The 144,179-nt window shown below is 38.7% G+C and overlaps 2 protein-coding genes across 2 annotated transcripts; both read right to left on the bottom strand.

Moving 5' to 3' along the window:
• Nucleotides 1-65,460: 65,460 nt before the first annotated feature.
• On the bottom strand, nucleotides 65,461-77,131 carry LOC148479266 (vomeronasal type-2 receptor 26-like). Its single transcript, XM_088454683.1, has 2 exons — nucleotides 77,008-77,131; nucleotides 65,461-66,374 (listed from the first exon to the last, which is right to left on the bottom strand). The coding sequence occupies exons 1-2, from the start codon at nucleotides 77,129-77,131 to the stop codon at nucleotides 65,461-65,463; spliced, it is 1,038 nt and encodes a 345-aa protein (XP_088310809.1).
• Nucleotides 77,132-94,024: 16,893 nt separating this feature from the next.
• LOC148479265 (extracellular calcium-sensing receptor-like) lies at nucleotides 94,025-128,766 on the bottom strand. The gene is made up of 2 exons (XM_088454682.1): nucleotides 128,560-128,766; nucleotides 94,025-94,852 (listed from the first exon to the last, which is right to left on the bottom strand). The coding sequence occupies exons 1-2, from the start codon at nucleotides 128,764-128,766 to the stop codon at nucleotides 94,025-94,027; spliced, it is 1,035 nt and encodes a 344-aa protein (XP_088310808.1).
• Nucleotides 128,767-144,179: the final 15,413 nt, after the last annotated feature.

Raw genomic sequence — 144,179 nt, 5'->3', positions numbered from 1 at the left:
GAAAATGAGTTTGAGAAACACTGAAGTAGCACCTTCTAGAAGATAATAGCTAGAATCTGACTTGCTGCTATGTGCAACATATCCACTTCTAAAAACCCACACATTAGCAAACATATGCCACAGTGTGATTATTTCCAATCAAAGTCAACTGTTTATGAGATTTGTTGCAGCAGGAAAAAAGGTCTTTATCTGTCCAAAAAGCACCAGATGTGTTTCTGTGTTTTTACTTGTCATGTTAAGTTTGTGTGTGGAACAAATAGATATGCACAGGCTACTAGGGAAAGTTGTATCTGTGTTAGGCTGTATAAGTCCAATTAAAGAGATAGATAAACCAGGGATGTTTGTTCCTGTGTGTATTGTGAACAAATAATTCATTTGTAAGACTGTTTAAACACACCATCAGGGGAAAAACAATTTTGTTTTTGTTTTCTGCCTTCTTAGAAGGTAATTTGCAGTGGCCATTGGCAGCTAGATTATATTGGCATCGAGATGATGATGATGTGAGGAGGGGGGGATCAGACCCCTGTTGGGAAGAAGGGGAATACTGACACCCACGGGGGAGGGGGGCAGATTGAACACTATAGGACACAGGAGAGAGGGGTTTTAAGACAGTGGAGACTAGAGAGAGGGAGACTTGCAGCAGTGTGGAGATACTTTTGGATACTTCAGCTGCAAGGGGAAAAGTATCACTTTTCCAAAAAGCTGACTCCCCAAAAAGAGCAGCTTTTTGGAAGTGATACTTTTGCTAGGGAGGCATGATAAATGCCTCGAACAAAAATTTTTACGCTCTCAATGAGTTTAAAACCTAATTGTAACTCATGACTGGATGCCGGTAATGATGAGAACCAGGAGATGCTGACCAATGTTAGTAATATTGAATAAGTAAGGCTGAGCGGTAAGACCACAGACAGGGACTTGGGTCTAAGATAAAATGATACAATGAGGTTGAGAACTGTATAGGACTGAATTATGTGGCAATGATAATGTTGAAGTAAGCAGCTTCCAGATAGTATAGAGCAGCGAGGCTGCAGCAGAGGTCACAGTACTCAGATGACATTAGTGTGACAAAGTCATGGACAGGAGCTGCAGGTCTATGGTAAAAGTGGATCAGCAAGGCAGAATTTGATGCTAATGCAAAGGCAGGCACAGTTCACAGGGTCTACAGGGTCTAATAGAATTCATCCTGGCAGAGATTTTTTAGGAGTATGGACAATTACCAGTGTCTATACACCTGGAATAAACTATAACCGGGAAGGTGGAGCATACCTCTAACAGAGAGCTCAACCAATCAGTGTGAAGACAATCAAATTACAAACTAGCAAGCAGCTGCAGTGCTGCACTTCTATCCAACAATCCCAGCAGTACCCACGGTGGCTCTGCATCTTGGGGCAGTATTCAATTAGGCTGCAAAAACGGTTTATCTGCAATAATTTATTGCATATGATGTCATTTTCAATTGTTTCAATTATCTCCATATTCAATTTTAAAGACTTTTTGAAGGTTCGAGAAACCTTTGAAAAAAATGTGGACAAGTTTTCACCATATAATACATGGTGAAAAAAGTGCAGAATTGGGGGGTAAGGGTGCAGGCTTAAAAAAATAGCCTGCATCCCTGGGAATGGTCCCTCAAAATGATCTGTTTTTAAAAAGGTTAAAAAAAATAGGGACACCAAAAAAAATGTATTTGAATGGGGTTAAAAAAAAAAAATAGGAGGAACAAAATCCTAGAGTAGCGAAATTAATTTCAGAGGGGTTCCCAGGTATGCGGCATATGTTTTCTTTATTGTGGGTGGTAGCGGCAGGTGCATTTTTTGGAAGAATTTTTAAAAAATCATTCTAGGGACTTAAAAATATGTTTGCACCCATTTTCATGTACCCCAAATTTCCTGGCCATAGTTATTTTTCTAAAAAAAATTTGCTAAGTGCTATTCACTCCTTCTTCAAAGCCGCATTTCTTCACCTGCCACGGCTAATTAAAGTCCTGACTTCCTTCAACAGGCAAAAACAGGGGTACCCATAGTGATCCCCCATGTCTGGACATTTTTAAGGGGGTCCCAGGAACATTTCCAGGATTTTGGCAAAAAACCTTTCCACCGGCTCCCGTTTTCGCTGATTCCTAATTGAATACTGGGATATAGCAGGCACGTGCCCGATACTTTTTTCCAGAAAAACCTCCGATGTGGAGCGAAAAGTCCAGCAAAGACTTTTCACTCCAAATTCAATTACACCTTTGGTCTAACAGCATCTGCATTCACCATCCCAGCTCAGTTTTCTTAACCAGTGAGAGTGTCTGACTAGACTGACCCTGCAGCCGGAAGACATGGCATCATGATTGCCTGGCCACTACCAGAACCTGAGCAAGTAACAATCAAGGTTACCGGCTTTTTACAGCAGACTATTACATGTTTTCCAATATGACTATAAGGGACAAATGTAACATTCCTTTCATTCTTGTTTGTAATCCTAAATGTGTTTAGCGGTCCTCTGCCTGATCCACAAAAAGTGAGCTATTTGATCCTTCAACATTCATACAAATAATTAACTTGAATTGATCAATATTTATAAATAAGATGTGATGGCACTTACCTGTGTACAACCAAATACATTCAACATGTTTGCCATTGGAATGGTGGTGTGAGAGTTGAGATCTCCAATAAACCCGGCTACTCTGCTTTGCTCTACACACATGTAATTGGGAATAAATGTTTTGTGTCCAGACAATATACGTAAAACATCTTCCACAGCTTTATTCTCATTTCCACAAGAATCATACAGATGATAACCGAGAGTCATATTAGGTAGGATGTCTGGGTTCCTGTTAATCTGATCAATTGCTAATATAAAAGCTCTGAGATGTCTGTATTCTCTACGGAGTATACTGTTAAAAATAATAATACATTGTATTTTATTATTATTTATTCTTTTAAAAAATTGTTTTTCACAATGTGCAATATGTTTTCTCAAATTAAAAGAACATAATACACTTACAATACTATTTAAAATTTACCTTTATCAATAAAACCCAAACTTTACAGAAATAATCAGTACTCAGACTTAAAAGCTGGACAATATTATTCTTCTCTCACATTCCGGTGAAATAGTCAAGTAAGACCTCTGTCTAGATCATCACATACAAATGGATAAATATACCAATCAGGCATATACCTGTATTTTAAAGTATCAGTAGCCAGTATGGTGTCATGTATATAAACCTCTCTTCTCCAGTCTTCTGTCCATCAACCATTTGTCTGTTCTAGGCATTGACTTCTTTAGTGATATTTTTATGTGCAAACATTTTGGATAGAAACTATGGTGCTGCTGTAGGGCACATTGCAATACGGAAGGGTAGGACATGTGGGCCATGCCTCTGTATGAAGAGGGAAATGCCTTTTTCTATGTGGGAATGCACACCCATACTGAATGTCCTAGTTGCCTCTGCAGTGATAGCCAGAGCATCAGGGAGATCCAACGAGGGTGTGGATGTCACGGCTTCAGAACACAGGTTAATATCTTTCCCCAGAGACGAGGTTAAACCTCATCTCTGTTCCTGATATACATCCACCACCCTGAACCAGAGAAGAGACTTCCCACATCCAGCAGAAATGCATGCGTTCCAATCATTTTTTATTATATACATATTTAATGCCCCCTAGTGAACAATATTCAATTACTTTTAATATATAATGACATAGCTGGATATGTTTGCAATGACCAACTGAGTATCAGAATAAGATAAAATGTGAGATTTCCATTAATTTGGCTTAATTCCACCCCTATAAGGGAGTTGGGATTAGCTATGGTATATCAGGCAGTCCTTTAGCCCCGTATGCACACCTTGACAAAGACATAAGGTCGAAATGCATTGGTGGATGGGCTATAGGACACTAATACACCTGAAGGTCCATTTTCTGTAAACGTGACAGTCCGGACCTTTTCTTCCTGTTTCAGGTGAAATGTTTAATGTTCCATCTTCTCCATGTGTATATGGTGACCAACAGTTTTTGTCATATTAAGTGTTTTTGGAAGATATAAATAAAGTTGTTAGAACCCTTTTCTGCTCCTGACATATTTTATATAACCTGGCACAACCTTTGTGAGACATGAAGTGAACAAGGATAACAGGAGAAAAAAAGAGAGGCGTTATGGGGACTTCTAAAAGATACCTTGATGCGCATACCCCAACACACCCTACTGTGAGTTGGGGTATGCCCATTATCTTGTTTATTGTCTTCAATGCATTAATATATGGGTCAAAACCTTATCGATTGTATATTTCATATAAAGAAAGCTATTAGAAAAGAAAATCTTTTTGGGTGGTTTTCACTTCATTTTTACGTGAGTACGGTATGATACTGATACGTTTTTTACATAATGGGGACGAATATAACCCATTTTGCAAACTGTGCTTGGGACTATGGATACCTAGAACATAATACACCATTGGTCTATTTTTTTCATTATCTTCAATTTTCTGCGGAATATCGGATAAAGAACTTTCCACTCCAAGAAAACGGCAAAGTACATTAACATTAATAGGACTGAAACTCTTAATTGGTCAGAGACATGACTGGGATTTGACAAAAACAAGTGACTTTTTCAATCATTTGCATTATCCTCTAGGTATGTATGTGTATATATATATATATATATATATATATTAGGGGTGAGCGGGTTCGGATTTCTGAAATCTGAACCCCCCCCGAACCCCCCGTTATGAGGCTGATCCGAGTCAGGCTCGACTTTTCCCGCCTGACTCGGATCTGAGATCGAGGCATAACATCAACATCCCGCCTTCCAGGTCTCGCGGGTTTTGAATTCTATATAAGGTACCCACGTCGGCGCCATTTTCTCACTCAGCTGTGGACAGTGAAGAGCGAGGGTGGGAGTTAGGGCTGGCTGGGCTGTGTAGTGTAGTGTAGTGTTGTGCTGTGCTGTGCTGCTGTTGTCCATAGGGGCTGTGTCCACTCCTCCAAAGTCCATAGGGGCTGGCTGGACTGTGTTGTGCAGTCAGTTGTCCACAGGGGTTGCGTCCACTCCAAAGTCCTGTGCAGTGTCCCATTCCTAAAGGGGTGCTGTAGTGTTGTCCAGGGGTGCTCGTCCATCAGGGGTGCTCCCGCCAACTGCAAAAAAATAAATATTTTTTCTGTGTTTGTGAATTGTGTGTGCAGTAGCCGCACGTGCATCAACAAAGTAGTGCCAAGCATGCACCTGTGTCATAAGTAAAGGGCCGGCTGGCTTGTCCGTTAAAGGGTGCTGTAACCCCCAAAGTGCACTCCAAACAAAATAAAAAAATATGTTCTGTGTTTGTGAATTGTGTGCACTGTGGCTGCACGTGCATCAACAAAGGAGCAGCGCCAAGCATGTGCCTGTGTCCCATAAGTAAAGGGCCGGCTGGCTTGTCCGTTAAAGGGTGCTGTAACCCCCAAAGTGCGCTCAACAAAAAATAAAAAATTCTCCTTTTTTTCTGTCTTTGTGAATTGTGTGGGCTGTAGCTGCACCTGCATCCTCAAAGCAGCAGTGACAAGCATGTGTCTGTCTGTTAAAGGGTGGTGTAACCCCCAATGTGCACTCAAACAAAAATAAAACATTTTATTCTGTGTTTGTGAATTGTCTGCACTGTACGTACATCCTCAAAGCAGCAGCGCCAAGCATGCATCTGTCTGTTAAAGGGTGGTGTAACCCTCAAAGTGCGCTAAACAAAGAATAAAAAATTCTTCTTTTTTATTCTGTCTTTGTGAATTGTGTGGGCTGTAGCTGCACCTGCATCCTCAAACCAGCAGTGACAAGCGTGCATCTGTCTGTTAAAGGGTGGTGTAACCCCCAAAGTGCGCTCCAACCAAAATAAATTAATCTTCTTTTTTTGTGTGTGTGTGAAATTCATGCACTATAGCCACACCTGCATCCTCAAAGCAGCAGTGACAAGCTTGCCTCTGTCTGTTAAAGGGTGGTGTAAACCTAAAAGTGCGCTCCACAAAAATTAAAAAAATATTTTTTTTCTGTCTTTATAAATTGTATGGGCTGTAGCCGCACCTGCATCCTCAAAGCAGCAGTGACAAGCATGCATCTGTTTGTTAAAGGATTACATCGGTGACAGCATCCACGTAGGCATGTCAGACAGTCCGTACCTGTACTGGCAGGAAAAAGAGGCAAATTTGGAAGCCCCTGTACAAACTGGCTCTATTTTGCCTGAGTTGCCCCCCCTCCAGTGTGTACTCCGAAAGAGTGTTTAGTGCAGCCGGGAACCTAGTCAGCGAAAGGCGTAGGAGGTTGCTTCCACAAAATGTGGAGAAGATGATGTTTATAAAATTGAATTATCAACTCATCCAGGGAGACCAGCCTCCAGAATGTACAGAGGGACCTGTGGTGGTGGATTCCAGTGGGGACGAATGAATACTCTGTGAGGATGAGGATGTATACAACACTAAAGAGGGTGAGGAATCGGTGAATGAGGAGGATGACATCTTGCTTCCATAGAGCCAGTTTGTGCAGGGACAGATTAATTGCCAGCTTTTTTTGTGGGGGACCAAATTAACCAATCTTTTCAGCCACAGTCATGTGGCAGACCCTGGCGCTGAAATGATTGGTTTGTAAAAGTGTGCATGTCTTGTTTATACAACATAAGGGTGGGTGGGAGGGCCCAAGGACAATTCCATCTTGCACCTCTTTTTTTTTCTTTGCATTATGTACTGTTTGGGGCCTAGTTTTTGAACTGTCATCCTGTCTGCACTGCAGTCTCACTCCTAGATGGGCCATGTGTTTGTGCCGCCCACTCGTGTTGCTTAGCATAGTCATCCAGCTACCTCGGTGCAACCTTTTGGACATAAAAACACTATTGTGACAATTCCATCTTGCACCTCTTTTTTTTTCTTTGCATTATGTACTGTTTGGGGCCTAGTTTTTGAACTGTCATCCTGTCTGCACTGCAGTCTCACTCCTAGATGGGCCACGTGTTTGTGCCGCCCACTCGTGTTGCTTAGCATAGTCATCCAGCTACCTCGGTGCAACCTTTTGGACATAAAAACACTATTGTGAGGTGTGAGGTGTTCAGAATAGACTGGAAATTAATGGAAATTAAGGTTAATAATAGTATAGGGGCAGAAAAATCAACACATTCTGTGATTTTAGCTGTTTTTATGCTTTTTTTCAAATAAATACAGATCCAAAACACAAAACCCAGAACCCAAAACACGGAAGGATGGTTTTGGCAAAGCCAATCCAGATCCAAAACACGAAGAAAGATCCAGATCCAAAACCAAAACACAAAAAGTGGCCGATGCACACCCCTAATATCTATATTCACTACTATTGATATATTGATATATTGTATTATTGTTATTAAGAATATCTTGTATTATCTATATATGTTGTGCACAGGAACGAGTATTGCTTAACTTTAACATCATTCTTTCCCACAGGGCTGACTGGCACAGTATATAGGCATCATGGCAAGACCCTAGGTAATCTGTAACCACACTAATAATACACAGGTTAGTGTCACAGACCATCTGCTCATTGAGGCAGTTGTAACCATGTCTGTTGATATAGACATACCCCCTCACATGAGGTGATCTGGTGCCAATGTGGGTGCAGTCAATGGCTTGGAAACGTAATTTAAGTACCCCACTTTTTTTTTCATGGCAGAAAACCATTGTGTTAATTGTCATGAGATAGTAGCCTGTGCCCAACGCTCAAGAGCTCACTGACTGAAATGAGCCTGTGGCAAAAAAGTGCAGGACACAAATTAATGTATACTGACCAGGCTCAGCATAGTTGCTAATAGCCAGAGGCTCCAAGTCATCTCTCATCTGCTCATATAAGTTCAGGAACTTTGTGTGGGGTTCAACCTAAAAAGCTCAACCACCTCCTAATCTGAGACAGAATACAGGCCCACACTGTCATATTAGCCTAATAGGTACCTGAATCTGGTGCTACTCCTGCACCCTCCTCCTGCACATCTCTTCCAAAGTAAGCCCTCCAGACAACACTGCTCTGTGAAAACGCCATTGCTACAATACACACAGGTGCAATTACTGTGGGTGTGGTGTATATATAGTGTTGTAATGACCCATTAGTGTTTTCTCCTGTGTAAATCAGCCTCACATGATGATTTACAATTAATTGAGTGAAGCTGGTGTATTGTTTTTGTGATTCTTGGTAAGGTTTCGGGTGTGAGTTTATAACTTGCCCGAGGTATATATTGTAAATGGGAAAACATTTGGATGCGATTTTGATACTCACGAGTTGCTGTATTGCGGGAAACATGTGAGTTACATGATCCCACACCCTATTTCATTTGTGAGTTTGCCAAAATGTGCGAATTTAGCGCTTAACTCGCAAATTTGACAAACTTTCTGCCTATTTTATTTGCTCCTGTATTTGGCAGTGACACCTGGATAACCGTGGTATAATGGGACTGGTACCCCTTCACTATACAGGTCAAATTATATTTGTCATTGTCCTTACCCATGAGGCCACACCCCAGTTTCAGGCACGCATCCTACATTATGTCCATTTTTGAAAAAAATTATCTGTGGTGCCAATGCTCTTTCTGGCCCATGGCACCAAATAGTATAATTATGGCTCTGTTTGTACCAGAGTCACCGGACTGTGATGTTTAATGCACTGACATTAGTTTTAAATATGTACAAAGTCACAAATGAAGCACAATGAAACTTGACGTGAAAAAATGCATCACCCCCTACACCCTAGCACTAATAAAGATTTATACTCATTCACACACAGATGTACAAGTGTCACATATCAATTTAATCAGTATAGTCTTGCAAAGTGATTTTGTTACTTGCGTCTAAGGTGCACCTTCAAGCAAAAAATACATGTAAATGATGTTAACACAAGCCAAGTCACACGTGACTTGGAACCCCAAGAAGAGGGGCTGTTTGGAATGACTGCAGAAATACTCTGAGGATACAACTGTAATCTTCAGCATTACCCTATGTTCTGTGGTGATTCCCGTGTATGTCCCTGACTTATTCCTGAACTCTCACTAGTTTTATCCTTTTGCTCTAATCTGTACTGCTCATTTTTTTCTTGACTTGTGACCTGACCTTCCTTTTGATAGATCATTTTGACTTTAGCATCTCTTTTCCATTACAAGATCCAAGTTCATATATAGCAGCAGATGCAATACCGATTTTTACGCAAATTGAGTAATTGTTATACAGTACACACATGTAAAAGTGAGTAACAGGTAGCCAGCATTTGTGGGAGGTAAGGAGGGTGTGTGTGTGGGGGGGTTAATCAAATGCAGATGTAACCGAGCATTCAAACACTATTTCATGGGAGTGCATAAATAAGCTATTGCATTCTCCTACGCAGCATAGGGTCTCTGTTATTTTTTAAGCTGGTCAGACCTGCCACAAGAGCTGGATGTGCATTGATGGTACTGATATTTATCATGGTGTACATCATCAGATGGATATGAGAAGGCAGTTGGGCATCTATATGCTCGAGTATGCTTTGGAAAGCATAAGCATAATTTTGCATCTGTGTCCCATGTGCAATCACAGTTGTGGTTGGATTAGCATCTGTTGCTGAATCAGGCCCACAGTTTGCTGACTACTCTTTGCTATCCTGCTTGGAACCATCTTTGGCAGCAGCATCCTGCGCACTGGGTGAAACAAAGTAAATTGCTACTTGTGTGGGTCCCTGGTGAAACCCTCCAGTATTTTTGACTCCAAACCACTGTTATTGATCTTAGTAGTTCTCTACATTCAACATTTTATTCCATAAGGGAGGGAACTGCACAGCGTGGGTTTAGCCTGAACAATTCAGCAAGCATTGGGATAGAATGACAGGCACAGCAGGTGTGGGGAATAATGGAGGCGTTGAGTTTGGAGTTGTTACTGTAATTAAAAAAGTGATGACATTTTGTTAATGGCTTTATATGTAAGTTGAAATATTTGTTATTGCATTGATAACCAATGTATGTGCAACTATACAAATCTGTATAATGGAATATTTTACAATGAAATTAGTAAAGAGTCTACATGTAAAATATAGAACAGCCAGGAAATATGGTAAAAGGAATCTCAATAGAAAATGCAATGCAATAGTCAATGAGGGAGCTTGACATGTAGTAACCATATTAAAATGTATCTCATTTAATTTCACACATTACTAAATAATTAATAGTAGCTGTTCCTCTGGTCTGGAGTTCTAATACAAAAACAGCATTGCATAAGTATATGTAAATTACATGACTTCTATAGTCTTCAAACAATTGAGATCCACACTATAATCCCACACAGGACCACAGTATCACATAATGATCTGCTTGAAATTAGAGACATCCCTATATTTTTACAGTATGTTACTTACCCTAGACACACTGATCTTTTCCTATAATCCTCATCAAAAGATATAACCCAGCTATGGCATGTAATTATTCCACCTATAATGATCTGTCCGTCTTTAAAATATTTACTTTCAAATATATAGGTAGTTGTCTGAGAAAGATGACATCCAGGTGTTGGGGTCTGTGCCTCAGATGAGTAGAGCATGATGCTAAGGACACACAGCCAGATCATTTCTTTAAAAAAATGAAATATAATATTGAATGGTAGAAATGTATTTTTAATTTTGTCCTCTTGCTTAAATCGCCTCAGTGACAGCTGCATAATTGTAATAAAAAAATAAAATAACACTCAGGAAACTAAAAGTTCTCCAGTTACATTTACAGTCAGTTTGTGTAACAAATGTTGCATATGTATTTAAATATATTTTGCAGATCATAGCACCTTTATTAGGCAGAAAGGAAACATTCTTATGCATGTAGATTACTATAGTTATATTAATATTGCTCATGACCAATGCTGGCACAATTTTTACAGTTGACAATTATGACTTGTTTATTTTGTCAAACTAAAAAAAGTAAAAAGGAAATACAGATATGTATGTTTGTATATATTGCACAAGCACAGTCATGTTCTTATATAAAGGCAGAATAGAATAACTGAAAGTGAAAAAAAAATAAACTGTCCGTTTTTTTCTTCCTCTTCCTGTTAGGACAAAACTGACACTTTTTTGCTTTAGTCTAAGAGATTTGAGAGATTTTTGGTGAAGGCAAAACTCAGGGTAGAGGACGAATTCAGACTTGGGGTTTATTTTGTTAGGTAGCTCTTGTTCTAGTTTAGGCCCTTTTGAGTTTAAGGTCCTTGAAAAACTTACTGTTTTTTTTTTAACAATTAGCTAATATATTTCCCATTTTAAGTATAGGAAATTCAAATTGTTTCATATATCAAGTAGTTTTCTGCAGGGGGTGTACTGTAAATGGCTTCAGTTCAGAGCACCAACATGGCTGACTTTTCCCCACATCCAGTTTTTATTATATAAACTGGAGGTGAATTAAATATATCTAAGTGATACAGTCAGGGGGATGTTTTGGGGCTGTTGGGTGCACATTGCCACTGTAACTAGCCTTTTCACCACTCTCATTAATGAGGTTAATTGTCCACTTTGAGAGGAGGCAGAGGTGACTGTTATAGCATGAGCTCATGATGTTACTATTTCATTCATGGTTGGGAGAGGAAAGGTCAAAGGTGCCTTGTAGTATATATATTATCCTGTTGGCTTGGTTGGGCATGTTACTACCTCACATACCACCGGGGCAGGACACCTAACAAGGCTGACAGCATTACTTTTCAACTCCACTGAGCTTCATTATATGGCTCACCACCATCCCCCACATCATTCACTTCTATTCAATTCTCACACATGCTGAGCCTGCTATTGACATTTTACACATTCCCTGCTGTAATTTGCACAGTAGACATTGTGTTGTACATATTGCAGGCCGTCCTGCATCGTCATGCCATCCTGATGCTTACTCATTTCTGACAAGATGGTGGCTCGCTATAGGCCATATTGCAGGGGCGAGTTGCTGATCATGGTGCATTGGCAGGGCAGAGCGCTCACCAACAATACTGAAAAATAGTGGATATACATGGATGCTCACCATGACATACTACATAAGCATATATTTCATCTGTGGTGATTTGTTTCAGCAGGAGAAAAGGTCTTTATCTGGCTTAAAAGCACAAAATGTGTTCTCTATGTATTATTTGGTCTTGTTAAGTTTGGGTGTGGTCATTGGCATCCCTCCCCATGCTGACACCCAGTGAGGGGAGGGATGCCATGCGTGCGGTGAAGTTGTGTGCTGCCAAAAAAGGGGAATAGCCTTGCAGGGAGGGGGCAAGCCCTCACAAGTAGGGGCACAGCTTCATAGAAGGGGCGTGACCTTGTAGCCCAATCCTAGGCCCGTGGTTATCACTGGGGTGGTGGGGGATACTGGAGGTGTGGAGTGCTGGCTCCCTCACTGTGACAGGAGCCAAGTGCTGCACTTAATAATACAGTGTGGCACCCAGCTCATGTCACTGAGGGGGAGCCTGCACCTTGGTTTCATCCCTCAGCGGGTGACACCTGGGTGTGGCCCGCACCACCCTTGTGATGCCACTGGGTGTGGTATAGATTTCTAAGCACTGGCTGCTAAGGTAAAAGTGTATCTGTGTTAGTCTGTATGACTCCAGTTAAAGAAACGGTGCTTTCATTATTGCAGGGTAGTGGAGTGTCACATGAATAAATGTGTTGACTGCATTAAAAACACAATGTGCTTCAAGTAAACCAGGGAAGTTTGTTCCTCTCTGTATTGTGAACAAACAAGTAATTTGCAAGACTGTTTAAAGCCACTTAAAGGGGAAGTGTTTTTGGTGTGTTGTGCCTCTTTAGAAAGTAATAAGCAGTGGCCACTGGCAGCTAGATTATATTAGCATCCACACACTGTCTGTTGGTGTATAATAAGGTACATTAGGCCCAATTTTGCTACTTAGTCAACTCAGAGAGCAAGATGGAGGAAATCCTCCAAGCTAGAGAGCAACAAACTATTGCATACAAAGCACATTTAGCTGTGACTGGGTGAATGCAGGACTGCCATGATGCAGAAGATGACCCCATCAGTCAATGTTGAGGCATTTCTGTTGTCCTTTGAGAGGATTGTAACTTGGCTTAAATAGCCAATAAAGGCATGTGTTGCACAATTGGCTCCTTATTTTTCAGGTGAAGCAGAGCAAGCTTATGTGGATATGCCCAAAGCTCTGATAGCAAATTATCAGCAATTAAAAGCTGAATTTCTGGTGCAGGTAGGGGTGAAAGGGCCTGGGAAAGAACATTGTTTCTTTGGATGGTAATATAGGCCGGGGTCTGCAACATGTGCTCAGCTAGTTGATCTAGCAAAGTTAACCAAGAGTTATTTAGAGCCTGGACAAATAAAAGATATTTCTTTGGAATCCACACCAGCATTCAAAATAATATCCAACATGAAAAAAGACCAAGGGTAAATGTAATAGGTTGAAATTTGTAAAAAATGTGAGTTAAGCACTAAACTCACATTTTTTAGTCACTCGCAAATGTAATAGTGTGCGACAATAGTAAAATCTTTACCATAACTCACAAAAAAACATCTTGCATCGAGATATTTTCCTATTCTTTAGATAGAAATCTGGCAATGAAATAGAGTGTGAATGCTTCACTTTCACATATTACTGCCTGAGAACTTGCAAAAGTACAGGTCATAGTAACACAGAACCATGCACCATGATATATGTGCAAATTTCTGTGTACAAATATTTAAATAATTTTGTATTAAAAAAAGATGGGCACTCCCTCCCCAGAAGCATAACCAGCCACGGGCTCTGTACAGCCTGTCCTGATTCAAAAAATACAGGTGTGAGATGCATAGCGGGCCCCTTTAAGTACTAGCACAGGGCTTTTCTGAGCCTGTCCTGGTCATGGAAAAATAGAGGACAAAACGAGTAGGGTTCCCCTGTGATTTCTATAACCAGCAGTGGACTCTTTCTAGTGGGGGGTAATGCCACAGCCAGGGAAACCCTTTCACTGGTTTCACCAGCCAAAGCATTACCCCTGAGAAATAGTCAGCCCAGGCCAGGGATCCCCCTTAATAAAGAAGTCCCCCTCTCCAGAGCACCACAGGCCTAGGCTGATAGCCCAGGGCTATCCCTGGCACCATTGGCCACTGGCTGCCAGGTTGATAGTGTAGTGTTGTTTAAAAATTAGAAGTGAAAATATTGATTTTAGCTTTGGTACTACAGGTTCCAGCAAACCTCCCCTGCATGCTGGTACTTGGAAAACCACAATTACCAGCATGTGGGGCATTATGGGCCCACTGGTTCCTGTAGATCTACAGCCAAATAAATACTTAAAAAAACAGAAGACACACACCATGTCAGTAAAAGTTTATTATAACATACATGCACACAAACATTCACACTCACTAACACAAATACTCACCTAGTATCCCTATTGCCCTCATGTCCCCTTGTTCAGTAGGAATCCATAGTGTACCTATACTGAAGAATCCATACTCACCTCTCCTATGTAAAGTTCATGTCCTCTTCAGTCCATGTAGGCATACAGGGGGTTAAAACAAAAAATGTAAAAACCTAAAACCATGCTGGACAGGAGGAAAGGTATGTGTTTACACATACCTTTCCTCCATGCAAATGACTGGGGCCCATGTGTATCCAGTCATTGCAAGAGTCTCCATCAGAACTGTCCACTGATTGGCTGTGTGTGGTCAGCCTGTCTCCACCATAGACTTCAATGGTGTGAAATCTCAATTGAAGTCTAAGGTTATTTGAGGTGAACTAATCACACAGATTTGCATAGTTTAGTAGCCTTGAGCTCAAAAGTTTGCAGCCTATTACATTTGTGAGTCTCGGCACCAACTCGTACCTTCCAAAAATGTGAGAAAATGCGAGTTAGATTTTTAATTTAAATTGCAAGCTGTTACATTTGGCACCATTAGTCAAAAAAACAACATTGTCTATTATAAATAAATCTTTTATGACACTTGGTTGTTGGTGCTCCCAGAAATTATTTGTGTAAAACACATAGACAATATTTTGGTAAGAAGCCGAAGAACTGTCTTTCTGGGGCACACTTAGATATATGTGAACATATGTAAATAAAAACTGACCTAAAATTAACCTTTATTATAGAAACCCCTAATATAAAACATGAGTGAAACACTAAGGGGGAAATTTACTAAGATTCATGTTTGGTCGAGTTTTGCCATTTTTAAACTCAAATCGACTTTCTGAAACTCAGTTGATTTATGGCTTCTAAAGCACTTAAATTTACCAAGAATCGTGTTTTGCTGAGAATGTGTTTTCCAATGGTGTATTTGATTGAGATTTCTCACCTGAGTTTGCAGTGTCTGACTGCAACCAAACACTCCAGATCAAGCAGCCTGAACATAATCAGTGAGATACGTGAAGGCTACTTGTGTGTTGCAACTTAAAAAAAAGGGTTAATTAAAAAAAATTATTTAGGTTCTCCCCCCAATAGAGCACAACCTACCCTGGTCTGCTCAGCCAGTCCTGGTTCCTAAAAAACAGGGAAAAATATGAGTAGGGTTCATATGTATTATAGAAACCAGCACTGGGCTGCAAAGCATGTCCAGGTTTTAAAAATTTGGGAAAAACATTGCATAGGGATCCCCTTATTTTGAAAAACAGCACTGGGCTCAAATCCTGCCAGGGTTTAATGCCACAGCCAGGGAAACCTTTCACCAGGTCACCCTAACCAAAGCATTATCACCCCAAGCCTGTCACCCCAAGCCAGGGATCTTTAGGGAGGTGGGTACTCCCCAAATAAAGGGGTCCCTCCTCTATTGTGCACCACCCGCTTATGCTGAAGCTCCGGGCTCTTCCCCGAAACCCTGAGCTGTGGGTGGAAGAGTAAAAGTGTTGCAAATAGCATTAAACTATTGTTTTGTACAGTGGAACTACCACACTCATGCATACTTACCTGCTGCTAGATGTCCGGATGTAGATTTCCAATAGGTTGCCTGTAAAAAAAAACTATACTCACCTACCTGTTGGCATAGATTTAGTCCTCTTCTTCATGTAGCTTCCAATAGGTCTTAGCAAAGTAAAAAATCAATTAACCAATTCCACCTCGAACAAGTATAGGTATATGAGTTATCACATGTATTTATAATATGTGGAATGACAGAAGACATTACTCTTCTTAAATTCTCATGGTCTGCCAGCCAATGAGAGTCCACTCTCCATATAGCAGATGGTGATTGGCTTTGACTGATGTGCCTGTTGTTCTTCATGTAATCATAGTGACTATTCCTTACATTGAGTGCTGTAATTTTCATCAATGGAACATTTGTGTTGTATCCTTAGAAATTCCCCTTTTAGCATATTTTTGATAGTTTGGGGGATGTCCGAGCTGCTGCAGTGTAGCATCTCTTTCCTAAAAATGGTTGCATTATTTGCATTATTTAGATCCTAAGATCTAAGAACAAGATGCTGGTGCTGCTGCTATTATATGTCAATCTCAAATTAAGTTGGTTTTTATTGAAAGAATTAACAAAGTTGTCTAATTCATCCTGTGTTCCATCCCAAATTAACATGATGTCAACAATGTAATGCATCCATGTAATCACATGTTGCATATGCTCATCCTCTTGGAAAACAACTTTTTGCTCCCACCATCCCAGGAAGAAGTTTGCAGATGTAGGGGCAGAGGCTGCACCATCGCTTTACCTCTCTCCTGGATGTGGAAATATTTGTTGAAGATGAAATAGTTGTGATGCAAGACAAAATGCTAAAGTTTTTAAAAAAAATCTTGGAATGCTTCAATCCTTTCCATGGTTAGAAAATATTTAACTGCTTTAATTCACACATCATGTATGGTTGATGTATAAAGGGATTCAACATCTAGACTTACAAGAAGATATATTTCCTCTAGGAATACATCATGTACTTTGCACAGTACATATGTTGTGTCTTTCACATAAGAGGGCAGACTTAGAACATGGTGCCTTAAATGCACATCTATAGAAGCAACTTGCTTTATATAAAAGTGTTTCCAAAGAGTATAGGTCTCGTTGGGGATTCAACAGATCTTTAAGAACCTTGGGTAATTAATAGAATGTTATGGTTCTCAGAAATGGTATCTGTACAAAGTTATACTCTGTTTTGGTGATGGCCGTATCAATGGTCCTGAAATATAGATCTTTAAATTTAGTGGTCAAAAAATGTAGTACGTTAGCATGATGTGTCACTTTGTTGTCTATTAGCATATTTTAGATAAATGTCTAATGGCCAAATTACTATCTTCCCACCTTTTTCAGATGGTTAAATCAGAACATCAATAAGACCACTGATGTGTTAATAAAATGTGGAGGAAGAAGTACAAAGAGTGAGGTGTAGCTTAAATGGGAACAGATGCCCTATGGAAAATGTACACTGTAAAGGGGGAGAAGAAAATTGAGGTGTGATGTAGGAGAGAGCTGGTATGCTCAAAGAAATGTACATTACACAAAACAGAGATAGCAAGAGGGAGAAAAAGAGCAGGAGACTCTCAAGGCATTCACAAAAGTTTTAGTTGTAAAAATATATGTAATATTACTGTGCAGGCTCAAGAGCTGAGAGACCTCAGTCTCTGAACTGTATACAAGATATTTTTTAGGAGTCCGCACCAGTATTCTCAATAGTATTCAACATGAAAAAAGACCATTAGTCAAAAAAAAATCGTACTCTATTATAGGTAAATCTTTTATGACACTTGGTTGTTGTGTGAAACACATAGACATTATTTTGCTAAGAAGCAGAAGATCAAAGAAGTATTTCTAGGGCACTCTTAGATAAATATGAACATATGTAAAAATAAACAGACCTTTAATAACCTTTATAATAGAAAACCCTAATATAAAACAAGAATGAAACACTAAGTATTCTCTTGGATGAAAAAAACATTATAAAGATGTGTCAAATCACAGAGTGAATTCCATATTCTGCACCCCCATGTCCTATCATCATGTTTTTTACTCCCTCTGTCCAGTTTTTAATGTGCGGCAGCTCCAAATGTCTTGCCATCATTTCTGCACCTCCATATCCTGTTATTGCGGCCCTGCACCTCCCATATCCCATTATCAAATGGTGTAATCTCTCAAACAATTTTCTAACAACCTTCATCCTGTCTCACTGCACCCCCATTTCCAGTCATTACTACCCTATACCTTATAAAATTAAAGAAAAGTTGACATCAGAGGGTTGTGTAAGTGGGAAAATACGTTATAGAGAGGTTGCCATAATAGAATGACACAAGTGGGCTGGGGATGGCTTGTTACATTTTTTATTTATATATTTTATAGGATAAATATATTACCTTTAAAAAAAGCTATGAAATTCCATAAACCATAAATTTTATTGTTTCCTATGTGTCTTTAAGGCTTCTTACACATTTGAAACTTTAGTAAACTATAAAATCTCTACCACTCAAACTAAAAAAAAAAACAGGTAAATTTCAATCATTAAGGCTAATGCCTTAATGGACATTTTCCCCGTGCAAAACAGATATGGTATGCCATCACACTCTGTGGTTAACTGCAAATTCAGTGCACACTCAGTGTACATTAGGAAAAGAAAGAAAAAAAGTAGAGTTTGATTTGGTGCACTTAGGATTAATATTGAATCAATTTCCTTTCAAATAACCATTAAAATATAATCGATCTATTAATTTCATCTTTAAAATAATATGCTCAAATAATTAGGCAAAATATTGACGTAGGGGTCCTCCATATATAGCGTATCCAGCACAGGGCTCTGATCCGGTCCTGGTTCTTGAAATACAAGGGGAAAATACCCCCTGTATTCTCCAGGACCAGCACCGGACTATTTCTAACCGTGGGCTGATGCCTCAGCCAGGGGAGCCCTTTCAGCGGGCCCCCCAGCCGCAGCATCAACCCTGACCACTAGTCAGTCCAGGCCAGGGATCCCTGAGGAGCTGGGTACACCCCAATAAATGGGTCCCCCTCCTCTGGGCACCCCAGGACCAGGCTGATAGCCCAGGGCTATCCCCAGCACTCCTGGGCATTGGGTGCTGGGTTGATTGTGTTGTGTGGTGCATTTTAAAGAATATTTTATTTTGCAGGTGAACTATAGGTTCCAGCACACCTCCCTACATGCTGGTACTTGGAAAACCACAAGTACCAGCATGCTAGTCATTAGGGCCCACTGCCACCTGTAGTTAACCTGTAAAAAAAATATTAAAATAACACAACACACTTTAATATTGTTATATTTTATTTTACAGGTCTTCACCTGGGGGATGGCAGACTTTAAGCTCTTTTGCATTGCCGTCACCACCAGAGGACTTATGGAATCTTTGCCTGGTGGGCGCCAACCCACCTGGGCTTTTGCATTTTCACCTGGTGGGAAACAACCCACCAGAGCTTCGGCGTCTTCATCTGGCAGATGCCAACCTGCCAGGGCTTTGATGTATTTGCCTGGTGGGCAAAAAAACCTCCAGGGCATCGATGACTTCACCTAGTGGGCAGCAGCCTGTGATAGCTCTTTTTCGTGGCTGCCGCCCACTAGGAATCCTGGCGTCTTTGCCTGGTAGGTGCCAACCCACCAGGGTTTCTGTGTTTTTGCCTAGTGGGGGGCAGCCTATGAAAGCTCTTTTTCATGGCTGCCTCCCACTAGGACTTCTTGTGTCTTCACCTGGTGGGCACAAACCCACCAGGGCTTTGGCGCCTACACCTGGTGGGCACCAACCCACCAGGGCTTCCACATCTTCACCTTGTGGGTCACAGCCTGTGTCAGCTCTTTTTCATGGCTGCTGCCCACTAGGACTTATGGCGCCTTTGCCTAGTAGGCACCAACCCGCCAGGGCTTCGGTGTCTTTACCTAGTGGGCGGCAGCCTGTGATAGCTCTTTTTCATGGCCTCCGCCCACTAGGACTTCCGGTGTCTTCTCCAGGCGGGCACCAACCCACCAGGGCTTCGGTGTTTTCACCTGCAGGCTGCAACCCGCCAGGGCGTCAGCCTTCACCTAGTGGGCACAGCCTGTCAGCTCTTTTGCATGGCCGCCGCCAACTAGGATTTCCAGTGTCTTCACCTTGGGTGTCAACCTGCCAGGGCTTTGGCCTCTTCACCTAGTGGGCGGTAGCCTGTGTCAGATCTTTTGCATGGCCGCCGCCCACTAGGACTTCTGGTGTTTTTGCTTGGCAGGCACCAACCAGCCAGGGCTTTGGTGTCTTCACCTGGTGGGTGCCTGCTTGGGCTTCGGCATCTTTGCCTGGGGGTTGGCTGCCACATCCTCAGGGCTTCTATGGTCCTCTGCAGGTGCTGCCACCTCCAATGACATCACGAGTCGTAATTGGCTCACGGCAACCATCTTTGAAAATCAATGATGACCGCAGCGAGCCTATCACGGGTCACGACGTCATAGTCTGTGGCAGCTATTGGACCGGCACCTGTTCAGGTGTCGGCGGCGGGCCTGGATCTGAGAGGATCTAGTCCCCGCCAGCCATTCTGCAGAGTACGGCAGCGGCGCCCATTATAAAATTCAAAGATGGCCGCGGTGAGCCATGATTGACTAGTGGTGGCCATCTTTGAATTTCAAAAATAGCGCTGAGGTGCAATTTTTTAAATGAGCGCTGCTGCCGTATTCGGCATAATGGCTGGCGGGGTCTGAATCCTCTCGGGTCCAGGCCCGCCGCCAATGCCCTCACTGCCGCTGGACCCTACGCCGCCGCCGCTGGGGCCTCTGCCACCAACACCTTCACCCCCACCGACACCCGCTTCCCCCGCCAACAACCATGACCCGCCAACTGCCACCGTCACTGAGGTCCCCACTGCCACATCCATGTCCCCGCAACTGCTTTGTACGCTACCACCCACAAACGATGCCCATCTTGCTGCACCCAAGTGAAGCCACTATGACTACACCTGCTGGAAGCTCCTACTGCAGCTGCGCAACAAGTTGAAAAATCCTATCTTTATAATGGCACATTCTTGAGGTAATAGTTTAAAAATTGTCACTTTCTAATTTACCTGAACCCCAAGAGCACATACCCTGGCACAATAGCAATGTAATAAAACAAATCCCAAGTCTAATTTTCACCCCTAACCTGAGTGTTGCCTTCCCAAAAAAACCCCAAAGACTATAGAAGAATAGTTGTCCTAATTGAGAATGTCAGAAAAAAGTGACAGTTGGAGCTCCCAAATCCTCATTTTTTATGTTTTTGCCCTGAAATTTGGCAAACAGCATCGAGCAACAGTTCCACCTTGCCATGTCAAGTTTGAGATTCATACCTCCTATAGCTTTTGAGGTGTAGCCCCTTAAACATCCTGCCCCCCTTCAGAATTCTCTATGAAGAAATTCGTTTTTTAGATGCAGCCTTAATATAAGGGCATGACTGTGCCCTTTTAATATATATACATACACTGAAATAAATATATATATATATATACTGTATATATATATATATACATATTCCGTAGATCGGCACTCCATTTGTGACGTCAAATAAACGGGGTGCACTGGTCCAATCATCCCAAGCATAAGCAGAGACCGTATAGACAAATTCAAAAGAAACAGGCAGCACTCCACAGATTTAAAAAAATGAGACTGAGAAAAGTCTCATTTTTGGAAATCCGTGGAGTGCTGCCTGTTTCTTTTGAATTGTTATATATATAATGTGTCTGCCCTGCCCAGAATTTTCTGACCTACTTACCTTTTTCCTCGAAGAAGGCTTCGAGTACTTAATTCTGACATCTTCTCTTCTCATCCCCCAGCAGATGCTACTCTTCCATCACCGCGGCTCCTCCGACCTCTTCCCTCAGCGGTGCTGTGAGACCTCATGAAGTCATGAGTGCTGAATACAGTACAAAAAAAACTTTATTGTACATAGGGGCCGGCATGTCTCTATGCATCCGGCTGTAGGGTGGAGGAGCAGCCTGAGTGGGCGCTCCCCCATTTACTTAATAAGGACCAGCTCTGCAGCCAGTAGCAGCGGCTGGGCCTCCTTTTGTTCAAGGGGTAGTGTGGGGCTGCTGCTGGCTGTGTCTGCGAGGTAGGAACTGGCGGGCTCCCCCTGTTCTGTCAGGGTCCGGGCCTGGGACTCAAGTCCTGACAATCCCCCCTGATGGTGGCCCTGCCTGGATGTGCTAAAAACAGGGGACAAATGACAAAGGGGCCTTGTATTAAGCACACCCAGCACTGGGCAATTCAGAACCAGTTGCCAAGATATGGGGACAAAAGACATATGGGTACCACATAATCAGCGCAAACAGAACTTGGCTCTAAACTGGTCCTTTTTCTGAAAATGCAGAAGGAAAAATGTGTAGGGTTATGCTGTATTATCCAGAACCAGCACCGGACCCTTTCAAGCAAGGGGGGGGTAAATCCACAGCCAGGGAAGCCTTATCATCAGGCCTTCTGAGCCAAAGCATTACCCCTGACCACAAGTCAGCCCAGGCCAGGGATCCCTGGTGAGCTGGAGACCCCCCAATAAAAGGGACCCCTCTCCAGGGCACCCAAGGCGATCCCCTGCATCCTTGGCTGGTGGGTGCTGGGTTGGTTGTGTATAGTATAGTGCATTTGTTGATAATAAAAATATTTTCTTTTGCTGTGGAACTGCAGGACCCAGCAAGCCACCACACCCATGCTGGTACTTGGAGAATCACAAGTACCAACATGAGGGGCATTATGGACTCACTGGTACCTGTAGTTCCACAGCAAAATAAATATTAAAATTAACATTTGACACACACAACCTTTGAAAGTAAACATTTATTAACATACATGCACACACACATGCACATACTATCTCACATACTCACCTATGTATCCCTGAAGTTAATCACGTCCACTTGTCCATGTAGATAATCCAGAGGGTACCTGTAATAAAAAAATCCACAATCACCTCCTCCTATGCGTTTTTCACATCCTCTTCATTTCATGTATGTATCCCCGGGTTGGCCAAAAAAAAACAAATGCAAATACCCGGACCCATGAACATTAGTACTGTCCTTTAAGGACAGTAATACCAGAATGATGGCTTCGCAGTGGAATTTCACTATAGAAATCCCATGTGGTGCGCTCATTGGCTGAGAGAGGTGAGCATTACGCCTTTTAGCCAATAAGCGGTTCTCACCTTTGAACAATGGTGAGAACTGTTATACCCATTTCAAAAATGGTGCCTCAGTGCCACTTTTGAAATTTAAAGAAGGCCGCCGTGAACCAATTACAGCTCGCAATGTCATCGGCCCGCCCCCTATGCTGGCTTATATAAGCCAGTGTGAAGTGACAGCATGGCAGTCCATCTGCCAGGAGGAAGCAGATAACAGCTGCCAAAGAAATAAGATGCAGTGGAAGTCCTTGATAAGCAATGGCCATGAAAAACTGCTTAAAGGCCGCCATCCTCCAGGTGAAGATGCTGTCACAGTCCTGGGGGAGGCAGCAGCCATGTAAAAAAGTGTAAAGGCTGCTGCCCCCAGGTGAAGGTGCAGGAAAATAAAATATTAAAACAATCAGTGTCCTTGTTTTATTTTAAAATTTATTTTACATTGGTACTATAGGTACCAGCGTGCAATTAATAACCCACTTGATGGTTCTTGTGGTTCTCCAAGTACCAGCATGCAGAGAAGGCCTGCTAGAACCTGTAGTCCTACTGCAAAAGACAATATTTTTCCTGTCATATGCACCACACTACACTATCAACCCGGGAACCACCACCTAGGGGTGCTGAGGATAGCCACGGGCTATCTGCCTAGGCCTGGGGTGCTCTGGAGTGGATGACCTCTTTATTGGGGGTTCCCAAGCTCCCAAGGGATCCCTGGCCTGGGCTGACAAATGGTCTGGGGTAATGCTTTACCTGGGGAGCCCAGAAAAAGGGATTTCTGGTTGTGACATTAGCCCCCCACTAAAACAGATTGTTGGGGACCATATCTGTGCTCAATAAACTACTAGCCTCCCACTAGAAAAAGTTCAGTGCTAGTAGTGGATAATACAGAGACCTCACTTAAATTTTCCTCCTCTACTTCCAGAACTAGGACCAGATCAGAGTCCAGTGATGGTTGCAGAAAATACAGGGGACCCCTATGTTGTTTGTTACCTGTATTCTGGCAACCAGGACTGGCTCTAACTAGCTCAGTGCTGGTTGTGCTTAAATACAGGGGACCCCATTTCATTTGTCCCCTGTATTTTCACAAACAGGACCAACAGTGTACAGCCTATGGTTGGTTGTGCTTTTGGGAGGGGGGGAACATCTTACACAATCAAGCTGGCACTCACCCAGGAGTGCCAGAGATAACCCCAGGCTTTCAGCCTAGGAATGGGGTGCACTGGAAAGAGGGACGCCTATATTAAGGGGGTCACCCAGTTGCCCAGGGATCTGTGGCATGGGCTGACTAGCGATCAGGGGAAAAGCAATTTTTTTTCGCCTGTATTTCCTGAATCAGCATCGGGTCAGAGCCCAGTGCTGGTTGCACTAAATACAGGGGACCCTTATGTTGCTTTCCCCAAGGACTGGTTCTTAATAGCCGGTGATGGTTGTGCTAAATATGGGTGTCCCCTATGTTGTTTGTCCCCCGTATTTTTACAAACAAGACCGGCAGTGAAAAGTCTGGGGCTAGTTGTGCTTTGGGGGTAAAACAATATATATATATATATATATATATATATATTAGGGTGGTCTTTAAATATAAATGTCCAAAGATCTGAAGTCTTACACAATGGATGTGATGTGTATATGGTAGTAATACCCTACAGTATGTAAAGTTTCATAATGATCCATATAGTCCTTCACTAGAAACAGCTGTGGTACATACCTGACCACGCCGAACTGCTTTCCATCTCGGTGGAGTTGATGGGAAGCGTCTGCTGGCAGATGCTCATGTTGTGATCGATGGCATTTCACTTTCAAAGTCTCAGACTGCACTGGCTCACTGAAGAGGAAGATTTTACTGGGGGTTCTGCAGCCTCGCAGCCCCTAGGTAAAATTTGCCACTGATTATAACCATACATGAATCAATCTCAAATTGTATCATTTTTATGCAAAGTCCAGCATCAAGAAAAAACTACATATTCATGTTTTGGTTAAATACCTGTAAGAATTAGGCATATACCTGTATTAAATGGTAAGCTCTAAGGAACTTGCAAACATCTGTGAACGCTCCTATTGATAATAAAACCTCCTCCAGAATAAGAACCTGAGGAGCAGCATTCACAGTAAAGGTCCCAGCAGCATCCAAGTATGCAGATGTCACCTGATTCTAACACATCAGTAGTGGTTTTAAGATTTGATATCAACACATACAACATTTGGATAGGTCCCTAGATGGGTTATGTTTGGCTATGCTGAGTTCATAGACAACATTTCACTTAAATATCAGGTCTGAATTAGTGAACATAATAAAATATGTAATTATAAGCAGTTTTCTGATTGAGGGAGGACAGAGCATCCCCAGTCATTTGTAATTCACTTTTCAGAATGCATAAATAACAACAATACTAGTGCAGTACTGGCCCAAATGTTAGATGGGGAAGAGAAGCCCATCTTAAACTTAAGCCATGAATTGTTACCGAGGGAGCTGAAGTACTCCACGGTAGAATGAGTGTTTTGCTGTTAAATTGGCAGTATAATCTCTAATGTACTACTTGTTGGGAAGAGAGTTCATATTAATTGCTGATCATGCACCCTTACAGTGGATGCCTACAAATAAAGAGCTGAATGCTTGTGTGACCTGCTGGTTTCTGGCATTCCAGCCATTCAAATTTGTAGTACAACATTGCCCTGGAAAGTAACACCTCAGTGCAAATGCTCTCTCCAGAAAGTCTATACCTACTGAACCACCAGTCAACCATATGGTGCAGCTAGGGGAGGGGGAAGTGAGGAGAAAGGAGGGTCTCTGGAATGAGGTGAAGAAGAGGTGTATTCCCAGATGAGTAATGGGAAAAGAGGCAGGTTTGGTAGGACCTTCACCTGAACAGTTGGCAGCTTCACCAAGGTGGTTGAAGCTAAGGGGAAAGGAGTGTGGCACAGATCTGACATGGTTGTAAAACTGCAGGTTGTCAGATCTACTCCAGGGTTTTTGTGTATCAGTTTGAGTTTGGAAAAACAGTTGATTACAGACCCCTGTGTGAGACTGGTAAAAATGCTGCAGAGACATTGGGAAACTGATTCAGACAATGATTTAATCACCCAGGTTATAGGCCCGGGGGTGACTAGTGTTAGGAATCCTTGACCTGAGGGTCCACTAAAATAATTGTGTTGATGTATGGAATACTCTGAACGTGCTGAAAAATATTGTCTGTGAACAGTGCACTGACCTGTATACCTTCCTGTGGTGAGAAAATGAACTTCTGTTGGATTTTTCTCTGGTCTAAGTGATTCTTGTCACAATAATTATTGGTGGGTATTAGATGATTTTTGGATTATAGAGAGTCTATTTCCCTCTCCCTGTCACCCTCTCACCATCACCATCTGCATCTCTCTGTCACCCTGTTCCACTCCCTATAACCCACTGTCTCTCCTGATCATCCTTTGCCCCCTCTTTCACTCTCTCCCCATCAACATATACATTTCCTGGTCACCCACTGCCTCACCCTATAATCCTCTACCTTTCCATGCCACCTTTCTTGTCAACATCTGCAACTCCCTGTCACCTTCTGCCTCTCCCTGTTACTTTTCTTGTCACTCTCTGCCTCCCTGTCACTTTCCTTGTGACCTTCTCCCTGTTACCAAATGTATTCAGCCTGTTACTTACTCCCTGTCACCCTCTACCTCTCCCAGTCACCTTCCATGTTACCCTTTGTCTCTCCCCATCATCCTCTTCCTGTCCCCCTCTCCCTATCAACCTGTATGTTATACTCTTTCTCTCCCTGTCACCCTCTGCCTCTCCTTTTACACACTTCCTGTCACCCTCTGCCTCTCCCAGTTACCCTTTGTCTCTCTCCATCACCGTCTTCCTGTACCCCTCTCCCTATCAACCTGTATGTTATCCTCTTTCTCTCCCTGTCACTCTCTGCCTCTCCCTTTTACACTCTCCTTTTCAGCCTCTGCCTCTTTGAGTCACCTGGGTATTCCCTGGGTGGTGGCTAATAGCAGTGCTTCGTGGTCACTCTCCACTCACAAGTTCCACCACTCATCAGACTCATATAGTATAGTATGCTAGTATGCTCTGGAGTGTCATATTTAAGAACGAATGTTGTCCAATATATATATATATATATATAAATTTTAAATGTGTGAAACAAAGTGGAGAGTTTAAGGGAAGAGTAGGATGGCAGAGGAAGTATGTGAGGGAAAAGATGTTCTGCAGATTTATGGATATGAAGGATAACCTGTTTGGCCAGGGTGGCTTGTCAAATTCTTTGTTTCTAAATTTAAAAGCATAAATACTTGTACTGTATCTTAAAAAATGTAATGCAATTCCATATACAAACCTTGCGGTTTCGCATGTCCCATTAAGACATGTCCCATTTCATAAAACTGTCAAATCTCTATCACTCAAGCTTGAAAATGCAATGAAATTCTCAATGTGTATTTCAGTCAACACACGAATCTGTGTTTTAGCAACTCTACCATTTTGTGAGTGACAACAATACAGTCCATGAGTGTGCTGGATCTGAAGTTAATCACATACCATATCTGGATTGCACAAGGAACATATCCATTAATGATAGGAAATTCATTGCTTGTTTGAGCTCAACTGGTAAAGATATTTCAGTACTATGAAAATTTAGATAATGTATAAGAAGCCTTAATGGAACTAATTAAAATATAGATATATAATTATTGTATATCTATATAAAAAGTGAGAAAGCGTGTTTGTCTTTCTGTCCATCTATTTATCCTTTATGCATGGTCAGAGTTTTGGACCTAGGTCCACCAAATTTGGCAGAGTGGTGTAGTTTGATCAGGTTTAGGTTTTTGCCTAGGTTGGAACTTTGTCGGGGTCACACATTCTCACACAAACTCTACAAATGAGGACACTCTTAAATTACACAAGTTCCATAGCTGGCTACAGTGGAAATTGGCAGTCTGCCAAAACCTGTGAGAATACAACAAAAGTATAATTTTAACCTCAGCCTGAGCAAACTTGATGACGCATGCAAGTTCTTATTAAATCCAGAACCTCTGTGTTTGCATGCAAGGGCACAATTAGAAATTTGTGGGCCACATAGCAAGACCTTTACAGGGCCCCCAGGAGGTAAGAAAAACATTTACACCCACACAGAGTCCATTTATATTATGCATCAAAGATCCCATTCATATTATGCCACACAGAGCCCATTCATGTTATACCACACAGTAGAATAACTTATCTACATTATGCCACATTATACCATGCAGTAGCAGTGCCACTTATACATTATACCACACAGTAATGCCTATTACACTACATAGCATGCAAGGGCACATTTAGAAATTTGTGGGCCACATAGCAAGACCTTAAAAGGGCCCTGCAGAGGAAAAAAACATACATTTACCTCCACACAAAGTCCATTTATGTTATGCTTCAAAGACCACATTCAGTTTATGCCACACAGAGCCCATTCAAGTTATGCCACACAGTAGTACACCTTATCTACATTATGCCACATTATGCCATGCAGTAGTAGTGTCCCTTATACATTATACCACACAGTAATGTATTTAATACTACACAGTTATGCCCCTTGCAAAATATACCACACAGTATTGCCCTTTACAGATTATAAACTACAAAAAAGAGGATATCGCTGGAAGGGGGAATTCAGCAGAGATTATCTAAATAATTTTATCACTTGAAAGAAATGGGAGTGTCTCCACAGAGAAAATGAATATATTGTACCATATATATTAAACGAGCATTTGAATATATTTCTGGACAAGTGTAATGGATTATTCAGTTGGTGGTGCTTCCCAAAGCCAAAACATGAATGTAAACATGCAGGAGAGATAGGGCTCTTTTGACTGGGGCACTATTGTGTAAGTGATGTATATTAACATGTAACATTGATTAATTCCATTAAAATAGTATATCTCTAGAGAGTATCGTGAAAAATGTGTCCAAAGTCACTGGGACTATCAAAGAGAATATTTAATAGACATGGACAATGTGACAAAACACACACAAAACATACATAGTAAATATTTTCAAAAATATTGTTGTTAATTTTAAAGGTCTCCTTTTATGCACACCATGTGATCTGATTAAACCAATAGACAATGGTCTTCTGTACTACTTCCGGGAGCAATACCCGGAAGTATGCATTTATACTGAGAGCAGAGGCTTTCTACCACATAGGTGGGTGAACAAACACTACAGGCGAAATGCTCGTTCCCAAGTGGCACAGAAGCGGTAACAGACTAAATTGGTCAGCAAGGGGAACATGCTGACCATCCCTCCCTTCATGTCCTTCTAAAAAGGGTAAAAGTATCATCTCTGTGGGTCTCTGATCCTGCGTGTATACTCTGCTACCATGTCTTATATTATTACCATGTACTAGTTACTATGATGACACAGCAATAAATTGGCTGTAATAACTATGACTATTTTGGCAGCTACAAGTGATTTTGTCTATTAATGATCTGCATATCTGACTGTTATGTCTCATGCTATTTCACTATATAAATGACTATGGCTGTATTCTATATTTTGGCAGCTACAGATATTTGTGAGTATGAATGATCTGTACATCTGACTGCTATGCTTAATGCTACTACATTGTGCAGGTGATTATGGTTATATAGCACTGCTTAATTGTTGTTTTGTAGTCAGACAAACTTTATGCTAAGAAGGCAGTCATACCCTGACATTATGCAGGTAATTATGGTTATACAGCACTGTCACTCTTATGTTCTGTACTAAAGGCATTCTATGCTAAGAATACAGTCAGATCCTGACCCTAACAACCTATGATACACTCCTTTATTCTCATAGGAGATATATTTACATATCTTTATGTTGTAATTTTAATATTATTTGTAGAAATTATTTATACATCCAGTATGGTGCTATTGATAATCGAGTAAATACTTGCCAATTTTTTCACAAATGGTATACCAATATAACATCTGATAATTGTTATATATGTTGGGATAGCAAAGCACTCCAAGGAACTACAACATTTCTCCAGGGGTTGCATACTCGGATGTATTTTCCATTTGAATGACACAAGTATATGCTACTTTTCACTCCCTTTTGTTACATCTGGTGATTGCCTACACATACACTCTATAGACAAGCAAACAGACTATAGTATCCCTAACTCTGGTACATTTGTATATTTATGTCATAGGTACTTATTACATGAGATGGGAACCCTGCATGAGAATTATTATTCTCTATTTATTATGCAAAAATATTTTCGCTGATATTTCCTATGTATGTTTCGTGTGTGTTTTCTCAAATTGTCCATGTGTATTATATATTCTCTTTGACAGTCCCAGTGACTTTGAACCCATTTTTCACGATACTCTCTTGAGATATCTACATTAATGGAATTATTCAATGTAATATTATCACTCAACTGAAAATAAAAATATTTCAGCAATGCTTCTTATAAATAAAATACACATTTATTATACAGAATGGAAAAAAAAATCAGAAGTGAGATATACAAAATATATTAAAAAAATCTAAATAAAAAACATGACAAAAAATGATTTTTCTGTAGTAAAAAAAAAATCTAGCTTGAAATAGGCAAATATAGAATATTGTCCTTGTAGCTGCAATGTGCCTATAGACTAATTCATATATAATAATTATCCAAATGGTAACAAGAAGCTGCCTTCTCATTCATTTGTTAAATGACAGTAAGTCTCCTATGTAAAGAATTTAGCAGAAACGGATTCCTTTAAGGTGTTGTACGTATACAATCCAAATGCAATACCTCATTAAGCGTCTCATTCAAATGGACATTTCTATGCCAGTTTATGGACATTGGCAGCTGAATGCCGCTGAGGGATGTAAAGTCCTCCTGTGAATGGGGACCTCAGTGTGTGCTCACTGCTAAATAGTGTAGAGTGCCGCACAGTGAAGCACTTGTGCTGTTGCTTTGGCTGACAAAAGGTTAATGGAAGCAGACTGATGAATTTCCATTTGATTGGTATTTTCAATATTTTGGAGAATCCTGTAGAGCGGCAGGGCAGGTGTACCAGGAATGTCTAGATGGCAAGTGAGCATTGAATTAGATTCTACTAAACATTTAACTAGCACCTTCTAGAAGATAATAGCTAGGATCTGATTGGTTGCTATGGGCTACATCTCTTTTAAAACTCACTTCTAAAAACTCTCACTTTACTAAATTTACCCCTAAAACGCTATTAGATTTATCCAGGCTGTCAATTTGGCTTCTATATACCAGCACTAAACAAGCCCACGGGCCTGATTCAGCAAGAGACGCAAGTGAGAGATCGCATGAAGCCAGCCGATGTTGCATCTCTGTGCATACATATATGTCGCAATGCACTGCGGCCGAGTAAATGTTCGCACAGCACACGCAGTGAGGACAGAGACCCCTCCAATGCTGATTGACAGGAAGTACCATTTGTGGGTGGTGACAGGGGTGGATGGGCTAATGCAGGAGTGCCTTTGCATTTGAATGCCATTATAGGGGTGTGCATAATTAAGGCAGTGCAGCGGCATACACAGCCAGATGACTCGACGCACACAGGAAGTGGCCAAAATCATGCGCCAGGTCCGCTCATCCTCAATTTACATTTGGGTCCGATGGTTCTCGATGTTACCGATGTTTGCACTATCCTGCGTACTGATTGATCATTGAGTAAAGGGAGATGGGAGGCACTATGTTTTGCTGGGCGGCTGCATTCTTGTGCTGCGAATGCCGTGCGTATGCATTGATTAGCATATACACACAGTGGCCAAGTGTGTGTGATCTCTCACATGTGTCTCTTGCTGAATCAGGTCCTAAGTTGCTAGTGGCCAATTTCCTCTATAACAGGGGAGTCATCATTGTATTTTAGTGAAAGACAACTCTAGGGAAGAGGTTGATAATTTCCACTGAAGCTTCTTTACTTAATACTGTATGCATCAATTCAGTGGTCCTAGTGATAATCAAAAGTTTTTGATGGTGCATAATATAAACTTAAACATGAAAAGAAATGTCAATGTATGTTTTGAACATTTTTTGTCTTCAACTGTAAATAAATGCCCCATTTATTAATTTGTCCATACACTGTCAAATAAATACAATGTTACCAATAAAAATAAGTAAATAGCATAACACAGAAACAACTATTGTCAGCAGTGTATCCATTTTGAGATTTTTGTATTATATGGTCTACATTAAAAACCAGGATGCCTATCACTTTGAGTGGACCATAGACCTCACAAAAATATATTTATTAACGTCAGCCTCCTGTCAAAATAAATGTGGCCCTACCTCATCTTTCTATTTCTAGCATTGCCATCTAATGTTGTGTGTGCATGTGTTTGTGTAGGGGGGATCTTCCTGTTTGCTTCAGAATATTTTGTCTTTTTATACTGGGTTGTCAATTATATCCCAAATCTCCTCTTTACAGATGATAGAAGCAGCAGGCTATGTTCCATGTATGAGTACTATGATATAATATGCTACAGTAGGTATAGTGGAAAATATTCATTATGGGGAGGCATGAGAACACTTATTAGATCTGGTCTGTTTTAAATTGCAGTAATCACACTGCAAAACCCCTAATAGAGGATTAGAATAATCTAGTTAATAAAGCTATAATAATAATAATAATAATAATTCATTAATTGACTTAAAGAAAAATAAATATAAAAGTAAAACACTTCTTAAATTAAAAACATGAATCACCAAGTTACAGTATTTAACCACACGTACAACTCATTCTAATGTCTGAATAGAGGGGGAGAGAACATTACAACAAGCAAGTTAAGTAAAATATGTCTTTTTTTTCTGTACATCTAGTATGCTATTCTTAAGAAATATTATAATCTGCCAATGTCAAGTTTTATTTAATGATGTTTATAACTTAATTGAAAGTTGTTACTTATGTTTCTAAATTAAAACCTTAAATAAATAACAAGAAACTTACACAAGAAGATGTAATGCATAATTATTATTCTTTAATCATGCAGCACCATAATAATACAGTGTACAGTAAAATCAGATATAAGTTTTATTCTTTATATAAGAAGCGCTGGTCCAAAATTAAATAGATATATAACTGTGATTGCTTGTGAAACAATAAATTCTTAATATATTTTGTATTATTTATCTGCAAGACCATTCAAATAAAAGGAAATAATAATAAATAAGGTAAAAGTAATATGATGTATGAAAGACAAAATCAAACTGAAAATGAAATAAAAATAAAAATAAAAATAAAAATAAATATAAATACTAATAAAAATAAAAATAATAATAATGTATAAATGATCGCAATGATGTTTATGCACTTTAAGGGTCGGATGGGTGCCCGCTGCTATAATGCAGTGCTGCGGGTTTCTGTCCCTACCTTTCCGTGAGACACGGGGTTCAGCTCGCTGCACGCGCCTTCAAATCCGGTGGTGACTCCGGCGCTCAGTGTTGGAGAAAACACTTGTGCTCTGTCCCATACTGGATGCGGTGTTGGTTGCTTGCCGCTTGCTCCGGTTCGCTACCGTCTGCTTTTTCCTTCAGTCCCCTTGCTGGTTAGCTGGCCAGAATGGGGTAATGTCAAATGCTGTGTTGGTGTTTGGTAAAAAAGCACCAACGCGTTTCGTCCACGTAACGGACTTTATCAAGGAAGCTGGTCTGCCAGTCACTGTTCCCATTAGTACTCTGGGGTCTCTGGTGATTGGCTAATAGGTGCTGTTGCACCTGTGATGATTAATTACCTCATTAGGGTTCTACATTTTATTAGAAATACTTTAAAATCACTTAATGCAAGTAAATAAATACTGCTATAGGTTTAAAAACTTGTGCGATCATGTTGAAATTTTTTTTTAAAATGATTAAATGTATAAATTAATAGATAAATAAAATAAATAAATAATAATAGTACCTGGTAAATGTAAATGATTATAAATAAATAAGTAATAAAATATAGAAATAAAAATAAAAATAAATAATAGAAAATAGAATAAAATAATAAAAGAATGGTTTGCAAACAATTATAAAATGAACTTTGGCTGTGGTGTCAGGACAAAATTAAAAAAAAAATTAAACAAAAATTAAAATAAAAAATTAAAAATTATTTTCTATCCATCAAAAAAGAACTCAGTTCAAAATCTATATTGAGGCCCCCTGGGTGCAGGGTTTTGAGCTCATAGATCCATTGGGTTTCTTTTTTTGACATACGATGTAGATAGTTTCCTCCTCTCCAATCTTGATCCACTTTATGTATTGCCATAAATTTTAATCCTTTTGGGTCATTATTATGTTTTATGTGGAAATGGTCCGAGACACTGTGTGTTCTTAGACCTTTTCTAATATTGTTGATATGTTCATAAATTCTCATCTTCAGTTTTCTTTTTGTGCGTCCCACATACTGTAATCCACAGTCGCATTGTAATAAATATATAACCCCCTCGGTGTTGCATGTTAGATTCTGTTTCACTGTATATTCTTTATTGGTGACCTGTGACAGAAAATTCGTAACTGCTTTGGTTGAAACTGTATTCATTGTGCTGCATCCTCTACAATTGTTACAGTAATAAAATCCCTTGTTACTTTTGTTGCCACTTGGTCCTGGCAGTGGAATATAGCTTGAGATTAGTGACGTTTTCAGGGTGTTTGCTCTTCTGTAGATCATTTCTGGTTTTGCTGGGATGATCTCTGTTAAAAGTGGGTCTGTCTTGAGAATATGCCAGTGTTTTGTCAGTATATTCTCTAGTAACTTGGTGTTACTGTTATACTTTGTAATGAAGGCAACCTGTGGTCTCTTGTTTTCTTCTGGTTTCTTGTATTTAATGAGGTAATTTCTATTCTTTTTGTATGTTACTTTTAGACTGCTTTCTAGTAGTTCTCTGTTGTAGCTTCTATCCATAAATTTCTCCTTCAATTTACTACTTTGTACTATGAAGTCTGAGTCCTTGGAACAGTTCCTTCTTATTCTTTGGAATTGTCCCCCAGGTATATTTCTAATCCATTGAGGATGGTGATTACTTGACGCCAATAAATAATTATTGCAATCCACTTCTTTTATGAAAGTTCTTGTTTCAATCTTGTTGTTTTCTATATATATTTCAAGATCCAGAAAATTAACGCTATGTTTACTGAAGGATGATGTGAACTCCAAGTTGAAATTGTTCGAGTTGATGTACGTCAAGAACTTTTGTAGGTCTTCTTGGCTTCCATCCCAAATTAATAGCACATCGTCTATGTACCTTGTCCACATGTGTATATTTGTTCTGTAGGGGTTATTCTCCCAGATGTAGTCATCTTCCCATTTAGATACAAACAAGTTCGCATTACTTGGTGCGAATCAACTGCCCATTGCAGTCCCAGTCTGTTGTTTGTAGTAATTGCCCTCGTACCAGAAATAATTATGTTCTAGAATAAATTCTATGCAGCTCATAATAAAATTAGCTTGACTGTTTGGAATGTCTGATTGATTGCACAGGTAATGGTAAGTATGGGCACATCCATCCGCATGCCTAATGCATGTATAAAGTGATTTGACATCACAGGTGACAAGTATAAAGGAGTCTTTCCACTTGACCGTTGCAAGTCTCTGTAGCGTTGCTGTTGTATCTTTTATAAAACTCTTCTGTACACCTACAATTGGTTGTAAAAAACAGTCCACATATCCCGATAGATTGGATGTGATAGATCCTATGCCTGATACTATTGGGCGTCCCGGGGGGTTTCTTTTGTCCTTATGAATCTTCGGGATATGATAGAAGACTGGTATTCTGGGTTCTGTTGTGTTGAGATAGGTATATTCATTTCTTGTATGTATGCTTAAATCTAGACCTTCATCTAAAAGTTCTGTAAGTTCTTTCTTATATCTATCTGTCGGATCCATTTCTAGTTTTTGGTATGTTTCTGTGTCCATAAGAAGTCTAGCTGTTTCAAGTTTATAGTCAGCAGTGTTCATAATGACCAGGCCACCGCCTTTATCTGCTGGTTTTATTGTGATATCCTTATTAGTTCTTAATTCTTCCAAGGCTTCTTTCTCTTTTTTTGTTAGGTTCATTTTAATTTTAGATTTTTCAGGTAACATGTCAATATCCTTCTCCACCAGTTTCTGGAATGTTTCCAGACCTGCTCCTTTCACATGGTAAGGAGTAAAATGACTTTGTGGCTTAAAATGCATGTGTTTGAAAACTTGATCCGTACTGCTTAGGGCTGATGCTTCATTCCTTAAGATCGGTTCCTTTGCAAAGTACTTTTTTAAGCAGACCTTGCGTATAAATTTATGTAGGTCTATGTACATTTCGAATTTATTAGGTTTTGATTGTGGTGCAAATTTCAAGCCTTTACTTAATAGGCTCAATTCCCCTTCATTGAGTGTGGTGGAGCTTAGATTAAATATGCCTTCCCCCAGAATAGAGTTGGTATTGTAGTTGGTTTTTTTGCTCAGTCGTTTTCCTCCCCTCTTCCCTCTTTTTGTGGGTAGCTTTTCTTTTTCTTGATTTGTGGTGTTGACGGATGTGGATCCTCTATTTCGTCTAGAAATTCTAAAAAATCCTCTTCAGATTCAAATCTTGTTCTCTTTTTTGATGATCCCATTGGATTTTTCTTTTCTTCTTTGTTTTTTCTGTGAGTCTCTGTCTAAGTTGGTAGGAGAGTACCTCATTCTCCTTTTGTGCTTCTTTCTTCCCGATGTTGAAAGATTTTCTGGCTGTGTTGATATTAAATGTTCTATCAGGAACTTTAATTGAACTGGCCGCATAGCCGTAATTGAAATTCCTTGGGTTGTAGGGTTGATAGTATCTGTGCGATTGCACTTGGGTCGGGGTTTGCAGCAGATGATTTCTCTGTCTGTCATATATTTATTACAATGCGACTGTGGATTACAGTATGTGGGACGCACAAAAAGAAAACTGAAGATGAGAATTTATGAACATATCAACAATATTAGAAAAGGTCTAAGAACACACAGTGTCTCAGACCATTTCCACATAAAACATAATAATGACCCAAAAGGATTAAAATTTATTGCAATACATAAAGTGGATCAAGATTGGAGAGGAGGAAACTATCTACATCGTATGTCAAAAAAAGAAACCCAATGGATCTATGAGCTCAAAACCCTGCACCCAGGGGGCCTCAATATAGATTTTGAACTGAGTTCTTTTTTGACGGATAGAAAATAATTTTTAATTTTTTATTTTAATTTTTGTTTTTATTTTTGTTTTAATTTTGGCCTGACACCACAGCCAAAGTTCATTTTAGAATTGTCTGCAAACCATTCTTTTATTATTTTATTCTATTTTCTATTATTTATTTTTATTTTTATTTCTATATTTTATTACTTATTTATTTATAATCATTTACATTTACCAGGTACTATTATTATTTATTTATTTATTTTATGTATCTATTAATTTATACATTTAATCATTTTAATATTTTTTACAACATGATCGCACAAGTTTTTAAACCTATAGCAGTATTTATTTACTTGCATTAAGTGATTTTAAAGTATTTCTAATAAAATGTAGAACCCTAATGAGGTAATTAATCATCACAGGTGCAACAGCACCTATTAGCCAATCACCAGAGACCCCAGAGTACTAATGGGAACAGTGACTGGCAGACCAGCTTCCTTGATAAAGTCCGTCACGTGGACAAAATGCGTTGGTGCTTTTTTACCAAACACCAACACAGCATTTGACATTACCCCTTTCAGGCCAGCTAACCAGCAAGGGGACTGAAGGAAAAAGCAGACGGTAGCGAACCGGAGCAAGCGGCAAGCAACCAACACCGCATCCAGTACGGGACAGAGCTCAAGTGTTTTCTCCAACACTGAGCGCCGGAGTCACCACCGGATTTGAAGGCGCATGCAGCGAGCTGAACCCCGTGTCTCAGGGAAAGGTAGGGACAGAAACCCGCAGCACTGCATTATAGCAGCGGGTACCCATCCGAGCCTTAAAGAGCATAAACATCATTGCGATCATTTATACATTATTATTATTTTTATTTTTATTAGTATTTATATTTATTTTTATTTTTATTTCATTTTCAGTTTGATTTTGTCTTTCATACATCATATTACTTTTACCTTATTTATTATTATTTCCTTTTATTTGAATGGTCTTGCAGATAAATAATACAAAATATATTAAGAATTTATTGTTTCACAAGCAATCACAGTTATATATCTATTTAATTTTGGACCAGCGCTTCTTATATTTTAAACTGTTCATTCTCATTGCAAAATAGAGAATATAGAAGCTGCTATAGGATTCCAGGTGCGCTTTGTTATTACTCTCTGTTTATAAGTTTTATTCTCAATAACTCCTGAACAAATGAAATATACTTTCTAATTTCTTTACCAGTGGCACAAAAACACATCAGGCAATATGTTCTGAATTGAAATAACCTAACACTATTCATCTGAAAAAAAAAATTCACATGGCCAAGGGGAGGGGAAACATATAAACTTTGGTTATTTGAATAAATTGATTGTGTAATGATTAGATTTTCAGCCCAGCGACCCAGCACTAGCAGGTGGTAACACTAATAACTGTCCTACTACTTAGGCTGCACAGTGTTATGGGAACTGCGAGAACAAAGCAATATCAGATTGCTGGAAGCAAATAAATGTCTTGAAAGAAATGATCAGAAAGGAATTGATCACAATAACATAATTTGGGGACTAAGGGCCTGATTCAGACCCACTCGCGAGCGGCTGTCCGCTCGCAAGTGGGTCGATGTTATGCACTGAGCATGCGCACGATGGAGGGAGCTCCGTCGTGCGCATGCGCCAGACGCGACGAGCGAAGGAAAGTCCTTCGCTGGTTGTGTCCGATCAAAGGGGGCGTGCTGTCAATGTTGATTGACAGCACGCCCCCTTTGGTGGACGTGCCGGGGGCGTGCCTCCCTGACGGGGGCGTTCCCACGGGAACGCCTCCCGTCAGAAGCTAGCCCACTGACATCACTAGTGATGTCAGTGGGAGTGATTTTGGCTCTGATAGAGCCAAAATCACTCCGGAGCTTGCGGTTGAAAACCTCAACCGCAGGCTCCGGCTCGCAATTTCGATGGTCGCGATGGTCTCGACCATCGCCGCAATCACAAAGCACGCTCGTATAGCCTGTGGGTGGTGACCCACAGCTATACGAGCGTCCAGGAGGACGCTCCAAGAAAATGGAGCCCGGCCCTCATTCAGAGCGTGCGCTCTGCTCAGAGCGTACGGCTCTGAATGAGGGCCTAAATCTGCAATTTTTTTTTACATTTTTAGAAACAATGTACATTAGGAATATACCTCTGTCTTTTGCTAAATAACAACAAATAAAAGTACAAGTAAGAGACAAATAAATTCTGTTTGATGTAAGATTACACAGATATGTGGTCAGTTATATTACTAATGTAATGCACATAATTTTTAGGTATGTTGTGTGTGTGTGACATGTCCATGTAAGTTATCTAGGACCTAATGTACTTACATCATGCAGATGACACCCATAGCTCTGAGAATATAATCTTGTACGTCAAGTAAATAATCCTTCAATAATGCTATCTTCTTCCTGAGAATACTTATATTTTAAATGTATAATAGTTGATTACAAGGGTACATCCTGGTCTAGAGTTCCATGTCTCAGCCAGATCTGCAGAGTGTTGCATACAGGACCAGCAACTAAAACAAAATTAGTAAAAATTACGGAAAATAAAATGCATGTGAAAGGGTTTCTCCTCTCTGTCCCAGCTCAGCACTGACAGCTGCACAAGTGTATTATGGAATCTTCAGGACACAGGGAGAAGAGGAGCTAGTGAGAGCTTTATATTCACTGCAGATTACTTTTTTGTCATAGACTAATAAAAATACATCAATGTAAATAGAATAATGTTCCATTTCAATTGAACAGAAAAACAATTATTAAAAAAAGAAAACAATTGCAGCACCAGGGGCAACCAAACATAGACGCTAGATTGTGATTTTTTTTTACAATCTAATCATAATATTTGTAACAGGTGTGCTCATAAGGGGTTTACAGTGAAATTAAACAAAGTAAAAAAAAATGAATAAATGTATAGTAACTTTATACTGCTGCCTTACTTGACCTGGTACCAATGGTACTGACCACTTACAGCATTGGTGAAAAATATGGGTCTCATTCTGAGCCACACACAAATGGCTATAACTGTATATTGGGGCCCATACATCAGCACCCCACAAATAAAGGATTCTGCATTTTTTCCCAAATTTCACTAGTCTCCAATCCACTAATCTGTACCCCTATAATACATATAATTATCAGATCATTTTTAGCAAATAACAAATCTTCCAGTCATGAAAGGCTCATCATCTTTTAGTAATAGCTGGTAAATTGGCTGATTGATACCATACACTAGCCATCTACAACCTCAATTGGTCTGGGAAATCCAACATGTTGGACAACCTGATTTACAGATTCATCTTGTCTGAATTGGCAATCGGTAACCCCATACTTTGCAAATATTTTTAAACAATTTCAATCACAACTTGGAATTGCCTCAATTGATTGCTGATGTATAGCCTCTATTAGACAATGTTAGCCAGGTTTATGGGTGATTTATCAAAGCCTAGAGAGAGATAAAGTGCTAACCTATCAGCTACTAACTGTAGTTTTTAAAACACAGCCTTTATGTAACATGGCAGTTAGATGCTGTTTTATTTATCTCTCTCCATTTTATCTCTCTCCAAGCATAGATAAATCTCCCCATTATTACCCTATGCTAATGTGAGTATCTGTATAGCTTCAAGCCAGAAGCCGCACTGCCCACTATTGTTCCATCCACAGCCTCAACCCCCATCATTAGTAGTATCATCGACTTCACCAGCCCCATGCTATGTGCAGGATATGTGTCAGAAAAAAATCTTCCTTCCATTGTATGTGTGTGCCTCAGAATAGCAAGGAACACTAGCTACTGTACAAGTACCCAACACTCCTGTGAGACTGATATCTTGGGCTAGATGTCATAGGGCAGAAGTTTTTTTGTGTGAGACAAACTCAGAGCTTCTATCACATTTTTGGGTAAATTTATGAAAGTGAAAGTATTTAGAAGTGACGTTGCCCATAGCAACCAATCAGATTCTAGCTATTGTCTTCTAGAAGATGCTAGTTAAATGTTAAGTAGAATCTAGTTGGTTGCTATGGGCAACATCACTTCTAAAACTCACTTCTAAAAACTCTAACTTTAGTAAATTTACCCCTTATAGTTAAAAGTCATGTTTGACTCAAAACTTGCCAAATGTAATAGCCTGCAAACTTATGAGTTTGAGGCAATTCCATTATGAGAGTCCGGGTGAGTTTTCTCCTAGGAAAACTCAAACTTTTTAATGTGACTTGCATTTAAAGGCAATACAAAATCAAGGGGAGGAGGTATTTGGGAAGCTTTCTGCACAGGATATGATATAATGTATTACATATACCAATGGTGAAAAATCATAAGTGAGATTATAAATCTTCTTTGCAAAATCTGATTTGTTGGTGGTGCTCCTTTGAGTCAATTAAAATAGTCACACATATACAAGAAATTCCTTGCACAGGCAAGTAAAGCCAACTCCTTTTTGGGGCACTCTTTTTAGTTAAAAAATATATGTGAAATAGTGATCATATTAAAACATAATTTTCTAAATTAATAATGTATAAAAAAAAATATGTTTTTACCAAAAGGATTATTACTGTATATTGGATGGTCAAGAGTCAGCCATCAATAATAGTAAATTGGGCAAAAATATTAAATAGGTAATCCTAAATTATGGTATCCAACAGAATTATCATTATTATTATTATATATAAAGCAAGAATTACCTTTAATCATGAGCAGATAAGATACATTTTATAAAATTCCATAGTGAAAATATCACAATTATATGACCACAGTTACTCCATCCATAAACCAATCTGAAAAGGTTCAGTATTCATATCTGTTGAATTTATTATTCACAAGAAATCCAAAATCTTAGATCACAGTAGCAACATGCAAAATAATAAACCAAAAATAATTTTGTTGCATTAAAAGTTACAAGTTAAATAGAAGCATTCATAGATTAATGAAATCCATGAAGGCTTCTGTCTTGTAAAAAAAAGTAAACATAAATAAAAATAATGTGCATCCCCTCCCCACCAGCATAAGAAGACTTGGGCCCTGTCGAGCCTGTCCTGGTTCTTAAAATACAGAGGAAAAATGCATAGGTGTCACCTATATTTTAAGAACCATTTTTGTGGAAATACAGGGGATAAAATGAATTGGTGGTCCTATTTATTTTCTATAAACAGCACCGGACTATACATAGCGGGGGTGTAATGCCACAGCCAGAAGGTCCCTTTCACTGTGTCTCCCAGCCAAAGCATTACACCAAACAGCTAGTCAGCTGAGGCCAATAATGGGGTCCTTCTCATAATAGCACCCCAGGCCTGGGCTGATAGCCTGGGATATCCCCAGCACTCCTGCCTGGTGGGTGCTGGGTTGGTTGTCTTAAAGTGTAGTGTAAAAAATAGATGTATTAAAATTGTCTTTTGCTGGAGAACTACAGGTTGCACCAAGCCTCTCTCTTATGCTGGTACTTGGAGAACCACAAGAACCAGCATGCGAGGCATTAAGAGCCTGCTGGTACCTGTAGTTCACCTGCAAAATAAATATGAAAATAAAGACAAGACCCACACACCATGAAAGTAAAGTTTTATTAAAGCATACATGTACACTCACATTCAAACTCACATTCATGCATACTCACCTAGAATCCCTGTAGCCATTCAAGTGCCCCTGTACAGGAGAATCCACAATACCTGTAAAAAAAATCCATAATCATCTATTCCTAGAGTAGATCACATCCTCTTCATTCCAAGTAGGCATCCACAGGGTTAAAAACAAAAATATGAATACTTGAATCAAGCACTGATAGGAGGAAGTATATATGTTTACACATACCCTTCCTCCACATGAATGACTGGAACCCACATTTGCCCCTTCATTGCAGGAGCAGCCAACTAATTAGCAGTTGCTTCCATAGGAGCTGCCCGCTGATTGGCTCTAAGCATTCATGCTGCCTGTTTGAATTTCCCCCATATGAAGTCTACGGTGGGAACCACTACATTGTAGCCTATGAAGTTAACTGCAAGGTTACATTTGATTGTATATGTGACAATCACTCCTACGGATATACAAAAAACTTATAAAACAGAAATGGAAGCCTTCAATGGGCTTTTATATTTGACTGGACACTACAAAGTAGGGAGGATCAATCTAAATGAATTGTGGAATAGTGAAAAAATTTGGCATAGAAAAATTCTGATTGATGATGAGTCTCAAAAGCTTCTGGTTGATAATTCAAATGTTGAGATTTGACAACAGAGAAACCAGACAACAAAAACAAATAGACCATCTAGCACCTATTTGAGACTTGTCCAAATGATTTTTGAAAAACTGCCAAGCATATTATTCTGTTTGGGATGATGTAACAATAGATGCAAAATGAGAAGCCTTTATAGGCAGCTGTCCTTTTATACAGTATATCCTGTCAAAACGAGCAAAATATGGTGACAAAATATTTGCTTTAGTCGATTCAAAAATATATTACAACTGTAATATTTATACTTTCGAAGGTAGACAGCTGGAAGGGCCTTTTTAAGTTAGTAATATAAGTACAGATGTTGTATAGCAATTAATATCCCCTATTAAAAACTCAGGCTGTAATGTAACTGCTGAAAACTAGTTCAGTGATGTTATTCTTCATCAGAAAAATGTTGTGTGTCCTTCATGGGAGAACTTAAAAAAAACAAATTACAAATTCCTATGGAGATAAGGAAAGTGAAACACAGGGAAGTTTTTTATACATTATTTTTTTCATTCAGAAGAGAGGGAACAATGGTTTCTTGCTTCCCTCATAAAAGAAATAAAAATGTCCTTTTAATCTCCAGTATGCACATGGATGAACAATTGATGAAGACACTGAGACAAAAAAGCCTGAAATAATAACATAATACAACAAACATAAGATAGGAGTTGATATGGTGGCCAAAATGTGTTCTATTTATATTGTTCAGAGTGGTACTAGAGTGTGGCCAATGATTTTTTCTTCTCATTGCTCAACATTGCAGTAATTAATTCTCAAACTATTTATTTGGGAAATGTAAAAAATGTACCATCATATTGGAAGTTCCTTCAACAACTGGGAAGAGAACTAATTGATGGTCAGTTTCATGAAGTGATTGCTCTTTCCCAGCCTACATCGGACAATTTCTGAAAGGATTTGAGAACTTTTCTCCAAAAATCAACAACCTGATGTATATAGTGGCAAAAGTTCAAGCAACAAAGATAGAAAACCAAGAAATCAGTATTGACAAAATATTCCCTCCAAATGTGTGACCAATATTTATGCCTGTAGCACTGTGTCTTGTTTGTCCCCATTGTTGCAATTTGAGGGTCGCCAAAGATGAACAAGAATTGTGAAAACAACATGAGTAGTGTTCTGTGAGATCCAAGTCATTTATTGATTAGTTAACTATTGTATAGAAATGATATTGTTAACTACTTTTAGTTTAATAGTAAGTTGCTTAGGCAAAATTGTTCTACACTAATGAATGTTACTGTATGTTCCAAAGGCTTGTAAAGTAAATGTAAAGTTCTTGTTCATTTTATGTAGTTTATCTGAGTGTTATTTTAATTTTGAGTCATTTTCTAAATACAGTATTTGCTCTTAAAATTGCATTTTATGTTCTTTTCCACAATTTCCAAACATTATTAGATATATGTGTAATAATATCTTCAGGATTGGATACATGTATCCTCACAGATATGATGCAAGCACGGGTGTTAGTTCAAGTGAGGCGAGCAATGCAGTTTTCATTCAAACCGTGAACTCCACTAAAGTAATGAGAGAAGGTAGAATGTACTGTATATCTAGCCAATCCAGGTTATTTTAAATGCCATAACCATACTCCCAACTAGATGATATTCCAAAGACATGCAATACAGAGTCATACTTCCTAACCTGGGAAAGGAAAAGCAACCATTTACTATTGATAGTAAGGCCACAAACAATCCACACCAGCAGAATCAAACACAAGCAGTAGTAATTGTCATATCAGCATGTCACATGTAAATATGGAGTTTGGATACTTTTTAATACTTTTATGACAGAAAATTGGTATCATGAATTTTTATTCTAAATAATTTTGTCATTATGGGATTGCTTTAATAAATTGGTGAGATGTAATTCCGCTGAGAAAATGCAAATTGCCAACCAATATTTAGTAAATTTTCACTCATATCTCTTCTCTCAAGTGGTGCAACTGCTCTTCACCAAAGGTTTAGAGATTTAACAACATCTAGCATAACTGCAGCAATTAAACTCCCATCTCTGGTTTGCATCAGTGAAGCCTCTTTGCAATAAAGTGCAGACACAATTAAAAAATTGCTTCATAAATTTAATTTCATTTGTGTAAACTTTCTTGAGTGAATGGGCCGATCACGTGCTGCTGGTAATGATATTCTAGCAATGGTTTCTTATTACCACAATTGTAGGCCTGTATAAGCAGCTTCTTGTGAACAACACCTCTATAGTTTATTGAATTTATCGATATGAGTCAGTATTCTGAAACCTGCTCCTTCTTGGATGTTTTTTTTTTCATTTATTATATGTGACTCTTAATGACTCTCTTCCTAGCAAACCATTATTTTTTGGAAGTCTAACTTGCTCTCAAATGACAACTATTTTTTTTTAACCCTAGCTCTTGGATGACTATCTTCTCTATTTCTAGATCTTTAGATTTTCCTGGAGTTTGCTATATTTGAGTTTACATTCATAATCTCTGCACATACAGGTACAGTATAAGTTTTTCACTGAAAATTGTTCCTATGACTGGAATCCATAAAACTAATACCCACTGGATTTCTTTCAATAACTGGCATGGATAAAGACATAGGATGAAATAATTACTTACATTAATCTAGTATGCACCACAGATCCTAGATAGACAAAATACCCTGGGGTCAACTGAGATTACTGTATAAAAAATGCAGAAATTCCTAAACATGCATTGGATCTCCTTGAAATTTTTACCAAGAGATGTTACCCAAATCTTTTATTATAAAAAATCATTTAATTAATGAAATGCCTCAAATAGAAAATATATAACATCTTTTTCAATAAAGTTACAAATGTATTTCTTCATTAGTATAACAGTAATTAAAAATAATAGTTTATCAAATTTGTAAAATTGAGAACAGAATAACGAATTAACTAAATTTTTTTAGTAAGAAACCAAATTTTGTTTCTAAAAACAAATAGGTACAAAATAACATTTGGCTATCACAAGGAATACAGTTTTTCATAAATGTAACAATTTGGTATGCAATTAATGCTAATTTGTTAAAAAGAGTGTAACAAGAGTTTCATGAGCCACAAATGAGAGTTTCACAAAAGAGCAATTTATCAAATGTGAGGTGACATATGTGTCATCTCCATTGTATTGGTAGGATTAAAAGATCACTGAAGACATGATTAGGAATAACAATCCATTGTGTGTTCTTTTAGAAGCATGAAAGCAATATCACGGATCTCACTGTTTTTGCAAATTGACTAAATCACAATTACAAATAGGGAAGAGATACATTTACTAAATTATGTTTTGCAGAAGTCAAATGGACTGCAAAGCTCTGACATCAGATGGATTAACTTTAACATTAGGGGGTAGATTTAATAAATATTCTAAAAAATTAAAATAAAGGTGTTACCCATAGCAATTAATCAGATGTTAGCTATCATTTCTCTATTGCATTCTAGAAAATTATACAAATAATCTGGCTGCTACAGGCAACACTACTATTTGTCTATTTAAGAAGCTTTATTAAATCTTCCCTTATAATGTAATATTCTTGAATGATGTGTGAAGATAGATTTGTGAAAAATATATAATACAGTATATGTTTGAGTTGATCATCCCTTTTATTCCTTCAAATTAAAGTCTTCTTTATATGTTTTCAAATAATAAAACCAAAATTAAGAATAAAAACTTCATAGTATTGAAATAGAACTATGCACCAATTGCTCTCAATTATTGGAGATAAATAGCAATTAGAAAGTCAATTTTTGTCATGTAATAATTTGTTCTCTTACATGACTAATCTAAAATATATGGTAACTACATTTGAAAGTTATTAATATATATTCATTTTAAATTAAAATAAAATAAAAAAATAGATTAATGAGAATATGTATAATTAAGTATATAATAATTGGAATGCAATATTTTATGGTACTGTATGTGAAGTAGAAATAAACATTTCTTTTATGATTAAAATAGATTTGATATGCATGTGTAAATCTTCATTCATTTGTAATAATATATAATTCAGTCTTTTTTTTGAATAATTCATATCTATTGTAATTTCTGAATAAACTCCACTATGGCTAAGACATTTTATAATTATGTAATCTAGAGAGAACTGAATCTGTTTAAATTAGTTGTAATGTGTTGATGGCATGCATGGAATAATATAAAACAAATTCAAAAGAGGTAGAGTTTATATAACAAAGTTTGAATTAAAAAAATAAACAATAAAGTTGCTGCTTACACTGTGAAAAAATCTTATATTGATTGGATGAATCGAGTAATTTGAAATCAATGTGCCATTACCCATTAACTTGGATAGAGCCATATTGCATCAGATGAGAATAGGGACCTTTCTTTGGAAAAGTATTTTCAGTGGAGCTGATAATCATCAGTCACAGATGTCATATACATGACTGGGACACAGGAATACAAGCACAAAGATAAGGAACATAAGCTGGACTATTTTGTAAGTCACACTCTACACTGTGCTAAATTTTTATCTGGATATTTGAATTACATATGCAGCCATTTGTTGTGATGACACCAAAATGTTAACAATTTTGAATGTCAACTGTCAGACTATCAACATGGATAGAAGGTCATTCTGAACATGTTGGTATTTTACCCATGTCAACATTTGTCGACATTCTGGTGATGACATTTTGAATATATATTTTACTTACCACACCCACTCCCTACATGTAAGGCATCTACCTCTACATTAAAAAGAAGTTGATGATGTGGGTGTATAATTTCTGCTGTTGATATTAATTTTTTCTTTAACTTCTCAGATGCTTGGAAACTCTTTGGAGGCCAAAAGACTGTATTGCTTTGTTCTTATTGAGTGTCATATTAAAGTAGGTGTGTCAGGATGCAACATTTGATTGGTCATTAATCACATCTGCGATGGCATCTTTGGGCTCCTTAGTGTCAAGATGTCAGCTGTAGAGACAAGTGTTGGCTGAGTATTCTGCTCAGGGTCTAATAGAGCCTTCTGGTGTGCATCCTCAGTTGCCGTGTTGCTCCTGGGGGGGTGCACTGTTGGTTCACGTCATCTGATCAGTATTCTCCTATGGTATTTCTGTGGTCAGTCAGCTGCTGTCTCTGACCAATGACCAGCTACCAAAGGGTATATTAGGGCACTTTTCTGCAGCAGGACGTTGCTGGTACAACTTCACTCCTATAGTGGAATTCTAATGTATCTGCATACTAGGCTCTGTAATGTACCTCTCCTGTGTACCTTCTTAGTGTCTTCTGTTATCATTGCTACTCAGCATCTCACATCAAGTGCTGGTTATCACCGCTACTCAGCATCTCACATCTAGCACTTATTATCACAGCTAATCAGTAACTCACATCAAATGTTGGTTATCACTGCTACTCAGTGTCTCACATTAAGTGTGGATATCACTGTTACTCAGCATTTCATATCAAGTGGTGGGTTTCACCTCTACTCGGTGTCTCACATGAAGTACTGGTTTTCACCACCATTCAGTGTTTCATATTAAGTGCAGCTTACCATCGCTATTCAGCATCTCATATCAAATACTGGCTATCATCGCTATTCTGTGTCTCATATCAATTGCAGCTTACCATCTTTATTCAGCATCTCCTATCAAGTGCTGACTATCATAGTTATTCAGTGTGTCACAAGTGCAACTTACCATTGCAATTTAAGCATATAAGTTTCCAAAGTATCTTTATCCACTCATCAGTTTCTGGATCTTTTGCATCTAATACTCCAGCCTTGTATTTGCTTATATAGTCCTCCTATATCTAGCTCTGTGTGTTCTCCAGGTACCTGTCCTAGGAGCAGTGACCTGTTCACCTTGTGCAGCAAGGTGAGGGTTCAATGGTAAAGACAATCAGGTGGACTAGACTCCATGCCTTGTTGTAGGTCTCGCCGACACCTGGGTGAGATGTATGTAGAGGATTTCATATTGCCTTCCTGGTTATTGTCACCCGTTACCCTAGGTCCTCCAGTCCATGTTTCAACTAAAGAAGCCAATAAATACCAGGGCTTGGCAGGGTTGAAATTATTTTAACCAAATGCTGAGATATCTCAAGTAAGGAGCACACCAAAATATGTAATATGATATGGGTGCCATACAAAGGTGAATGCCTGTTTTAGTGCAAGGACTGTGGACAGATGAACATTAATGTTCAATAGAAGAAAAAAAAGATTGTGCTGGGAAAGAGATTGTAAAAGTGAACAATTATCACTTGACTGGAAAATAATTTTCAAAATGGCTTCTGTTACTAAAAAATAAACATTTATCATCACACTAAAAACACACAATTAAATAAAATGGTATAGCATGTATACTAATTAATACGACAATATATATCTATGTCAAAGTCAATCTCAATTTTGCATAAAGCTTGATAAACAATGTCCTTCAGACTGCATATAGATGTTTTGTAAACCAAAATATGAGCCAAATGAACAGACCTTTAGAATGAACAGACATTAGATGAAACTACTATAGATACATTGTATATATTTAGATACAGAGGTATTATTGGATATGCACAAGGATCAGGCCCTGAGAGAGGACATTTGTCAATATAGCATACCATGGTCCATTAGCAGATCTGGCTGACATCATTTGCCCCCCCCCTTTTAGAGGAAGAAATGATTTAAGGAGGTAAGCAGAAGTAGAGTTAGATACAAAGGTCATTCTGAAATATTTTTACTTGAAGCTAAGCAGCAAAGAACTAGGTCCAATTGAGGATGGAAGACCTCTGGGTACTGAAATCCATGGAATGTGATTTTTTTGATCATAATTAACAGCAGCTTTGCTTTATTTGTAATCTTTGGGTTATGTACTGTATTTCCGATTTTAGGTACCCTTTGTGGTTACAAATATAGACAATCTTATTTATTTTTAATAAACATTATTAAATTTTTATTATAAAGTAGAAATACATTATGGACATTAAAAGGAAAAAGATTAAAAGAACAAAATAAACAAAAAGTAATAAGGATACTCATTATATTATATCAATGCATTTAGTCTGTGTAGTTCTTTATTTCTTTTATTATATTTCTTAAGTGAACAGAAAATGTTTTGTGCTTTGGAATGAATATATGTGCCCTTTCTTTTCTTTTTAAATCAACAAGGCTTCTGAATTTTCAAATTCTGACACTGCTTTAAATGTGGGTTAGATGAAATATAATGAACTAATTGATGATTGTCCATGTAATGCACCTGAGGATAATGATTGCAATTAAAACAATAGAAAACTCCCTATTTAAGGGAAGTCTGAAATGCCAGTTCCCATGTCTTAAGAAAGCACCAGAATAGAGCAAAAAATGTTGACAGTGGGGTATTGATTTCCTCTGACAGCTCTATAATTTCTGACAAACATGTCCTGCTACTGATAAAAAGGATTTTCAACAAATATAAGCCACGACTACAACCAGACTGCAGTTTTTCAGTGTGCTCCTTCAATACAAGTGCCACCTATACTACCTCAGTGTTGCCATTTGGGGTAGACTGGTAAGTTTCATGCCGCCTTTCAAGCTAAATAGCCACGACCACACACCGAGGTCCCCCAGACACAAGAGGACTTGGTACAATCAGCAGCAGCTGGCCCCCGCCATCCTCCATTTGGCACATAATCTATTTGTAAGTGAGATGCAAGGAGAAGTATAATTGTTCAGTAAAAGGTATTAAAAGTTTTTTTGCTATTGCTCTGATAAAAGTAAATTGGAGAAATAAGGACAGGTACAAGAAGTTAGCACCAACTGAGATGAGGCTAATTTATGATTTAAACACACTGAAACCAAATGGTCTAAACACCGATTTTGAAATTAAATGGTTTATTTAATATTTTGATCGATATGCAGATGGATGTGTAAAAATTTTAACTTTTTATTTCAGTAAATGTAAGTGCTATAAGTTCATATAATTTTATATCTGATCTGTGAAAAAAAATAAATTTGGATGTTCATTTGGCCCCATAGCTTTATTACAAAGTATGAGAAAGCCATTACATCCTATTTCACATATACAGGTGATTGAGTTTACCTATGGTTGTGTGGGTAAACAATCTAACACCGGAAATAAGTTCCTATTGGCATGTAACTTGCGATCGGGTTGGTTTCATGATCACATTGGGTAAACAAACTAAAGCCCAGGGAAAGTGATCTTTTTTTCCCTATGCATACCTACGGTGCATGGGACCTTATAGAGCCGCGGAAATGTAGCTTTTTTAATTTGAGGTGGTAGAAGGAAGTTTCCTTCCTGACCATCCTCTTTGCATGTATTTGTATTTTGATTTTCATTCACATGTCTCTGGGAGCCACAAACACATGGTTGGGATCACATGACTCTGGTTATCTGGGGTGTAGAAAGAAGTTGTCTCCTAAACCACCCGTAGTGGTAAGTTTTTAATACAGTTTAGTGTTTAGCATCCATTTAGAATGCTGGGTAATATTGTCTCCCTATTTTTACTTTTATTCACATATCACCGGGAGCTGTGATCACGTAGTTGTGATAACATGGCTCTAGTTATCTGTGTGTGTAGAAAGAATATGCCATCCAAACCACCTGCAGTGTTCAGTACTCAATATAGTTTAGTGTTTAACATCCACTAAGAATGCTGGGTAGGTTTGCCTCCCTATATATCTTTATTGGCCACAAACAAGATGGCGCTGCATTGCACGTGTATCTGGACCTGCACACTCAGGTTACGTTCCATGATGCATAATTTTTACACTTTTTACAAAATTATTCAAGAAATAGGTTTTATGTGCCATGAATTTTATAAATTTTAGTCACTCTACTTGAAAAAGATGCCTGGAGTGTGTCGAAACACGTAGAAAGAGTGATTACAAACATTGGCCCTGATTCAGACCCACACGCGAGCGGCTGTCTGCTCGCAAGTGGGTCGATGTTCTGCACTTAGCATGCGCGCGATGGAGGGAGCTCCGTCGTGCGCATGTGCCAGACGCAACGAGCGAAGGAAAGTCCTTCGCTCATTGTGTCTGATCAAAGGGGGCGTGCTGTCGATGTTGATTGACAGCACGCCCCCTTTGGTGGGCATGCGGGGGGCATGCCTCCCAGATGGGGGCATTCCCAAGGGAACGCCTACCGTAAGAAGCTGGCCCACTGACATCACTATCACTGACATCTATCAGAGCCAAAATCACTCTGGAGCTTGCGGTTGAAAACCTCAACCGCAGGCTCCGGCTCGCAGTTTCAATGGTCGCGATGGTCAAGACCATCGCGGCCATCTAACTGCATGCTCGTATAGCCTGTGGGTGGTGACCCACAGCTATACGAGCGTCCAGGAGGATGCTCCATTTTCATGGAGGGTGGCCCTCATTCAGAGCATGCGCTCTGCTCAGAGCGTGCGGCTCTGAATGAGGGCCATTGTCTCAAAAAGGTGCATTACTTATCCTCTCAGTCCTGTAAGATGTCCCAGTATTGAACACCTGGGTTTCATTATTTCCTTGGACCACATATGTGACCATATACCATCTGGTATGGATATATTTTACCTTTTAACTTTCTAAATTTACTTTTACTTTTAATAAATGTGTATTTGTCAATCTACACTATCAGTCTGTTTCTTTCCCCTTATATGGTGATTACTATATGACATGTGGGGAGATAAAGAAACCTTTATGTGCCTGCTGACAACCATATATATGTAAGCATACAAGTGAGCACCTGTATATTTACATCACACACAGAGGGTGTATATCTTCCAACTACAAGTGCACCCAGGCTATTTTACTATGGAAAAAATCTTTTGTCTAGATCACTCCATTTTTAACTTTTAACACAGAGGTGTTATCTTTAAAAATACCTCTTGGAAACTGATACAATATTGTTTGTTTCTTTCCATTTTTGTCCCTATGATATTGGAATTTATCAGAGAAAATAGATCACATCTCTCTTGCAAATTTGTGGGTGAGAATAAACAATTTGGACTGTGATCTCTAAAAGTTTTTCTCATGTTTGCATTTAAGTCTGGCTAATGATTATATATTAAACCTTTTTATTATATGTATGTTTTTGACTTGGTGAATCATTGTTTTAGTTTAATCTGCTGCTTATGACTTATTGTGCGCTGTGATTCTGCATATTTTTTTTTTCATTTTCACAGATTTGTGCTCATTTGTGTAGAGACCTGGAAAAACAAAAATGCAGCACTTATCTTGGAAGCTGCGGTTCAGACAAGTTATCCTGTCATTCACAACCCAAGACTTAACCGCCGGGGAGGGGTGAGTGTCCATCTGCTTTAAAAAAGCGCCTAAACTGAGGGTCCACCCAATGGAAATTACTCATTTGAGTGCATCACTGCTTGAAGTTTTAAAGAATTAAGATTTTGATAAATTCTCCTTTACCGCACCCCTGGAGATGGAAAGATATTTCTGCAAGTATTTGCAAATATTGTTACTGGAATAGTTCTGGAGCATCAAAGATGGCTCATCCATGGTGATTTCAATGTATGGATTGAAAATGATGACTCTCAGTCCTTGGCCAAGACCTCCTGTGCACAATGAATGCCCTGGGCCTCACACAAGTTATTCCTTCTGCTACACATATAAGTGGTCACACTCTTAATCTTGTCTTCCAGATTTGATTATTTTATTTATTATTTATTTACTAACAGTTTCTTATATAGCACAACATATTCCATTGCACTTTATTCCATTGCACTTTAATTGTAAATATTAATAGAACAAAACTGGGTAATAACAGACAAATAGGTAGGAAGGACCTGCTCACAAGCTTACAATCTATAGGGAAATAGGCATTGATACACAAGGATAGGTGCTACATATTGCATTTTGGTGGGCTACATGATCCATTCACAAAGGAATGTCAGCCAAATGTCAGGAGGATGTGAAATAAAGACAATGTGTGAGGTTACGTGTGGACAGCTGCATTCATAATGGATTGTAATGGTTATAGCCTGTTTTTGGGAAGACCAGTAAGAGGGCTATTGCACTAGTCAATGCAGGAAATAATATGTGCATGGATTAGAGTTTTTGCAGTGTCTTGTGTGAGATATGGACAAATTTTGGATATGTTTTTTTGATGTATGTAAGTCAAGGATGATACCTAGGCAGTGGGATTGTGATGCAGGGTGGATTGTCGAGTTATCAACAGTGATAGAGAGATCAGGTTGGTAACTTTTATTGGCCAGTGGAAACATAATTAATTCTGTTTTTGAAATATTAAGTTTCAGGTGGCGAGAGGACATCCAAGATGAAATGGCAGAAAGACATTCAGTGACACAGGCCAAGAAGACTATGATCTAAATATAAGCTCAGTCACATGGTCAGACCACCACTCAATTTGCTTCTAAGTCACAACCCCTGAAAATAGAACTTTATCCATGGAGTTGACAAAATATCATCCAAGGAGGGACATGACCCCCTGAGGCTGTTGCAGCAAATCTATATATCTCTCCAATAAATGGGGCTGGTGAAGATCCTGCTCCCTAGTCCATTACTATAACAGGGATATGACATTTGCAATGGATTATATTACCCCTGTGTGTATACAACCCCACACCACCAAACCGTCAAACCCCTTGATTTGACAATAGTGCAAGTAAACTCAAGAAAAAGAATTGTAGACTTGAAAGATGATGGAGGATGACATAACTGGTAGAGGATAAGTTAACACTAATCAAAGATATTGGAGAATATCAATCAAAAATCACCCATAAGAAACCGTAGTTCCTTTCAAATTAGATCAAGGCAGCAAACAATAGGACAGCTCAGCTCTACTGTACAGTTGAGTTGCTTTGCAAACCAGCATGCCTGCAGCTTGATGAAACACTCTCCCAGTCAAGATGCAATGAGTTTGCAAATATATTTGCTGATAAAATATCCTCCATCCAGGCTGTAATCCCCACAGTGCCATTAAAGGTTGGCCAAACTACCAAGACTGCCAAGGTAAGCCACCAGTTTTCATGGAACTGTTTTGACATAATGGATGTAAAAGACATTGCTAAATTTATCAGAATGTTTTTAGCCACCAAATGTGATCTGGACCCAACCTCAACCAAGCAACTCATAGGGTGTATGGACATGATTGGCCCTGTAATTGCAAAAATAGTTCAATGCTCTTTCCTGACAGGCATTTTTCCAGAACCACTAAATGAAACAATTGTTAGACCACTTCTTAAAAAAAACTTATTTAGACCCCAACTGTAAGGCCAAATACAGACTGGTATCAAACTTTCCTTTACTAGGAAAAGTCATTGAGAAAGAGGCAGCAACATAACTGAAAACCCACCTGTCTAACTATGATACAATTTTTGTGATCCATTCCAGTCAGGTTTCAGAAGACATAGCACTGGAGCAAATAGAAATATATTGAAATCACGTAACATATGCTTAGTATCAATCTCTCAAAGGGAAAGTCCCCTTTGATATATCCAATCACTCCAGTAATTACATATGGCCTATTTCACTATGGGATACCCTGTCTAGGGAATGCTGAATATTATTTTTAACTGTTGTTGATTAAGAAAATTGTGCTTCACTATATGCACTTTTTTTCTTTTTGTTTCTGAGCACAATGTTTTCTTATGAGACAGACCATCCATAAGGACTACTTCTCAGTGCATACTCACTGAGTGATTTACATTGTTTGTGAAGGTGTGGGGTTACCTTCATATGGAAACTTTCCTCAACACTTTTTCTATTATAGCACTGAAACAGTCCTGGTATGTGTGCTTAATAATCTTCCAATGGCAAGAGACAGAGGTGATTTTAAAATCTCTGCAGCATTTGATACCATGGACTTAGGAATTCTAATTGAGCACCTGAAAATTTTCTGTGGACTGGATAGTACAGTCCTTAGCTGGTTCCAATAATTTCTGACCAGAATGTCACAGATATTTTCTTCTGGAGTTAACTTAATCACCAGTGCGAATTCCATGCGGTGTCCCACAGGGTTCTATACTATCTCCTATGCTTTTTGCAGTGTACATGCTACCAGTGGGTGAAATAATCATTTGTCATGGCCTGGTTTACCCCTGCCAGGCAGATGATACACAACAGTACATGTCCATGTACTATGAACCCCATAGAAACCCTATAAGGTTGTCTATCTGAGATTCAGGAGTGGATGAATGTCAATTGGCTGTGACTGTACCCTGTTAAAACAGAGGTCCTTATGATAGGTCACAGGACAAGGCTATAGCATAGCCAACCAACAGGACTTACATTTGAGAGTTCAGAATTACAAAACACTGAACATGTGCAGAATCTTGGTGTTGCCCTGGATTGTGGATTGACACTTTAACATCAGTATCAGCCACAATTGAAACCTCGTTCTTTAAGAATTAGGTATGTTCAACATCTACGCCATAATTCCGGACTCTTAAACATAAGTTTGATATAAGAACATATACTTGGCTTAAAATATCCAGCATCGATCTCTGACTTGTTATTTAACCATTGAAACATATGTATATTTATTCACCTGGATTTTCATAGTGCATTTTATTTAAATTGAATTTTTTTCTCTTAACCAGTCCCATTCCAGACACATAACTCCCATTATCTACTCTCTTCACTGGCTGCCTGTCAGATGCCAAATGGTTTTCAAGATTGAACTACTAACAGTGGTATAACAGGGGGTGTCAAGCAGGGCATGTGCCCTGGGTGCCGCCAGACTGGTGGCATGGGTAGTTGCCACTGGCCATAGTCAATGACAGTGGTTTGAATTCAGTGTAGTGCGGTCCACACTACACAGTAACAAACACATTGCTGCTGATGCTGGGCAGTAAACTCATATTACCTGGCAGTGGTGAGTTTATTTTTGCAGCCAATGAGAGTCTGACAGACTCTCATTGGCTGCTGTATCCACTGCCAGAGCTGGAGCTCACTCGTTAGCTCCACCTTCTGGCTCCTCCAGTGGGTGATAGGAGAGACATCTTGACATCTCTCCCATAGTGCCGAGCATGAGGATGGAGGAGCAGAAGGTGGGAGGCACAGGAGTGGGGATTCAGGTAACTTCATATTTTGTGTGTGTCTTTGTATTATATATGTAAGGGACACTACTGTGGGCACTGCATAGGGGGAAACACTACTGGGGTCACTGTATAAGTGACACTACTGGGGCACTATATAAGGGGCACTGCATAACGGGCACTGTATAAGGGTGCACTACTGGAGACAGTGCATAAGGGTGCACTACTGGGGGCAATGTCAAAGGGTGCACTTTTTTGGGCACTGCATAAGGGTGCACTACTTAATGCACTTTATAAGGGGCACAGAATAAGGGACACTACTAAAGGCACTGAATAACGGACACTACTACAGGGGGCACTTCATAAGGTGCACTGCTACTAGGGTCATTTACATAAGGGGCACTACTATAGTGGGCATTGCAAGAGCGGCACTGCTACTGGGGACATTAATGTGCATAAGGAATACAATGTTCCCAGAATGATGAGAAATGGTGGTGTGTCATGTTGACACATCCTCATTTTTCAGTGACCAAGCCCACTTTTTTGGCATGCATCTTCGGCATGCGCTCATACTTGGGGGGAGTCCATGTTTTATCTTGTCCTGGGCTCCAAATACCCTACTTATGCCACAGCCTACTAAATTTCAAAGCCCTACATGACCAGGATCCAAAGTACCTGCATGACCAGGATCCAAAGTACCTGCATGACCAGGATCCAAGGTACCTGAAGCAGCTTTTGATTCATTACTGTCGCAGTTGATTACTGCAATCCATTGACTAAGGACTATTAACAGTAGATAGAATCTCCTGGAATTTTTCTAGAGGTTGAGCTTTCAGCTTTGTGGCTCCAACTCTATAGAACTCGCTTCCCCGCACAGGTCGAGGGGCCTCCACTCCACAATCCTTCAAAAACTGACTCAAGACTTACCTATTCATGCAAGTATTTCACTAATGTCCATTGTTAAGCTTGTTTTGTATTTTGTGCAGTAAAGGCAAATGTAAAGCACTTTGAGTCCTTTGGGAGAAAAGCGCTATATAAATAACATTATTATTATTATTATTATTATTATTATTATTATTATTATTATTAGAGGAAGAGGTGGCAGCAGTGACATACAGAATACCAGACTTGGAAAAAAGTAATTGGAGTTAAGACTAGGACTGCTAAACAATAACACCCCCTTAAGCTGTGTACACGTTAGTTGATTTTTTTTCATGTTTTGTAATTTTCCAATTGATTGGAAAGACAAATCTTTCAAATCATGTAGTGTGTCCATCGTATGTTTAGATCTGCCATAAAAGCTGTTCAATTTGAAGATATGACTGATCACCAAGTGGTGGATGAATGACATATTGTGCGGACATTCACCAAATTGTGTGGTGTGTATGGATCTGATTTGCATCTACCAGATTTATAGATTTATCTGTGTTTTATATTGTTTATGGGAATGTATTGTTTATTGTTTTTATTGCATGTAGGTGGTCTATGATAACTAGTATTCCACCTAACGGGTTCCGGGTTTTTGATTATGCTTGTTATTCAATAATTGTTTACCCTCCTCCTGGAGTATACTGAGGGGTATAAAAAGGTGGAGGTTAGTCAGTCTCAGTACACCCTGAGGAAGGACTTGAAAGTCAGAAACATGTTGGTGGAGCTTCTTGGAAGATATTCCAAGTTTGATTGGAAACTACCGATACATCCCCCCATTTTTTGCCATCATGGGTAGATTAAAAGGACACCACCTCATTCCATGTGGAGTGGCTTCCAGTTTTGTTGGTAACTTTCCATTCTTACTGTGATACCTCCTTGGGACTGTGTATATATTTGTTTTTATTATGTCCTTATTTTGTGCTGGACATGAAATAAATGTTTAAAGACTTTCCTTTCCTTTCTTCTTCTGTGGTCACTATTGGACTGTCACGGTGTGAAAAGATACCTTTTGGGGAACGCCTATACCTGATCCCAGGTGAGTCCATTCCCAGAGGGGAATCTGCACTGAAAAGTATTTATTGTCTTTGTGACTAGGAGCAGAAGATATAAAGATACCTTTATGTGAAAGCATTTTTATCCATTTGTGGTGAGTGATTCCGTGGCTCATTGCTTATCATCAAAAAGCATAATTTAATCAGCATATACATACATTGTTTTTCCACTCTATTTGAGACCAATATATCATCTAGGAACAGAAAAGAGAGGACATGATTTGAGAGGGACAGCGCTATTTGGACCACACACATTGTCTTTAATCTGTTATATCTGAAGGAGTGGTGCTCCTGAGTGTGGACTGAGCTGCAGTCCTAGGGCGCAGGTGGTTTTTGAGATTGTCTGTTTTGTATTACACATGCAGTCTCCTTTCGGTTTAAAATTAAACCTAAATCTAAAGAATGCCATCTTAAATCCTCCTGGGGGATTCAACAATTATATCCAACATGTAAACCATCTTCTAAACATGAGTGTAATGGAATACTAAATATTTTGCATTCTTACCATTTTGCTGTTGCACTATGTTCCTTTTTAGATGCACCTGTTAAAAGAGAAGAAGTGCACATCTTGATATGTGTTTTTTGGCTTTATTATTTGAGTGCAATGGAATAGTCAATACCATATTATTTTACATCTGGTTTGGCACTATGTTCTTCTCTTTTTGAGCTTTATGGTCAAGATTGAAGAGATATGCTACAAAACAACAACTACACATCCTGGTATCCTGAACAACAACTCACCTTTTATGTTGAAATCATGGTGTAACCCATTAGAGGCACAACTAGATTTCACTTTTTCCTGATAAGGAGCTGTTTTTAAGGTGGTTTTCAACCCTGGTTTAATCTGGGCTGCCTTGTGTGAAGATATAGGTTTTATATATTTTATCTCCTGTTCCCCATCTTCGTTCAATAAATGCACACTGCCTCTCATGGAGAGTCTGATGGGAAGAGGGAGAGAGTTCCAAAGGTTGGAAGCAGCGTGGGCAAAATCTTGGAGGCAGGAGTGGGAGGAAGTAATCAATTGGCATGAGAGGCAGCATGCATTTGTTGAACATAGAGGGTGGTCAGGAATGAGAGTGAATGGAGATGAGGTCAGAAATGTAAATGGGAGAGAAATGGCAGAGGGCTTTGTAAGTGAGTGTGAGAACCTTAAATTTAGTGCAGAAAAAGGAAGGGAAGCCAGAGGAGGGCTTGTAGAAGAGAAAAAACAGATGTAGAGAGTTTGGTGAGGAAGATGAGCCAAGCAGCAGCATTGAAGACAGACTGGAAAGGAGAGAGAAGAGAGTTGGGGAGGCCAGATAGAATGGGGTTACAGTAGTCCAATCTGGAGATGACCAGTGAGTGTATGAGGATTTTAATGTCATCCCGGGTGAGAAAGGGTCTAATCTTGGAAATATTTTTAAGATGGAAATGAATGGACTGTGAGATATTCTGGATATGTGGTTTGAAGGAAAGTGAGGAGTCCAGGGTAACTCCAATACAGTGCACTTTGGGGCTAGAGGAGATAGTTGTGTCATCAATTGATAAAAATATGGTGGGAAGTGAGTTTATATTGGGGAGTGGAAAATGATCAGCTCAGTCTTAGGCATAATAAGTTTAAGAAATTGCTGGGATATCCATGAAGAAATAGCAGAGAGACAGTTGAAGATACGAGTGAGGAAAGAGGTGGAGAGGTCAGGGGAGGAAAGGTAGATCTGAGTATCAACAGCATAGAGATGTTAATGGAGGTCAATAGAGCTGATCAGAACACCAGCTGAGGACGTATAGAGTGAGAATAGGAAAGGTCCAAGCACAGAACCTTGGGGAACACCTACTGTAAGAGGATGTGGGGGGAAGATGAGTCATGAGTGGAGACAGAGAAACATCGGTCAGAGAGGTAGGAGGCTAGCCAGGAGAGGGATGTGGGAAAGATTTCTGGACTGCACAACCTGACTATATATATATGATGGGAGGTGCTACCTGATGAGACTAATTGCAGGCACAGAAACAGACAAATCTCAGGTGCACAACTCCAAATTATTAATAATATATATAAATGCAACACAATTTTGCAATCAATAGAGGTTTTTAGCATAATCATGGCCAGGGTTATGGGCCTACCCACCATATCCAGGTAACCTCTTTTGGGTAGGTCCCTAACATCCTGTGCTCTGGATTTGAACCCAAGTATGTTAGGGACCTACCCGAAAGAGGTTACCTGGATATGGTGGGTAGGCCCATAACCTTGGCTATGATTATGCTAAAAACCTCTATTGATTGCAAAATTGTATTGCATTTATATATATTATTAATAATTTGGAGTTGTGCACCTGAGATTTGTCTGTTTCTGTGCCAGGATAGAGATGTACATGTGGCAAAGCAGGAAACTTACCATAGGTGTCTGATAGATATTCAGCTCGCACTCCTGTTGGCAAACTTTATTGTGTGTCTATGTTCAACAGTTAAATAAAACAGTTGTGTAAATTATCTTTATATAGAGAAAGATGAATCTGTATGACTGTGGAATAAGAATGCATAGTTTTAAAACCAGCCATTTTAGATAGAGCGTTTGTGGACCTTAGGTTTTATAAAGGTGCTGCTCCCTGTGAGAGGCTGATAAAAGGTGGAAAATCTGGCCATCTAATAGAGATATAAACTGTTTTAGGTTAGATCTATATATCAAAAATAGAGAATTGTGTGGGATTAAACATTGTTTTTCCATTTTTAACTAAAAGAATGTTTCACCAGAAAAGCATTGTGAGCATGTTCCTGTATAAAGCATGTCCTCTGGTCCTCACTGTCCATAGCTTTGAATCATTATCATCATCATTATTATTAATTATATATAAAAATTTACTTTTTTCTTATAAGTGATCCATTATAATTAACATGAGATGTTCATAAATTTAGAATCATTTATTGCCAACCAAACTATCTGACTGTTTACTCCAGCACAGAGTACTGTACAACAGTAATTATACTAAACTTCTTAGCAGCAGTCACCTTATCTCCTGCATTATTGTGTAACTACGGGAAGTACTGTACATGGCCAGGGTGTTATCATGATGAAACTAGAGGAATTAAAGTCCCATATTAAGATTGTTATTGGTGAATGTATAAATACTGTGACATATAAGGGCCTGAATCAAATAGCCTAGTTAATTTTCCAGAAAATGTTATAGCTCCTGACTTTTACCCAGAGCTCTGGGTTAACATGTTTGTGATAATGGCAGAAAGCCCTATTTAACACAGATTTCTTTCCAAGCCTTAGGAGGAAGTGAACAGAAATATGCTAAGTAGCTGCCACAGGCTGTAATAGAATAGCCCCAGTCAACTACATTGTGACTAATGGAATTTGGCCCTTAGAGTAGTTTTTTTAGACTGTTGTCAACCTGAGTATAATAATCTATTGCTATAAAATTACATTTGTATATTCAGCTTGTTGCTAATTCTAACTCTTGTAGCTAAATCTGTAACTGGTTATAGAAATAAGAAATATCATTGGTTTAAAATGTACACCTCTGTCATTCTGTAAGAGACATCTGTAATAAATGTGTATAAATAGTCCAAATATAGAAGGTATTGAATACACTGGCAATATGAACACACTTGCTTTGTAAAGCTGAACTCTCTCTAATTGTTGCTTCATTGCATATGGCTATTATTGCATAATCCTAAAAGATATAGTTGATATAAATAGACATTAGAAATTTTCAATCCACTTTCACCAAAACAATGTCTGTAGTATGTAATTAGTTTATTTATTTTTATATGATTGAGACACTATTATCATCCCTAGATGTTGAGCAGCAGGAACTGGCACCACCAGCTTGTAAGCCCAGGCATAGGGCATATATTTGGGACCTGTGCTGATAATTATACAAACTACAGGTATCAAGAATCCCATCATCCAGCCCCTGGATGGCATAATTCACAGTGAAACGGATGGGATATGGGATATTGTTTGACTTTCCTGGGATGGTTGGAGATCTTTGCAATATTCAGGAACTTTGTAAGCATTCTGTCAGAATAATCATGTTTGATATTACTGTGCTAGTATTGCAGTGATAATAGGACACTTCTGCCTAAAAATGTTTTGCAAGAGCTGTACCATGACCATGGCACCCTGTCCCTGTCAGACTCTCCTGCTCTTAGTAAAACTTCAAATGAGCTCTCAAGACCCAATTCTTCATCAAAGCTATCCAGCTCGCATCCTAACCCATTGTTCTTTGCTCCTTGCTCACTGTCTGTATCAACTCTCTTTGCATCTCTAGGAAGCTGACTTCTTGCCTACTGTTAAAAACAACCATTTTTACACCTTGTCACTGAGCTGAGCTCTGATTGCCAGTAGGAAGCTGAATGAGACATACTGTAGCTCCCGATACTTGCCATATGGGAGCGGGACATTAAGTCCAGCATTGCTACCAGCATCGACTGAAGGATAATAAGTGGAAGTCATTTGTACATGGGGCTACTACATTGGATTATGGTGAGAATATACTACTCCACATTGTTTCAGCAAAACTGGACAACTCCTTTCATCTATTAATAGAAGCACTCGTATTGGCTGATACAGCATGAATAGGGCAGTGGCTGGAAAGCTTTTCGTTCCTGCATTTACAAAATTAACTATAACAGTATATGAAGATAAGTAACCTAGGCAGCTACTCTAACTTTCTATTATTTAATTATTTCCACCTGCCATAAGGGTAACTACACAGCACATCTGAGGCATGGTAAGAATGTTCTAACACCTTTATCTGATCTGTGAATTCCATTCCTTCTGGACTGCTCAGTGAATTTGTCTTAAACAAAACAGGCATATTTTAACATTGAGTGTGCAGAACTTATTTTTGCAACATTGTGTATGATTAACAGAACTACTCTGCTGGTTAGCCAGAGTTTTATGACTTCTAGACCTACATAGGATTTTATACCCAGTGTTTTTAACACAATTTTGCTGCTATTTATAACATGGTTTTCATATATCTATATTTTATGTTTTATAAAAGAGATTATTGTTTCTCTCCCTTTGAGGGAATTAATATTGCTGTTTTTTCTCTTCCCCTACATCTTTTGCATTCCAAGTACAGAGATTTTCCTGAGATAGTCGCTGGACAATTTAGCATAGTTAGATTGGAGTGACCTAAATGACTGATTGGCACCTGTATCTTATTTATTGTTCTCTCTGCATCTCCCCTTTAGAATGTAAGCTCTAATAAGCAGAGCCCTCATGTGCTTTTCCTTCCTTTGCTTATATTATCATCTGTTCCCCACTGCCTACAATGGCAACTCACCCTTGGTTTCTGCCACCCTACTACCTATTTGGTTAGTATGACTGCTGATGTACCAATGTATGCAAACTTGTCCTTGTCCTGCAATGTAAATTGTTTCTTTGTTTCTTGTCTTGCTCATTCTGTATTTTTACTTTGTAAGGTGCTGCGGATCCCTTGTGACTTCATATAAATAAAGGATAATAATGTAGCTAAAGAGGGGGTAATAGTTGCAAAATTTTTCATGGTTGTAGATGGGGAAAATAACATAACATTGGCAATGGTAATACACAGAGGAAGTAACTAAATTTATCACTGACACCTTTGCAAATAAACAGATTTAATAAGTTTCCTATTTTAATATAAGGACATTTTAACAATTACCAAAAGTTTAGTACTGGATAACAAATATTAAATTAATAGATCCTGGTTAAAAAACATAGTGCCCATGTGATGTGTTATAGACAATAACTCGCATGCTTATGAGACCAATGATGGTGATTTAAAAAGGTTTGAATTTTACATAGCTAAGCAATTCTGACCTGGTTCTCAAACATATAATAAGGTAAATGTGGCCATACAGCAACAATATAAAGTGTAAGTGTAAAAAGCATTAATATACGTTAGTAAGTGTGAGTAGTGTTTATTCTTTATTGAGCAAAACTGATTCTGTAGGCACATTTCGGTCTTGGGCAGGCTTAGATGTAAATTTAGGTATAAAATGATACCTAGATGTAAATGTGCCTGATGTAATAAACCATATGCATCTCTTTGAGAAACAAACATATTTCCAGCTTTACATCTAAACATAAATGTTCCATTTTTGTGCTTGGTAAAAATCAGCTAAAAGAGCAGAGCATATGGATCCCAAGATGTACATGGATCAGCATATGTACAAAAATCTGAGACTTTAGCATGTGCTTCTTTTAAACACACTTTAAGCTAATGTTGAATACTAATCTTTAGGCCCCTTGTCTTGAGTTGTCTCTATCATATTACAGAACATCAGATCTTATTATTTTTTTTCCTATGGATAATTAGTTCTTTTTTGTTTATTTCGGATCTCATCAGTATATAGTAGCATTTAGGGAAAAATATACAGAATACAATTCCAATACATGAAGCTAATATAGCAAACACCTCTACAATTACAGTGTTTTTGCCCTTACTGCTCAGATAGGCTGGGATGGCACAGACCCAAACACTGCAGAATAGCAGCATGCTGAATGTGATGTATTTGGCCTCATTATAGATGTCTGGTAATGTCCTAACCATGAAAGCCAGAACAAAGCTCACAGCTGCCAGGAACCCGATGTAACCCAACATGAAATAAAAGGCCAACACAGAACCCTCATTACATTGGATGATGATCTTCTTAGCATAAGTGTCCATGTCAAATTCTTGAAATGGAGGAGAAACTGACATCCAAAGTACACCATTCAGGACCTGGACAGATGAGCAGACCATCAGTAAAGAATTTGGTAGTTTGACTACCATCCATTTTCTCCAGTAGCTTCCAGGTCTTGTGGCCTTAAAAGCGATGCAAACCATGATGGTCTTAGCCAGTACAGAAGACACAGCAGTAGTAAATATAGTTCCAAAGCAGACTTGGCGCAACATGCAGGTTATATGCTCTGGATGACCAAGGAAAAGAAATACACAAAGTAAACTTAACTTTAGAGATATGAGGAGAGTAAAGCTGAGGTTCCGGTTATTAGCTCTGACAATTTGGCTGTTCCAAAAGGAAATAAATATTCCAATTATGATTATGATTATAACAGAAAATAATATGGCTATGGCAGAAAACACAGACGTTATTTCCATTTCATATGAAAGAAACTCTTGAATCTTGGAAATACATTGGTTTCTTGCATCATTTGGCCATTCAGTGTTGCTGCATTTCACACAATTTTTATTGTCTATTGAAAAAAAAAGTGAAAAATGTAAATATTATTTATCTTCAATTTTATTCTCAGATCTCTATCTCTCCTTACATTGTTACCTTTCTCTCTACTCATTTCTTTCATTTGCTCTTTACATCTCTACATTAATGGATATAATTATTTTAAACATTTGCCATTACGACCTCATATACCACACATTGCAGAATATATGTATTACTCCTTTGTTACTCAAAATGTTGACATATTGTTAAATATGAGGTAAAAGCTCATATTGTGTGCAAGTATCCCTTACTGGTCTGTTATTTTAACCACAACAAGTGTATTATTTTATCTTATGTTCTAACCCTAATTGTGCAACACTGTATACATATTCTGGTGCTTTGTAAATATTATTACTACTACTACTACTACTACTACTACTACTACTACTACTACTACTACTACTACTACTACTATATTATCAGACTTTAATTTTTACTCACTAAATGTTAAGGGGTTGATTTCCCTAATAAATGTACAGTATGTTGGGGCTATCTACTCTTCAAAAACATATGGCTGATTCACTGTAGTAGACTTGCAGGAGACTCACTTCTCTTAACTGGGAACTATGGTCTTTAAGGACCAACAATATACTTTAAACTACTTTGTCAGTGGCCTGTCATTTGTCATCCTTAAACTTGAGGCTAACTATATAGAAGTAATGGGAGGATTAATAGGTTAAGATAGAATTATTTTGTGCTCACAATTGTAATCAGATGTCTTTTTTCAGAGATGTCATTTTGAAAATTCAAAGATAAGATGGGGCAAACTCCTTTTTCTGGAATACTCTGATCTTGTTCTCAATCCTAAATTAGACAAATTCCACCTGTTTCCTGGTCATTATCCTCAGACTACAGCTGCCTCCTCTCTAGCATTTCATAGGCTATTGGCAGAATTTAACCTTTATGATGCGTTAGACAATTTGACTCAAGAGGTTGAGATTTTACCATTACATAATTCTTTCTCTCGTTCTCATTGTAGATCAGTGCTTATTCTCCACAAAGCAATGGATTGGTCTGATCATAATCTAATGTTGTGGACATAGAAACTCTGATCTGAAATACCCTCCCACCCTTAGAGATCATCTACATGCCTCAACAAATATGTCTATAGAGGAGAGCCTATTGATCTTTGTTTAAACTAATTCTCTGAAAAATGGCTCCAGATTTCTTTTGTTTTGTGATTAGGGTTCTAGTCACAGATACAGCCATTCAAATAGGTGCATGGCTTAAACATCAGCATGCTCAAACACAAACTGACCTAAACATAATTTTTATTTTGTTCAAGGAACATAATAAACAGCACCAACAGAAGTCTTTTCTATTAGAATTCAGATGAAATATCTGATACTGTTCTCTCCCTAGATTCAGAACATCTGTCTTCATAAAATAATTGCATATCTTTTATCCCCGGCTAGCAGGACATGATGTCAATCTCCTGTAATTTCAAATCATTTTCACATTTTAGAATAGACCATAAACCCCGAACTGAATCTAATGTGAGTGATAGCAGGATTAAAATGTTTAATACAAGGTACAGTATGTGGTTAGACTTTGGAATCTAAAGAGCTGCATTAAGAAATTCATTATGTGGCAATGCACTCTGTTTTTTGAGGCTTGAAGATCATGATATTTTAAACCCCTGACAACAAAGTGTCACAATTGGTATCTGGGAATTACCTGACTCAGGTGATGAACTGGATTCAGTAGAGACCAGCTTGACTGGAATCATGGATGATATTAATAGCTCTATTGCATTAGAATTGTGTAGCAGTGAGAACTGCCTTTGATGATAAATGACAGGAACTAGAAACTTGAAACATTGGAGTGGGACCAGTAGGAAACTTGGAGAAACCAGACGGGGATTGGTAGGAAGGCTTGCTGAGCTGGACAGGGTACCTGTTGGTAGACTTGGTGCGGCTCAGACTGGGACCGGCAGGAAGGCTTGCTGAGCTGGATGGGGTATCAGTTGGTAGACTTGGTGCAGCTGGGAAGCTGTAAGGAGAATGGTGGTAGCACAGCAACTACTTGGTGCAGCTGGGAAGCCGTAAGAAGAATGATGGTAGCACGGGAGCTACTTGATGTATCTGGGAAACCATATGAAGAATGGTGGTAGCACGGGAGCTACTTGATGTGGCTGGGAAGCAGTATGGAAAATTGTGGTAGCATGGGAGCTACTTGGTGCAGCTGGGAAGCCATGTGAAGAATGGGTAGATAACTTGACTCAATGTATAATGGAGGACAACTGTAACTCTGGTTAGGATTGGAGTTTAACTGGACTCCCGCTGTAATGGAGGACTACTGGATTATCACCAGAGAGGACTGGCAGGTAATCTGGACTCCACGTAATTGGAGAACAGCTAATTCAATGTTGTGAACCAGTAGGATTTCCAAATGCGCCAGGCGTAGCTATTAGTAGGACTGCTAGATGAACTGGTCTTGTAACCAGCCAGTTTACTGGGTATGCCAGGTATTGCTGTGAGCAGGATTTCTGGATTTGCATGTATTGCTGCTAGCAGGATTTCTGGATATGCCAGGTATTGCTGTAAACAGGATTTCTGGATATTCCAGGTATTGCTTTAAGCAAGATTTATGGATTTGCCAGATATTGCTGTAAGCAGGATTACTGGTCTGAGAACCAGCAGGTTTTCCACATGCACCAGGGATTGCTGCCAGCAGGAGCCTGGGATACAATAGTACACAGAGAAACAGATATAGCACAATCAGTACACCACGGAAGTAACAAGATGTTCAGGCCCAGAACACTATCAGAGGAGGATGTATATTCCCTGGGTCTGGTAGGAATTGGTGAATAGGTCTGGTAGTAGCACTCTGAGTGGTGGAGAGCCCAACATGCAGAGGGAGCAATCATCTCTGCAGTACTGAGAGTCAGAACTACACCTGAAATTTCAATCAAGGCTAGCAGCGTTCACAGACAGAGGAGGTCCCAGGTGAAGAATCACTGTGGAAAGGAAAGCACTGTTAAAATGCACACACAGAAGTGTTGCAGCCAGTATGACTTAGAGCACATCTCCCAGGAAAATTGCACACACAGATCCATGGAGCAGCTGGCAGAGGTAAGTCTCTAGCTGAAAGGTAAAAGCTAGCCAGGGTTGTGGCAGTACCCCCCTCTTTATGGGTGGACTCTAAACACCCAAATAAATACAAAGAGATCATGAAAAAAATAGACACCAGGAAACCTGGAAAACTTTCTTCCAAACATGACATTCTAGAAGCTTTAAAAACAGAGATACCATAACTCTTGAAAACATCTCTTCAGACATCTCCATTCTCAGAGTAAGTAGACCATTCTTCCTCACTACAGGTGGAACCTTCACCACCTAGGAAGTCTTTAGTAATCCCAAAATTATGACACTCTTCTGGAAATGTAGTACACAAAGATTTGGTATGAGAAGATGTAGAACCGGCATTATTTTGCTGGTATCTTGGGTAGAAAGATGATCGTCTCCCCCGGAAAGCTGTAGCTTTCATGGGCAACCCCTGAGGAAATACGTGACTGGGAAGGACAGGGTCAAACGACAGATGGTCATCATTAAATGGATAATTATCATATGTGTGATCGAACTCAGATTCCGAGTCAGTATCTAAAGGTAGAATGCAAGAATTAGTATTGCTTGCAGACTGATAGGACTCCTGGGAGGAACTAAGCAAAACATGACCAGTTCTGATGGTGTTAAACGGTTGGTTCCTAAAGGTCCTTTGAGACCTCTTCTCTCTGAGTGTTTCATTCTTTACCATACAAGCGGTATATAGGAGCATAAGATCAGATGGTGACCATATCTTATTAGAAACTTTGTCAGAGTCTGTATTTTGGGAGGTACAGTTGTACGAAGGTGACAAGGAGGAGGGTGCACATCTCATGATCAGGGATGCTGATTCCATAGTTGTGCTTTCCTTGGATGCTTGGAATTTGGCATGCTGGCCCTTGAAAACTTGACCTTGTTTGGACTTCAGGGGAGTGGAGGACTGAGCAGAGGATGAATACTTGGTAGAACACACAGTCTGCTTCAACAAAATTTTGGAACTGGAAACTTTGCTAGAATTTTGTTTTACAGGGTTAGGACCAAATTCTTTGATAACAACTTAACTGAAATATATTTAGAAGCATTGGATCTTTGGACTCAATGAGTGGATTGGCCCAGTCCAATGCCTTACCTCTAAAGAAAATGAGAAAGAACTTAGCGATGTTGGTAGGAGTGATACCACAGGTTAGATCTGTTTCCATGATGGCAGAGTATTGTTTCATTAATGCATAGTATTGTGATAAGTCCACATCAAAATAAATGCATGCTGGAGTATCTGACAAATCCTTTGTGTTTGAGGATTGTGGAGCACATTCAGGTGCAGGGCTGGTGGAAACTTGAGGATGCTCTGATTGATGGGGGATTGAAATAACTGAAGCTGACAGATGTTCAGTATTTGGACCAATTGATGGAACTGGAAGGGGTCCAGAGGAGCTAGAGACAGTAGCATCAACAATCAAAGTTGAGAACAGTCTACAGAGATTGTCGTCCACTGGAACAAAATTCTCAGTAGATGCTGAACAGGACCCATGATCAGGATTAGTAGTACAAAATGATACTTCTCCCTGAGAACTGGAACCTAAAACCCGCTCTTGGGGTGCTAAACTTGAAACCCCCTCCTGGGGTATGAGACTAGACATCCCGTCCTGGGGAATGGAACTTTAAACCCCCTCTTGGAGTATGAGACTTAAAATCCCATCCTGGGGAACAAAACTTGAAATCCCTTCCTGGGGTGCCAGACTTGAAACCCCTTCCAGGGGTGCAAGACTTGAAACCCCTTCCTGGGGTGCAAGACTTGAGACCCCTCCTGGGATCAGTGATTTAGACACCCCTCCTGTGGTTACTTAGTGGAGTCCCCTGCTGGGACAAGCAGAATCTGGGCTGGGACCGGAGCTGGCAGAATCTGGGCTGGGACCAGGATGGGCAGAATCCGGACTCGGACTGGACTAGGAAGAATCTGGGCTGGGACCGGAACAGGTAGAATCCGGGCTGGGACTGGAATGGGTAGAATCTGGGCTGGGACCGGAATGGGTAGAATCCGGGCTGGGACCTCAATGGGTAGAATCCGGGCTGGGACCAGAACAGGTAGAATCCGGGCAGGGACCAGAATGGATAGAATCCAGGATGGGACCGGAACAGGCAGAATTCGTACTGGGACTGAAACAGGCAGAATCCAGACTGGCACCGAAACAGGCGGAATCTGGGCTGGGACCGGAACAGGCAGAATCTGGGCTGGGACTGGAACAAGCAGGATCTGGGACGGAACCAGAACAGGCAGAATCTGGGCTGGAACCGGAACAGGCAGAATCCGGCATGGGACCGAAACAGACATAATCCGGGATGGGACCGGAACAGATAGAATCCGGGATGGAACCAGAATGGTTGTTGCTTGTAGCTGTTCCAGCAGTTGATGAATCGTAGTTAGGGGTTCAGGTATGATTTGATATTATCAAGCCGATTAGTCAGAATTTGCAGAAGCTGTAGCACTTGATGCTGTACTGTCTCCTGTGAATCCAAGTGAGTGAGCAGGTCATGGAAAGCACTTGGTACAGTATTTTGTGCTTGATCCTCCACCATCATTGGGCCTGAACATACTGTCACAATTGGTGTTTGGGAATTACCTGACTCAGGTGATGAATTGGATTCAGCGGAGACCGGCTTGACTGGAATCATGGATGACATTAATAGCTCTATTGCATATGAATTGTGTAGCAGTGAGAACTGCCTTTGATGATAAATGACAAGAACTAGAAATTTGAAACATTGGAGTGGGCCCAGTAGGAAACTTGGAATAACCAGACTGGGACAGGCAGGAAAGCTTGCTGAGCTGGACGAGGTACCAGTTGGTAGACTTGGTGTGGCTGGGAAGCCATAAGGAGAATGATGGCAGCATGGAAGATATGTGATGTGGCTAGGAAGCTGTATGGAGAATGGTGGTTGCATGGGAGCTACTTGGTGCGGCTGGGAAGCCGTAAGGAGAATGATGGTAGCATGGGAGCTACTCGGTGCGGCTGGGAAGCCGTAAGGAGAATGATGGTAGCATGGGAGCTACTTGATGTGGCTGGGAAGCTGTATGGAGAATGATATTAGCACGGGAGCTACATGATGCATCTGGGAAACCATATGGAGAATGGGTAGATAACTGGACTCCAGGTATAATGGAGGACGACTCTAACTCCAGTTAGGACCAGAGAATAACTGGACTCCAGCTGTAATGGAGGATGACAGGATTATCACTGGATAGGACCGGCAGGTAAACCGGACTCCAAAGGATGGCTGGTTCAATGGTGTGAACCAGTAGGATTTCCAAATGCGCCAGGTGTAGCTATTATCAGGACAGCTAGATGAACTGGTCTGAGGACCAGCAGGTTTTCTGGGTATGCCAGGTATTGCTGTGAGCAGGATTTCTGGATTTGCTAGGTATTGCTTTTAGCAGGATTTCTGGATATGCCAGGTATTGCTGTAAGCAGGATTTCTGGATTTGCCAGTTATTGCTGTAAGCAGGATGACTGGTCTGAGAACCAGCAGGTTTTCCAGATGCACCAGGGGTTGCTGCCAGCAAGAGCCTGGGATACACTAGTACACAGAGAAACAGATATAGCACAATCTGTACACCACGGGAAGTAAAGAGATGTTCAGGCCCAGAATGCTATCAGAGGAGGATGTATATACCCTGGGTCTGGTAGGAATTGGTGGATATGGTCAGGTGGTCTGGTAGTAGCACTCTGTGTGGTGGAGGGCACAACATGCAGATGGAGCAATCATCTCTGCAGTAATGAGAGTCAGAACTACACATGCGATTTCAATCTAGGCTAGCAGTGTTCACAGACAGAGGAGGGCCCAGGTGAAGAATCACTGTGGAAAGGAAAGCACAGTCCAAATGCACACACAGAATTGTTACAGCCAGTATGAGTTAGAGCAGATCTCCCAGGCGAATTGCATACACAGATCCATGAAACAGCTGGCAGAGGTAAGTCTCAAGGTGAAAGGTAAAAACTAGCCAGGGTTGTGACACAAAGTTTACTATCATGAAATCTACTTAATCTTTTGCCGCCAGATCACCACTACAGATGGTGTTGCACATAAAAGCTGCAAGTAGGTTAGGCCAAATTTGAAAGGTTTTGGTTGAAAACTGCTGGCATGTTGTAGAGTATTTCTTACAGTAGATTTACTGAATAAGCCAGTAATAATTTTCTTATACCTTAATGTAATAAATTCATCCAGAAAGTTAAACGTCACTGAATCAATACAGTAAGTAAATGTGATACGACTAGAGGAAGAGTTGTGCCCTTCTAAAATAGAGGTAAACTCATCTCTTGATCACATCTATATTAATAGCAGGTCATCAAAATATCTAGATTAAAAAAATGTTTAAGAAGATATCTCGAACTGGAGAAAAAATGTCTTGCTTGGCTACAAACATATATGCATTGGATTACGATGGGGCACACTGGACCTCATCACACACCCTGATACCTGTAACTAAAAACTGCCATCGTAATAAAAAAAGATAAAATTAAAAATAAATTCAACGATTCCACTACCAAACCTACATTTGGACCAGTATAGAACAGGTTATCTTTCAGCAATAAGTGGAATACATGCAAACCATCACTGTAAGGAATAACAGTGTATAGACTTGATGTCAATACTACTCAAAATGGAACCAGCCAGAATAACTTATAATGCTTCTGGTTTGTTTAATAGAGAATTTATTTCCAGTAAATACTTCTGATGAATTACAATGCACGGCTACAATAGGGCATCCAAATATACAGATACTTGTAATAAAAGCGAACAATGTGCTGCAAAAATGTGATGTCCTGGAGGACGTGCTAAACACTTGTGCAAATTATGAAGAGAATCATACCCTGATATAGGGTTTGGGAGATTCATATCACTATCTACTACCTTCTGTAGTATAGCAGAGATTTCCTCAGATAAGAATCATTGTGGGATCTAAAGTTAAAGAGCAATAAAACCCTTCATCAGACAATTGTCAAACAATTTCTTCCTTATAATCTGACAATTTTTTTAAAACTATCAATCCACCTTTATCAGCGGATTGAAGACATATGTCAGTATATGACCCCAAATTAAAAAGTGCTGATATTCATCCCTAATAAGATTATGTTTTGTTATACTGGCTGTGGCAGAAATATGTGCAGTCTCTTGGCCTCTACCATATATAGGAGACTATTGCCAGCTGAAACACTCAAATTTACCAAGAATTGTGATTTACTGATTTGTGTTTTTTTAGGGTGTATCAGATCATGTTTCTACCCAAGTTCCCTGTGTCTGACCACAGCCAAACACACCCAAGCATGCTCAGGAGGTAGTCTATATAAAACTTTTTGTTAGGACCAAGTTTGCTAAAATTATACCCGTGATTATAATCATGATTCTTGGTAAATACCCGTGTTGTATTCCTGGCTATGAAAAGAATCTGCATGTTTGGCTGATGATGTATTTATTTCTATTTGTGTTTTCACCTATGTTTTATGAGAGTTTCATGATTTCTCACCAGAGTTTGTCTAAATTTCTGAGTTGTAAATAATTGCCAAACACAGCAGTGATATCAGTATCGACCAGTCATGGAGCTTATTTAATTTACTCCTATGATGTTATTGTGTCCTATTTCTCTTGGTGAATGTTATATACAGTATGTATGAGCATGCAGGATCTACACCCTAGGAAAAATCAGACCTAGAACTATTTCCCACACTCCTGGAGCAGCAGTTGTAGGGTTAACAGATCAGAATAAGGCCTAGTCGGCAGAATTCAGAATCAGGCATAATATATACAACTCAGAATCAGGCCTAATGTGCACAACTCAGAATCAGGCTAATGTGCACAACTCAGAATCAGGCCTAATGTGCACATCTCAGAATCAGGCCTAATGTGCACAACTCAGAATCAGGCTGTGTTTGGAGTTTTAATGATACTGGCTATAATATACAGAAGCGTCCTCATACATTATTGCTGAAGTAGCACCAAACAGCCCCCCTCGGCGCTCCTCATCGGGTGCGACCCTGCTAGCATTTGGTATCTTTTTCAACTAAAATTGCATTTATTCGCAATGTAATGTGACTAAGATGCACCAGGAGACTGCACTAATTAATTTGATATCTGTGGGCAACTAAGGGCCAGATTCAGTATGGATCGCAATTGTGGTCACAGCTTCTGATTTATCATATCCATCCACTGTTGTTCTTCTTTATAAACATCGGTACCATTGACAAACATCGACCATTCATGTAGCATTTACAGCAGGTCTGACCAAACACAAACACTACAAGTCTCTTTGCATGCAGTGAACTCTCAAGCTGCGTATGCATTTGCAGTGGCTGAGTTATGCACACCTAGGCAACAGCTTTCAAACGTTCAGGCCCACATGAGTTTTTCAGACCACTCCCCCATCACAACTCCCAATTGCTCACAGCCTGTCATTCACTATAGAATGGATTCCTCTGTGTGTGCATAATCGCAGCATGATCTAAACGCATGCACATAGTGGCTTATATGCATGAACAATGGCTAAAAATCGCTCAATCTGCATACCTAGTTGAACTTGTGATCGCTGCAGAAACAGACCCTAAGTCTGAAACTATATATGAAGTACTGTACTACAATGAAGCCGCCCCTGCTATTTTCCATGCCAAGTTCTATTGTGTTTCATTTACAGACTCGGGGGCCTGATTCAGGTTGGACCGCAATGCTGCGTTCACACGCAACCGGCCAATGTTTGCAATCTTTGCATGTGTATAAAATGCAGTGCACATGCGTGAACCAGGCACTGTGATGGGGAATGCAATTGCAGGCAGTATGCAGACCCATCACTCAGTGATTGACAGGAAGTACCGTTTGTTAGTGGTGACAAGGGGTGGTCGTGCGAACACAGGCGTGTCAGTGCTTTGAATGCCATTGCAGGGGCATGCATAAGTTATTCACAGAGAAACCATACACAGTATGAGTACTGACTGCATGCAGGAAGTTTATCAACTTCTGCAGCAGGGTCATGTCAACCACAAGTGTGCATGCAGCTCCGATGTTACTCAATGTTACCAATGATTTTGCATACTTGCACATTACTATGGATGTGAGAAGAGGGTAAGGGGGTGGCATTATGTAGGGCTAGGCAACTGCATCTTGTGCTATGATGGCATTGCAAATGCATTAATTAGCATATATTCCCAGTGGCCGGTTGTATGCGAACACAGCATTGTGATCCAACCTGATTATGGCCCTCAGTCACACATAAATACAAGTGTCTCATATCACCTTCATCAGTGTAGCCTCCTGACGCTCTTAGTTGCATCACATTAGGATGCAAGATGCATTTGCAGGAAAAAAAGAAGCTCATCTTATACAGAGTCACATGAGACCCGGTGGCCCATTCATGCCAAGCTTATTCAGGCATATTGAGGGTATGTGTATGAGGACAGATCAGTATCACATAACATAAGGTTACAAGGTGCTGATGCTGATTACAGTTTGATGTGAAATCACATATTATTTCCTTTGCTTCTAATTCCAAAACAAATTAGTAAAATATTGTACATATACCAGACTTATTGGATATTTCTCCTTCTGAGCACGGCACACAGTCATAGCAGCATGCATGGTGTCCTCCCATTGGTGCTTTTCTGTATCCATCCTGACACTTTTCAGAACATTGTCCATGTGGCATCTATTGAAAAAAGAGATGAGGTTCTGCAGTTTAACAAAACATTTTATCATGTACCCGTATTTTTAATGCTAACAGCTTAGGATCAGTATAACCAATCTGCAGATATACTGGCAAGCAGAAAGGTATTGGATAAAGAATTTTTATAAATAAAGCAGTTGCAGAAATAAATCATCATTTTTCATAAGTTTCTTTTTTGTGAAACTTTAAGTATCCGAAACTAAAACAGAAAGAAAAGTTACCCATGAGATTTGCATACTTCAGCATATTATTTTTATTTTGTCTTTGTGGCATACATATTTTAGTGGCAGAATTCTTTGTTCTTTCGTTGTGTGTCATTTGTATATGGTTTTATTTTAAAGTGGATACAAATGTGCTTTAAGTACAGACGGTAAATGGAAAATCAACATATAAATATAGAGATGTTGTTGCCTTTAGTTTAGACCAAAGTACATAGTTATGTCCAAAAATTTTTAAATGATACAGCTTAAAACATAGGCCACCCTTAATGATAGTAGCTGCACCTTTTGATTGTTTTAAGTATCCCATGAGTTAGCCATCACACTAGCTCTTTGGCACACTCTAAATATCCTACCATGAACCAAAACAAAGTATCACTAAAAGTGAATGGGTTGAAAATTGCTCAAATACATACAAAGTACTTACTATATTTTGACCAGTTTAGACGAACCATCAATACTTTCACGTTGACAAGAATACAATCTGCACTTTCACTAAGACTCGGTTTTAAATGCATATGACTGAAAAACAATGGCAGATCCACCAAAACAATAAATCTACAGTACTTGTAGCAGGCGAGTTTGGGAGAAGCCTGCACAGATAACTGTAAAGGCTCCATTAGGTCAAAATGTATGTAAAGAGCTAAATTCATTAAAATGTGTGGGTCCATCCACCACAAAACCATAAACAGCTCTGGATCATTCAGCCTGGTCTCGCATGGGAAAAAAAAAGAGGGAAAATCCTACATGGGTTTTTTTTCTATAACCAGCACCAATCTTAACCAGCCAGGGAAATGAATGCTGATAAACTAGCAGGGAGACACACAGTGTAGGGGTTCCACTGCCATAACATTAACCAGGCCCTAACGGGTCAGTCCAGAGCTGGAATTCTTCAAAAAATGATTTTATAGTCCTTTTTTAAAACACACACACATTACACACGTTGCATGCTTACCAAATCCATGGATGACCTCCTCTTGGATCCATGTGGTAGTACAATGGTCTTCAAAAACAAAAGAATGGACACCTGAGCCCCATCGACATGCACTGTATAGTGTTTAGATTATACCTGAAATGACAGACTCACTTGCAGATACACCAATATTAAAATTTAACTTTTAGTTATGTTATTTAAAAATTCCAAAAATCAGATCAGTGAAATATAAAAAATAAAGTTGTGTTATAAAGAGTGAAAAAATAATGAGAAAAATGATCCAAACCGCTCGGAGTCCCTACCCTGACTTAGGTAACAGTATATTATTAGTATGGATACTGTATACTGTATATGTCACATGGGCTATAGTAAAGTCACAGAGATAGGTCACACTTATTTCTCTCTATCACAGAAAGAGGTTGATAAAATTATCCTATAAATACAGTCTAGCTATCCCCCATTCATGCTAATTGTTGGAAAAAGAGAATCTATTATACAAAGAAACTACTTAAGGTTTTTATTTGTAACAACATTTCCCTTCAGGCATTCTATGTGCTGGATAATAATGTCCCCATTGGATAATTCACCTCAAAGGGGCATACAGTACAATGTTAATATTCATACATACAGGTCTATATGACATATATATATATATATATATATATATATGGGATGTGCAGGCTCGGTTCTACTCGGTTCCGTTCGTTTTTTTTAACCGAATCTTATTGGGTATCAGCTGTCACGAGTTTTGGATAGCCAATAAGATTCAGTTTAAAAAACCGAACGGAACCGAGTAGAACCGAGCCTGCACATCCCATATTTATATATATATATATATATATATACATATATATAATACATATATATATATATATATATAAATATATATATGTATATGTATATATATATATATATATATATATATAGCAGCAGAGGATGGCGGCACTCACGGTTTTCAAAAGAATCAAGACAGCAGTCCGCATATTGCATTCAACGTTTCGGTACTTTAAACCTTCGTCAAGAATACAGAGTACATAAACATCTTACCTTTAATACATGAGCAAACACCGTGTCTGTGCTGGCTGGTCCCGGGACCTGTGTGACATCACCGACTCGCATGGCAAGGTGGAAGTGACGTAGGCGGCCAGGGTCCGTTGCTATAGTGACAAATTATAAACACCTTTACCAAAAATACAATCAATCACAAGCTCGATATTGAAATACAAGAAATGAATGTAAAAATAGACAATGTAACCAAACATCTTATAATAGATCAATAAAGATAGAATCATAGTATTATAAACTCTGCGCAACCTTGCACCAGCAGTGCATATAATGCAGAGGGCTATTCAAAATTTATAAGAAGCATGTGAGTGGCAAGGTCTCGTTCAGACCATAAGGATGTACAGTATTAAGTCAGTAAATCCAACGGGCCTCAGCTTTCAACAAAGCCTGGGGTCGGACCCCACCCCTGGGATCATCTGGAATAAAATCAATAATTTTATAACGAATAGTAGCAAGAGTGTGTTTATGTTCACGAAAATGTCGAGCTACTGGTTGCTCATTGTCCTTTCCATCCAGCACCTGTCTAATCACAGAGCGGTGGAATACATTCCTTAAATTGGCGTATGGTTTTCCCTATATAAAGGAGGCCATGGGGACAACGAATGTAGTATACAACGAATTTGCTCATACATGAAAGAGTGTATTTGATCTTAAATTTCTGTCCAGAATGGGGATGGACAAAAGTGTCACCAATCTCTAAAAAGCTGCATGTAATGTGAACATAAACACACTCTTGCTACCATTCGTTATAAAATTAATGATTTTATTCCAGATGATCCAAGGGGTGGGGACCGAGCCCAGGCTTTGTTGAAAGCCGAGGCTCGTTGGATTTACAGACTTAATACTGTACATCCTTATGGTCTGAACAAGACCTTGCCACTCACATGCTTCTTATAAATTTTGAATAGCCCTCTGCATTATATGCACTGCTGGTGCAAGGTTGCACAGAGTTTATAATACTATGATTCTATCTTTATTGATCTATTATAAGATGTTTGGTTACATTGTCTATTTTTAAATTAATTTCTTGTATTTCGATATCGAGCCTGTGATTGTTTTTTTGGTGAAGGTGTTTATTATTTGTCACTTTAGCAACGGACCTTAGCCACCTATGTCTCTTCCGCCTTGCCATGCGAATCGATGACGTCAGACAGGTCCCGGGTCCAGCCAGCACAGACATGGTGTTTGCTCATGTAATTAAGGTAAGATTTTTATGTACTCTGTATTTCTGACAAAGGTTTAAAGTACTGAAACGTTGAATGCAATAAGCGGACTGCTGTCTTGATTATTTTGAATATCGTGAGTGCCGCCATCCTCCTGTACTATATATTTACTTATCCATGTGGAAGGCACCCGGTAAAATAAAATTGAGAGAAGTAGTGCCGATCTGACGTTGCTATACATATATGTATATTTATATATATATTTATACAATAATATAAGCTCTCCATTTAATTCTTTCCATTCAATGCTCATGATATTTGCCTCTTCGAAATTCTTTGTGTAGCTGCCTTTTATCGTCCCCCTGGCCATAACTCAAAAATCCTTGATAACTTTGCTTCCTGGCTCCTAATCTTCAAAAGGGCTCTCAGTACCCCTTTCTTCCTCAAAGCTTTCCAGCACTCATCCTAACCCACTGCATATCTGTGTCACTCCTGTTTGTCTTTCCCTCCCCTTTAGAATGTAAGCTCTCATGAGCAGGGCCCTCTTCCCTCACGTGCTTCTCCTTCCCTTACGTATACTTTAATTTACAACAGCACCTAACACTTGGCTGCTGACACCCTGCTGTTTTTTAAGTATTATGCAGCAATGTTTTTAAATCATGTATTTGTTCTGCATTGTTTGTACTGTTAATAACTGTTTTTCTTGTGTGCTCATTTGTTTATGTACTCTGTAAGACGCTGAGGAGTACTAGTGGCGCCATATAAATAAAGTAGGAGAATAATAATAATAATAATAATAATAATAATAATAATAATAGTTGATCTCTTCTCTCAATTTATGAACTGATATTTTAATTATAAGCAGTGTGACCTGTATTCCAATGCATAACATGGGTAACCCACATTATCCATTGGGATACAGGTTACACTAATAATTTAAATATAAGTTCATAAATTAATAGAAGAGATCAACTATTATATCTCATATATGGACCTGTATGTATGAATAGTAACAATGTATGCCCCCTTGAGGTGAATTATTCAATGGAAACATTATTATCCAGCACTGAACTACAATATATACAGTATTCATACTAATAATATACTGTTACCTGCAGTCAGGGTAGAAACTCCGAGCGGCTTGGATCATTTTACTCACTATTTTATCTTTCTTTATAACACAACTTTACTTTTTATATTTCGCTGTCTAATCGATCTGATTTTTGGAATTTTTAAATAACAAAAATAAAAGTTACATTTTAATATTAGTGCATCACAATATGACAATTCTTTCTTTTGCTTTATTATGTAATCTTCAACTTGTCATTAATAGCACCCCCTGTGAATTCATTTGTATCATACATTTATGAGCACACTTTTGGGGCCCTTGAATCTATCATTATACAATTACATAAAAAATGCACAAGAACAATACCTGTGCAGATGAACTCTCCATTAGTTTCTGCATCACTTGCAGATACTGTCCTTGAAATCAATGGGAAAGTGCTTATTGGCTGAGAGAGCATGAGAGTGTCTTTCTCAGCCAATCAGTGCTTTTCTATTGATTTCAATTACTTTGGCCACAAGTGAACATGTCATAAACCGCACATTAACTGCACATCCCCGTCGAGGCCAGGACTGGTTCCTCTGGAATCAGGACCCAAATTTAATTTTGGGATACCAAACTTCTAAGGAGTTCCAGCAATGAACTCACCAGTTTGGGACTGGTTATTGTTATTTCAGGGGGGGCCTTGCTGTGTCTCTTCCTGCTATAGCATTATCACCCTGGCTGTTTTAGCCCGGTGCTGATTATAGGAAAATAGGGTGGACCTCACACAGTTCCCCCTTTGTTTACCTGTACCAGCCCAGGCTAAAAGGTCTGAGGGCTGGTTATGGATTTGGGGGTGGAACCAACACATGTTTTTAAATAAATTTGTTTGGACTAGGTTGACATCAATTTTGTAATTATGTCTGCTGTCTTGTTTTACCTGAAAGAAAATAATTGATGGATTTAGATCTGTAAAAACTGACTGACTTTGGCGTTGGGTTCAAGTAAGGCTGAAACCTGAAGATTATAATCAGTTTTTTACACAAACATAATGTTGATAACTGCAAACTATAAAACAGTTAAAAGCACTCATTTTAGGTACAGACTACTGGATGATTAGTTCCAAGATAAATTAAATAAGTATAGTCACTTTTCTGAAGATATTCCTTCCTTCACTTGAAGTCAAAAAATGTTCCTGTTGAAGTATTCAATCCCTTAAGGTGAAAAGATCTAGTTCCTCCAATTACATGAATAAGGTTCAACACTACAGCCCCTCAATGTCAATGCAGTGTCCTTGATGTAAAACACAATATGGGGACACAAAAATGGCCACATTCCATCAGAGCCCTTTTATGAAAGGTATAATCAAATACATATAGGTGTATAATGCTCCCCCTATAGAGCAGTACCTTCCCTGGGATGGATCTGGATAGCAGCACTTCAATCTCCTGGACCAATGCATTTCGACCATTCACTGTTCTTTTTCAAGGTGTATGTGGAGGTAATGTTTAACCAGGTATTTATAGGCAGTGTAATCACCTCCCCTTTTCTCATTAGGGAGACTTGTTCTCTCAATAACAATATTCTATAGAATTACAATTCAAACTATAACTGGACCGAGGAGTGTACTCTATAGTTTATTTCATCCAACAAGTATATTTACCTGTTGTCCGTGAGATCGCTGGGATTTATTTCCACTTATGAGTGTTTTATATGCAAAACTCCTCTTATGGCCATACCTACTTATATATTCAACTTAGATTTGTTATTTTAAATGTGGTGTCTAAATCTAAAAAGACAATTGGTATCCTGTATTAACAACAGTGGATGAGGTTATGGTAAGTATATGAGTGTTGAAACACATCACAATATCAATATCAAGCGGGACCACTGATATACATTGCGGTTAGGTTCCCACCCATAAAACATATATAATTCTTCCAGGCAACATGTAAAACTATACAAATAAGAATGATAACATAATATGCACTGTAAAATCACAATGTATATAACAGTGTATATAAAAATATATGTAAAAAATTAAAAATATATGTAAAAAATTAAAACATATATAAAAACAATGTAGCGCCATTCTCTCTTTAAATTTATGCATAGTTTTGCCCACATAAAGTTTTCAACAGGGGCATCTAATAAAGTAGATGACATATCCTGATGAACAAGTTAAAGTATGTTTTATTTTTATCTTGCCACCCAAATGTGGGTGAGGGAATACAGATGACACTAATGATGAACACATTTTTGCAGAGGGATTATTCAAGACAACTATTAGAGAAGGCAAGATCAAAAGCACTCAGTATTCCACATGTGAACACGTTGAAAAAGACTTAAAAAATAGCCTAAGATGATACAGAAATTTGGGTGAACAATAATATATGCAGCAAAACGGATAAATAAAACAGCAAAAAAATTCTGCCCATTGATTGGAACTGATGATGAATGACCACTTTTAAAGAAATCTCGTCTGCTCCCCTGTTTTAAAAGAGGCAAAAGGATAAGAGACATACTGGTACATGTCATGTGAGAACTCCTAAACCTGCAATTCAGGGACAATTTTTATAAAAAAAAACCTGGTAATTTCCACTGCATAGGCTACACTACTTGCAGCTATTTGGAAGTTGGGGATAGTTCCCTCACCCACATTAGGGTGACCAGATAAAAATAAAACATACTTTAACTTGTTCATCAAGATATGTCATCTACTTTATTAGATGCCCCTGCAGACAACTTTATGTGGGCAAAACTTTGCGTAAATTTAAAGAGTGAATGGCACTACATCGTAGTGCCATTAGATCAGCTCTGAATAGTAATCCCAATGAACAGCCAGTAGCGAGACAATTTTATGAGCACAAACGCTCACTGGCAACATTGAGATTAAAAATAATTAACTTTGTCTCTGAGGACCCGAGAGGAGTGGATAGAGAACGTAAACTTTTACAAAGAGAGACGTGGTGGATTAATTATCTTAATACTGTAAAACCTTTTGGATTGAACAACTCCCTTCCTTTGTCTTGCTTTTTGTGCTATGTATAGTTAGTGTGCTTGGGTACAATGTATAACTTGGATTAAGATTAATTATTTTCTGCATTACAGGCATAGCCTTGTTGTCATGGTGATGGTATTCACAATTGTTTCAGACCTTTACTCCCCTATACTGATGTCATTTCCGCACAGGTGTGCTGTGAGTGACGCTGAAGAGGAGGGGACAGTTTGAATTCAACATTCACTTGTATGGTGTTTCTATACAAGGTATGATTTTTTCATTATATGTATGTTCCTGAAGAAGGTTGTAATAAATAATTAATACATTATTATTTTTATGCTACTAGTAAGCAAATTATGAAAATGTAATCTTCATTTAAACAAAAAAAAGAGTTCAGTGTAAAAGCATGCCAATATTTTTTTTATATTTTATTGTATGCACTTAGATCTATGAAAACTGACCTCATTTCCTCCCCTTAATACGTTCCTACCATTTATCATGGATACATCTCTGCATATGGTTCTGATGTTTTCATGTAGATATATTGTACTATTCAAAAGTTATTATCAATTGGGAAATTGGGTATATACTGTAACAGATATTTCAGTTCTACATTAACAATACTGATGGAGTCATCTAAGTGATTATAAGATTTGGCACATGTGGAATACTGCATTACAGTATTTCTGAAGTTTGGATGAACATACTAAAGTTTAAAATGAATATCCATTTAAAAAAATGATGTCAGTGTTATCATACGACATACCATTTCATTTTTCCATTGTATTTTCCATGGCTCAACATGTAACTGTTTATCACCTGAAACAGATCCATTATATTTTCCTAATTTTATTTTATAAAGTCTACCAAATTTCGTATAATTAAATGTTACCCAATTCTCGAGCTCCAATGTTGAAGATAATTCTCCTTTTTCATCAAAAAAGGTTTCATTACCATATTCATCATTATAATGAACCTTTTTTATGTAGTTGTGAAACTTTCAAAGGAAAAACAAGAGAGAGAGACTTGACATGAACAGATATAATCATTTATGAGCATAATAAAATATTGGATAAGTGAAATAGTAAAGCAGACTGATATAGATTTAAGACATACAGAGCCGGCCCTAGGCATAGGCAGAACAAGCAAATGCCTAGAGTGACATCTGAGCAGGGGGGGGCACCACTGAGGCTGGATATAATTATCTAAATAGCAATTTTGGGTGGGCGGACCAGCAACATTTATTAAGCACAGACAGCGGGGATGGATCCAGTCCATGATGCAGGGTGCTCAATTACTTAATCTCCCCCCCTGTGGCTTCTGATCAGATCATTCTTCTGACAGAAGCTGCAAATGGGAGCCGAGCTGGAGAAACTGACCCTGACAGCTCCCAGTCCCTGCATCACTCTGCACGCTGTACGTGAGTCAGAGGCTAGAGCAATGTCTGGGTCATGTGTCATCTCTCCTGATTGTTGGATCTCCCAGTCAGCCTGTGCACTGTAGCTTAGAAGAGAGCAGAGGGGGCAGAGGAAAAAGTGAATAGAAACTGAAAGAGAAGAGCTCGAGCATCAGGACTACAGAGAAGTAAAGATAAAAGGTAGACCATTAGAACTTGTATGAACATTTTTTTATTAAGCTGTCAGTTGCCTGAATAAATGTTTTATTTGCTCTCTGGGTCACCTTCAAAGTGTCTGTTTAGCATACATTCCAATCTGACTGATAGGGTTTTAGCAGAGTCCAGGGTCTGGGTGGTCCTGTTTTTTCTACTCTGCATGTAATATTCATCACACCCTGTTGTGCCCCCCCTATATCCTGACAGTCCCATCTGAATGTAATATTCATCACACCCTGTCTGTCATGCCCCCCACCCCCTCTATCGTGACAGTCCCCTTTGCATTTAATATCCATCACACCTTGTTTACCATGCCTCCTCTAAGCTGTCCTCATACCTCTCCCTCTTTCTTTTTACAAGATCCCACATCACCCCCCCCAACACTCAGATGCACACCTGCAGGTCTCGGGACAGGGAAGAGTATAAATACCCCCCACTAGCCGTACCTGGAAGTGCAGGTTTCTGCAAACACTGTCCACGAAAATAAAAAAGTCGGCCCCTTGTGGGCTCACATCGCTCACCATGCTGCGGGCCAAGTGGCTCGCTTCGCTCGCCACAAGAATATATTCCCCCTTTATGCCCACTTGGATGGTAGGGAATGACGTTGGACACTGGCTGATGACATCACTGTACAGAAACAGATGGGGATCTATCTACTCCCATCGGGGACAGAGAGGAAGGTGGTGGGTCATTGTCAAAGCCCCATGGGAACAGAGCAGCTATGCACTACAGCTCCCCCTAGATTCAGCCAGCCTCAGTCATTTGGATAAGAGGAGGCAGGTAGCTGCAGCAGCGTTACTGGTACAGCTGGATGAGCTCCTCTATCTACCAAAAAAACATTGTTAAGGTATGACGATAGATCTGAGGGGTAGGGGGGGGTTGAAGGACTCAGAAACCCCCCTGCTTGCATGCCAGGTGGACCCATACATAGAACTGCACTAATTACTCACAAACTTGATCTGTATGTCTACACATAGAGGAATGGGTATGTATGATGTGTGTATGTATGTGTGTGTGTGTGTATATATATATATATATATATATATAAGGTTGAGTCTCCCATATCCAAAATGCTTGGGACCAGGGGTATCTGGATATCGGAATATTCCGTATTTTGGAATATTTGCATAAAATAATGAAATATCTTGGGAATGGGACCCAAATCTAAACACAGAATGATTTTATGATTTATTTACACCTTATACACACAGCCTGAAGGTCATTTTATACAATATTTTTAATAATTTTGTGCATCAAAAAAAGTTTGTGTACATACATGAAATTCATTTATGTTTCATATATACCTTATACACAAAGTCTGAACGTTATTTTATACTATACTTTTAATAATTTGTGCTTTAAACAAAGTTTTTGTACAGTGAGCCATCAGAAAGCAAAGGTTTCACTTTCTCAGTCATGCTAAAAATATTCCGTATTTCGGAATATTCTGTATTTCGGAATATTTGGATATGGGAGACTCAACCTGTGTATGTATATATATATATATATATATATATATATATAATATGGGTTGGGTATGAAATCCTGGCCGTAGGAATCAGCAGGTCAGAATACCGACAGCTTCATGCTGACACCCACAACAACTAACGGCAAGTTTCCCCTAACCCCTACCCTAACCCTCCCTCCCCTAGTGCCTAACCCTAACCTACCACCCTAGTGCCTAAGCCTATCCTCCCCCTCTAGTGACTAAACCTAACCTCCCCCTCCCAGCACCCTAATCCTAACCCTCCCTCCCTGGTGCCTAACCCTCCCCCTAGTGCCTAACCGTAACCCTGCACCCTAACCTCCCCTAACACTGTGATACTTACCCTTGGGATGCCGTCGGTCGAGATACTGGTCCCGGAATCCTGACCTGTTGGGATTTTGGCGCCGGTATTCAGACCATTGGCATCCCGCATGCAGTGATGCAGACTACATCCCATATATAGATGTAAAAAATAGGTAATTCACCAATGTGTTATTTTTCTGTGTCCGCATATAAACACTAACACATCTGCTAGGGGGCACCAGACAAAATCTTGCCTAGGGGACCAAATTAGTTAGGGCAGGCTCTGAAGACATAGCAATGATGGAGGACATTATTCTACAGATAAACTATTTATATTTATTATCTGTAATATGATCTGCTGTGAAACTGGGTGACAGCTCTATCAAAGGACTGTTTAATAGTCCAATTGTTTTTTTTAAATTACTACTAGTAGTAGTCTTCTTGGTCCCTTTCTGGGATAAAGATCCACCCTGAGCAACAGCAATAGGCGTAGCACTCAAGGATCATTCTGAGGAATCATGTATAGGAGAGGAGTCAGTCATGCTTATGAAATTGGATGCAGTACTACTTCCGATCACGATTGAGGATGTTGATGATGATGCAGGTGTTAGTGGTGGAGGTTGCAGGTGCTTATATCCAGAGAGAAGGGAACAACTAAGTGACACTGGACCGATTGTTGTTACGTTTTTTTTAGCCAAAGTTTCTAAATTGGAAAAACACTTTTCAGTTTAATGAATGTGCTGAAAGTGACCTAACAGGGAGGACGTTCCTAGATGTTTAAGGTCATTACCTCTACTCACTGTTACTTGACAATGGTTGCAAATGGCTTGGCAAAGATTGTTCAGATTTGGGTGGAACTAAGGGCCTGATTCCGAGCTGCTCGTAAGCAGCCGCTCTTTCGCTGTGTATGTGTGCATGCATATGGGTTGTAATGCACATGCACCAACCAGTCAGTGCGGTTGGAAATCGTGTGCTCGCAAAATAGCAAATGCCTGCTAATTTGAGTGACAGAATGAGGCGTTTGTGGGTGGTAACAGGGGAAGGTGCTTGAAAACGGGGAGTGGAGATCCGAACGCAGGCGTGCCAAACGGTCAAAACGGGCATTTAATGGGTGTGCATAAAATGGGTGTGCATAATTAACAAAGCAGCGTCATCGACCACGTCAGTTGGTTGCCTTTTAGCCTGAACTGCTCGCATGATTGCGGTAGGAAAATGCTACCACAAGAATAGCGAGCAGTTCATATGCCTTTCGATGTACTCGATTAATCTAATAAATAGCAGAGATGACGTATGATGCGAGCGGCCAAGGGGCGTCTTTACAAAATAGCGAGTGCATGTTTCGTTCGCTCGTTCAGACATAGAGGCGTCAACAGACCGCAAAGAGCGAGTGCTCAATTTCAATAGCCAGCCCCTTTTTCAGAACGAGCGTCCGCAAATAGCTTCCGGCTCTGAATCAGGCCCTAATTCTACACATGAGAAATAGATTTTATGGTCCTTTGCCCAAGCATGGCAACAATGGGATTTTTCCAACCGTGGGCTACAACTGTTGCCTGATTAACTGTTTTTACACAAAAATCTTCTGCATCAACATCCTCATCATCATCATAAACATCCACATCATTCTTGTTGTTATCGCCAACTACATAAATATCCTCCTGGTGCAATTTCATAGAAGCATCCTCGATTCTACTTCAGCAAGTTGACTTGTTCTGCTCATTTGCAGAGGGCACACAAATGGTGGATGGAAGATCCTCTTCAAGTACAATATTAGAAAGGTCAGGCTCACACATGGCAACCGTGGACACACTTGGACTCTCCTCGGGGATCTGTGACTTTTCGGAGCACACAGGTGGTTCCGGTGTCTTACTTGTCTTAACAATTTTTTTTACCTCTCCTACAAGCAGAAAGGCTTAAATCATCACAACAAGAACCACCAGTCAAAAATAAAAGCCAAGGCCTTATCCATTCCTTGCCACTTTGTGTAGTGAATGGAATATTGCCAATTTTTTGTTTTTCTAAAGCTAAAGTTGATTTTACATGGCCTGACTTCACAGATTATGTTGATAGCCTTGTATCATCATCATGACTGCAGCCACCAGCTACAAGACTGGTATATGATTCCTGCTCTCCTCTCATGTGACTATCCTCCATATGCACTGCATTCCTACAACAGTGTCACCAAGCAATTATAGTGCAGCTAAGTTGCAGCTAATTCACACAACCACACAAAAAATATTATTGTTTTAAGACTGCGGAAGGGCACCCCTGAACGAGGCAGCAGCCCCTTGATAAATGACATAGGCAGCACCCCTGCACAGCTAATAATATGTTTTTAAAACTGAGGAAGAGCATCCCTGAACAAGGCAGCAGCCCTTTGATAAATTACACAGGCAGCACTCCTGCATGGCTACATTGCTGATAAGTGTGGCTAATGCGCACACACACACAAAAAAAACACTTTTATTAATTCTTGGGGGGGGGCACTTGCAGGAGAGAGCACCCATGAATGAGGCAGCAGCAACTTGATAAACTACACAGGCAGCACCCCTGCACATCTACATTGCTTATAACTGCGGCTAACGTGCACACACACACACAGAAAATAAAACACTTTAATTGATTTATTCATTTTGGGGGGGGGCACTTGGGTGGAGAGCACCCCTAAATGAGGCAGCAGCACCTTGATAAATGACTCAGGCAGCACCCCTGCACAGCTACATTGCTGATAAGTGTGGCTAACGTGCACACACACAGAAAAAAATAACTTTTTTTTATTTTTTTCACACTTGGGGTGAAGAGCACCCCCTGGACAACACAGCAGGACTCCTTTATGCACTGCAGTGATATAGGAGCCATGCAAGCCCCCTTATTCTGTCTGCAGCACAGTATAGACAACACAGCCCTTATGGCCAACAGGCACAGCACAGCCCAGCCAGCCCCCTATGGACAACAGCAGCCAGCCTCTATGGACAACAGCAAGCCCCTATGGACAACAACCAGCCCCTATGACAACAGCAGTCAGCACCTATGCACAGCAGCAGTACAGCCCCTCTCCTGCGTCCTCTTCACTCAGTCTCCACAGCCAGAATGAAAATGGCAGCGAGCTTGGGGAACCTTTATACAATCCAAAACACATGAGAATCCAACACAGAGATGATGAAGTTTTGCTTTGTGATCTGAGTCAGGCAGTAAAACCCGAGCCAACTTAGATCTCATCTAAAATTACTAAGTTCGGATGGGTTTGGTTTTCAGAGAACTGGACTTTCTCATCCCTAATATATATATATATATATATATAACCAGGTAGTATTACAGTTAGTAAAGTGCTTCAGTTTATATTCCATTGTGTTATCAAATTAATGGAATTATTATCTGTTTGGGTGTGCAAATTTCAGATATTGCGATGTCCGCATTTAGAGAATCCTTCGCTTTTAACCATGGGGTATTGAATGGTTCCACTATCCTTCTCCTTACACCTGCTAGGGGCTAGAAATTCCTTAAGGTTTCTTGAAAATGATGTCTAGTTTATTTGGGAGTATATTGGCCAGAATGGGATACGTTTGTAAAATATTAACATTTTTGTTGAAGGTTTTTCTAATTCTATTTTCTTCACAATTATATTTTTGTAAAAAAGGGAAAAAACTCATCTGTCTTTTCTTTATCAACCTGAGTCCTAGTTTTGCAGAGTAATTGCTCTCTGTTCAGTTGTTCACTCCTATAATGGCTTTAGAAATATTCTCTTAGATTCAGAAATAGAGGATATCCCTATCAGCATAGATGTTAGTTTGTTCTTTGTATATTTCAGGTTAACTGCAATTCATATTAATTCTATAGAATTTAGAGTAGGGGATTTTATTTTTCCAGGGTTTTGCATGGCCACTTTTATAGAAAAGACTAAAGGCGCACATCCCCTTGCCAATTTTAATGATCAATTGAATGATAATGATATTGTTATCGTTCAATCACTCATTAATTTGTGCATGAATCGGGCAATAAGATGTTGGAAACGACCAGCAGTGTGCTCCCGCTGGCCGTTTCTTACATCAATTGTTGCTCAAATCTTCTGGTCAATCTGCTGATAATGGCAGATTGACCATGTTCAGGGATGACGGAGGGTGCCTACACTGAATGATTTATCATTCAGTGTAGGTACTGCAGGGTATGGGGAACAATGGTACAATTACAATGTCATAATCATACTGTCTTTCCTGGGTCAGCAAGTACATGTGTGCCTTAAGATTTGTGATAACCTCTTTGATGTAAATTTGGGTGATTATTTCATTGCCTTCACTTGTGAGCATCAAATCCAAAAATTCTACCTGAGAACTGCTGATGTGATACATCAATTTAAGACTATAATCTTTGTTATGGATCAAGTCAATTAACTTTTTAAAATGTCCTCATCCCTCTCCCATATAATAACAATGTCATGAATATGTTGTTAATAGAGACATATATTATCCAGGTATGATTTATTAGAATAAATATAATTATGCTCCTACATCCCATCAAGATGTTTGCATAGCTAGGTGCAAAGACTGTGCTCATGTGTACCACAGGTTTGAAGATAGAATTGATCTAAAAACTTTCAATTATTGTGGGTTAGGATAAAATGTATTAATGTACATATAAAATCTATATGGGAGTTGCTTAGTTCTGGGTCCCTTTCCAGGGTTTCCCTGCAGGTTCAGATAAATTTTCCATGTGCTATTGAGGTACAGATGTGTCCTACTACATCGTTGCTGCACCCATTAGCGGATACTTGCACTGCATTTGCACCAACACTTCCATATGGATTGCATGGTGCGATTGCTATTGCCATAGCATATGCTGCTGTGGCTATTCACAGATTTGTGCATACATTTGTAGTGAGATCTGATGCACACCACACATCCCTGCCCCAGGAGAAGAATTCATGGCAGGGAGGAGTGATGCAGTGAATTCAGTTACTCCCTGCAAGCACTGTGTGGAGAACTGTACAAAGCACTTCCCTGATTTAAAGATGGTTCCCAAACCCAAATAGCAGAGGAGCTATATAAAGCCCATACAATAGGGGGTGGCCCAACAGTCTTTTCACGTCCTTTGAAGATGAGCTGAAGCAAGTCATTCCCTCTGAAGCCCTCCCATGCAGCCATATTGATAACACAGACCATCCATCCACTCAAGAAGCAGCAGGTGAGTTATAAACAATATTTTCATGTTTTAAGGGTAAAATCATAATTCATTCTGAACATACACTTACACATGTTGTTAAAATTTGATAAACTTATACTGTAACAATTGGAGGTAATTTCAACACAATACCCTGATGAGTTTGATGAACCAATGTCAGAGGAACTGCTATTTGCAACTGTGTACAATGTTTATCAAGAATATAGTGGTTTGATTAGTGTAAATGACCATCTTGTATATTGATTTGCCTCAGATACTGATTTACATTAAACTCGCACATTGAACTCCATCCTAGATCAGTCTATCATTTTATGAGTTTGTTTCTGCAATTTCTGCATGAGTTTAGTGCTCGCAGCCTATTACATCTGGAGAGTTGTATGTTTAACATGGAAAACATCTGGATGGCATGTTTGTCCATAGTGAGAAGGGGTGATGAGAATTTATTGCAAATTTGCATGTTCTCATAGACAATTACATTGGTTGAATGGAAACTCACATGTATCCCACAAAAAAACTGGCATTTTTTTACAACCTTGAATCCTATTACATTTACCCCAATGAATACTAGTGCCTTATTGGATAGTATAAATTATCGCATACTGTATTTTGCTCCAAAGTGCAATGTTAGTGAGTCCTTCTGAGTATGTGACTATTACTTATTGTCTATAAGTGATCATGTCTTTCTATCAGCTTCAGTCAATTTAAACTGCATCTCTTCCAAACTGAAGATTAGTTGATCCTTTTACCTGAGACCCTTTAAAAATCCATATTCATATATACTCCAGATTTAATAAATAGTGACAATTACTGTATGTTGATGTTATTCAGTGCAATATAATATAATAATAATAATAATAATAATAATAATAATAATCACTCATCATATAAACTCACATGGTTCTGATTTACTTTATACTTGTTTCTCATTCCATTATTGCTTAAAAATGAATACATATCATGCAAAGCTTGAGCCAGAATATAAACAGCACTATACACGTGGTAGGCCATAGGATCTTCATAATAATGGTCAAGACTTTGAAGTTTCTTGTTAGTGCAATTTCTAATGGTTTTGTCAGTTAATAATGGAAAAAGCAAATTCTTTTTAATATTTTTAGACCAACATTGAAATTGAGTTATCCAGATATCCTCCAGTAATGGATTATTTGATTGATTTGATTGACTGACATTATTTAGAAATATTTCTACCTCAGGGACAATACATACAGGAAGTGAAAACACAAGGCTGCCATTAATGGGTATTTCATATTTCCTGTCAAAAGCAATGTTGAACAATGATGACCATGAAGCTGTAAGAATAAAAGTCTTATTGACAATAAATTGAGCTATTTTGTGGATAAAAAGTAAAAAGTACATGGTATATGTGCCACAAATTATTATAATCTCAGCAGTAAAATGAGAAATATTCTCCATTAATGAAGTTTTAAAATTGTCATCAATATCAAAATGTTTTAACCTAAATTCAATACATATCCTATGAGTGATTAACTCCCTGCTCAGCTGTTGGAGCTCCCGCTCTCCAGTGTCATCATCTGATGAAATTATCACAACCCAGTTCCAGCCAAACAGTTTCAATAACCTGACAATTGCCAAAAATTGCATCTGGTCATTGGGAATTGTTCGAAAAAAATGTGGATAAATCCTTCTGTCACTCAGCAGAGGATCTCTTGCTCCATAACTGATCTAAAATGAACATTAATTTATAGTTAGTTGACATAATAATCAATTAAAACAAACCGTTTTATTTTCATAAACGTGTTAAAAACTGTAATATTGTTTTTTAATACTACAGGGGAACATGTTTAAACAAATAAAGGTTCACATTTTAGTTTTCACATTTTCTCTGCACAAATACTTGGTACATCCACTTCTGGGATCAGATTTGTTCTATGCATGTTGATAATGGTAACATAAGACAGTCACTACAAAATATTCATACTCTTTTAATCCTGGGTTATAGCCAACTCTTTATTAATCTCTTCACTAGTGCTAATTGGACCAGATGTGATGTTTGTAAATTGTCAAAGTAAGAGGACATTGGGATTGTCTGTGTCATATGTTAAATTTCAAATTGCTTCATTTCTTTTGATTTTCAGAATACAAGTGTATTTTTACATATTCAGTGCATCTTGAATGGATCATAATAGTCTGTGTCTTTATGCTAATGTCATGGTCTATCTTATGAATAAAGAGATGCCCACTTGCAGCATCTTGTGGCAGTACAAATTTGAATATACTGTATGCACATAATTCACAACCATAATGGTTCAGAAGTGGCAGTGTAAGTGATAAATGATTGCCAGGTTATAAAAACAATGTAAATAAAAATATTATCTAACTGAAGCCAAATACATAATAAAAACCCAAGTGCTGTAGATTCAGTTTTTCATAACTTTCCAATGGTCATAGGAGGCAGAAGAGAATTGTAATCAAAATGGAACAGCTGAGAAAACAACAAGTTAAGCAATTCATTGAACCAGAGGTGGCAAGGCAGTTAACACTGTAGTAGGAACTATCACTGGTGTAGAGATGGTCATTGACCATGAATGATTTCAAAACATCAATAGTGGCGACCCAATGTTAACTAGTTTTGCCATCAATGGTAGAGAAACAATTGTTCTCCATCATCAATGGATAAGTGGGTGCTAATGTTTTTTTCCCTTGACAGTATGGAGCTTAGCCCCAGCCCCTTTCAGCCACTAAGCAACATATCCAGGTTTGATTGACCCATGGCCCACCGTGACCCCAGTAGTGATGGCCATCGATGGGGTGCAAACAATTGATAGTTCACCATAAATAGTTTTTGTGCCATCAATGGTAATAACCAATTGGTCTGTAGCCCACCCTCTGGGGAAATTATATAAGTGCCTCCACCCAAGCTAGTTTGTATATGTGTTCATGGGTCAGCTTGGGAAAACAAAGAGGAATATGGTGTACAGTTGTGAATTGATATAGAATGATTTATCAATAATAATACCCATTCAATCACAACCTGTCATTCATTTGCAGATCCATGGCCATTAGCAAACAGGGCTCTTCATCCTTAGGAATGTAACTACTCTATGCTGATAGAAGTATAGGTTAATTTGTGTATCTTGTACAAAGTGTAATAGACCACACAATTGAGTAAATGAAACATACAATACTAAGTTACAATGGAAATCAATATGTTAATACTGACATTGCAAGACATCTAATAAAATACAACGTGTACATAAAACTACCCTATCTCATACAATGTCTTGCAGTATATACTTGCAAAATGATAATCACAGTTGTGTGTGTACAATGTCTATACTAGTGAGATTAGAGTTGGCTATTCTCACTCGGAAAAGGAAGTCTAATTCTCCCTATTTAAATTCCTTACAATACTACTTCACTGTTTGCATAGCTGTTGAGCTAATTCAGAAGAAATAGTATAACTGATCTCGTTATCCCATTGCTGAAAAATATTCCCAAAACTTATAATGTAAGTACTGTATTGATCTTGAATTTGGCTAAAATTAAATGTCTTCCTCCAGTAGATGATGTAATCATTATATTGTGGATGATAGATTGGATAAACCGGGAGATAGTCAATTCAAGACCAGACAGTCTATAATAATATACATGTAGTGCAGGATTGGCAGAATAATAAGTCATTACATTTCTGATAATATAATTTACATATCACTCTAAGGTGATTGGTAACAGATTAATAAATTAGTGGTAGGCAACACATCATAATATAAATATCTTATAATTTTCTCTTGGCTTTTAGTGAAAGTATCGATCCACTCTCTTTAAGAACTGGCCCAAAAATCTTCCAACTCCCTCTGCTCCCTCAGTGTATCGACACTGGAATGAGGTAATATGATTTCTGACAATGTCTTGAAGGTGCTATGTCCCTCAACTTCCCCTCTTTGGCAGAAATAATTTCCTAGTAATGTCCTAGTAGCCTCTTCTGATTGACAGTAAACAATGCTTGCAATTTGTAAATATGCCAACTAGAATAAGCCCTTATAGGTCTGCGATCACCTCCTCCTCTAAGCTGAATATCTACTCACACAACTCAGCTGTTTAATTCAAAAGTGGCAGACTAGTGACCTGCTGCTGACTTGACTATGTTAATCGGCTTCACTGACCATCCTTGCTTTTAATCAGAGCCGAGGTTCTGTGATGCCTCCCGGTCTCACCTCAGGCCCGCCTGCTGTCAGTACTAAGTGGCAGCAGCAGTGCTGCCTGGCTGCTCTCACTAGACCACTGGAGGGGTCTGTCTGCTGCTGGTTGTTTATTTGGGTACCCCTCTGATCGAGTACCTCCCACTGCCACTATGCCCTCATTGGCTCAAAAAACCTGTACCCTCAGCACTGCTAGCCAACACTCATGTAATCTGGTCAGTAGGCTCTCAAGGGGAAACCAACTGCTCTCCAACTGCCATAGCATTCCATCCTCCTTTGTCCCCACTGACTGCACAGACCCCTTCTCCCACTTTAGGCTTGAGCCCCACTTTGTGCCATTTCTAGATCATTCCACATGCATCCAGAATAATACCAACAATATCCCATTTAGTGCACACTGCTCAAATATGTACAGAAATGAGTTGCCCCACCTCTTTACAATATAAAGGCTATCGCCAAACAAATTATCTTAGTGGATAACAATAATACAAATCAATTATATATATATTCCATTCTCTGGCCCCTCTCATTTCTGCTAACACTAAAGAGCTCATTCTGACCTGGTCGCTAAGTTGTGCTCACTCACTCTGGGCAATGGTCGCCCGTCTGCGCATGCCTATAAGTCGCAGTGTGCATGCGCAAATTAGTCACTGCAATGTGCAATCATGCACTTTTTGTACACAGACAGGACACTATTTTGAGTGACAGTGCAGTTTTCAGGTGGTAACAGGGAAAGGTGCTTGTGAACGGGGGAGTGGTGCTGTGAACGCAGGCATGTATGACTGTCAAAACTGAGTTTAATGGGAGTGCATAATTAGCAAAGTTGCATTATTGTACACGAGACTTGGCTTTATACTCAGGCGTGCGCTCACTGCGGTTGCTCTCTAATACATAGAGGGCATCCTTAAGCCTGACATTGCGATTGTGGGAATTGCATGTCCAGGCCCTTTTGCCAGTGAGACAGCACAGCTTAGCTACAGGGGTCTGAATGAGCTCCTAAGTGTGATACATGTTCATAGATGGTAAAATTTGATGGACACCCCACTGATGGATATCCCTACACTGGCATGGAGTCTAACCACTCCCTGTCTAATTAAATCCTCCAGCTAATCACAGACTGAACTATTATCATATGACCACTGCAGAGTTCAGCTTGTTCAATGAAATATTTATCTATACATAAACACAGTTGCAGTTGTGGCGGTTGCAGCATATTCTACCAACATAGATGAAACTTTTGGGGTATAATTTTACATTAATACTGATTCATTTTAGAATGAGGCTCTTCCATAGAACTATTTTATAAATATATGTTCATGGGGGCATATCCAATTAGCCACAGGGTTTACCCAGCGGCTAATTGTTGCACTGGACAGGATCCAATTAGCAGGGATTCCATGCACGAGTGTCCCTGAGACCCCACGCATGAGTCCTTGCTGTTTGACTTTGCCTCGCACCGAATGTAGGTGTGAGGTAAAATCAGTGTGAGGCTGCCCTATTCAGCCTAGCACGAGAGGGTATTACACACTGATTCAGCAGTTCTCACAGAAGTAGTGTGTTCTTGCACAGGAGTCCCTGTCTACTGATGCAGGGAAATAGCTATTTCATTGAATAGCTAAACCCCGCGTTGCGGGACTTTTGCCTGTCAATTAGCCGCGGGTGAAATCCTGTGGCTAATTGGATATGCCCCATAGTGTTGAACATGACAAAAAGTAGTTTCAACAATTAGTCATTTTGCTCTGACCTCCACAATATTGTATGGTTAAAAGAGTGTCAATTATATACTCATTGCTTCTTTGGACTTTACGCTGTCTATTAACTTCCTTTGCCTAAAGAGTCTGCACAATACTATGAGGTGGCATAATAATAATAATAATAATAATAATGTTTATATAGCACTTTTCAACTAAAGGACTCAAAGTGCTTTACATTTGCCTTTAAAGCACAAGAAGAGGACAGAAACATCTGGCAGCAGGTAAGTATGTGTGAGTGGGTAGGTGTATGCAATAAACTTTTGCTTGTCGCGGTGTGTGTGCTTTATATTTGTTTAACTATTTTTTTTACAAAGGGGGTACAGGTGTTGCTCACCTGCTTGCACTTGTAGTTCCACAAGTGCAAAAGGGCATGCATGCTGGCACCTGTAGTCCCACTGTAAAATACAATAGTTTACTAATATTTCCCACTTTGTTACCCCCATACCCAATGCTCCAGGGGTGTGGGGAAGAGCCCCAGCCTTCAGACCAGGCATGGGGTTAAGGGAAATGGGTTACCCCTTTTTTTCAGTGGCCCCCACCTCCCCTGGGATCCCCGGTTTGGCCTGATTCGCTTGGCCTGATAATGCTTTGGCCCAGGAGCCTCAGTGAAAGGTTCTCCGGGCTGTGGCATTACAGCCCAGCCATTTTAGGTCCAGTGTTGGTTTTATATATAGGGTGTACCCTATGCATTGAGTTTCCCCCTATAATTAAAACTAGTACTGGCCAAGCAGCCTGGTGCTGGTACCTAAAATACAGTGGAACCGTACTCATTTTGTTCCCTGTAATCTTATCCACCAGGATAGGCTGACAGGTCTGGGGCTGGTTAGGCTTTTGGGGGGACCTCACATTATTTTTTCTTTTTAAATTATCCCTTTTTTTTCTATTTAGAGGCAGAAACATACATGGATCACAGTGATCTGTGTATGTTTCTGCCAAACTCGCAGGTCACAGGCAGGTAATTTTTTTTCATGAGTTTTTATAGGAGAGTTGACCCTTCTCATGAGAGTTTAGAAACTTTCTGTTTGTTAATTCCCACTAGTGTAAAGTTTCTCGAGTTTTGCCGATGGTGAATTGAAAAGAGTTTGCTAACTCTCTAGTATTTTCCCGTAGCAAAGGAGACTTATCTCCCAAGTTTGACATTTGTAAATTTATGAGTGGGAAAAAATGCCCAAACTCTCCAGAGTTTGAAAACTCTTACAAACTCAATTCTTAGTAAATTTACCTCCTGAAATCAAGTGGGATAGTAGAGCTCAGAAGCTACTACAAGTACCTTGGATCCTGGTCATGCAGAGCTTTGAAAGACAGTAAGTCAATCTTGAAAACAATTTGCCATCTGACAGGCAGCCAGTGAAGGGAGTAGAAAATTGGTGTTAGGTGGCTGGAACAGTGCTGGTTGGTTAGTAGCCTGGCAGCTGCATTCTTTTTCCTGGGAGTACAAGGTAGAGGTCATTGCAGTAGTATAGGCATAATGATATTAATGCATGTATGACTTTAGGCAAATCTAATGAGCGAATTAAGGGCTTGATTCTGGCTATGTTCCTTAGATGAAAGAATGAGGATATGATTGTGGCTGATACATGATGTTTAAATGTCAAGCCACTATCCAGGACAACACCAAACCTCTGCACATGTTATTTACTTTGTAGTTCTAAACCCCAAAAGTGTAAGTCCTTTTGGTTGGCTGTGCTGCAGACTTGTCCTGTGACATATCATAAGGACCTCTGTTTTATCAGGATTCAGTCACAGCCAACTGGCACTCATCCACTCCTGGAGGTCAGAGAGGCAGTCATTTAGAATTGCTATTGGGATCTCAGTACCTGGAAGAAAGTACATGTACAGTTGTGTATCATCTGTATAACAGTGGTAGACAAAGCCATGACTTCTGATTTTTTCACACAGAGATAGCATGTATACTGCAAAAAGCATGGGACATAGTATATAACTTTGCTGGGCACTGCATGGAAGTGGCACTGTTGATGAACAGTTTACACCAGAAGAAACTCTCTGTGACCTGATAGAGAGAAATGATTTGAACCAGCTCTGGACTATGCCATACAGTCCACAGAAAATTTTAGGCACTCAATTAGAATCCCAAGATCCATGGTATCAAACTCTGTAGAGAGATCCAGAAGGATTAAGATTGAACATCTATGTCTCTTGCCATCAGAAGGTATTTAAGCACACACACCAGGGCTGTTTCAGTGCTATGTCTTCTCCTGAATCCTGACTGGAAAGAATCATAAATTTCATGGGTAGACAGGCAAATTTACAGTTGCATTGCGACCACTTTATCAATGACCTTTCCTAGAAAAGGAAAGTTTGATACCTGTCTGCAGTTGGTAATGCAGTCAGGGTCTAAATATTTTTTTTTAAAGTGGTCTAACAATTGCTTCCTTTAGTGGTTCAGGAAAAATGCCTGTCTGCAAAGAGCATTAGACTATTTTTGCAATTACAGGGCCAATCATGTCTAAACACTCAATGAGAAGCTAGGTTGAGGCAGGGTCCAGATTACAGGTGGTGGAATGCAACATTCAGATAATGCACTTGAATGAGTGAGTAATTTTCCTTGGGTGGACCCTAAGTTTAAGTTATTTTTTAAAGCAGATGGTCATTTGCCCTCCCCTGCATTTAAGTCTTAGGTTGTGAATGACAAAGTAATTTGTTGAAAATACAGCTTCCAAGATATGTGCTGCATTTTCATTTAGCCAAGTCTCTGTGATATAGGCAAGATCTGAAGATTCAAAAGGTTAGCAATTGTATCAGTCTTGTTTCTTATAGATCTAGATTTACAAAAGATGTACCTGACTATGCATACCAGACCAGAGGACCTGTAGTTTCCTTTATATTGAGTGTTGAAGCTCTGGGGATGTCAGTCACAGAGCGAGAATTTACAGAACTGTTCTTCCAAACATAGGGCCATCTATACCACTTCTATGTGACTCCTATTTTAAATTGGTGGGCCTGAAGGCAAGGAACTTAGGTGGTTACAGCATATAAAAGATTTTTGACCTCTCTTCCCATGACTGCCCTGCTGAGTGTTGCCAAGAAATTTAAGATTTGTGTTGGATCAGTAGGAACTGCCACACAGGGTTGGCGGAGTAAAACCATAAAGCTGGATATGTAAAAATACATTGGGTCATCAAGGAGAAAGGAAGTATGAATTGCATTTGATCATGAGAGAAGATCAATAAAAAAAATATTTTACTTTTTTTCTCAATTCCGTGTGAGCTCCAGAAGTTATAATAGGATTCCTGCACAGTCTAATTTATTTTGGCTATTGCTATGTTCAGTTGCTTCTCTCTTGTAAAAAAAGGATACTGTTAACAAGGAGTTTCTAAATAAGCTAACTCTTCTTTTCAGTTGCTAATTTAAAGTCATACAAATTATTCCAGAACAAAGCTGGCTTGTGGAAAGGTTTTAGAAGTCATTACTATTGTGTAGGTGGAAAAATCCCAGTGTGAGATTCCTTTTGAAGTGGATATTCTGTGCAATGGTAAAGATAACATGTCTGCATGGAAAAAGATGGGATCCTTTGTTTTAAAATGGACAGACCTCCAGATTTCAGAGGCTGGGGATATTGTATTTTAGATTATTAATGCAAGAAATCTTAGCATTTTGCTGAGCATAGTACAGAAGTTAATGATGTACTGTATATGGGGGAGCTGGATGGAGCCAATGATAGTTTGATGGCAATAAATGAGAGCAGAATCACTCAGTAATATATGGAGAGATGACAATTTTTATAATAACTGCTGTGATTGGTTAAAATATGTTCAGTGTCTTAGTCAAATTGTGGGGGATAATGACAAAAGGTAATATTATATCTAAAATCTAAGGCAGAAGTTACAAATGCATTGAGATTCTGTGTGAAGTGCAAAGACAAGGTAACCAAAGTGGCTAACACACAGTATAATGCCTATACAACTTAGCTGTGTATAGTCAATATCGAACATCCCATTCTTTAACTGAATTGAGAAGGAAAAGCTTAGACAATGTTGATGATTTGCTGCTATTAAACATTCTAGAATGCACAGTGCAAAAGTGTGCCCCCTTCTGGTCATGTAGCTTCTATAGCTTTGCATCTGAGAGTAATGTCACCTACTTAAAATGGGATATAATTATACATCTTGATGGGCACCACAATACCAATAAGATGTAAATACAGAGAATAATATAGATGAATTTACTCACAAATAGATCACATAAATAACATTAAAAAAAATCCAAACAAAATCCAAACAAATAAAATACTTCCCAAAGCAATGGAATATACATATACTGTATGATAGAGAAAAAATGTACCAAGGACTCCAAAGCCTCTCACCCTATAAAGTTATTGCAGTGGGCTCATGCACTAGCAAACTCCGGTCCTGGGTGGAACACCTCAGCACCACGCAACACGTTTAAGATGAAAATAGGTGAGGATACAGGTTTCATATACCATCCTTTCTAGATTTAATCATCCCATCCAAATGATGCTTTTCGGAGCTATGCTCCTTCCTTAGGCTTGGATGGCATGACTGTATGGTTCAAGGCTATTTATACCCCTCTCTAAGGATAATCAGGGCAATAATCCTTCAATTTCTGGATTCCGTCAACTGGAAGTGATGCTTGTGCTCCATTTATCAACTTCTGGTAGTGTTCCACATGAGAGAGACGTATGCGTTCCATACACTCAATTTCCTGGTGCATACCAAATGGCGACCATTTTGTTCAATACTTCCGCTTTGCATCCCGGAGCTCTATGAACTTTGATGCAAATTATGACGGCTTCTGGAATGACTTTTTACATGTTCCCAAACTTCCATTACCCTTACACTAGGCTGTACTTAGTATTCCAGACTAGTCCCTCCCAGTTACCAGAAGTAGGGAACTCTCCATAATTTCCATATGTAATATGGAAATATAATAAAGAGAGAAAATAATATGTAATATTAATTTAGTAAATATTTTATATTTAATAAAAAAACAAAATAAATATCAAAGGGATAATAATATCTCTATGAATTTGGAACAGGACATAGAATAGAAAGATAAAGAAAAAGTCCTCCAAAAATTGAAAAATATCACATTAAATACCCCTTTAAACAAAATGGGAAGTTGGAGACCCCCTTATAGGTCAGAAAAAAGTTAACAACAAAGACTAAATAGATGGGGGTCTAAACAATGGAATTATTCCCAAAAAAGAGAATATAAACCCACATATAGGAGGGAATTTAGGGGAAATTTCACCACTAGATGAAATAGAAATAAAAATCATCCAAGAAAGGAGTACAATGTCCTTGTCAGAAATTGTTTTGCACCCTTGAGAAATGCAAGAGTACCTTTAAGGGATAATAAAATGTCTTCTTTGAGATGAAACCAGTGGTCCCCGAGATGGGATTAAAGATTGAGAAGAAGAAAAAAAACAATTAGGGGGAATAGAGGAGGAATAGAAAACAAAAATAAGTATAAAAAGAGAGCTGCATTATTTTTACCTATAAAGTAAATAATAAAGGAGAAACCACAAATTAGGGTAAAGTCTTCAATCGAAGTTGTTATGAATTATTAGAAGATTAATGAAAAATACTTGAAAATTGTTTAAGATTCACCCCACAGCTAATGTGAATCATTTTGGTATATATGTGGATCTTCAAAAATTCATAAGAAAACTCTGTGAAGAAATTCTTTCTGACGAAAGAAAAATCCAAAGAGCCAATAAGGGAGAAGAAAAAGAGAGCCAATTTAAGCTCCAGTCTAAATTTTATCCAAAGTATGTAAAGGGAGGAAATCTAGATTGTTTTAACTCAATTGTAACCAATGTATTAAGAAAGCTCACCAGTAATAAAAAGAAAACTATAACTGGAAAAGAATGGAAAGCAATTCAAACCTTACAAAGAATTAAAGTGTGATAAGTAAACTGGCAGACAAAAGGAGGAGGTGGTTTAAATGAATAAATGTGATTATAAAGAGAAGATAAATAGGCAGCTTGGAGACCAGCTGACCTATAAAAAGCATAGGGGTGATCCCACCGCAAGTATCATAAAAAAACCTCTTGGAATTCACTAATAGGGCAATTCAAAAAGGCACCATCTCCAAGGATGAGATGGATTTTATTAATGTGTCAAACCCTTCCATCCCCACAATTTATGTCTTGCCAAAAATCCACAAGGATCTCACCAATCCCCCAGGTTTCCCCATTAATACTGGAATCAACACTATCACATCTAATTTATCTGCTATGATAGACTTCTATCAACAAACCCCTGGTTTCAAAAACTAAATCTTTTTTAAAAGATACATGGGAAGTTTTAAGGAAATTAGAAGGTTTTAAATAGGACACAAATTGTTTTTTTAGCCAGTGCTGATGTGAGAAGTTTGTATACTATGATTAAATGGGAAAAAGGAAGAGAAGCAGTTACATTATGTTTAAATTGCAGTGAGTATTCTAAAGATCTTAAGAGTTTTATAATAGAAGTGATTGATTTTATTCTTAAAAAAACATATTTTTATTTTAATGGCACTTTTTTCCTGCAAATAAAGGGTACCGCCATGGGCACCAGGATTTCCCCAGTTATGCCAATTTATTTATGGCCTACTGGGAGGAATCCACCATTAACACCTTGTTGGTGGTGGGGGCAAACCTGGTGTGCTGGTGGTAGTTTATAGATAACATTTTTTATTTGGAGAGGAGAAAAAGCCTCTAGATTGTTTTAGAATTTTTTAAATAATAACTCTTTTAATATTCAATTGATTTTTAACATTAGCAATAAAGAGTTAGTGTTTTTAGACTTGGTCCTATATATGGATGGAAATATTTGCACAAAGACACATAGGAAACCAACAGATTTTAACTCCTATATTGATATAAGGAGTGAACATCACAGAAGGTGGCTAGAGAATATTCCCATTGGATAATATGAGGTTAAAGAGGAACTGCACTAAGGAAGGCACTTTAAATGAACAAATAGAATAGCTGACTATATGTTTTTAACAAAAGGGTTATCCAAAGGAAGTATTGGAAAAATGAAGTGTAGGGTCCATGAAATAGAGAGAAAGGATCTGGTAAAAGATAAAACAAAAGAAGAAAGAAATTAACACAATGATAATACCCATCTGTGGGCCTTTATTACTGAATATGGGGACACTATAGAAGGATAGAGGGTATCATCCAAAAGAACTGGCAAATCTAATAGATGACCCAGTTCTAGGAAAAGTGATACCAGAAAATCCGAGATTCATATATAAAAGGGCCCCTTCTTTAAAGAAAATTTTGGTAAAGAGTGCACTTCAAAATGATAAAGATCCTAGTGTGAGAACAATAGGATTCCACCATTGTGGATTCTGTCTGATGTGCAGGACCACTACAAATAAAGATGTGAATAGGAAAACCATGGAGTTTCATGTTAATGGCAAAAGATATAAAATAAGAGATTTCATTATATATCACTGTAGGAATGTTATTTACCTTTTAGAATGTAAATGTGGAAAAATTTACATATATAAAGCTTCGAAAAGTCTGAAATGTAGGTCAGCAGAGCATATATACAATAATAGGAAGGGGCTAACCAGACATCCCCTCTCCGAACATTTTTCAACTACTCATGATAAATGTGAAGGTGCCATTCTAAGATTTTTAGGCATCCAATAGGTGAAAAGCAATTGGAGGCATAAAGATGTAGAAACTAAGGCCCTCATTCAGAGCCGCTCGTAAGCTGCCGCTCGTTCGTTCTGACCTATGTTCGCACATCTGCGCATGCGTACGGATTGTAATACGCATGCGTGAACCAGTCAGTGCGGCCAAAAATCGTTTGTTCGCTATATTGCGAATGCCTGTTATTTTGAGTGACAGAAGGAGGCGTATGTGGGTGGTAACAGGGGAAGGTGCTGGAAAATGGGGGAGTGGAATTAGAATGCAGGCGTGCTTAAAGGTCAAAACGGGCGTTTTAAGTATGAGCATAATTAAAACTGGAGCGTCATTGACCACGTCACGTGATTTTTTTTACTCAGAACTGCTCGCAAAATAGCGGTTGAAAAATCCAGCCACTAGAATAGCGAGCAGTTAATACGCTGTGTGAAGCACTCGGTTAATCTAATAAATAGCGGACAAGATGTATGGTGCGAGCGGCCAGGGGGCGTTTTTATCAAAACTACAACCGCAAGTTTTGCGCGCTCATTCAGACTTAGAGGCGTGAACAGACCGCAAAGAGCAAACGGTTCATTTGAATAGCCACCCCTTGTTTTAGAACGAACGACCGCAAATAGCGAACGGCTCTGAATCAGGCCCTAAGTTAGCTCAAAATGAAATTAGATGGATTTTTAATATAAATACTTTACTACCGAATGGAAATAATGCCAATTTTGAGTTAAAATGGTTTTAGATTAATTTATAATGTATTTAGTGATCTAAAACATTTATTCATAGTGATATAACATATTTATTTATATTCATATTGTATATAGTGACCTAATATATAGTGACAAATATATTTTAATATTTTAAAATATTTTACTATATTAATATTACATAATAATTTCTCTCTTTTTTATATTTGCATGTTACGTATGGAAATTATGGAGAGTTCCCCACTTCTGGTAACAGGGATGGACTTAATATTCCAACCAAGTACAGCCTAGTATAAGGGTAATGGAAGTTGGGGAACATGTAAAAAAGTCATTCCAGAAGCTGTCATAATGAGTGGCATCAAAGTTCATAGAGCGGAAGTATTCAACAATTTGGCCGCCATTTGGTATGCAATCGATAGTTGAGTGTATGGAACGCATACGTCTCTCCCATGTGGAACACAAATTAAAGAAGAAAAATGGAGCTCACGCATCACTTCTGATTGATGGAATGTGGAAATTGAAGGATTATTGCCCTGATTATCCTTAGAGAGGGGTTTAAATAGCAATGAACCATACAGTCATGCCATCTAAGCCTGAGGAAGGAGCATAGCTCCAAAACATGTCATTTGGATGGCATGATTACATCTGGAAAGGACGGTATTTGAAACCTGTATCTGCACCTATTTTCATCTAAAGCTTGTTGCGGTGGTGCCGAGGTGCTCCACCCGGGAATGGCATTGGCTTGTGCATGAGCCCACCACAATCACTTTAACGGGTGAGAGACTTTAGAGCCCGTGGAACATTAGTTCTCCTTCATATATGTATCTTCCATTGCTTTGGGAACTTTGTTTTTGTTTGGATTTTGTTTGGAATGTATTTTTAATGTTTTTTTAATGTTTGTTATGTGATCTATTTGTGAATAAATTCATTTATATGATTCTCTGTTTTTACATCTTATTGGGATCGTGGAATCCATCATGATGTATTATTATATCCCATTTTAAGTATTTGTATAAGGAGTGAGGTGTCCCCTTATTTATATGACTTGGGAAGCCTGATCCCTAATTGATGTGCACCAGAAAGGATACTATATTTTCTACTCTATAGTAATGTCACCTACAAAACAGCTCCACCAGTGCATAAATAGAGCAAAATATGAAGCGAAAATGGGTGTTCTTAGAAGAGCAGAGTTTAAGGTTGTCCAGGAGATCTATGTGTGATTCTTATATTTGAGATCATCATACTGAAATAGAGCAGTTCCTTCCACAGGTTCTCAACCATTTGTATAAGTGAAGATAAGTAGAAATGATGATGTTGATTTATACTCGAACTTGAGGATGCTGTTTTGGAAAATGCTCAATAGTATGAGGGGGATAATTGTGGTTCTAACAAAAATAAGGACACTTATGATGAAAATGTTATGGTTGAAAAAAGCCAATGAGTATGATGTTGATTGAGTAGTATCAAGGCAAAAACCAGTGGTACCATTTCAGGACCATAATTATCATGCTTAGGAAAAGACAAAATATCCTAGCATGTGGAAATATTTTATAATAACCAAGACAATATTAGTCATGTCTAAGTAAGTAGGGGTTAGGATGGTAACAATATATGCATCTACTCACTGTTTGAAAATTTGCTGCAAATTCATTTCAATGTTTCATGAAATGCTGATAAATCATATGTACTGTAGTAACAAGGAGTCCAGCATCATTTATGGTTAGCAGCGATTGATACCACAAGCAATCTTCATGGACAAAACCTTCATTAGCAACCTCCTCATTATATTTAGAATACATTTTGTGCTAGGGCTGCTTTGGCTGCTGGGTATGAAAAATCATTACTAAATGGGACCAAGACTAAGAATATTTTTTGACTATTGTCTGATATAATAATTTGCAAGATAAATCATTATATCAGCACCCTGTTGCACAGTGGATCACTAAACCCATGACATCCATGTAAGCCTTAGCACTGCATCCAATTTATGACATCAATGTATCACAATGTGCCCATGCTATTAAAATCCATTTCAATTCCATTGCCTCCAAAATACTAATTTTCTGCATTCAGCAACTGCATGTAGAAAATTGCTGGAGCTTAAAATTAAATATGATGCCATGCCATCAAATGAAGCAAAAATGACTGATATGCTTCAGTGACCTATTAAGACATATAGGGCCTGGTTCAGTAAGGATCACTGATGTAATTGCGGCTGCAATTGCGTACACAGGTTTGCTGCAAAAGTATGCTAATATGTGCAATCGCAAAGGAACCGTGCAGACGCCCACTTCCCCTCTCGTACATCCATAATACCTTGCAATCCAGCCAAAATATCAGTAACATCAAAGTACATCGGAGCCTTTAGCACATTTACAGCAGGTCTGACCTCACTAATAAAATGCTATCTTTCCTGCACGCAGTGATTACTTAAGCTGTGTATGCCATCATAGTGGCTAACTTATGCACGCCCCTGTAACGGTGTCCAAATGCACTGGCATGCCTGCATTTCTCCGACCATGCCCCGTCACAATCCCCAAATGCTGACAACTTGTCAATCACCCTGCAATTGTTCTATGTAGTCTCTGTCAATGCATTCCAATCACAGTGGAACATTCACTCATGTTCATTGTGAAGCATATGCATGCACCCTGAGCAACAATTGGCCATCTGCGTGCATGATCACAACATCAATCCTTGCTGGTTCAGGCCCATAGTGCAGTGTTTTTCAACCATTTTTAACTAACAACACAAGATTTTAAAATTGCCAAGGCAAACCATCAGTCCTCCACGGGAAAAAAAACAACACATATACAGTGGCCTCCACATAAACACAAACAATCACATTGCTCCCCACTGAAAAAACAAGATTGTTTGCTTTTTTCCTTTTTCTATGGGGAAAACAATCCCATTGCTCCTTACATAAAAAAAATCACATTGGCTACCACCGAAAAAGAAAAAAAAGTTAATGAATCCTATCAGTCAGTAGCTGAGATTGTCATTAAAGGGCGGCTCCAGGGGTGGGGCTGCAGCACAGTCCAAAATTCAAACAGGGAAACCAGACCAACAGGCATTTCAAATGCTGTCAAACATAGATGGCTAAGACTCAGTGGCAGTTGGTGTGAATCTCCTATTTGAATTTTGGACTGTGCTGCAGCACCACCCTGGGAGACATCCCCTGTGGTTGGGAGCAATCAGCCTGATCACAGCCCCCATGGATATGCACTGGGCTGAGGGGCTCACAGTACCCCCTCCCCAGTGCTCAGCACCACAACATGATTTTTTTCTTCTTAAGTGGGTGCGGCCATGCCTCCCAAAATTAGGCCATGACCACTTCATCTGGGACTGGCATGGTTCTTGGCAGCCCTTGCCACAGGAAATTGTAAAGTACCTGTGGCTGCAACCTCTGCCCACTGTATTTTTATTTTGTTTATTTTTTTACAGGCAGGAATATACAACACTACAATTATCAGAGTCTCCTTAATTGAAAGCTGAAAGTGCATCTTTACACCACCACCAATCCCATGATATACAGTATGTGTAATGATTAGCATCATTTTGAGCAAGCTGCTGGCACCAATGTCTATAGTAGTTAGCAGCAAAGCTGTCTATGTGCCTTTGCATGGAAATGAAGGCTGGGGGATTGTGTGTAGCCACAGTATGCAGTTAGCTATGCAGCATACCGTGCAAATGGTCAGCATGAATGCATCTCATTTTAATGAAAGATCAAAGTGCATATTTGCTGCTGGGGTGCATTGTGACTTATGCTGTGTGTTTGCGGCTTACTCTGTGTATTCAAATGCACAGTAAGTGTGAGTTTGTGTGCACCTGTATGCGTGTGGCTTGGGCAAGATGCTTTACAGTGAAGTAGCAAAAAGAGAAGTCACATGGTGTGTCCTCCATTTCCCCTCCCCCAAAGTAAGCATAAGATAATTATATACAGTCATTAAATAACATAAGGCAGACATGTTTTGGGTAGCCATACATGCAGTAGACCAGTGTGTATTGAAGGTGTCCATGTTATGAGCCACCATCATGGCTCATTACAGGCATGGGTTTCAGCTGTTAATAGGTAACCAGAATGCTGCATCTCTTAAGCCACAAAAGCAGATGGTCCTGCTGATTTCTAAGCAACCAGGGAATGCCATGTGGTTGCAGAGTATTGTGGTCCTGGTTAAGACAGAAAGTCAGGATGCCGGCTGTGTGAAGCTTAGAAGCTGCACAGAATTATCATTTTGGGGGATGGGCTCATTGGAGATCTTTGTGCAGGTTCTTATTAAAAAGCAAAAAAGGGGAAAAGGGGTGTGGGGGAGACCCCAAGCACTGGTACCAGACAGTTTATCAAGCAGATTTAAATAGAAAAACTCCAAAATACTAGAAAGATTCTTAGGTAATATATACTCAGAAGAGATGTGTGTCGTTCTGTCGGGAGCCTCCAGAGTGCACAAGGAGACTCCCCTCTCCTGGACACACATTGCCACTGCAGTTGGATGGTATCAGGTACTCCTATTTACTTTCAAGGGACACAAGGACTGCACCTCCTCATCCAATGTTCCCACTGCGCTGTAGCAATACATCACTGGGGTGAGAGCACTGCTTCCAGATGCTTTTGTTGTTTTTCCCTTCTATCTATTTTCAGGTGTGTGTAGGTTGCTATTGATGTCTGCCATCTGCTTTTTGAGAGATATCTCTTAGTTTTTTGGCACTGACATCTCTTTGATTATCCTACTATCACCAATTATCTGTTGACTATAATTCTTTTCTATAGGTACTCTTATTCCCCCACTGTCCCACTGAAATAACCTGCCTATCTAATCGGGCTTACAGTGGATGCATACAGGGGAGATTAGCAGATACCACTTATTCTATATTATACCCTCATGGTATATGCAGTGGGTCCGCTCATGTACTATTCACTACATTTGCACATGGGATACAGTAGCCACCTATCCCCTCACCTCAAATGATTGGTAACTTTGATATCATACCTAACACCATATCCAAATATTGTATATCCTCTCTTGGCACAATTTGCATATAGAGAAACTTATTTACCACACAGGTCATTTATAAAATCAGTACCCTGATATATGTTGATGTGTGAAGTTTGTTAAGTATCAATGTCATCGTGTGCTATACCATAATATCTATTTTGGTGTTATACATCTATAACATGCCCCTAGGTTGGGGGAATTGATATATTATCATTTAAAGAGGACATCTGAGGATATGCATTGAATTATAATTGTTCATAATATTGTCCTATTGCGGCATATGGATGTTCCACTGTTTATTATAGGAATATATCCATCCATTCATTTAATAGCCTATTGAGATATTTCACCTTGAATTGTATGTTCTCAATAACAGCATACAGTTGATGAGATTTACAATATATTACCAAAATTATTTTTTCATACATGTGATTATCATGACTATTAAGATATTTCACCTTGAATTGTATGTACTTTAATACCACATATAACAGCATATAGCTGACATGATTTACAGCACACTGCTGAAATGATTTATTTATATATGTGATTTTCAATTAAATATTCTATTGATTGATCACTTTGATAATCACTAAATGATGTCAATCATCATTTAGCTATTTTTATCAACAGGATATCTATGTTTTGTCCCTGCTGACACTATATGTATTTTTTTGTTTGTCTCTTTTTCTTTCTTTCATATATTTATGATGTTTTCTTAATTGATACTTAATAAAGGTTAAATTTTATTTTATAATATAATTTGTGCCCCAATCAAAGAGAGTATCTTCCCTGCCCCTTTTGCTATCTTATTAAAAGGCAACAAGACATGCCCACCAATGCCAGTGATACTTTTAAACTCCTGTTTAAGCCTCTGGTCTGTTATTGATTCCTGTGTCCTGGTGATTTTTCCTGCATGCACCTTGCATGATCTGTGTATTTGGAGACCCCCAGTCTGATTGGAAACTGTATAGTATCTTGTCCCTACATCCATGGGCCACTGAATATTAATCTTTTTCATTCATATATATTTTTACTATCTGCAAGATATATTTCCTACTCCTAAGGGTTTATCACACTGCTCTTGTATATTATTGCAGGTTACACCTGCTAATTAGTGTTATCCACCTCTGCTATGTTACCATTTGTTTGTAATCTATATTACCAGCACTGCTCTATAGTTACCCTGCAGGTACTTTTAGCATCTTGTCCTATTTTTGTCTGTTTATTTTCTGGTTTAGACTGCTCCAGCCAATTGTTCTGTGATCACCATAATATTTTATAAGTTTCTACTGTTCTGAGTTTTAAGATCTGGCAGCATCCTAAGTACAGATGAGAGTACTTTACTCTAAGGGATCAATTGGCGGCTGTTAAAGGTGAACACCTCCGTAGTGTTGCTCTAGGAATCTTATACAAATATACTGGCGTTTATAAACAGTACATTCACTAAAAAAACAGTATGTGAATAATGCAGAAACTATTATATACTTGTGAACATATAAAAAATAGTACCTTCACTGCCATGTTTGAAGTGCAAAACAATGGTTATGATATAACTGCCTATTGTGCATAAAGCCTCTTGGACAATAGCTTAGGGTATCCACCTATAACAACTGCCTTTATTCCATTAGAGAACAACACTCTCAATTGTTCTAAGATGCTGTCAGGTCTTAAACTCAAAATAGTAGAGGTATATCCAAAAAGGCAGGTGATAACATGATTTAATTGGAACACTGAATAAACACTTTTATTGCAATGCAATAGAATTGTTCAATGATGTGTAAACAATCACTGCAGGTGTAACAACAAATGATTGTCACTGATGATAATAGTGAAAGCAATCCCAGAAAGTGTTGCAAGAAATGACTTTACAGTAGCAGATGATGAATAAACCAAAAAGTCACTGTGTAAAACTAAGTAAATATATACTTAACACTAGAAATATTAGCAGAATGCCGGAGAACCAGACTGGCCGGGCACAAAGCTAAAAGGAAATCCAATTGCTCCAAAGAGACCAGGATAAGTAAGCTACTGTAACTCCAATGCAAAAAGCTATAACTGGCAGGGAGTCTAAGTCTGCCTTTTATCAGAAACTAAAGCCAATTAATGCAAAGGTCTCCACATATAATAGCAAGGTGTCCTGGCTGCAATCAGTCAGCATGGACACAACCAATCAATTTACCATAGATCCCCTTGGTAAAAGCCAGTCAGGACCATCATCCTTTGTATCCTTTGGTACACAGTGTCCTGGTCACCTAACAATGGCCAGGACATGCTGAGATCTGACATGGCTACTAAATGTACCCTCCTTGAGGATGGGTTAAAGAACCCCGAAACCCAGGCTTATCTGTAAATGTTTTGAAGAAGTCTTGCTTCAGTTCTTCAGTATGAAAATTTATTTTGGGTACCCACGATCTTTCTTCAGATCCATAGTCCTTGCAATGGACAAGGAAATGTACCTGTCCTTTAACTCTCTTGGAATCAAGAATCTTTTCCACAATGAATTCCTGCTAACTTTGAACCAGGGCTGGAGATGCTATTCTTGGGCATACAAACTTGAATTTTTTGAAAGTAATGATAGGCTTAAACAGAGAGCAATGGAAGGTGTTAGAAATTGTGAAGGACTTGAGCAGCTTAAGGTGAGAAGCAACAGAATTCACCTATTTTACAATCTGAAAATAACCAATGTACTTAAGCCCAAACTATTTTGATGGTTGACAAAGTAATGTTACAGGTGGATTACCATACTTTGTTGCCCACTTAAAACATACAAGGTCTATAATGAAAAAAAATCAGGAAAAAGAGGCTTTGCTGAGGGTGAAGTGCACTTTCTTCCAATGGCTCTGAGGTGAGAAGCAGTGTTTAAATTTAATGGCATAACAACAGGTACTAATTAGGGAAATTGTATAAAATACAGACGGGATACTGATTGTCAGAATCCCGATGCCGGCAACATAAAATGATTAACATACCAACACTTGTTGGTCAGTATGCTAACCCTTCCCCTCTCCCTACCATAACCCTCCCTGCCTGAACCTAACCTCCCCGCATCCTACACTAAACCCTCCCCCCTTAGTGTATAACCCTAACCATAAACCTAACCCTCCCCACAGCCCTGTTACTTACCTTCAGCATCCCGACAGTCGGGATGCTGGTGACAGGGTTCTGAGAGGCATCATTATTCTGGCACTGGTAATATAAGCATCAGCAATCTGACCACTGGGTTGCAGAATGCATGTTCAAATGAGGACAATAATTATGCTTTGGGGTGATATCCGAATATAGTATATATACAGACAGAAGAATATAGTGGCAGAGTTTCACGCATTGTTATAAGTAAATTCCAATTGCGGCAAGTATACTTTTCAGTTGTTAACTTTAAAAATATTACAATGAAGGTATTGTTTCAAAGATTGGTTGACTCATTCTGTCTAACCATTGGAACATAGATAATTTCCAGAAGACATACTAAGGTTAATACACAATGAAGAGCAGAAAGCTTTCTAAAAGCAGGCTGAGTGTTTCTATTGGATACAATGTCTGAAGGCAAACCATGCAACCTGAAAACATGTTGGATGAATAATGTAGATAGGTCTTTAGCACTGGGAAGCTTGGTCAGAGGAATAAAAAGGTCCGTCTTGATGAAATGATCCACAAGCACCCAGCTGGCATTACAACCAGAGGAAACATCCACAATAAAATCCATTTAAATATATGACCATGGCTTGGTGGGAATGACCAAAGGCAGGAGTAGACTAGTTGATAGAGTTTGAGGAGTGTTATTCTTGGCATTCACTCCACAGGCCTGAACAAATTATCTGACATCCTAAGTGATAGTAGGCCACCAAACAGATTAAGACAATAATACCCGAGGCATAGAATGTCATCGATGCCAGGACACTTTATTATAATGAAAGTCTGATAAAACAGTACCCCTTAAATGTTCATGATGAGTCTCAGAAGGAGACTGATTTTGCAGAGATTGAAGCTGAGTGGAGAGATCCAATACTAGACCGGCATGAATGGATGCTACAGATATTATATGCATTTTAGAATTGGTGGACTCATGTTCCCTAAGGAAATTATGTGATAAGGCATTCACTTTGACATATATTTAGACCCAGGCATGTAGGTAATGATAAAATCAAAATGGGTAAAGAACAGTGCCCAGCATGCCTATCTGGAGTTAAATCTTTGGCTGACTCAATGTATAATAGATTTTTATGGTCTGTAAATAATGTGTGCTTAGCACCTTCTAGCCAATGTCTCCAGTCTTCCAAAGCAATTTAGATGGCAAGTAGTTAATACATTTCCTACATCATAGTTAGCTTCTGCATCAGATTATTTCTGTGACATGGAAGCACAAGGATGTATCTGATTATCCACAGAGTCCTTTTGGCAGAGAATTGCTCCAATACCAACTTTAAAAGCATCCACTTTGATGATAAAAGGCAAGTCAGGATTCAGATGGCAAAGAATTGGAGCTTAGATGAATGCTTGTTTAGAAGCTTCAAATGCTTGAATAGCTTGTGAGGACCAAACAGAAGTTTCTGCTTTCTTGTTAGTTAAGTCAGTGTTTGGAGCAACCAGCACAGAAAATGAACAAATTGCCTATAACTGATGAATCCCAAAATCTTTTGGATGGCTTTTATGTTAGTGGGTTGTTTTCAGTCAATAATGAACTTAAGTTTACTAGGATCCATGGAGCACCGTTTAGAAGTGATGATGTATCCCAAAAAATAAACTTTTTTGACCCTAAACTAACATTTCTCGAGCTTAGCATACAAATGGTGCTCACAGAGTTTTCCCAGAACCTGATTGACCTGGCTTTGATGCTTCTCCAAGTGCTGGTAATAGATCAAAATATTGTCTAAGCAGACAACAATACATTTTTCTAATTCATGAAGGACATCATTTATCTTTTCTTGGAATACAGTGGGTGGTGTTTTGGAAGAACAATATGGCATAACTAGATTTTCGTAATATCCAGAGTTGGTATTGCATGCCATCTTCCATTCATATTTCTCTCATTTCATTAAGATTATAAGTACACCACAGATCTATCTAGGAAAAGAGTGTTGCTTCATTAAGGTGGTCAAACTATACCTAGATAAGAGGTAACAGAGGTGTTTTTCATTGCAAGGTTAAATGCTTACATCATCTTTGGCAGCAAAGACAAAAAATTAACCCATTGGGGATTTTAAGGGCCTAATAATAACCATATTGTTATTTACATCCCACCATAAGATCTATTACATGTAACCTGTCACAGATGATAGACTACTTCCTCCAACCCATTGACTGTAAAGGCAAAGCATATCTGAGAGATACAATAGCTGCAATTAACAAACTGAGGGAGGTAGAATGGCAGGAAGGAGAATATGTTAATAATGGCTGATAAAGGGTCATTATATACATTTATTAAATATGATGAAGGTCTCCAACTGGTTAAGGAGACACTTTTGAAAGAAACATTGTCTAAATACACAAGTATTTATTTTAGAAGGCAAAAAATTTATTTTAAAAAATAATCACTTTGCCTTTAAGGACAAATATTTTATGCAGCACTACGGAACTGTGATGGACACTGGGTATGCCCCCAGTTTTGCCAATATTTTCATGGGCTTGTGGGAGGAGCACCATGTTTGGCAAGAGCTGGGGGTGGGCCTCATGTCTTATCATCGGTATATAGATGATGTTAATTTTGTATGGAGGAGTGGTTTAAATACCATCTCCAAGTTCCAGGAGTATCTGAATAATGATTATGGTATTGTCCTTATTTACACCATTAATAATTCTTTTTTTAATTTACTGTGTATATTGCTCAATCCAAAATCTGTACCAAAAACTTTTTTAAACCCACAGATAGCTGCCATCATTACCTATAAATTAATTGCTATCATCCTATTTAGCTGACTAGAGTACCCAATGGGTAATTTTAATGCATAAAAATAAATTGCAATTATTAATTGATATATAAAAAGCAAGTATGCACTTTAAAATAATATTTTTAGATAAGGGATATAAAGAAGAATTTTTAGACAAAGCCCTTCATAATATTGATGCCATCTAGAGAGATGACCTTCTTGAAGAGAAAATAAAAAAACAAAAAAGTTTTTTCCATGTCATTTGTTACCACCTTTAACAGAGATTTTTAATTTTTCCCAATGATTTAAAAAACACTTTGGCAGTTTTAAAGCTGACCCTATTTTAAAGAATAAGCTACCTGAAAAACCTGTAGTGATATAAAAAAAACTCCAAATCTAAATAACTTTTTAGTTAAAAGTTCTTCTTCCCTTATAAAAAGAATAGATGGTAGGATAAACACAAAATGTTTCTTCCCTTATTGTCTGTGCTTTGCTAGCAAAAATTGTTACAATAAAGAAGGTAAAAAATGTATATATTTATTTATTCTGTGACAAAGAAGGAATATAGAATACATATTTTTTTAACTTGCAACAGTAGCAATGTCGTTTACCTGATACAATGCAAATGCAATAAACAATTTGTCGTAAGAGCAAGCCATCCTTTTAAAATATGTATGGGTGAACACCTATGAAATATTCGTAAAGGGGTAGAAAATCATTGTATGGCATTACACTTTAAAACTAATCAAAATTGTTAAGTAAATGATATAATGAGCTTCAAAGTAATAGAACAAATTAACAAAAATGGAGAAAGGGAGATTTTAATGCAGTTTTTAGCACGTGCTAGATTTATGAGTTAAAAACCCAACAGTCTTGTGGTTTAAATGGTGATTTCAAATTGAAGTGGTTTCTCTAACCCTGGTATTTTATTGAATTATTTTGTTTTGTACATTGTTCTAATGGAAGATCAATATATGTGTTTGTATTAGTTATACACCCTTGCCTATATTTTTATTACTTATTTTTTACTGATTCTTGATTGGTTTTTGCAGGATATTTTTTTTAAATGGTCCAAACATAGGTATTAGCATATATCTATACTGTATGTAGTTATGTACTATATATATTTATATATATATATATATATATATATATATATTTACTATTCAACTTATAATACACATTGGAATACTATTTTAATCATATGTCTCTTTTTTAGTATAATGTGTCTTGGGAATATGGATTATGTATAAGCATGTAGAGAATTGTGGGAGGTATAAATTGATTACCCTGACCCTATTAAGCTATGCTTTGACAAAGACCAACTTAGGATGGCAATGCATTGGAAGCCAGCTTATTGAGTCAGTGAAAATATTCTATATTGTGTCCCTGTCACACTCTGTAACAGTGACATTATAAGCATGGTAATCACTTGGGAGGTTAGGAGAGAGCCAGGACAGCTTTATGTTTGGGAAAACAATGGAAAATTCCTGTTACTGAGGCAGTAGACCTTCAGGTGCTGTACCTGCTGCAGAATCCAAACTGGCAAAGACAAACAACCAGCAGCACATTTGGACCCTCACTGGATTATTTCTCCTGTCTCCCAGTTAATCACAGGATTATAAACTTTAAAACAAGGATGGCTTAATATCAGTGAAACCAGGGGACAATGAACCAGAAAGAACACTAATATTTCAATATGCAAAGAACTTTGGCCACCAGAACAGAAGTAGTTTTGGATTTAATTTGAATATTCAAGAGTGAGATATCATCGATGACTGTAGATGGTAATTGCTGGTGTTTATTCAAGACAGGGAATGCCAAGACACTGAGTAAAACTAATGTCAAAAAAATTCCCTGCAGCTCCACTGTCCAAGAAAGCAGATACATTGTCCATATGTTGGTTAAAAGAAATCTGGGCTGGAAGTAACACAGAATTTTTGGAAGATATTAGTTTAAGGCCTATATGAACTCCTTCCTCATCCATTAGGCCCTGTACTTTCCCAAGTTACAAGTACAGTCAAGAGTAAGATGACCTTTGCCCCATAGTTTAGCCATAGCCCTAAAGTCTGTCTTGTAATTTGATTCTATTTAACATTTATCTAGCACACAGGTTCTCAACTTGTTCCTCAGGACCCCAAACTGTGAATGTTTTCCAGGTCTTCTCTCAGAATCACAAGTGAAATAATTAGCTCCAACTGTGAATCTTTTAAAATGTGTCAGTGAGTAATGAATACACCTGTGCACCTGCTAGATGACCTAGAAAATTTGACCTTTGTGGGGTCCTGAGGACTGAGTTAGAGAACCACTGATCTAGCACCTTCTAGAAGATAATAGCTAGAATCTGATTGGTTGCTATGGGCAAAATCTCCTCTTCTAAAAACCTACACTTTAGTAAATATACCCCATAGTGTGATTATTTCCAAACAAACTCAACTGTTCCTTAGATTTTTTGCAGCTGAAAAAAGGGGTTATCTGGCTAAAAAGCACCATATTTGTTCCTCTGTGTTTTTACTTGGTCTTGTTAAGTTTGGGTTTGGTACAGATTGCTAAGCACAGGCTGCTAGGAAAAGGTGTATCTGTGTTAATCTGTAGTGCCACATGAAGAAATGCTTTGAATTTATTTAAACAAAAAGACAACATGGTACAAGTAAACCAGGGAAGTTTGTTCCTGTGTGTATTGTGAACAAATAATTCATTTGCAAGACTGTTTAAACCCACTTTAAGGTGAAGTTTTTTTCTTGGTGTTTTTTGCTTTTTTTGAAGGTAGTTTGCAGTGGCCGTTGGCAGCTAGATTACATCAAAAGCGGAGGAAAAAATTATAAGAAGTGAGAGATCTACTCTCATAAATGGTCAACAGAACCAGAAATATAAAGAAAAAAAGGAAGGGGCAAAAGATAAACAAAAATGGGCTCTAATAACGAGATACCATGTACAACATAAACAAATTGAAAAATGATTTAAGAAAAACTGGTATCTGTTACAAAAGGACCCCATAATGAAAAAAATAATCCCGGATAGACCACCTTCATATATAGGAAGGCCAAAAACTTAAAAGACCATCTGGTGAGAAGCATGTTACCAGTTGCTTCTAGGCAGTTGAATAGAACAAAAGGATTTTACCGGTGTGGCTTATGCATAGCATGCAGAAATATCATGGACACTCAAAATATATATAATGAAATTCAGGTGAATGGAGTAAATTTTAAAATCAGAGACTTCATCACATGACACACGTCAAATGTGGTTACATGGTGGAATGTTCCTGCAGACATGCATATATTGGACGGACTACAAGACCACTCAAGACCCGTGTAGCTGAACACATAAGAAACATTAAGAAAGGACTAAAAACATACCATTTGTCTAACCACTTTCTAACATCCCATCAATGTTCAGTAGGTCATGTCAATAGATTTATAGGCCTCAAGCATGTTAAAGCGACATGGAGGGATAAGAATACAGTGAGAAACCTAGCGGTTGCAGAGATGAGACTTATTTTTAAACTAAAAAATCTCAACCCTAGAGTCCTGAATCAGGACTTGAATTTAAGTGGTTTTTATAGAGATATTAAATAATCAAACCCTCGAATCCATAATTTTATAGTTTTATTATCATTTAGTAACCCCTCTTCTTGCCAATTGTTTTAAATTTAAATTATTCATTTGGTTGTAATATGTCGTTTATGATAACATTATCAACCAGGTTTTATAATTTTAACAATTTTTGCAATGTATATTGTTATACCTATCATCCTCCAGATCGCAGTAAACTATACTAAATCCTTTATAGTTTGGAGTAATTATCCCTATTTTATTTCAGATTATTGGTCATTTAGGAAACTACAAATCCCATCTTTCCTGTGATACACACAATAGAAGTAGTAATGGACTTCCTGTTTTGAGACAAATCAAAATGGCAGAGAAAAAGAACTAAATTTCTCTACTGCCTCAGCGCGTGCTGAGAAAACAGGAAGTCCTTGAAAAGACTGTTTATAAGACAGCCAAGGGCTCCACAGGATAAAAGAAGAACCTTCTACAGCATGGGCAGCAGTATTAAGAATAAAGGAAAGAGCTATGTTGTCCGCGAGTCCCGGAATGCGGTCGTGTGCATGCTGGTCGGAACCTGAAGTGCCACCATCTTCATTCCAGCATTAGCCCTTATATAAAGAAGCTTCATAACAATACTCCCAGGACCTTGATAAAGACGTGATACACATCGAAACGCGATGGTTTGGGAGTCTTTTATTCGGGGATCCTGTGCTGTACCCTCACTTTGAGGTAAGTGTTTACACATTTTTAATTGGATGAGAACTGGCCCCATCTGCTTATCAGCCTCTTTGAGTTTGCAGCACAGACCCCTATTTTTTACATGTGATACAGTATTTCCCTAGCTATATGTGGGATGATATGTAAAGAAATTTTTTTTTTAATATTAAAAGTTATATTTTAATATGGAGGATCTCTTCAGCTAAGAGCGATTACCTACATAAAGAAACTGCTATGTGCTTGAAAACATCTACCCTAACGTGAGTACGGGTGCGTCACTCCTTTCAACATTCCCTGGGGCCGGGCTTACCTGTAATAGGAATCGTCACCTGTAAAGAAACCCATATATATGCATATATATTGCAAAAGGTGTAAGTACGGGTACGCTATACCCCTTCTTCTGTTAGGAATTACTGCTACGTAAACAACACAGAATATATTTAAGGATACCTTTAGAAGTTTAAATATGCACTCTTATGTGTAAGTGAGGTGCACTGACAATGATCTCATACATCTTTATGATTACATTCTGATCCAAAACTATACTAGACATGTTGTGCTTTGTTTTATCCCCTTTTTCCACATGTTATGAGGGAACATCTGTGTGAGAAAATCACTTTATAACAATGAAGGAAGATACCTACAGATAAGTATTCCTTAAATATCATTCCCATATTTTATGTGCACAGCCGGATACAGTGCTATCACATTTTACTAATCCCCATTGTTTACATCAAAACAATGGCTGGCCAGTCTATAATAAGAGAGGCCCAATTTTTCTACTCAGTTAGATTAGACAGCAAGATGGAGGAAATCCTCTAAACTTTAACTAATCTAGCTTCATCACAACATGGCTAAGCAAACCCAGATGCCACCTCCTCAATGACTAGTAAAATAAGGTCTAAGGAGCACTTATTTAGTACCACACACCACCTTGCACAAAAGACAGGTATGTCCTTCCTATTGCGGGAACATTGTGTAATCTATGTGTAATCCATGTGGGGATTTTTTGGATATGTGATAATTGCTAAGAAATTGCCCATGTAATAACAGATCTGTCTCCTTTTTCTTTTATCTTAATAATTTGTGATATAGGTGAGAAGGAGGCTTAGCCTGGAGATTAGCAAACTCTAATTTGTCAAAGTAAACCCTCTTTGCATCAACATCGGTCAGTTTTATAAAGGAGGTTTGTGCAGCTGATAGGAGTTAATCATCAAGGATAGAGAACATTTTTTGAAACATAGTGTAAAGAACAGGTAAGTTAGTAGTTAATGTGTCATGCAAACACAACATAATAAAGCAATAGTTGACATATGAATATAAAGCAATGGTTAGCAAATGAAACATGTACAGTGAGTAGATCAATGTATCAACTTATTAGACAGTGTAATCACATATTTTGTCAGCATGTTTCCACAGTTCCCAAAAGATGCTCTAATGGAAAAAACATTTTTAAGGTAGTTTCTGAGGTAACGTTTTTGATGGGTGCAAGACAAAGTAGTCCACAGCAAGATGGACACAAGATATGCAAAAATAAGTAATTTTCATTCACAACCAAAGCCTGTGCAGCTGCAATGGTGCTTCTCTATGGAACCCAGGAGAGATTCCTTTTATTTGTCCATAATTGGCTTTAAACAAGCAATGGAGGGTTCTTACCAATTTTCATGCAAAAATGGTTATTTATTTGATCTGACATCATCATACAGGTGAACATTTCAAAACTCTGGGGATCTTTGTTAATACAGGTCACAAAGAGAGATACATCACCAGTAGTACCAATAAAACACCATAGTAAATCTAGGACAATAGATGTGTTTATATAGTTTTCAAACTATTCAGTCTTGTTACTAAAAGATAAAATCCAAATGTATCACAGAACAAAAATATGTTAATTAAATATTATTTCTTGAGCAAAGAAAACGTGGACTCCTCTATGTATCTTTTTACACTTCTTGCATCAGCCTTTTGATCATAAAATCATATGACCAAGGGAAATAACTAAAAAGCCAATCTCATGCAACATTGTAAAACTCTTAATTATTTTTTCTGGATTCACTAGGGTGTTTTATTGGTATATAACCTATTGTTGTTTTTTTATTTATTTATTTTATAGGTTATGTTGGAATTATCACAAAATTTCACAGCACCAACAGATTAAATGTTATATAATAGAAGGGATAGTTTTAGGCTATTATATTACTCTATGGCTGCAGTGAAAAGGTTCACTGAGAATCTTATATATTTTTCTATACTATGGCAGAGATTTTTTTACCTAAACATGTTTCCTCCTTTTGTGAAGGAGATCAGGGAGTAAATTAATTAAGATGGGAGTTCTTTTTAAGAAGTGATGTTGCCCATAGCAACCAATCACATTCCAGGTATTATCTTAAAGAAAGTTCTAGATAAATGAGAAGTAGATTCTGATTATTTGCTATGGGCAACATCACATCTTAAATAGAACTCCCATCTTAGTAAATTTACCCCCTGGAGTATTCAGCACCTTAGTTGCATCTGTCAAATATGCCAAGTTTATTTAAGGTAGTTGGGCAAATAACCTATATGGAGCTCTGCATTTCAACCATCCAGCTTTGCAATTCCTTCCATGCTAATATGCAAGTGCAGTAGGAGGTGTCTGGACCCCCTTTGCACATTGTTATCCCAGGTAAAAGGATGGGATAACCTTTGCAATCATTGGTCACATTGGTGGATGGCACCAGCCTGCTGAGTAAGCCTCGGCTTATGCATACTGGCAGGCGTGTAAGGCCAGGAAACTGTGTGTATGGACACAATTCCTAGCCTTGCCACTCGCAGAAAACGAGGCAACATGGGGCATTAGGCAACCTACAGGAAGAGGGGGATATCAGACTCCCACAGGGGGAAGGGGGGCCAGATCGGACACCCACTGGGGTTGGAGGGGGGGCCAGATTGGACACTTGAGGACACAGGGGGGAGGGGTTGTAAGACAGTGGGTGGAAGAGAGGGGGATACATGCAGCAGTGTGGAAATACTTGTAGATAATTCAGCTGCAGGGGAAAAGTATCACTTTTCCGAAAAGCTGACTCTCCAAAAAGAGCAGTTTTTTGGAAGTGAAACATATGTTAGGGAGGCATGATGAATGAGGCATGATGAATGAAGCATGCTGAATGCCTCCAAAACATTTTTTTAAATAACAGTTAGTTTAAAACTTAATTATCACTATTTATGATTATGTCATGATGAATAGGCCCATGTGACTAGCTCTCTGCAGATATACAGTAAGGATCTCTGCAGTGATTCTAGACTATTCGTCAAGCACCCTCAGACTGTTAAGCCTGATAATTATATCAGAAATCCTGTAGAATGCAGGTACCCCCGAGAGTGCATTTTATTTAATTAACAAGCTTTACTCACTTTACACTTATGATTGTATCATGCCTATTAAATCTAACTTAATAGTTAAATATCTTGATGACACTATTGTTGTTGGTTTGATTAATGGTGTAGATAAGTCTGCATACAGATACTAGATTGTGCTCCAATCCCAGTGGAGTGAAGTGAATCCTCTGTTCCTCAATACTACTAAAACTAAAGATGTTATAATTGATTTTAGCTGTTCAAGGAAAAACATCTGCAGCCTCTAATCTTAAATGGTAGCAAGGAGGAGGCAGTGAAAGCTTTTAAGTTCCTGTGGACATCGCTGCAGATCTTTCATTGTCTACTAACAACTTTTTTTTTGATAACTAAGATGCAGCAATTCCTCTACTTTTTGATATGGTTGAAGGCTGTAGATCTGCTGAATTGTTGTACATGTGCTGTATTTTTTTTCCAAATATATCATGGTGTGGTTTGGAAAGTACATTCTGGGCCTGATTCTGCAAGGAAAGCAGCCACAAATTTGCATGCATTGGGTGACTGTGTATGCATTGCAGTGCATGTGCAGAAACTGGCCACTGTGATTGGGTAGTGATCGCAGGGAGCATGCATTCTCAACACACATTGATTGACAGGATGTGACCATTTGGGGGTAGTGACATGGTGGCCAGTGAAATGCAGGCATGGCAGTGCATTTGAATGCCATTACAGGGGCGTGAATAAATAAGTACCCATGATGAAATATTCTGCCAGAGCTCTAGATGCAAACAGGAAGTTTAGCAGTTTGTGAGTGAGGTCTGGTAAACCACATTTGTTCGTTTGGGTCCAATGATTTTCGATGTTACTGATGTTTTCACTGTCTAGCGAGGTATTGCAAATGTGAGTAATGGGAAGTGGACGGCATTATGTATTGCTGGGTGTCGGCTTATCGTGCTGTGTCGGCATCTTGGTTGGATTCATTAGCATATTTTTGTGGTGGCCGGGTGTATGTGCAAACTTGTGATCTGTGCTGAATCAGGCCCTCTGTCAGATTGTAACGTGCTCCAAGGGGTAGTTACTTTGTTATCATTCAAAGTCTATCTATGATGAAAGACATTTCAAATAAAAAGAATGTAGAGAATGTAAATTGAATTATTAAGGACAATAACAAACGTAGTCATGGCCTTTTCAAATGGCTGCTTTTTAAAAAAACACTTTAGGAATATTAAAGTGCATACTAGTTGTTTAAGAAATAGTTTTTACTTATCTGTTATAGCTAGTTTGAACTCATGGTTAGTACTCTCGTTTTTAGAATTATTTCCTTTCCTGGAACCTGGCAAAAAAATTTAATATGTAATCCATTGAATTTTTTGATGTTTTGTAGTGTGAAATATAAATGTTGATTGATAAAACTTTTAGGTGGAAATGTAATACCCTCTGAGGTGCAGGCATCGGCGAGTCTGCCCATTTTTTTTAAAGTGCCAATAATCTAAAATTCAAAACCATGTTTGTTTTCTCTTTTTAATTATTGAAAAAAAACAGGCAGACTCACAGGAAGCACACTTGATACCAGCATCTCGTAAATGTTATGATCACTTGAATAATTCCTCTAGAGTCGTACTGGTGATGTCTTCAAGCCAATAACTGCCCCACATTGTTAACTTAGAGCTAAACATGCTCACCGGTACTTAGATTGCCACCTTGACTTATGCTCAGGCAGTAGGGGATTACATAGTAGTTCAAAAGATCACTATCAGTTTATGCAACTAATGACTGGATGCCAGTACTGATGAGAACCAGGAGATGCTAAACAATATTTGTATAAATGAATAAGTAAGGCTGAGTGGTTAGACCGCAGACAGTGACTTGGCTAAAAGGTGAAATGACACAATGAGGCTAATAACTGAGGACACTCTATATGGGCTGATTATGTGGCAATGCCAAGGTCAAAGCAAGCAGCTTCCAGCTAGTATGGAGTAGCAAGGCCACAGCACAGGTCACAATAATCAGATGACAATGGAGCAACAAGGTCACGGACAGGAGCCGCAGCACTGAGGTAAATGTGGAACAGCAAGGTTGTGGGCAGAATTCGCTGATAACACAAAAGCAAGGCAAAGTCCAGAGGGTCTAATAGAATTTAGACTGTTAGAGATTTTTCAGGAGTATGGACAATTACCAGAGTCTACACACCCGGTATAAACTATAACGGGCAAGGTAGAGCAGACCTGACATTCCTCTAACAGAGAGCTCCACTAATCAGAGTGAAGACAATCAAATTCCAAAATAGCAAGCACTGCAGGATTGTACAGCTATCTGGCAATTCCTGCAGTACACATGGCCGCTCTGCATCTTGGTCTCCCAGCATCTTCAGGTGCCATCCCAGCTCAGTTTTCATGACCAGTGAGAGTGTCAGACCCTGTGTCCAGAAGACATCCTGATTGCCCAGTGACTGGCAGAACCTGAGAAGGTAATAACCCGTGGCATTGGCTTGTTACAGCAGACATTTACATTTATCCCTTGTAGTCATATTGGAATACATGTAACAATCCTTTCATTCTTGTTGGTAATCCAAAATGGTCTCAGTGATACTCTGCATGTTTCATTAAAAGTGAGTTCTGTGTTGCTTCAACATTCATACAAATAAATAACTAGATTGCATCAATATTTCTAAATAAGATGTGATGGCACTTACCTGTGTATAACCCAATACATTCAATGTGTCTGCCATTGGAATGGTGGTGTGAGAGTTGAGATCTCCAATAAAACCGGCTACTGTGCTTTGCCCTGTACGCATGTAATTTGGAAAACATTTTTTATGTCCAGACAATATACGTAAAACATCTTGTACAGCTTTATTCTCACTTCCACAAGAATCATAAAGATGATAACCCAGAGTCATATTGGGCAGGATGTCTGAGTTCCTGTTAATCTGATCAATTGCTAAGAGAAAAGCTCTGAGATGTCTGTATTGTCTTTGTAGTATACTGTTAAAAATAATTTATTGTCTACAATTAATAATAATAATAATAATAATAATAATAATAATATTGATTGTTTACACTGTTTTTCAAAATATGCAATATGATTTTCTCAAATGAAAAGAACATAATAAACTTACAATACTATTTAAAATTCATGTTTATACACAAAACCCACACTAATAAATAATCAGTGCCCAGACTTAAAAAACAGACAATATCATTCCTCTCTCACATTCTTGTGACACAGTCAATTATGTCTGAAAGACCTCTCTCCAGATCATCACATGCAAGTGGATAAATATACTGTACCTCTCAGGCAAATATCTACATATTTATTTGAATGACAGATACTGCCATTTGTGGGTGGTAACAGGGAAAGGTCCAGGAAAATGGGGGAGTGGATGAGTGAACGCAGGCATGTCTGGGCATCATAATGGCATTTTATGGGCGTGCATAATTAGCATGGAAGCGTTATTATACATGTCACCTGGTTGAATTTCACACTGCAATGAATGCAGTGTTTGCCATGGAGTAGGGACTACCTCAAGGGCTGAGAGCAGCTCCGATGAGACTCGATGTTATTGATAAATCATACACTTTCTGGAGTTGATGTGTGCTAAGTACAAAAAGTAGGCATCATTACACCACCGTACAATTGCTCTGCTGTCGCTCTCTAAGACATATAGGGTGTCCTTAAGCCTTGCCATGTGATTTGCATACCCTGCCCCTGATGGCTGTGAAAGTGCACTGCATTGTGACCGGGTCTGAATCACCCCATTAGTTTCAATGTAATTAACACACTGTATATGTCAGAAATCGGTCTTAGCCTTGGTGTTGTGCTGATTTGTCTTTGAGGGAGCCTGGCCTGGGTGTATATGGAGTATGCTGTCTGGGAGTTCAATGCATGGAGGTGGTCCCAGGGATCTGGAGCTCTGGTAGTGTTCCTTCTGGCTATGGGCACTGGATGTGGCCATTGTGGCTTCTGTTTAGCTAGGTGAGTTGCTTTTAGATTCTTGGTGTTGTGGTGGTCTCAGTGGACATGGGGTACTGAAAGGCATCCCTGCCAACCATGGACACTGGGCATCACCATGTTGGTTCTTGTCAGCTGATTATTAAGTGTCCAATGCTAACAAGGCCAGTGTCCAACCGACTGCACACAGGGTATATATTCCTGGTCCTGACAGCAATAGGCAGCCTGAGCTTTGTTGCTGATACTTCTCCTTGGCTCCAGCTCCCATGCTAGTTTTCTTAGATGCTCAGAAGAAATCCACTCCAGCTCCATTTGCTAAGTCTGGTCCCACTATGGCTTCAGTTGATAAGTTTGGTCCAACTCTGCTCCAGTTGCTAAGTCCGGTCCCACTCCAGCTCCAGTTGCCAAGTCTGGTTCCACTCTGGCTCCATTTGCTAACTTTAGTTCCTGTCAAGTACCATTTTGGATCCAGTTATATAGCAAGTTCAAATTAATTCCAGCTGCTTTGTGAACTCTCAGCCTGGCTCCACTCCAGATCTCATTTATATTTCAAGTCCTATTCCTTTTCAGCTCCATTGTATGTACGTAGTTCAATCCTCGGCTGGGTCAACAGGTTACTTAGTGCTGACTGCATTAGCTTACCTATACTATACTACTGCCTACTATTTTTAATCTTTACATCTATGAGCAAGAGTTATATAAAACCTTCTTTATTAAAGACCTCCCAAGCTTCTCTCAAACTGCTATCCAGCTATTCCTTGGGGAAACCAGTGTCCCCAGCCTTGACAGTATAATAGGTACAATTATTGTTTAATAACTGATTTTGTTCATGAAGTTCATGAAAATGTATATTATAAATAGGATGTGAAAGAGAAAATTTATGGATCCTTTCTATGCTAATGACATCCTAACTGGAGATTTTCTCTAACATTAGGAAACCCTTACTACAATTGCTATTCGTAGTGTTAAATTGTGCTGAGTAGGTTTACATGTAACATTAAAGCACTCAGATTTAATTGTCCTATACCCTTTAAAAAGATAATGCTAAAGTGTTGAAAAGTTATGGGGAGATCTTTTATAGCCTATTTGCACAGCTTTTGTGGTATTTATTTGATGGAAAATCACAAAGGCAATTAAAAATGATAGACACAATTACAGTGACTTACAGTTTCTATTCCACAGACAAAAGTGATTTTTGTTTGAATTCTTCATAAACATATTGTCTTCCACTTTGGCAAAAATGTAAAGTAAAATAACTTTAGGGTGTCATAAAATTAACAAAATATAGTGAAACAAGCTGGCAGTGAAACATTGAAAAAATAAGTATTTGCTCTAGTGGCGCTCAGTAATGCAGGAGCACTTTCAGATATCATGGATATAATTGGTGTCTTATATTTTAGGATTGGAATGCCATATGCAGTATTTGGTTGACGGAGCTGCTTTATGTAGGGCTAGAGCATTACAATTTTGTAGAAAGAGTCAGTCTTATCATGGCATAGCAGGGTAGTTATAGGAAAGAGTAGTTTTAGTAGAGATACAAAATGAATACAGTCAAAAGCATTAAATTGTGTCTGCAAGCATTTGTGTGGAATTAGGAAAAAGGATTTAGGTAATGTGAGGCGGTAGTGAAGCAAATTTTTGTTAGGTAGAAGAAACGCTGAACTGTTGAAGATATTGGTTGAACACAATATGGAAAATATCAGGTCAATTGAATGTACATCACAATAAGCAAGACGTTAAAGAAATGTTCTGGTGGCAGTGATGGTGAATCACTAGTGGTAGAGATAGTGGTAGCAGAGACAGTGAGACAGTGGTGGCAGTGATGGTGAGACAGTGGTGGCAGCAACTGTTAGACAGTGGTGGTAGAATTTGTGAGATATAGTGGCAGACAATGTTGAGAGAGCAGTGGAGAGATGGTAAAACCGTGGTGGCAGTGAGAAGGAGATGATGAGTTCAATTGAATGTATATCACAATAAGCAGGAGGTTAAAGAAATGTTCTGGTGGCAGTGATGGTAAAACTCTCGTGGCAGATACAGTGAGACAGTGGTTGCAGAGATGGTGAGACAGTATTGGCAGTGACAGAAAGACATTTATGGCATAGATGGTTAGACAGTGGTGACAGAGATGGTGTGACATTGGTGGTAGTGATGGTGAGACAGTGGGACCTTGACAGTGAGACAGTGGTGACAGTGATTGTGGGACACATATATCACCATAAATTAAATAATATATGGATATAAAAAACACATCATTTTTTTCTACTATGAGCTCAGAGCTCAGTGACTTTAAATATAATTATTGTTAGAAGTCTCTTAAAATAGTTTATATGAATCTTATGAATCTTCCTAAAACCCTTAAGTCCCTCACATCTTCTCCGGGTCATCCTATAATCTCTGGTATCAACTCTCTTACCTCCAATTTTCAATTTCTATAATTACTGTTATCTCCAAACTTGTGTTCCTGTGTTGAAGCATTTTTTTGTGTATCCAATTAATTCTTTTAAAGGACTCCTTACTCTGGATGGTCAATCCCTATATACCATATTCCTTATCCATTTTTCACCAATCTATGTCCACCTTTACATGGGAGAGTAGGACAATCTCTTGTGGGTGGCAGGCTTGGCACATCCCTGGTTTTCTATGACAATCTATTAAAATTATTTGTCATGTGTTCTGCACAACACTTTGTTTCTTCTCTCAATTCTAATGCTTCACATTCACCCATGACAGTAAGCACATCGACATCCTGGATGTGATCTTTGAAGCTATAGGCACCCTTATTCATATGTCCAATTATGACAAAGTTATTAGCCCTCAATCATATCTACATTTCTATAAAACACAAGATAAACCCTGGAAAGTCAATGTTTCAAAGACTAGTTTCATAGGTAATGTTTACTTCAGGAGATATTCCATAAAGAACCAAACTTTGTAGTGGATGCATGCCAAAATAGGGGCTATTAAGAAGTTATCCTTTAGAAAGCTTTAACAATTTTAGTGCTTGTGATAAACACCCTTTCCAAATGATAAACAAATCACCAATAAAACAGCCTTAGAGAAATTAATGTAAAATAGTTGTTACATATTTTTAGTGAGTTTAGTCTCTAAATAGTAATGTGGGAGGAGTACCTTTAAAAAGGGAAGGCAGCTTGAAAGCCAGCTAATGTAGAGGAGGAAGAGGAGATGTTGAGAGCCCTGGATTTTGAGAAATTAATCTTGAAGTTGGACAACTCCACAAACTTTACAGATAGATGGGGCAATGATAAAGTCAAGTGGGAAATGGTGGCTAACAACTGCAAATAAGGCAAGTTTATGCTCCACTTCACCCACATGTATGCCTGAGATATTTGAATTGGCTCATATAGATCTCGCCAGAGTTTCTATACAAAGTACAAAGACTAACGGGGATAATGGGCAGCACTGTTGGGTACCTTTTGTAATAGAAAAGGCTTCTGTCAGGGTGCCATTGACTCTTACTCTTGCCAAAGGAGTAGCATATAAGGCTAAGATTATGTGGAAAGCAAGAGTACCCAGTCTCATATGGCCGAGCACACAACCTTGTAAATGTCCTACTTATCCTGTCAGCATCAGTGGACAGGAGAATGATGGGTGTATTCATCTTTGATGCTAGATGCATTAGATTAAGGACTATTGTGGTATTTTAATGTGCTTCCCAGCCTTTAACAAAACATAGATGATCAGTTGTGGGAGAATGGGATGGATTCTTTTGGCTACAAGTTTAGCATATAATTAAAGATCAACAATAAGAAATGAAATGTGTGTGTAGCTCTGGCACAGGTAGGGGTACTTACCTGGTGTCACAACCAGAGTTGTTTTATCTGGAGAATCATGGTTTCTGCCTACGCGGGTGCTTTGATGCAGTCCTACTGGTGGGGGTGCTGGTGTATGGAGGTTGGTGTGAGGTGCATGTGGATGTCTGAGGGAAACAAGTCATGTGGTGAGAGGTAATGCTGGCAACGCTGCCTCATTGGTTTTGGACATGTGACTTGAATCAGGTTGGAGCATCTTGTGTTTACTCTCAACAGCCTATCATGCACTTTCCCATGGTAGTTAAGGGTGTTCAGCATGCTCTCTAGTTGCCAGTGCAATGTAAACACAGCACAAGCTGTGTGAGAGTTCTCTGAGCTCCTAAGCTCGGTGTGTTATTTGCAGTCCCAGCAGTGCTCTGTTTCCTGCTCTGTCTCCATTGCAGGCTGTTCCTGGAAACCCACATCTACCTTGCTATACCCGGTTACTCATCCCATGGTTTGTGTACCCTCAAGCTCTCCAAACTCAGAACCCACTCCAGTACTTCAGATCTCTTTTCTTCAGTCACACCTCCATTGGACTTTATTTTCTCTGCCTGACAACTGTTTCCAGCTTAACTAATTGTACTTTATTTTCTCTGCCTGACAACTGTTTCCAGCTTAACTAATTGGACTTTCTTTTCTCTTCCTGACACCTGTTTCCAGCCTTAGTAATTGGACTTTTTTTTCCTGCCAAGATTTTTGGTTTCTGCCACACATCATTTGGACTTGTTTATATATCCATCACAGTTTCATGAATTATAATACTCTTCCTTAACCTGCTGCATTTCAATACTACAAAACCATTCCAATTTATTCTCTTGCTTCCACCGCAGAGTTCAAAAATAATCCAAACCTGATACCTGGCTTTGGATGACTGAGATTGATTAGAAAACTGGGAATCTGCAGAAACAGAATTGAAAGAACAAAGAAGCATGGGAGCCAGTAAGTCTTTAAATGTTTTATAATCTGCTTTGTTCAGACCATCAGGGCCAGGGCTTTTGCCAGAGGGAGAGGAAGATATTGCTAGCTCAACCTCCTATTATGTAAATGGAACAGCACCAGATATTTTCTATCTGAGGGAGGGAGAATAGGGAAAGACACTGGAGATAGATTGCCTAAAACATTGTTGGAGGAAGGGAGGGGTGGGGACCAAGGGGAGGAGCCCATGAAATTGTAGAATGGAGTAATATTGTTGAAAGCAGGAAGCATTTTTAGAAGTCTGTGAGTGAAATGTACTGAAATTATTGTTAAAAGCATTTATGAACCCAGATGCTCTTAAGGCTCTATCTAAAGGCTTCCCTGGTCTGTTTCCCCATTGGTTAAACCAACGTTTGCAATTCCACAATTATGATTTAATGTTGTCAGAAGTAATTTATTAAGTGCTGTGCTGTTACTCAAGATAGACATCACCCAAGAGAGAAGATTGTGGGAGGTCTCAAGTTGTTTAAAAGGCTGAGGTATTGTTCAGATCTGTGCAGATTTCTGCTTTTTAATATAGGAACCTAGCTGAATGAACTTGCCTTTTAAGAACACACTTATGAGCCTCCCAGTTAGAAATCTGGGAAACATTGGGAGTATGATTATCAGTAAGATAATCAACAAGAACGGCAGCAATCTCAGCCTTACAATGAGCATCTTGTAAAAGTTTTTAACTGAGCCTCCAAGTTCATTGTCTGGGTGAGTTGTGGGGTAGAGCCAACTTCAGCGAAATTAGGGCATAATCTCACCAAGTACTCAGGCTAATGGAATATATAATTTATATAGTACTAATTATAGAATGCCACAACTTGTAGTGCTGCACATCCACATTGCACTGAAAGGTTTTCTTATGTCCGATATGCCAACTAAACTGTATATGACCTGAATGTACTGCACTAGCATAAGTTACCCTTTGTGGAGCTACTCACATATTCAACAGTAACATATTCTCAAATGTTGGCACTGTGATGCATTTATGTGCATAGAGAATGCACAATTACTTTTTGCAGTGACATATTTTCTGTTATTTGACACAATGACATTACTGTGTTCTTTCTGATTAGTCTCCGCAGCATATGCTGCATCATTCTGCATTGTGCTTTACAATTCTTCTACAGTGACATGTTTTCTAATGCTGGAACTTACTGGCATTGCTATGGGGGAGTGGGAGGTGTGAGCCGCACCCAGGTGTCACCCTCGGAGGGGTGACACCAAAATACCGGCTCCTCCTCAGTGCCAGAAGCTGGATGCTGCAGTGTGACATTTTCCTGCAGCACTCTGCTCCTGTCACAGAAGAGGAACCAACAACATGGGAACTAGTATCTGGTGGCAGCAAGGCATCTCCAGGGATGCTATGCATGCACCCAGAGTGATGTGTGTGGGATTTCCCATGTGGCCATGGCCCTTTGGGTTAGTTCATACCCCCTTTTAAGGCATGCATGACTCCGCCATGCACCAAACCCAGTGACACCTCTGCTGGCAATATGATGAATTTATATGTCATTTGAAATGTCTATTATAGTATACACTACTTCCTTAGAAAATTATTTTGGGTGGCACTCTTTAGCTCTGATTTAAAGGGATTAATCCCTTATTAGATTATCTTTTCTAGATATATTTCACCTCTCCCATACATGTAGTATGATTACACAGGAATATGTGGACTGTACACGTTCTGTCAGCAATTCAAGAATATATGCATTCTTATGTATTTCACTATTTCTTTTATTGCAATCAAGAGTGTATAGAAATGTTTAAAATGATATTTAGTATCAGTATAGTTTTGTGAGTTGCAGAAGACGGTATTTGTCGAATGGCTTCAGGCCTAGAGCGGATAAGGCCTACCTCTTCCTCTTTATAGTAAGCAAATCCTGTGTCTGATGCAGCAGCCATCTTGTTTAAATGTTTTAGCAATAATAATTGTAGGTTGAGTGTGTGCAGATGAGTCGATAGCAAGTTTCAGATTTTATAAATAAAAAGATTTAAATTTAGATAGCATTGGTCTGCAAGAAGCAGGAGCTGAAGGCTACTTGGGAAAAGAAAAAGTAGATAACATATTATATTGTCAAAATTATGGTTAGGACATATAACCAATTAAGGCCTGGCACGTACGAATGTTAAATAAATTAATATTCACCATTTTGGATTTATTGGAGGTATGAACAGATGTTAGTATAAAGCTCACAAGAGAAAAAGGGAGGGGGGAGCAGTCGGAGGACAGATGACAGATGGCACACAGCGAGGATCTGGAGGCGCTGGTGCCATTGCCGTGCATATGTATCAAATTAGCTGACTGGTATGCTGCACTGGGTGTCACAAATTTATTTTACAAGTATTCCCTACTGCTGCTGAAATAACTTGTATTTTTGTTGTGAGTCTGCAATGGCAAAATACATGTATGATTAAGTTGCCTTTAAGTAAAAGCATTGTCATTCATTTTAGAATCTGTTTTTATGTGAATTATTTAATTTCCCTTTGTGACGGGTAAGGTTTGTAAGTAATCTAGAATACATTGCTTTACCGTTTATTACATATTTGTTGGAATATTACCTATATTACCACTAGTACTGCAGATATACTGTAGGTCTCTTGATTAGATAACAAGTTGTCTTGGTTCTTTGGCTCTTTTTTATTTTAGCTACTATTGGATGACTGGCTCTATTTTGAAGATATATATCTAGATCACATTGAATTAAGCCATTACACTTACTGACACGCTATATTTTGGATCAACATATCTACTTTATAGTGAGGGATATCATTACACAATTCTATATATGGAGTTATTGATGATCCAGACCTGTTAATACCATAGTGGTAATTTTTTTATATTTGTATTTTGTTTTTGTATTAATAAACTCTATGTTTTAAATTATCTCTAATAGGGTGATTATGCCCCAATCAAAGAACGCTGTTCTTTCTTCTTGCTTATACCACATTATCCACCTGAAAAGTACAATATGCATATCAATATGTACAACTAATAACTTTGAATACCCAGCACTTCAGTCTTTCATCCAGAGCGGGTTGTCCAAAGAGAGAGTTTACCCCATTTGATTAGAGCAAAAATAAGGAGTACACTGTATACTGTGTAAGTTGTGTTTAATGGAATATTACCCTCTTCCCATCATCAGGAGCCTTCAGCCATCCTTCCACAGACCTGGTACTTATGAAGGAATTGGTTTGATATACTTTAATTAGCACAATTCTGTCATGAGGCTAGTTTGCCCTTAGAGGACTACTGTATGTATTTTTTATGGTGATGTATCTACTTTATATTTTATTCTATAACTGTGGACATTTTTATTGACTATTAAAATTGAAAAATATAATGCATTATTAGTGCTTTTTTATTGTACTTTCTTATTCTGAATGATATTATTGTCCCATACTCTATTAAGTACATGATCATACTAAGAAACTTATATGGGTTAATTCTCTTCTACCCAAATGGGAGCACATTTGGAATTTCTTACACCAATTAAAATCTGGGTAAGCAATATCTCCTGGTTCTCTGATAGGTAGAATGAACAATGCATGGATTGATCCTATATCTTGCTGTAGTATTTGTATTATGTCCATAATTTCTGTAAAGTGCTTTGAGGGCTACTGGAGAAAATTGCTATAAAAATAAAATGATTATTATTATTTGCCTTTTATATTTCATGTTATCTTTGAAACCACCTGGAAGTTATACACTTTAATTTTATGCAAAAGTGCAACTGTGCTACTTGTGGTGGAACTGTGGACCTGATTCAGAGATGGATGCAGTTCTAACTTCAGCTGCTTCTTAGCAAGCTGCTGAGGTGCAAATCTGAATACAAAAGAATCCACCTCCAAAAAACATAGACACCCATTGCAGCCATCGCACATAGGATTGCAGATGAATACACTGCCACAGTCCACATGCATGAACACCGATTGTAGCCCCATGGTCATGCAGCATAGCCGTCTAGAGTGAATTGCTGGAGCCAGTGTGTTTGGGTTTGTAGATGCCTCAAGCTACCCATCCCTAAAATGGCCCAACCATACCTGGATTTTTATGACCATCTACAGTATTTTCCAATAGCAGCATAGCTATACTGCTGACCTGTGCAGTACTTCACCCAAACTCGACTACCACAAGCAGGCTGACACTTAGTAAAAATACAGCATCAATACTTGTCCATGTAAAATAATTGGTATTTTGACCAATGTTCTAAAGTTTGTAATATGGTAGCTTTTCCATTGTTGGTTCATTTGCAGATAAATGGAAAAAATACCAAAGTCGCAAATTTACCCCTTAATCTCTCACACCTCCAAAGCACCTGTATGAATACAGACCTTTTTAAGAAAAAAAAAATTCAAATATTCCTTTACCTGAGTTTCTTATTTCCTCATTGCTTCTACTAACTATTTACACAAAAATTAACTTGTATTATTATTTTTTTATAATGACTAGTCCAACATGCCATATAGATTAAATTTAGTAGCAATAGTTTAACATATTTTATTTGTTTACAGATATTGCACATTTAATTTTAACAAATGGTTTATAGATGTGTCAAAAATCATAGGGTAATCAATGAATCCCAGCATGTCCTGTGTGCTCTCTTTATTAACTACATTCACAAACAGCATGGTCAACAAATTGAATAAAAGTCTGAGGTGCCTGATAATGTTCCTGAGAATGTTCCTGCCACTGTCAACCATTCCGCTGTCCTCTCCTCCCTAATCTCCCTACTTGCTTTAGAAAATAAATCAAATAAAACTTAGCTGCATCAGGACTTACCTGCATCAGGATCAGTGTCTCTTTCTGTGTGACCTGATCAGCTTATCTGCACAGTAGTGAGCTGAGATGCAGTGATTGTCTGGCAGGCATCTCAGCTGAGGTTGCACAGATGAGCTGACCAGGTTACATAGGTAGAGACACTGATAACTAATCACTGGGTGCAGGTAAGTTTTTTTATTTAATTTTTGTTTTTACTATTTATTTTCACTGTGATCATCCTCTGGTCTATCATCCTCTTTTCTGGGATACCTTATAAACATACTTACCAACTCTCCCTCATTGTAAGGGAGATTCCCTAGAATAGCAGCAAGCTCCCTGTCTCCCTGAAATGCTGCCAATCTCCCTGATGGCACCTTACCCCCATTATGAAGCTTTAATATTTAAAAAAAACAGAGATATATACATTCAAATTGGATCATTAGTATAATTTCCATGCATTGGTTATGAGACACAATGATCCCTATGGCTACATGCATTTTCTAAAAATAATCGGTGTGTTTTCATCAACAAATAGATTTTATGAACAGTTTTGGGGCTTGTTTACATTTGGATGCAAATCAATTTTATGACACTCCCCTCAGATGTAGCAGTACACACCCACTTAAATGCTGTGCTCATAGGTGCTGCTGTCACAATATCCCTGAATTGCATTTTCAAAAGTAGGCAAGTATGGATTATAAATAGGTCTGCCTGCTCTACTCTCCAATTGTTCTTATAGGATTTTTTTTATTTGTATCAATATATTGTTAATTGTACAATGGTGCTAATTATATGCAATTATAGTAGAGGTATATAGGTCAGACTATGACACTTCAGAGTTACCTTTGATAAAGCTGCCATTTTGGTGCAGTGAAATGCGTTAGCCACTTTATTTTTAATGCTTTATCCGCTGGATGAACTTCTGGCTTGCAGTGCAATACCATGACCCACCTTTGCTTACTTTACACACTATATGCTGCTGGAACAAACTCCTTGGCTCACAGGTGATTTACACATGCATGCTCACCGTACTATTTGAGGATACAGTGTGGATTTACCATCTCAACAGCAGGAGACCATTCCTATATCAGTGCACTGACAGGTAATTGTAAAAACCAACTTGAATATTGACTAAAAAAGTAGGAGCAACAGCATTACTGTTTGGGACTTACTACAGCAGAGGGGTATATATAGGAATGGGAGTGGATATCACATCTGCAAAAATATGCAGCGGGGTTGCTTAAATGTTTTATATTGTGAGTATTATTTTTATTGCTTACTAAAAACTAATTTACTAATATTATATTCACTTGTAATTGTGATATTCTGTTACTTCATCATAGCTCTACCACTATTTCCTCTATCAGACACACAGGATGATCACAGAAGTTTACTCTGGGATCTGCTTTAGCTTTCAGCAGACAAGGAAGGGTTGAGCTAGAGTAGAAGAAATAGGGGGGCCCTGTATAACCCCATTTCCACAATTATTATCACAGGGTTCCCTACTGGTAATATTTTACTTTAATAAATTTTAACAGATCACATTTCCCAATACAATTTTGGGAATTATGATCTTCTTTAGTAAAAAATTTGATAGTGAGGGCTTTTAGGAGTTTTTTACAAAAGCTCCTCCAATTACCCTTTCATACATTTAAGTGATACTAGAATAATGTTACATGGGTGTGAAAGCACCAATTTCACATTATTTTAGTAAAAATAATATTTATAAATGTGACCCTTAGTGATTGTTAGTCTGCTAATGCAACCTAGAACATAACTGCAAATAATACTTTTTTGTATCTGTGGAAATAACTAATGTGCCATCAGTTTTTAATAAACTGTTAAGTTTAACTCTTAAGGTTCCATTTCCTCTTCTTCCAAAGCAGACCACATTGGTATTACAACCAAAATATCCTAAAGATGTCATGACCATTGATATATCTGCTCCTCAATGACCTACTGTATTCATATTTGCACAATATCTCTAATTTCTTCAATTGAAAGCTTGCTGAAAAATGCTCACAGCAACAGACCATTCCCATGTGAGTTTACTTATATAAGAAAGAACAATTTTTAACTTTACCTGTTAATGTATTTTTGAATTCATTTTCTTTTCCATAAATATTTCAGTCTGTGTAATGATTGTTTCATGCTAATAATTTTAGTATGTGTGTTACTGTAATCTACATTTGTGCAACCAAGAAGGGGTAATTTATACAACTGCTCCTGTTGACCACAACTTGCGTCAACCTTTTTTTAGTCATGTTTTAAATTTCTCCTTTGCTTAAAACAATATTAAGTTACAGTATGTTTTATTGTTACAACCTTGGAAAATCCTACATACCACTACAGTGATCCACTTCTCAGTGCCCTTACTATAAATATAAGTTCCTTTTTGCTTTCCCTTTTTGTTATAATGAATTACTATTCTTGGTGTGTCATTGCAATTGTCATCATACTATATATGCATGATTTAAATTCTACTGCAATAAGTTATTACTATATATACATTTTATGGCATTGGGCTTTTTTATCTTGAATGAAATACATAAACCTAGAGCACTTAATTGCATCCTCATATTTCCTTTTACGGGTGATGATAGAGACCACAGGACTTTTGGAGATGGGCTTTTGTAAACAGCCTTACACTGGCTACAGGAAGTAGCTGGAGAATTAGGTACCCCTCTTACAGATGAGTCCTCATACAACTAGCCTCACTATGCCATTTGTTGTGACACACCACATACAAGAGAGCAGTGCTACTCTCTCTCTAAATTTATATCTTGATCACATTGATAAACTCTAGGAAACACCACTCAATCTGTACCCAGGGTTTTAATGAGGGTGATGCAACATGGGAGGCAGCACAGGGCACTGCAGGATGAGGGGGTCAGTGCTGTTCTGGCTTGTCAATTTTCTGTTTATAATCATCCTTACTTGTAGCTTCTTATTTTTTTCCCCCAGCATCTCCTGGCCCTTTCACTGGCCCCCCAGCTGTAGCATCAGTCCTGATCACTAGTCAGCCCAAGCCAGGGATCCCTGGGGAGTTGGGGACCCCCCCAATAAAAGGATCCCCTTCTCCAGGGCACCCCTGGACTATGCTGATAGCCCAGGGCTATCCCCACCACTCTTGGGCATTGGGTGGCAGGTTGATGGTGTAGGTGTGGTGTAAAATAAGAGAAGTATCAACATTGTTTTTACAGTAGAACTGCAGGTCCCAGCAAGCATCCCCTGCATGATGGTACTTGGAGGACCACAAGTATCAGCATGCAGTACATTAAGGGCTGCTGGCACCTGTAGTTCACCTGTAAAGAAATGTCTAAAAAACACTAAACACTGATAACGTGATAGCTCTAGATTACTTACAGACCTATAACCTTGTTTTAAAGAGTACTGAAATAATTCACACAAATACAGATCCTAAAATAAATGACAATGTTTTACTTAAAAACAGCTTAATCATACATTTATATTCCCAGTGCAGACTTACAACAAAAAAAGATATAAGTTAGACCAACAACAGTAGGGAATACTTCTAATATAAATGTGTGACACCCAGTACAGAATACCAGGATAGCAGTCAGTCAATACTTCATGCATATGTAATGGCAATGGCACCCCAACCCCATTCTGTGCTGTCTCCTCTGTTCTCCGACTGCTCCCCCCTACCTCTCTCTCTGGTCATAGTTATATCTTAATTTTGTTTATACCTTCAATTAATTCAATTAGTCCAATTTATCCAATTAATATTTGTATGTTCTAGGTCCTCATTGGTCATCTGCTTTGGACATAATATTGACATAATTCTGTGTTATATTTCTGTTTCCATGTATGAATCAGACAAGGTCTCATGTAAGAATCAGACATTTAACCTTCATTTCTGCTGATTGCAGTAAAATGCTATGTCAGTTAGGTCATTTGTTTATATAAAAGCTGATACCTGCTACTGTCAGCTGTTCTGTGTGTGTTAAAACTTACATTTAAAATCTATTATTCTTATTGCTAAAACCATGTTTTACCAGTTTAACCTATACATATCTCTACAGTTAATCACACTTGCAGAGGAAAAAAACACTAATCTCTACAAACTTGTTAATACATCATTTAACATGCTTTTAGGTAAAATATAAAACAAGATGGCTACTGCATCAGTCACACACTTGCTTACTTTAGGGAGGAAAGGGTAGGCCTTATCCTTTCTAGGCCTGAGGCCATTCGACAAGTGTTGCCTTCCGCAACTCACACAACAAATATATATATATTCTCAATCATTTCTATATACTCTAAATTGCAGTGCAGGAAAATAAAGTAACATAAGCATGCATAAAGAAGTGAATTGTTAAAGGAATATGTACATCCACATTATTATCAGCTCCATCCTCTGAACATTCTTCATAACTCCAAAGAAAGTTCATATCTCTCATAAATTGCATTGTCTAATTTATTTTTAATGCATTGGAAAATCTTCTTGAAGCATTTCACCAATATATAGAAAATCAACATTATCAGTACAAAAAATATTAAACTTCCCAATGTGTGCATAATATTGATCAACCAATTTCAAACCCATGCGAACAAGGTACTGGGGTTCAACCACATGAACCAACTGTCAGGGACCACACCTTCACATTTATTTCATTCAGCATAATTATTTTTAACCCGAATAACTTAATTTAACCTTTCTTTTGTTATTTTTTCTGCATCACAAGAATTTGTGATGTATGTATAACACTTTAACCCATATACCATTTGTAAATTAACACAATTTTCTGAAGTTGCAGCTGTAAGGTAGTCTGTGCTGCATTCATTTGTTTTTATTGCTTG

Source organism: Taudactylus pleione, unplaced genomic scaffold (genome assembly GCF_031769625.1).
Source record: "Taudactylus pleione unplaced genomic scaffold, aTauple2 ptg000627l, whole genome shotgun sequence".
Lineage (NCBI taxonomy): Eukaryota > Metazoa > Chordata > Amphibia > Anura > Myobatrachidae > Taudactylus > Taudactylus pleione.
Note: the sequence above shows the minus strand (reverse complement) of the source record. Positions and strands in the feature narration are given on the sequence as shown.

What these genes read in the sequence shown, in the direction of transcription:
- LOC148479265 (XM_088454682.1), bottom strand. Translation starts at nt 128,766, where the DNA reads ATGACTCTGGGTTATCATCTTTATGATTCTTGTGGAAGTGAGAATAAA. An exon ending in ATGTATTGGGTTATACACAG is followed by an intron (nt 94,853 to 128,559) that starts GTAAGTGCCATC and finishes TGTTCATTTTAG; the next exon opens with ATCAGTTATGGAGCAAGAGA.
- LOC148479266 (XM_088454683.1), bottom strand. Translation starts at nt 77,131, where the DNA reads ATGCCACATGGACAATGTTCTGAAAAGTGTCAGGATGGATACAGAAAA. An exon ending in AGAAATATCCAATAAGTCTG is followed by an intron (nt 66,375 to 77,007) that starts GTATATGTACAA and finishes TTTTTTCAATAG; the next exon opens with ACAATAAAAATTGTGTGAAA.